Source organism: Vipera berus (assembly GCF_964194415.1).
Source record: "Vipera berus genome assembly, chromosome: 2".
In the NCBI taxonomy this organism is placed as follows: domain Eukaryota; kingdom Metazoa; phylum Chordata; class Lepidosauria; order Squamata; family Viperidae; genus Vipera; species Vipera berus.
In genome coordinates, this window is record NC_138203.1 from 105,049,207 (window position 1) to 105,165,430 (window position 116,224).

General features: G+C 40.7%; 5 protein-coding genes across 6 annotated transcripts; 4 read left to right on the top strand and 1 right to left on the bottom strand.

Moving 5' to 3' along the window:
• Positions 1-8,652: 8,652 nt before the first annotated feature.
• On the top strand, positions 8,653-24,876 carry GNB3 (G protein subunit beta 3; the record flags this gene model as incomplete). Its single annotated transcript, XM_081319414.1, has 9 exons — positions 8,653-8,709; positions 10,296-10,334; positions 10,497-10,603; positions 12,487-12,550; positions 12,750-12,912; positions 13,439-13,505; positions 23,583-23,784; positions 23,913-24,129; positions 24,770-24,876. The coding sequence occupies 9 exons, from the start codon at positions 8,653-8,655 to the stop codon at positions 24,874-24,876; spliced, it is 1,023 nt and encodes a 340-aa protein (XP_081175540.1).
• Positions 24,877-38,540: 13,664 nt separating this feature from the next.
• Positions 38,541-45,579, bottom strand: CDCA3 (cell division cycle associated 3). Its single transcript, XM_081319428.1, has 5 exons — positions 45,457-45,579; positions 45,207-45,342; positions 40,455-40,733; positions 39,824-39,945; positions 38,541-38,812 (listed from the first exon to the last, which is right to left on the bottom strand). Exons 1-5 carry the CDS (start codon positions 45,574-45,576, stop codon positions 38,669-38,671), a joined length of 801 nt encoding a protein of 266 aa, XP_081175554.1. The 5' UTR covers positions 45,577-45,579; the 3' UTR covers positions 38,541-38,668.
• A 710-nt stretch (positions 45,580-46,289) lies between these two features.
• USP5 (ubiquitin specific peptidase 5) lies at positions 46,290-76,558 on the top strand. 2 transcript variants are annotated; one of them, XM_081319397.1, is made up of 20 exons: positions 46,290-46,505; positions 49,779-49,904; positions 50,074-50,137; positions 50,350-50,483; positions 50,701-50,846; positions 51,076-51,260; positions 53,474-53,568; positions 53,891-54,084; positions 55,075-55,146; positions 56,146-56,227; positions 56,352-56,477; positions 57,785-57,938; positions 60,581-60,755; positions 71,253-71,341; positions 71,746-71,937; positions 72,811-72,954; positions 74,386-74,531; positions 74,617-74,770; positions 75,332-75,416; positions 75,969-76,558. In XM_081319397.1, exons 1-20 carry the CDS (start codon positions 46,398-46,400, stop codon positions 76,060-76,062), a joined length of 2,565 nt encoding a protein of 854 aa, XP_081175523.1. In that variant the 5' UTR covers positions 46,290-46,397; the 3' UTR covers positions 76,063-76,558. The 2 variants fall into 2 exon arrangements, with proteins under 2 accessions (XP_081175523.1, XP_081175524.1); XM_081319398.1 differs by having other exon boundaries at positions 71,746-71,868.
• Positions 76,559-85,217: 8,659 nt separating this feature from the next.
• TPI1 (triosephosphate isomerase 1) lies at positions 85,218-92,110 on the top strand. Its single transcript, XM_081319421.1, has 7 exons — positions 85,218-85,439; positions 88,130-88,253; positions 88,342-88,426; positions 88,556-88,688; positions 89,194-89,279; positions 89,433-89,520; positions 91,562-92,110. The coding sequence occupies exons 1-7, from the start codon at positions 85,328-85,330 to the stop codon at positions 91,678-91,680; spliced, it is 747 nt and encodes a 248-aa protein (XP_081175547.1). The 5' UTR covers positions 85,218-85,327; the 3' UTR covers positions 91,681-92,110.
• A 7,072-nt stretch (positions 92,111-99,182) lies between these two features.
• LRRC23 (leucine rich repeat containing 23) lies at positions 99,183-110,337 on the top strand. The gene is made up of 8 exons (XM_081319413.1): positions 99,183-99,330; positions 102,537-102,682; positions 103,392-103,504; positions 103,672-103,925; positions 104,047-104,177; positions 107,084-107,220; positions 108,307-108,568; positions 110,084-110,337. The coding sequence occupies exons 2-8, from the start codon at positions 102,560-102,562 to the stop codon at positions 110,123-110,125; spliced, it is 1,062 nt and encodes a 353-aa protein (XP_081175539.1). The 5' UTR covers positions 99,183-99,330; positions 102,537-102,559; the 3' UTR covers positions 110,126-110,337.
• Positions 110,338-116,224: the final 5,887 nt, after the last annotated feature.

Below are 116,224 nucleotides of genomic sequence, written 5' to 3' on the forward strand. Positions count from 1 at the left end.
TCTGCCGAACTGGCGCAAACTGGCTAAATCCCACCACTGCTGGTGTGGCATCACTGAGAAAGGCCTTTTTAGGGCAACACACAGAGAGAGAGAGACAGACAGAGAGACAGACAGAGAGACAGACAGACAGACACATTATGCCTCAGGTAGAGGAACCTGACGAAGAAGGCCCTCTTCTGTTTTATTCATTTTATTTATTTATTTATTAGTTGAATTTATATACCGCCCTATTCCCGAAGGACTCAGGGCGGTTCACAGGGCAGTTAAAACAGTACAAAAAGAGAATAAAATGGAATTAAATTAGTACAGGCCCACAATTCATAATGGTGGTTATGCTCTCCAAATATTATCTCAACAAAATGTCAATCCCTTTTGAAACAGCGCCAGCGCCATATCATTCCTATTGGGATGATTGGGATATAACGAAGGTATAAGGTTCTTTTTAGTGAAACTCCCGACCTGCACCTCCATTATATATGAAACATATTTGTTTGTCTGTTTATTGCAGACATCCACATCTACCAGCTGCTGACTGCTGGAAATCAGGTCTTTTCCCCTTCTGCAGTAGGAGGAAGAGTCTTTCTGCTTTATTGCTCTATCCACTGCATCTCTGCTTGAGAAACTGACTACATTCCTTAATTTCCAGCAAGTTCCTCAAAACTGCAGAAAAGCAGCTAGCAAACCACTCTGACAGAGATTGTGGTGCCTCATGTTAACCTTCCATTGGCAATGGTTCATTCTTACTGGGCTCCTTGATTCTGCTAATGAGCTGCTCATTACAGAAATCAAAGAGAAGGCAGAATAATTGAGAAGCAGTGTGGCTTTTGCAAAACTTTGGTGACTGTTTGAAATTTTGGGGGAGATTTGGATGACCATGTGAGATTCCACAGCCATAATCGTATCTGGAAAATCAAGGATGTCCAACTATGGATTTAAAAAGAAGTTTTAGTTTGTTATGGGATAAAACATCTGTAACCTTTTGCCCATCTCTGCTTCCATTAGTTGTTGTATCTATAATATAATATAATATAATATAATATAATATAATATAATATAATATAATATAATATAATATAATATAATATAATATAATATAATATAATATAATATAATATAATATAATATAATATAATATAATATAATATAATATAATAATATAATAATATAATATAGTAATGTAATGTAATGTAATGTAATGTAATGTAATGTAATGTAATGTAATGTAATATAATATAATATAATAATATTATATTATATTATATTATATTATATTATTATATTATATTATATTATATTATATTATATTATATTATATTATATTATATTATATTATATTATATTATTATATTATATTATATTTAAATATATATATAAAAATAATATTATATAATATTATATTATACAATATAATATAATATATAATATTATATAATATTATATAATAACATAATATAATAATATAATATAATATAATATAAATGCAATGCAATGCAATACAATACAATATTTATTAGAGAGCCAGCACTTTGATGTAGTGGGAAGAGAACTACTTAAGATAAGGAATACAACTGACTGGTTTCCTGAGAAAATAATAATCAGCCTTGAAAGCTGAAGTGGGCTGTGAAAATAAACACTGGAAAACTGGTGAACAAGCAGAACACATGAGCCAAAAGTGTTAGTGAGGGTTAGGTTTCACATCTCCCAGTGCCCTGAAAACAAATGAAAATCAATCACTAAATGATCGGTTTGTTCAGGAAAATAATAGCTAAAGATAAGATAACCTTTATTGTCAATAATTGAATTAAATATATATATTGAATTAATATATATATATATATATATATATATATATATATATATATATATATATATATATATATATATATATATATAATATATATATATGTTATATATATATATAACAAATATATATATATATTTAATTCATATATATATATATATATATATATATATATATATAACAAATATATATATTTAATTCTTTGTTAGCAATCTAAAAAAAATTACATATATATATATATAACAAATATATATATATAACAAATATATATATATAAATAAATATAAATATATATATATAAATAAATATATATATAAATATATATATATATAAAATAAATATAATAAATATAAATATTATATATATATATATATATATATATATATATATATATATATATATATATATATATATATATATATATATATATATATATATATATATATATATATATATATATAAACAAATAAATATTAAATTCTGTCCATCTTGAATATATAACAGAAATAAAACAAGTTCTTAAAAAGTTGCGAATGGACAGTCCAGAATAAACTTGAAATACACTATGAATTACTGTCTCTCCCACAGAAGAAAATTTGATATTTATATCCAGATCCAATATTTATGAATACCATCTTCCATCAAACATTGTAGGGTTTTCTTTGATCTTCACTAGCTTGGTGATTCAGGAATGCAGTATACATGTCAGTATATCAGTACACTATTTTATGGCAGCTGAACTAAAATTCTCATTATCATCTTCTATCATACCATGCCAATTTATAATTATGGGCTCTGTAGTCAACACATCTGAGGGCATCAGCTTGTTTTTTTTAAAAAAAATAAAGTTCTCTCTAGGCATCTAGTCAGGTTGGAACCTGAACAAAGACAGAAATATTTTTTATACTTTCTTTCAAATCCGTAATTTCCCTTGTGGGACAAAACCTGCATCTATAACATCGCATTCAGATTCAGTCTCCTCCAAAGAAAAATGAACCATTCTGATTCTGGAACTGCTTGCACTCAAGGAAAAGCTTAGTGCCAACAAGAGACACAGTCTTCTGATGCAAGGCTGGAGTTCTCCAAATGATCAGATGTCTTTGTCCATGTCTTGTCTTCTCTTACCTATCTCCTTGCTGAATCTTTTAGATAGCATAAGTCCAACCACCTTCCCAGATGCAAATCACTCAGAGACCATCTTGAAATCTATAGAACTCAGAGGGAAATTCCAGGGGAACCTGAAATTAAAAAGAATGGAGGACTGGGGAAAACAATGAATGATGAATTTCCGTCCACATTGTGATGCATTCAGATAATTTCCATACTGCATCCAGGCTTCTTAAACATACTCAAGTTCTCTTGGGCTACTCAAAAGTAAATCTCAGTCAGATGTTTCCTCTCTAACCATGTGTTGGACAGAATTATAGCGTTAATCTTTTGCTATTTAGCAAGCTTCAATCTTGATCAATTATTAAAATGTTTTAAATATTTTAAAAATTGATTTAAACAGCATTAGCGTCAGAGCTAGCACTTCATGAACACCATAGCAGCCATAGAGTTTATCCAACTTATTAGTGGCCCAATAAGAGAGCAGGGGTCACACATTAGATCTGGCTTTAGTCTTGAGGCAGTGGCATTGTGATCCGGAGTTGGAGCGTGTTAATATCCCTCTTGGCATGAGTTCACTGAAATGACCTCCCACTGGAGGGAGGAGCCTCTGTTCAATCAGCCTACTCAAGCAACTGATAGAACCAATAGGGTTTGGGGTTATTCCCAAGACTCTGGTATGTGATTTGTCCCTAGTACTTGTAAATTGACAACTGGACAATCTGAATGGATTCTCCAGGTCCTTCTATGTGTAGAAGACTGATATTACAGCATTGGAAAAATAAATGTATGGTTCCATTTATTCAGTGGATTGAAAACCTGATTGCACTTACCATCTATGAGTGGATTGCCGGTAAACATAGACTTTGTGTGGACAAATACAATGAAGTACTGCACTTATTTAATTGAAATACAGTAGATTAAAACATGATAGTTATAGAAATGTTTTAGAAATGTATATATACTTGAGTAATAATTACATTAGATAAGTATATATAGAATTGTAACACTTACTGTTAAAATGATACTTTTTTCCTTTATTGTAATTTTCCATTAAAAACACTATGTATTTTTTCTTTTCTTTGACAATGTATGTACAGCATCTTTATCACAATTATCTTGATGTCTTATGTTTCTTTCCTTTTTGTCATTATTTTAAAAGCAATAAAAATAAATATTTTTAAAAGGCTATGGTGCACAGTCTGGATGAGATCTTGGCTGCAGCTGGGGATAAGCATGTGATAAGGGCCTTGGACCAGGCTGTGCCTATGGGGGCTCTGTGGTTACAGATCCTGTAGAGCTCCCTGATTTATAGAGCAGCTCTGGGTAATGAAACAATGCAAGAGATGCCTAGAGTGTAGCTGGAAAGAAGGCCAGGAGTGAAGCTAACCAAACACAGGTGAGAGCCTTTTTGGGACTTACGTTGGAGTGATATATTCGTCCTCACTCTTCTGGATGTATCAGCAGCTTTTGAAAACATTAGCTATAGTATCCTTCTGTACCTGTATCAAGATATTTGGAGTGAAGATACTTCTGTTTTCTCTTTGCTGTTTCCATTATGGCCAATCCTCACATGACATTTGTTATGGTTCCTTAAGGCAGGGGTCCCCAACCCCCGGCCTGTGGACCGGTACCAGGCCGTGGCATGCCAGCAATCCGTCCACACAAACAAGCAAAGCCCCATTTGTGGGATGCAGGCAGCACACAAAACCACACACTCTCTGGTCTGCGGAAAAACCTCTCTCCACGGAACTGATCCCTAATGCCCAAAAGGTTGGGGACCTCTGCCTTAAGGTCACTGTCCTTAAGCTACCAAGTCATTTTTGCCTAGAACTCCGCTGGACTTGGGATTGGCTATTTTCCCAGTCGCAGGGAAAACTCTGGTTTCTCCCAACCTCCTGCTGTTGTAATCTCTCATAGGCAAGCTTGATCTTAATCCCAGTAGCCAGACCCCTTCCACATGTGGCTGCTGAGCCTGCCTGAGATCCAGTGCTTTTTTTGTAAAAGAAAAAGGTGCCAGAACTCACACATGTCATACAACCCGCCTTGCCTACCCTACAAGGTTCCATCCAAAAAAGGTGCCGGAACTCCATTCTAAGCATTCTATGAGAAAAAAAGCCCTGCTGAGATCAGAGCTGTTCCCCTGTGTTCACCAGCTGCCTCTCAGCTCGAGAAGTTTTCCAGTGTCTCCTCTGGAACTGCATTTTAGGAAGTTACCTATTGGTGGAAACAGCTGTCTCATCTCACTTCCCAGCCTGTGCACTCAAGCAGCATCCCTTCCCACCATCCAACATACTGACACAAACAGATTCTGTGCTGCAACCTGCAAGCACAGTTCCCATTGCAAAAGTTGCCTGGCTACAAAACTATTATGCCATGCCATCATCACAGCTTTCAGTGGAACAGTACAAGCAGGATATATTTATATTTTGGCAGCTTGGTGAGGTTTCCATCATGTCAATAGTTCAGATTGTTTGCAAAATGGTGTACGTGGCAGGAGGAAAACAGGGTTGGGGTTGCATCCACACATAAACAATTTGTTATTACATATTATAGCTGAAACTGATGGTGCATTCTATGGCATAAAGCTTGGGGTTGCATAAATAAGGCTAAGCGTAAGATAAAAAAAATTAAAGAAAAGTTTATAGAACTTAATAAAAATACAGGACAAAAAGACAAATAAGAACTTTGTTCAAAAAAAGTTTAAAGGGATTAAGAGACCTGCAGAATTTGAAATACTGGAACTTTTGCTAAGTTTTAAAATACCTTTTGCTAAGATTTTTGAAATAATAAGATAAATAAAATAATATATTTGTGGAAATTCAGATTATTTAGTCTATCAGAAAAGAAATAATTGGTTGAAATTTGAATATTTCAAAAACATCTGAAAATGTATAGAACTTAGACACTAGGAAGACTAAAGTGCCAGAGAAAAAGCAAAAAAAGAGACAAACTTATTTTTTATTTTGGATTCAAAAGAAAAGTATTGAAACTTAAAAAATAACAAATGAAGATATGACACTTGAGACATTTCAAAAGATCTTTGAAGAACTGGGAGAGAAATGTATAGCTAAACTAACAGCAATAATTACCGTACCTGCTAGTGTGCGGTATTAGCATTCATTTGCTGATCCTAAACAGCAAACAATTACAAAGAGTGGAAGAATATACAGACTGATTGAGTGAAGAGGTGAAAGAAATTCTAGCTGATAAACATTGGGAAATTAAAAAATTGTGGATTATATATCAGAGATGACAGTTATAATGGAAATACAAATAATAAGCCAAGAGATGAAAAATGACTTGGACAAAGACTCATAATGCATTTATACAAGAGTGTTTTTAAACGTTTGTAGAAATTTTTGAGACAGGAGGAAGAAATTTTGAATGTAAATTCAATCCCATAACAGCAACTTGATGAATTAAAGATCAAGACTGATATAATTTATTTGATCTGAGTACAATAAAAAATACTGTAATGAAATGTTGGAAAATCTTCATGGGCTTTTTGCCATGGGTAGAAATGACAATGATTTTTGGACTTATGAATGTAAAGGCAAGATTATGGGAAGAAATAGATTATGTAATTTTATAGGAGGTGGGGATATATTAAATTTGCTTGTACTTGTTGCAAAGAAGATAGGAGTCACTTCTATAAATATTCTGTTCTCAATTCCTTTTCTTCTTTCTTTTTAAAGTTTTGTTTTCTTTTGCACTTTGTTTTCTTTCTACTTTCTTTTTTTCTTTTTCAGTTTGTATTTTAGTATTTTTAAAATCCTTAATTAAAAGGTTTTTTTAAAAAAAAGCAAGCTGTTTTAGGGTAGTGGCGCTATATAGCTTTTCCCCCCCCCAAAATAAGCAGTTATTTAAACTTTAGCATTCTAGGTGTTAATTATAATCCTGTTTTTTAAATTATTAACCAGAAGCATTCTGATTATTGTTATTAAGCAACTTCACTAAATGGAATGCTGCAAAGGTAATCTTCAATGTATGCTAAAATGAGATTGATGCACCTGGATTAATACTGCTTGCTGAAATGACGTGACTTTTCCAGCAAGCTTTTAAAAATCAGATTTTATCTGGTAGCATAAATAAAAGAACTTGATGGCCTGATCGTGCTAAACTCTTATGACTATAATATTGTGAATGAACAATAGTAACTCCACAGTTAATCCTTGCTTGAAAGCAGCCTGATTGATTTGGTCCAACTGGTTGACGAAAGATAGTTAATTTCTAAAGCAGTGTTTCTGGAGTTTGGCAGCTTGAAGATGTGTGTGGACTTCAGCTCTCAGAATTCTCCACCCAACAGGCTGAGGAATTCCTGGAGCTGAAGTCCACACATCTTTAAGTTGCCAGAATTCAGAAATCCTAATCTTATACCCATTCACAGGAATTGAGTAACAGTGAAAAATGAAGGGTTAGGTTTTGAACCAAGGATGGCATTAAAAGAAGATTTTTTTAAAAAAAAAGCAATGAGCTATTCAAGTAAATTAGGGTTGCCAACTACTCAGAAGCTCAGTCTGTAAAAACTGGCAATTGGACTTCTTTCCCAGCATGGTGATCTGCCTCCCAGATGACATTCCCATTGATGTCACAGCAGCAGGAATCAAATACAAAATACTAGCACAACAGCAAGCAGTAGCTGGAAGCAGCAGGATAGAAAATTAAGGAAACCTGATGGAATATGTTATGTATGCAGGCACCTGCATAGCAACAGCAACCAGGGGGCGTTGGCCTGAACGGTTTTTGGCAGGAAACCCAGTTTCGGCGGGAAACCTAGGGCCAACCCCATTGGCTGTCCGCTTACCTGGCTAGGTATTTAAGGAGGCCAGGTAACCCTCATTCCCCAGTTGGCCATCCCCTCCAATAAAGAGCTGAACTCACACTCTGGCTGGAGTCTCTTCCTTGCGTCAGACCCACCACACAATAGAGTGATGTGGCTGAAGGCGAACATTATGCAAACATGAAAAAATATTAACTGGACTGACTAAAATATTGCAGGAAAAACTTTGGCTTTGCGACTATAAATATTTGTTTGTTGAGTTGGTTTCATATTTAACTGGGGGAAAAAATCAGAGAATAGAATATTTTTTGTGTATTGTTACAGCTTTCTATATGAAGCCCCCATTTTTCTTCCATCAATACATGACTCACTTATAATCATATTATGTGTGCAAGGAGCCATCCTGCTTTCTTACACATAATAAGTGGTGGCAGCATAACCTTTATTGGAGTCAAATTGGACTAAATGAACTTCTCACACTGATTTGTGGTTTGCTGATTTGCTTTGACCCAGAACTGTAAGAAGGCTTGGTGTGATCCTCCATTCTTTATGCCTTCTGTTATATAAGGGAGCTCTGTTGATTCACAAGACCTAAATTATTGGAGATATTGTAAATATTTTTAAAAGTCCTGGTGACGCAGTGGTTAGAATACAGTACTGCAGGCTAATTCACTGCTCACAGCCTGGAGTTCAATCCTAACAGGCGCAAAGTTGACTCAGTCTTCCATCCTTCTGAAGTCGGTAAAATGAGGACCCAGATTGTTGGGGGGTAATATGCTGACTCTGTAAACTACTTAGTGTGTGCTGTAAAACACTATGGAGCGGTATATACGTCTAAGTGTGATTGGTATTGCTATTTTTAAAAGTAAAATTTCATAGTCCAAAGGTTTTTCCTCTTTCTCCTTTGATCTCCACAGGACCCAGGGGACTCCAAGTGAAAACTGAAAACTAGTCTGTCACAATGGGTGAAATAGAGCAGATGAAGCAGGAGGCTGAGCAGCTGAAGAAGCAGATTGAGGTAATGCTGAGAACAAGAGGGAAATGGCGGAGATGGGGCCATTTTCCTCCCCTTCAAGTGAGGATAAAGGCTGACCTATGAAACCCTCATTCATATTTCATCTATCAAATCATGAGCAATCTCTTCAGCCTTAGCTCCCTACCTGCAACACTGAGAATGGTATCTCACACAATTATTTTAAAGATTACAACATGGCTAATGCACATTAGTCAGTAGTGGATGAGATTAAACCTGTAAGCACCATATTCCTGAAGATGCCCTTGGAGCCTCCCAGCTTCCCTGCTGTGGCTCATCAGGCTGTTCCTATTTTTATTTATTTTTATTTTTAGCCAGTCTGCTCTAGTGGTGAAGGTGCTGGCCTAGAAAACAGGAGACTGTGAGTTCTAGCCCCACTTTAAGGCATGAAAGCCTGCTAGGTGACTTTCTCTCAGTCCAATCCACCTCACAGGGTTATTGTGGTGAAAATAGAAAAAGGAAGGAGTTTTAGGTATATTCACTGCCTTGGGTTATATATAAAGTAATAAAAGCAGGATAAAAATCAAGGAAATAAATAAACAGAGTATACGTCTTGCACATTACAAAGTAAAATGCTATAGTGTTTCCACTGTCTCTGGGCCCAAATGGGCTCCTTAGAAAACAAAAGTAGGGCTTGTTGCACACTACTACTTTATTGCACCAATATACCCTTTCACCCACATGGATTCTAATCTTCAACCAGTCCAGAAGTTAATTCAAGACTTTGATCCAATTACGTTTTCTTTGCCCAATTTTCATGACAGGGCTGTTGTGAAAATAACTCATTTTACCTACTTAGGAAGAAAAGTGGTAAAGAAATACACAGTTTGGCAACAAGTGGATTGTTATCGACTGTTTTTCAAAACTCTCCTGAGAAAATTGAAAGGGCAATTTCAGCTAAGATTATACAGGAACCACCATTTGGGACGTGTTCTTTGCTATACTTTCATTCAAAAAATCCAGGTGATCCCCTCCTCCCCCCTTATTTGGGACTGATTGGGATCTTCGATCTCATGATGTTATTTCTTTTTGGGAGCAGACTTGATATTGGTGACTTTGTTCCAGCTTATTTGAAACCACAACAAAATTATACTTATTTTTAAATCATGTTTTCACTGTCAGGAACATTGTTTCATCCCACTCTTTAGTTCTCTGGCCCAAGTCACTATTCTCTCCTTGTACTCAGGGTACCATTCCTGCAGCTGGCCTATTCCTACAAAATATAGTTTAGAACTTATCCTCTTCCAGCCCATAACCATATGCAACTATTGTCATGTTTACTGGGAAATGTAAACATGGTGGGGAAAGAGAGAAAACAATTGCTTGTATTTTGTTTTTCTAGGGTTTGGGCTTGAGGGAATTTTGTTACTCCGAGTCACCAGTTGGATGGCATTCTTTCCACTCTCTTATTAGTCAGCTGGAAGGAAAAAAAGTGACTTCTGGTTGAGTGATAGGTTTGGATAAATGATAAAAAGGTTGGGTCACAGATTAGTTAGAAACTGCTTCATAAAGAATAGACGGTAGAAATGCTGGGGGTATAAAAATGTCATCTTTTGCCTTCTCTCTTTCAGGAAGCTCGAAAAGCTTGTGCTGATACTACACTTGCTCAGGTAGGATATGCTAACAGTACATTACTCTGTTTAAAATAAATTTGCCTGAATGGGTAAGTCTAACATAAATTCAAGAGAACTGCAGGTTCAGCAATTGACTTGATACAGCCCATTAGTGAAAACCTTTTGGAATAGGAGCTAAATTTCTTTTTCCATAAATAGCTTGTTGCTGACATGGAAGTGGTTGGGCGCATACAGCTGCGGACAAGGAGAACTCTGCGTGGACATCTGGCCAAGATCTACGCTTGTCACTGGGCCACAGATTCCAAGTAAGTAATGGTATCAAGTGTTTCTCAACCTTGATAACCTTAAGATGTGTGGACTTCAGCTACCAGAATTCTGGGAACTGAAGTCCACACATCTTAAAGTTGTGAAGATTGAGAAACACTAGTTAGTATATAAGAAAAAGACAGGTGATATTTTTCCTTCCTATCTTATTCGATTGAGTCTCTTCCCAGTGACCCAGCCCAGTTGATGAAACAAATTAGCCAACCAAAGAATAGCTGTGCTATTCCGTGAAGGAGAGAATTGCTGTCTGCTTTTTTCAATTTATCCCTTTTGAATCCTTTTGAATTTTGGGACAACTCATGCCTTTCATAAAGTTATTTCCTTTAACTCTACTCATCTCCAACCAAAATAGGAATAATAATTAATTGCATTTGTACTTTAATTTTCCTGCAAGGAACTCAAGGTAGCATATCTCATTTTTTCTTTTGTCTACCCTTTCACATTCTATAAAAGCCCATGAAGATTTCCCATGCAATTTTCTGGCTGCCCTGGTCAGGAAAATAATAGGTTATAATGGACAGGAATATCGGTGTCCATCTTCAAGAATCATGGTTCCTAAACTAAAGGAATGAAAGGTGTCCTCTTTTTATCAAGATCACTGTTTTGCAATAGAAAAACAGTAATCTTGACCATATCAATGTCCAGGGCTTTTTTTGTCATAGAACGCTCAGAACGGACTTCCGGCACCTTTTTTGGATGGAACCTTCTAGGGTAGGCAAGGCAGGTTGTATGACATGTGTGAGTTCCGGCACCTTTTTCTTTTACAAAAAAAGTACTGTCAATGTCCATGGAAGGACTATAGTTAAAACTCCTTTCTTCCAGTGATCTTTAATTAGTCTTGTTTGAGGAATATGGGAGGAAGAATAAAAAGTGAAAGAGAACAAGAAATAAGCCTGTGTGAATTGGCAGGCAGCAATTCTCTCCTTCTCTGAATACCACAGACAATAAAAGTCTTTGGTCAGCTAATTTGTTTGAGTAGCTGGGCTGGGTCACTGGGAAGGGACTCAATGGAATAAGATAGCAAGGAAAAATATCACCTGTCTTTTTCTTATATACCTGTGTTTCTCAACCTTGGCAACTTTATGAACTGGCCAGTAATCATGACAATAGTTGCATATGACTACCTGGGCTGAAAGATCCCTTCCCTCTCCCACCATTATGCCACTCACTACCAAGTCCATATGCCTATGGAACCACCAAAGAGTTCATTCCAAAGAGATCAGCCCTCCACTTGCAAAGTTGGTTATCCCTGCTATGCTTTTCTATCGTTTGAATCATTCAACAACCTGGAGATATTTATTAGAATGAGAAATAATGCTGAGCCTAAGATCATCAAGTAAGTTTCTAATAGAAGAGAATATGTATAGCTCAGGGTTGAACTGTGGAGTACTTGGTGCTCTCAGAGCTTGGTTGTTTGCTAGGAGACATTTCATTACCCAACTAATATGATGTTACTTCGTTGGGTAATGAAACATCTGTAAACAAACAACTGAGCTTAGAAAGCACCAAGAATTCTATAATAAGTTTATTTACAAGTCTTTATAACATATACATGGTACATTTCATGAAGACTACGGTATACTGTAAATGTAAAATGGTTATGATACAATAGGAGTAGCAGCAAAATGAATAATTCTGCATTCTGAACCATACATGTAATTCCCCCACACACACTTCTACCTTCCCATCCCTTGGCTATGAATATTTTGCTATAAGATGGAGAACAAACTTTGCTATAAGATGGAGAACAAAATCACCTTGAAGGTGCATTGTGTGAGAAGTTGGGGGTGAAGAGGTGAACCTGGTGAATTTAACCTTCAGATCCCAATTGAGCATGCATGATAACACCTTTCTTCTCTTATAGACTTTTGGTCAGTGCTTCACAAGATGGAAAACTCATTGTATGGGATACTTATACAACCAACAAGGTAGGTGATACATACGTAAGCAAATAGATACTATGTCCACAATCTGTTAGCAAGCAATGCTAGGAATGAAAAGTGGCTGCTAGCATTTTGCCTCTGAGTCTACTTTCTTGTAATGAAGCCTCTCCTACTATAGCTGTTGCTTTTCTCACTTCTGACCAAGAAACTAATAGTGGATTTCTGCCCTACTCTTTAATTACAGGTTCATGCCATCCCTCTCAAGTCTTCTTGGGTCATGACCTGTGCCTATGCTCCATCAGGGAATTTTGTGGCTTGTGGAGGTCTTGACAATATGTGCTCCATCTATAACCTCAAAAGTCGTGAAGGAAGTGTGAAAGTGAACAGGGAGCTCTCAGCTCACTCAGGTAATTGTTTGTTCTAGGACTAGGTCTTGGTGAAGCTATAGCTACAGTCCATAAAAAAAAAGCAAACCAAAATATAATATGGCAACAGGAATGGATGAGAAACTCTGCAGCTTCCATTTTAAACAAACATATTTTTGTAGGAATAAAAAAGAATTTGAGGATTTACACAGTGTTGCTCCAATAGTGAAATGTTGGTTGCAAGCTTATGGATATTGACTTAACATCTGGATTAACATCTCAGAAGCCAGAGACTGCTGAATAAGATGTCTGATAGTTCCATGTGACCAGCAGAAGCAGGCTAAAAGATAATTATTTAAATACAAATAGAATTTTATAGAATAAAAAAATCTCATTTTTTGAGCCACATAATGACTATGTGCTGCAAAATCCAGCTTCTGTTTACAAAAAACAAAATATTTCTGGAAAAGATAATAAAATGTCTCCTGTATAAGTCTTTTTCCTCTGTAAGAAAGAGATCTCTATAAATCTTTTTCTTCCCTTCTCTTCTCTTACTCCTGCTCTGCAGGCTACCTCTCTTGCTGCCGATTCCTGGATGACAGTAATATTGTAACTAGCTCTGGGGACACTACTTGGTGAGTACTTCTGTCTATAGTGTATGAACTGGACAACAAGCAACCATATGGGTAACCTTAGTATCATGTTTCCCCTAAAATAAGACCCAGTCTTATTTTTATTTTTTGCCTCCAAAAAGGCACTGTGTCTTATTTTCGGGAGGGGGATGTCTTTTTCACTCACTTCTGGCACCAACAGCCTTGCCAAGCCAGCCCACTTCTTCTACAGATGAAGGAGCAGCTTCATTCTGCAGCCGAGAACCGAGCTACAGACTGAATCCATAGCTCGGTTCTTGGCTGCAGAGGCCTTCCGGAAAGGCCTCTGACTGTGAAATGCAGGTTTGAACTCCATTCTCAGCTGCAGAATGAAGCTGCTCCATCAGCCACAGAAGAAGTGGGCCAGCGAGGCAAGTGTCTATCCATGGGAGGCCTGGCTGCAATGGTAAGCTCCACCCCCACCCTAGCTTGATTTTTAGGCATCACCTTGCCCCCAAACTAGGGCTTGTTTTTAGGGTAGGGTTTTGAAACGGAGATGAGCACCGGCCCCTAGAGTCGGAAACGACTAGCACGCATGTGTGGGGGAACCTTTACCTTTTACTTATATTAGGCCAACCCCCAAAAATCAAGCTAGGGCTTATTTTCGGCATAGGTCTTACTTTCAGGGAAACGGTATTTACCAGTAGCAATAACATTTAGACTTATATACTGCCCCACAGTGCTTTACAACACTTTTGCCCTCAACAATTTGTTTCCTCATTTTACCGACCTTGGAATGGAAGGTTGAATAAACCTTGAGCCCTGTCAGGATTGAACTCCAGACAGAGGGCAGAGTTTTCCTGCAATACTGCATTCTAACCACTGTGCAACCAGGGCTCCTTCCTACCTACCTACCTACCTACCTACCTATTTATTTATTTATATTGCTTAATTCAGCTAAATGCTACTCTAACTTAAATCTAAGTCTAATACTCTAAGCCAGTGTTTTTCAACCTTTTTTTGGGCAAAGGCACACTTGTTTCATGAAAAAAATCACGAGGCACTCCACCATTAGAAAATGTTAAAAAATTTAACTCTGTGCCTATATTGACTATATATAAAGTAATTCTCTTGAATAGGAATCAAATAAACACAAAGAAAGTATTTTATAATTACTTTTCAATTTTTCCCACGGCACACCAGGCAACATCTCACGGCACACTAGTGTGCCGCGGAACAGTGGTTGAAAAACACTGCTCTAAGCTATCCCACCTTTTGCCCAAATTGGAGATTTTCAGATGTGCGCTACTCCCATAATTCTCAACCAGGATGAGAAGGCCAGTTTGGGTTAGAGAAGGCTAAGGGAGGACCAAATATCAATGTTTGTTCCAAAATGTTAAGACTCTGCTGGTGGCATTTCCTTGCCTCACCCATATTCTTCTTTTTAAGGGAATTCTAGCTGCTGCTTTCTTTTTTTTAAGTGTCATTTGCATACTCATTGCACGATATCTCTGTTTGGTCCTAAGGGATCAATGGGAATAGCTGTTTTCGTCAAGCTCTGACCACAAACTCTGGCACTGCTACTTCCTTTTTATGTCATTCCCTAGCCTGGAAGGTTCTGCCAAGCCTAGGCCCCAACAGTAAAGAAAAAGGTCTGCTGCATTTTGCTGCATGAACAGGAAAAACTGATGAAAAACATTTAGCTCCATAATTTATTGAATTATTCTGCCTCTCAGTCACTCAGTCCCATTTGGCACTGTCTATGGGGTCCAAGAGGTCAGTTCTGGTTGCTCTTCCAATAGGGAAGAAGTGATTAAGATATCCTTGGCTGAATTTAACTTTAATTCAATATTTATTTATTTTATTTATTTATTTAATTAGTTTTCTATACCGCCCTATTCCCGAAGGACTCAGGGCAGTTTACAGGGCAATATTTAAAAGACAATATAAATTAAGATAAAAATACAATTAAAAAGAATTAAATTAATAATAGCCCAACAATAAAACAATGTTAAAACTTAAAACTAAAAACCCCCTCAGTCCAGGCCAGATAGATCGAAAAGCCAGGTTTTCAGGTCCCGGAGAAACGAGCGCAGGTCGGGGGCAGTCTGGAGTTCCACAGGTAAATCATTCCAAAGGGCAGGTGCGCCCACAGAGAATGCCCTCCCTCTGGGGATCACCCGGCAGCATTCCCTGACTGGAGGAACCCTAAGGAGGCCCTCCCTATGGGAGCGCACAGGACGGCAGCAGGTGTTCCCTTAGATAGTCCGGACCCAAGCCATTTAGGGTGTATAGGTCATCACCAGCACCTTGAATCTCACCCGGAAGGCAACTGGAAGCCAATGCAGCTCGCGGAGAAGAGGTGTTACACGGGAGTATTGGGAGACTCCCATCACAACTCGCGCAGCCGCATTCTGCACCAGCTGAAGCCTCCGAGTGGTCCTCAAGGGCAGCCCCATGTAGAGAGCGTTGCAGTAGTCTAACCGGGAGGTCACGAGCGCATGAGTGACTGTACGTAGGGCATCTCGGTCCAAACAGAGGCGCAACTGGCACACCAGGCGAACCTGGGCAAAAGCCCCCCTGGTCACGGCTCCTATATGATCTTCCAAACTGAGCCGTGAATCCAGGAGAACACCCAAGTTGTGAGCCCTATCAACGGGGGGGTAACACCTCACCCCCCATAGTTAACAATGGACAAAACTAGTTCTCCCGAGATGCCGGTATGAACAGCCACTCAGTCTTGGCGGGATTGAGTCAAAGCCTGTTTCTCCCCATCCAAGCCTGGACCACCTCCAGGCAACAGGACATCACGTCGAGGGCATCACTGGGTTGGTTCAGGGTGGAAAGAAAAAGCTGGGTATCATCAGCATACTGATGATACCCCACCCCGAAACCACAAATGAGCTCACCCAGCGGCTTCATATAGATGTTGAACAAGAGGGGAGAGAGAACCGATCCCTGAGGAACTCCACAAACGAGAGGCCTCGGGGAGGACCTCTGCCCTCCCGTCAACACCGACTGTGAGTGGCCCAGGAGGTAGGAGGAGAACCACTGTAAAACAGTGCCCCCCACTCCCAACCCCCTGAGACGCCGCAGTAGGATACCATGGTTGATGGTATCAAAAGCCGCTGAGAGATCTAACAGGACTAGGACAGAGGAACATACCCTGTCCCGAGCCTGCCAGAGATCATTCACCAGCGCGACCAATGCCATCTCCATGCTGTACCCAGGCCTGAAGCCCGATTGGTACGGGTCTAGATAATCTGTTTCCTCCAGGAACAAAGGAAGCTGATGCGCCACCACGCTCTCAACAACCTTCGCTAAAAAGCGAAGGTTGGAGACCGGACGATAGTTATCTAAAATAGCCGGGTCCAAAGCAGGCTTCTTGAGAAGGGGCCTCACCACCGCCTCTTTCAAGGCAGTAGGGAAGGTACCCTCTCTCAAAGAAGCAGTTATTACTGCCTGGAACCAGCCTCGTGTCTCCTCCCGAGCTGAATACACCAGCCAGGAGGGGCACGAGTCCAATAAACACGTGGTGGAGCTCAGTCTCCTCATGGTCCTGTCCACCTCATCCGGGGACACAGGATTGAATTCACTCCAAATGACATTCTCAAGACCGCTCGTTTCCTCCCCGTCAGTCTCTGCCCAGTCAGAGTTCAGACCGGCCCGAATCTGAGCGATTTTGTCTGCAAGATGATGGCTAAACTCCTCGGCCCACCCCTGAAAGGGCTCCTCCCTCACCTCCCGATTAAGGAGGGAGCGAGTCACCCTAAACAGGGCGGCCGGGCGATTATCTGCGGACGCGATGAGGGCAGCGAAGTAATTAGACTTCACCATCCTCATCGCCACGAGGTAAGACCTCGTAGCGGCTCTCAACCGCAATCGGTCAGATTTGGATCGGCTGGATCTCCAACAGCTCTCCAGACCCCATCTCCGACGCTTCATCTCCCAGAGCTCCACAGAAAACCATGGAGCCCACCGGGATCTGCGCCGGATCAGGGGTCGCAAGGGTACAACACGGTCGAGCCCCTCGGTGGCAGCCCTCTCCCAGGCCTCCACCAAGACGTCGGCCGAGCTGTGAGGGAGGGAGGGAGGTATAGACCCAAGCGCCATCTGGAACCAATCCGGATCCATTAGGCGCCTGGGGCGGAACCACCTGGTCAGTTCCGCAGCCCAGCAGCGAGGGGTGGCAAAGTGGAAGACCAACCACAGGAGGTGATGATCGGACCATGACAGGGGGACAACAGTTGGCGAGCCCCCTCCCAGATCATCAAACCACTGTCCAGATAGAAAAACTAGGTCGAGAGTGTGACCCCCCCCTCATGAGTCGGACCCTGAATTATTTGGGTCAGGTCCATGGCCGTCATGGAGGCCATGAGCTCCCGAGCTAACTCTGACGATCCCCCCAGGGAAGGAAGGTTAAAGTCGCCCAAAACTATAAGTTTGGGAAACTCAACCACCAACCCTGAAAAGGTGTCGAGAAGCCTGGGCAGGGCCGTTGCTACTTTTACTTTTACTTTTTACTTTTATTAAATTTGTATACCGCCCTTCTCCCGAAGGACTCAGGGCGGTTAACAGGGCATATATAAATAACTATACAAAAATTAAAAAGGAATTAAACAAGTGCCCAATTAAAAATTACAATAACAATAAAAGACCCATTAAAAACCCTAACGTTCCCCATCAGGCCAGACCAGCTAGTTCAAATAAGTGGGTGTTCAGACCGCGCCGGAAGGAGCGAAGGTCCGATGCCATCCGGAGCTCAACCGGCAATTGATTCCATAGCGCCGGAGCGCCCACAGAGAAGGCCCTCCCCCTGGGGGCCACCAGTCGACATTCCCTGACCGGAGGCACCCTGAGGAGGCCCTCTCTGTGGGAACGCACAGGGCGGAGGGGAGTTGACGCCAGCAGCAGGTGGTCCTCGAGGTACCCCGGACCCATGCCATGTAAGGACTTGAAGATCATAACCAAAACCTTGAATCTCACCTGGAAGACAACTGGTAACCAATGTAGCTCACGGAGCAAAGGTGTAACATGGGAGTACCGGGAAACTCCCAAGACAACTCTCGTGGCCACATTCTGTACCAGTTGGAGCCTCCGAGTGGTCTTCAAGGGAAGCCCCATGTAAAGAGCATTGCAGTAGTCCAGGCGAGAGGTCACGAGCGCATGAGTGACCGTACACAGGGCATCCCGGTCCAGATAGGGCCGCAACTTGCGCACCAGGCGAACCTGGGCGAAAGCCCCCCTAGTTACGGCTACTATATGGTCTTCCAGAGTAAGCCGTGAATCTAGGAGGACTCCCAGGTTGCGAGCCCTATCCACGGGGGGTAAGGACTCACCCCCCATATGAAGAGGTGGAATATTTTGAATGTCCCGGGATGCCGGAATGCACAGCCACTCAGTCTTGTCAGGGTTGAGCTGAAGTCTGTTCCTCCCCATCCAGGCCCGAACCGCCTCCAGGCAACGGGACAACACATCGAGGGCATCACTGGGGTGGTTTGGGGTCGAAATGAAAAGTTGGGTATCATCGGCATACTGATGATACCCAACTCCAAAACCACGAATGATCTCACCCAGCGGTTTCATGTAGATGTTGAACAGGAGAGGCGAGAGGACCGACCCCTGAGGAACTCCACAAACGAGAGTCCTAGGAGTCGACCTCTGCCCCCCTGCCAACACCGACTGCGAGCGTCCCAGGAGATAGGAGGAGAACCACTGAAGAACTGTGCCTCCCACTCCCAATCCCCTGAGACGCCGCAGCAGGATACCATGGTCGATGGTATCGAAAGCTGCTGAGAGGTCTAATAGGACAAGGACAGAGGAATGTCCTCTGTCCCGAGCCCTCCAGAGATCATTCACCAGAGTGACCAATGCCGTCTCCGTGCTGTACCCGGGCCTGAAACCCGATTGGCACGGGTCTAGATAATCCGCTTCATCCAGGACCAGGGGAAGCTGATGCGCCACCACACTCTCAACAACCTTCGCAAGAAAGCGAAGGTTGGAGACCGGACGAAAGTTATTCAAAACAGCTGGGTCCAGAGCAGGCTTCTTGAGGAGAGGTCTCACCACCGCCTCCTTCAAGACGGCGGGGAAATTACCCTCACTCAAGGAAGCAGATATAACTGCCTGGAACCAGCCTCGTGTCCTCTCCCGAGCTGCATAAACCAGCCAAGAAGGGCACGGGTCCAATAAACATGTGGTGGAGCTCAGCCTCCCCATAATCCTGTCCACTTCCTCAGGGGTTACAGAATCAAACTCCTCCCAGATAACATCGACAAGACCGCCCGTGTCCTGATCGTCGGACTCTGCCCAGTTGGAGTCCAGACCGGTCCGAATCCGAGCGATTTTATCCAGCAGATGTTGACCAAACTCCTCGGCACGACCCTGCAAGGGTTCCTCCCTCACCTCCTGATTAAGGAGGGAGCGGGTCACCCTAAACAGGGCAGCCGGGCGATTATCTGCAGACGCGATGAGGGCAGAGAAGTAATTACACCTTGCCGTCCTCATCGCTGCGAGATAAGACCTAATAAAGGTTCTTAGTCGCAACCGGTCGGATTCGGATTGGCTGGACCTCCAACAGCTCTCTAGGCCCCGTTTCCGACGCTTCATCTCCCGGAGCTCCGTGGAGAACCATGGTGCTCGTTGGGATCTGCACCGGGTCAGGGGCCGCAAGGGTACAACTCGGTCAAGTGCCCCAGTGGCCGCCCTTTCCCAGGCTTCCACTAGGGCATCCGCCGAGTTGTGAGCAACGGAGGCAGGTGGGGACCCCAGCGCTGCCTGGAACCTATCAGGATCCATTAAGCGTCTGGGGCGGTACCATCTAATTGGCTCCGTACCCCCACGGCGGGGGGTGGCAAAACGGAAGACCAGCCGCAGGAGGTGATGATCGGTCCATGACAGGGGCATAATGAATGGAGAGCCCCCACCAAGATCATCAAACCACCGTCCAGATAAGAAAACCAGGTCAAGGGTGTGGCCTCCCTCATGAGTTGGTTCAGAAATTACTTGCGTCAGGTCCATGGCCGTCATGGAAGCCATGAACTCCCGAGCTAGCTCAGATGAACCTCCCAGGGATGGTAGATTGAAGTCACCCAAAACTATAAGTTTGGGGAACTCAATCACCAACCCAGAGAGGACATCGAGCAGCTCGGGCAGGGCTGCCGCTGCGCGACTAGGCGAAAAGTACACCAGTAGCAAGCCCAACTGCGCCCCCGGACCAAATCTCAAAAAGAGAGACTCACACCCGACTATCTGAGGAACGGTGGTCTCCCGCGGACATAAGGTCTCCCTAATAGCTACCGCCACACCCCCACCCCTACCTTGAGCTCGAGGCCGGTGTAGCACCCAGAAACCTGGTGGGCAGAGGTCAACCAACGGGACCCCACCCTCTGGGCCCAACCAAGTCTCCGTGATGCAACCCAGGTCCGCATGCTCACCCTCAACTAAATCCCGAACAAGGGGAGCTTTATTAACCACGGACCTGGCATTCAGGTACACCAGCCGGAGCTCAGGAGGCTGCACATCCTCGCTCCCGGAACCTCTGGGAAGAAACAGAGGGTCGGGGCGCCCCACCGCTTGCAAATAGCGGAGACGACCCCCCCCAGTAACAATATGGCCCTCTGTTTATGCACCTGCTGCCATTCCCCAACGTCATGGGAATCGGTAGTCCCACGACCCGCTCCAGAGCCCCGGAGGCAACCACACCCTGTTTTCCCCCCGCGCAGCCAGACCCAGGCCTGGCCTGAGCCACGGTTGATTGACCACCCCCCATAGCCAAACAACCCCTACCCGCTCCCACCCCTCTCCCTAACCCCATAAAAAATTTTGCTAAAAAATTAACCAGGGGCCTCCTATTAAATTTATATTGAAGGCCCCTGCCCCTGCCCGGCCATCTCTCAGGGTCCCAACAATCGGGCCCTTCATACATTGCTGGGCGCCAGGTATGTCAGCAACAAGCCCAACTGAGCCCCAGGGCCACACCTCAGGAGGAGAGACTCAATCCCGCCCATCTGTACAACAGTGGTTTCCCGTGGACATAAGGTCTCCTGTATAACCACTGCCACACCCCCGCCCCTACCCTGAGCCCGCGGCCAGTGAAGCACACAGAAACCTGGAGGGCAAAGCTCAGTCAGAGGGACACCTCCCTCTGAGCCCAACCAGGTTTCGGTAATGCATGCCAGATCCGCACGTTCCTCCTCGATCAAGTCACAGATGAGGGGAGCTTTGTTCGCAATGGATCTGGCATTAAAATATACCAGCCTGAGCTCAGGGGCCTGATCCCCCTCACCCGCAGATAAGCGGGTACCAACCGGAGGGTCGGAGCACGCCACCGCTTGAAGACAGCGGGGGCGTGATCCCAGATGTTGATATGGCCCTCCGTGTAACCATCTGCTGCCATTCCCAATCATCGTGGGGATTTGAGACCCCACCCCACTACTGGGAAAACCGGAAGTCCCAAACCCCAACCCCGTCTCGCCGGGAACCATCCCAGGCCTGGACTGACAACCGGTTGATAAAATACACCCCCCTATCCCTCCCAACCCTACCATTCCCCCACTCCCTAACCCCTTAAAACAACCGGCTAAAAAACATACCAGGGGCCTCTTAATATGTTTCCACCAATGGCCCCTGTCAATGCCCAACCACCTCTCGGGGTCCCAACAATTGGGCCTGTCCTTAAGGGAAGCAAAGGAAAGAGCAACAGGTCGTACCCTGCATAGGGCAGTTATGAGCAGATAGATGGTCGTTGTTGTTGTTAGCTGCGAAGTCGTGTCCGACCCATCGCGACCCTATGGACAACATTCCTCCAGGCCTTCCTGTCTTCTATTGCCCTCGATCTTTCCCAGCATTAGGCTCTTCTCCAGTGAGTCCTTCCTTCTCATTAGGTGGCCAAAGTATTTGAGTTTTAGCTTCAGGATCTGGCCTTCTAAAGAGCAGTCAGGATTGATCTCCTCTAGGACTGACCGGTTTGATCGCCTTGCAGTCCAAGGGACTCGCAGGAGTCTTCTCCAGCACCATAGTTCAAAGGCCTCAATTCTTTGGCGCTCAGCCTTTCTTATGGTCCAACTTTCACTGCCATACATTGCAACTGGGAAGACCATAGCCTTGACTATACGCACTTTTGTTGACAGGGTGATGTCTCTGCTTTTTAGTGTGCTGTCTAGATTTGCCATGGCTTTCCTCCCCAGGAGCAAGCGTCTTTTAATTTCTTGGCTACAGTCCCCATCTGCAGTGATCTTGGAGCCCAGGAAAACAAAATCTGTCACTACCTCCATTTCTTCCCCATCTATTTGCCAAGAATTGAGAGGGCCAGATGCCATGATCTTGGTTTTCTTAATGTTAAGTTTCAACCCAAGTTTTGCACTCTCCTTCACCCGCAACAAGAGGCTCTTTAGTTCTTCTTCACTTTCTGCCATTAGAGTGGTATCATCTGCGTATCTTAGGTTGTTGATATTTCTTCCGGCAATCTTAATTCCAACTTTTGATTCATCTAGCCCTGCCTTTCTCATGATGTGCTCTGCATATAAGTTAAATAGGCAGGGCAACAGTATACAGCCTTGCCGGACTCCTTTCCCAATTTTGAACCAATCAGTGGTTCCGTGTCCAGTTCTCACTGTTGCTTCTTGACCCGCATATAGGTTTCTCAAGAGACAAATAAGATGGTCTGGTACTCCCATCTCTTTAAGAACTTGCCACAGTTTGTTATGATCAATGGTCAATTAATATTAAAATGATGTTAAAAATATGAGTCCGGAGAGTGTCTCAGATCGACCAATCCGGCCCTGCTCTCACCCGGGCCGGTAATATGACCAAACTGCATAACGAGAGGACACTTTTGCAATTAGGAGGCTGTTCATAAGCACATATTTACATATGAGAAACATAGGAGAAAGATTTTTTGGATATGTTTGCTGTCTTGAGTTGTAAAAAAAATAAAGGCAGGGAAGGGAGGGAGGGAGGGAAGGAATATTCTATTTTCTGTATTATTTCCCCTGAGTTTATAGCAATTTTATTGTTAGATTACTTTTGAATACAGCTGCCTAGATCTGTAAGTATTTCAAGCCTGTATCATAGGGGAAGATGATCAAAACAGCCACTCACTGCAACTTCTTCTCCTTACAGCATGCTGTGGGATATTGAGACAGGGCAGGCGAAGACCACATTCATAGGACACACTGGGGACTGCATGAGCCTGGCTGTCTCTCCGGACTTCAAGCTTTTCATTTCAGGAGCGTGTGATGCCAGTGCCAAGCTGTGGGACATCCGAGAAGAAGCTTGCCGTCAGACATTTATAGGACATGAATCAGATATCAATGCAATTTCAGTAAGTTTCTAAGCCCTTCCTGGAACTGAGGGTGGAAGTGAGCTGGACCGTGAAACAATGATAAAGATGAAGGCAGAAATAACCTGCACAAGACAACAGAAGCAAATTCTCTCTCTCCCTCTCTCTAGTTCTTCCCCAGTGGGGAAGCCATCTGCACTGGTTCTGATGATGCCTCCTGTCGCCTCTTCGATCTTCGGGCAGACCAAGAGCTCATCAACTTTGCTCACGAGTCTATTGTGTGTGGAATTACTTCAGTGGCTTTCTCTCTCAGCGGGCGCCTCCTCCTGGCTGGATATGATGATTTTAATTGCAATATCTGGGATAGTTTGAAAGGAGAGCGTGTGGGTGAGTCACAGCTACAGTTCTGAGGGTTTTTCTCTCACTTTTTTTACATTCACAGAAAAATGTGCATGGAGTAATGCATACCCATTTGGGAACACAACCTAATATCATCTAAAATTAGAAGAATGAGAAACTGAGCAAAATCAAATGTCACAGTTTCTTTTACTCCAACGTGAAAGTGTTCCTTTTTCCTGATCACTCTTTGGCCTTCAAGCTGTGAATAGCACAGCTCATTTCTACCCAATCTGTTGGTTGTTGGAGGATGGTGTTGGCATGTAGGTTTCCTCTCTCACCCATCAAGAATGGGAGATGAGTTATACACCACTGCAGATGGACTCTCTCTTCATACATCCCCTTTTTGTATGGAGCCTTTCCTCTGGATGACTGGGTTATCAGAGGGGAGGTGAATGGCAAGTGAGGGTCTCCTGTGCTAGCCAAAATTTGGAACTCTGCTCATAGATCTGCTGATTTTAGGCAAAATAATTTTCTTCCAAACTAATCCACTGCCTCTCAAAAATTGAAGGTCTTGTCTTTTTGTCTCATTAATGTTGCACTTCTTATGGTGTTTTAATATTGTGTTTTAAACATTAAATTATCCACCTTGTCATAGTAGACCATGAACCATTATTATTTAATCCTACAGGCCTCCTGTCTGGACATGATAATAGGGTGAGCTGTTTGGGAGTAACTGCAGATGGCATGGCTGCAGCGACTGGCTCTTGGGACAGTTTCCTGAAAGTTTGGAACTGAAGACGCTGTGTGAAAAGAAGAGTGAATTTGGCGAGGCTTTTTCAGATGTACCTTTGAGTACCACCACTGACATTTTTGTTCTATGCAGATATTGGTACATACTACACTTACCTCCCTAAGGAGCAGCTCAGGGAAAGAATCCACACAGGTCAACTCTTCTGATACTCTTTGAAACCTTCCCCAAACTCAGGGGTCCATTTCTGTGACTGCCTCCAGGTGTGACATCAGCAAGGTAGCAATTCCTACTCACTGTATCCAAATTAGAGACCCTCAAGAAACTTCTAAATGACTCCCTTATTTCCTGTCCCCTAACTTCTGGTTTTCATGTTATGACTACCACAAAGACCTCAATTATAGTTTGTCCTTGGACGTATCTTCAAGTGGTTTATCACAGCAAGTATTCTACAATGAATTTTATTCACTTTTCTCTTGAAGAAATATATAGCTCGTTGTTTTACTCTACACATTGCCTGGGAAGGAGTTTGTTGCTCCTGTTTTGAGCACCGGAGCCAGGAATACTTAATGTAATCTTATTATCTTTGTTAATTCCATATCTTGCACACTTAGCATTCCGGCATCCTTTAGGCTCCTCCAAGTCAGTGCTTTATGATGTAATTATTATAAAGTTGTTTTACAGCCCAGGCAAAATAAAACTGAGATAATTGGATAGACTGGCTAAAGTTGCATTATTTGAGGCTATGTTCTGGGGCTCAGGTTCAAATATTTATTTTATTTATTTTATTACATTTATATACCGCCCTTTCCCGAAGGACTCAGGGCGGTTTACAGGGTGATTAAAAAACCAAAATACAAAAGTTAAAAACAAATTTTAAAAGAAATTATATGTGTCCCTGTCTAAATAAAACCCCAGTTAAAATAAGATTAATCCTCAGCCTGGGCCAGAGAGCTCGAAGAGCCAGGTCTTCAGGCCCCGGCGGAATGAACGGAGGTCGGGGGCAGTGCTCAGCTCCACTGGCAGCTGGTTCCAAAGGGCAGGCGCCCCCACTGAGAAGGCCCTATCCCTGGGTGTTACCCGCCGGCAATCTCTTACCGGTGGCACCCTGAGAAGACCCTCCCTGTGGGAGCGCACTGGACGAAGGGAATTTGATGCCGGCAGCAGGTGTTCCCTCAGATATCCCGGACCCAAGCCATTTAGGGCTTTATAGGTCGTCACCAGCACCTTGAATCTCACCCGGAGGGCAACCGGAAGCCAATGCAGCTCGCGGAGTAGAGGTGTTACATGGGAGTATCGGGAAACCCCCATCACAACTCGCGCGGCCGCATTCTGCACCAGCTGAAGCCTTCGAGTGGTCTTCAAGGGCAGCCCCATGTAGAGAGCGTTGCAGTAGTCTAAACGGGAGGTCACGAGCGCATGAGTGACTGTGCGTAGGGCATCTCGGTCCAGATAGGGTCGCAACTGGCACACCAGGCGAACCTGGGCAAAAGCCCCCCTGGTCACGGCTCCAATATGGTCTTCAAAATTGAGTCGTGAATCCAGGAGGACGCCCAAGTTGCGAGCCCTATCAACGGGGGGTAACACCTCACCCCCCCATCGTTAGAGATGGAATAGTCTGGTTGACCCGAGATGCCGATATGCACAGCCACTCAGTCTTGGCGGGATTGAGACGAAGCCTGTTTCTCCCCATCCAGACCTGGACCGCCTCCAGGCACCGGGACATCACGGCGAGGGCATCGCTGGGTTGGTTCGGGGTGGAAAGAAAAAGTTGGGTATCATCAGCGTACTGATGATACCCCACCCCGAAACCACGAATGAGCTCACCCAGCGGCTTCATATAGATGTTGAACAGGAGGGGCGAGAGAACCGACCCCTGAGGAACTCCACAGATGAGAGGCCTCGGGGCGGATCTCTGCCCTCCCGTCAACACCGACTGCGAACGGCCCAGGAGATAGGAAGAGAACCACCGTAAAACGGTGCCTCCCACTCCCAACCCCCTGAGACGCCGCAGTAGGATACCATGGTCGATGGTATCAAAAGCCGCTGAGAGATCTAATAGGACCAGGACAGAGGAACAACCCCTGTCCCGAGCCCGCCAGAGATCATTCACCAGCGCGACCAATGCCGTCTCCGTGCTGTATCCGGGCCTGAAACCCGATTGGTACGGGTCCAGATAATCAGTTTCCTCCAGGAACAGAGGAAGCTGATGCGCCACCACACTCTCAACAACTTTCGCCAAAAAGCGAAGGTTGGAGACTGGACGATAGTTATTTAAAACAGCCAGGTCCAGGGCAGGCTTCTTGAGGAGGGGTCTCACTACCGCCTCCTTCAAGGCGGCAGGGAAGACACCCTCCTTCAAAGAAGCAGTTATTACTGCGTGGAACCAGCCTCGTGTCCCCTCCCGAGCTGCATAAGCTAGCCAGGAGGGGCATGGATCCAACAAACAGGTGGTGGTGCTCAGCCTCCCCATGATCCTGTCCACATCATCAGGGGAAACAGGATCGAACTCAGTCCAGATAACATGCTCAAGACCGTCCGATTCCTCCACATCAGACTCTGCCCAGTCAGAGTCCAGACCGGTCCAGATCTGAGCGATTTTGTCCGCCAGATGATGACTAAACTCCTCGGCTCGTCCCCGTAATTGTTCAGAATTCAGAACAATTATACAATTAGGCTCTGTATTGTATTGCATTATTAACTGTATTGTAATTAGGGATAAAATGCAGAACCTTAGAAATTGCAATAGGAATCTCCTGCTGTCATTTATAAGTAAATCTATTGAGATGAATCTCTTTGAACATTTTGAATCTTCTTCCCCATCTTTTTGCAGCCTGGCTCAAACTGCTGTTTATAAAATCCTAACATCTGTTGGCTCTTATGTCTAACTTTCTTCCAGTGGTGGGATTCAGCAAGTTCGCACCACTTTGGCAGAACCGGTAGCTAATTTTTTGTTGCCCAGGACCAGAATGGACTTCTGGTAGTGGCATCCACACAGAGAACTGGTTGTTCGCAAATTTGAATCCCACCACTGTTTTCTTCCTGTTACTTCTCACAATCCTCATATATTACCATGGCATTAGAGAATCTCAAACAGAGGATTAGATAATTTTAAGAGCAGATGAAGATATATCTTAATGAACGTGCTTTTCTCTGGGTAGCAAGACATTTTTGAGAAACAAGTTTAGTTTCCTTTGGAACAGAACAATCAACCTTTGATTGTTATATTCTGAAACCAATAGGAGTCATAGAACACTCTGACAGGATCATAAACATTTCCAAGCAACCTTTCACAGTAACAGTAACAGAAGCAAAACTATTCATTTTAAAAAATGTAGCCAAATTTTATTTGATACTCACACCTGGTAAGATGAAAAACACTGAGGTCTCATGATTGATAAATCCGTAAGAGTTTGGCTATTCTTTTAAAAAAATATTTAATTTATGGTCTCCATTTATAGATTCCCACTAGCACATTTCCAATCTGGGTGTTATGCCATACTATTACCATTTTAGTTTGTGTTAACCCAGTAGTTGTGTTCTGTAAATCATAGTTTGATTTAAAATAAACTATGGCCTAATATATGTGAAAATCTCACAAATCCTACCCTATTTCTCTTCATCAAAGAATCATCAATCACCACCAAATCAGCAAATACGTTTTCACATGATTTATTAATAGTCTTATTGACTCCAGTAAGTTATTCAACACCATTTAAATTGAGAAATTGAAACAAAAATCCACATCCATATATTTTGTCAGGAAAATTGTATTTATGTATGTCTCTAAAGTTACTAAATTAAGCCTGATTTTGAGTAGAATTTTTAATTTTTATTCTACATCAAAACTGTTTATACATTACTCTAAGATATGCTTTCCTAATTCATAAATGTATTCCTGTTTGCATGATATTTCAACCAAAACCAATATTGCAAGACAGATCAATTACATCACTGCTTTTGCAATGGGCTAAGAAAGTGATAATGATTTGCCTAAAGTCACCATTTTTATTTTTTATATAATAATTGAAGAACTGTTTCCTGGTTCTCTTAAGCATTAATCAAAAGCTTATGAATGACTTCAAAAATCATTCAGTTTTAATTAATCAAATGTAAAGGTGTTAGAATATGTTGTTAAAAAAATTGTTTGTTTAACAGAGTATTATTAATACACAGTGGAAGTTGTACTGGGACTTTTAGGCAAACAGTAATGCACTAACACGAGTTTTATAACTTATTTTTACTCAGACAACAAAAAGAAACACAGTAAGAAATAGTCCAAGTATCAATCCAGTATCATGCACATAAAAGTCAGTCCATAAAAACATAGTATCAAAATACAAAAGCTGCTTACCAATATCAAAAACAATATACACTGTAGCAAGCAGTTGATTCTTGAGAGAATAAATATCAAGTTAGCAAACAAGAGAACAAGAGGTATCCAAACACTAACATCAAACACATATACAAGAGCAACTACGTGTAACATCTAACTCTCTTTTATGTGGAATAATTACAGCCACACCCTTAGGCCGTTTAACTCCTTAAAGGTGCTTTTACTCCATTATATAATATTGTCACCCAAATCAAGTTTAATCTCTAACAATCTCCCCTTTTGGGTGGCATATTATACATATATTTTTACAATCTCAAATTACACATATCACAAACAGATTTATGCTTTATAGCACCCTGAGCTTTAGTAAACTGGTCAGCAATATTATCTTCAGTTGCACAATATTCCAGTTTAATCAAATTATCTTTAACACATTGTCTGACATTTAGATACCGTAGATCCGTATGTTTTGATCTAGTTTTCACTGCAGCATTAGTTGCTAATTTTATAGCTGCTTGATTGTCTTCATACACTTTTATTGGTTCATTACAATTTAAACCCATATCAAACAATAATTGTTTCCATACCAATAGCTCAGTACATAATAAAGATAAACAAGAAAATTCGGATTCAGTTGTTGATAAGCTTATATGCTTCTGTCTGTTAGACCTCCATCCTACTAAAGCGTTTCCCAATAATACAACCAATCCTGAAGTGGATTTCCTGGTTACAGTATCAGATGCAAAACTAGCATCTGCAAATGCTTTTAGTTCCAATTCCTTTGTTGGCTCTAGATATAGAGAATAATGTATGGTGTGCTTCAAATATCTTAAAACTCTTTTCGCACCTTGCCAACATCTGGTTGTAGGATTCTCACAATATCTAGCTAAATGATTAACTGTAAATGCTATGTCAGGTCTTGACCAGTTACATAAATACATCAAGCTGCCTATTAATGATTGATATATCTTTTTATCAAAGACATTGCTGTTATCTGCTGAACTCTCAAAACCTTGAACCATAGGTGTTTTTACTGGTTTACAGTTTTCCATATTATAACGTTTCAGCAAACCATTAATTTTCTTAGCTTGAGACAGTTTAAATCCTTTACTAGTCCTGACAATATCCAGCCCTAGATAATGACTAATAGCTCCTAGATCTTTTACTCTAAATTTTCTTTTTAACCCTGAAATTATTCTTTCAGTTTCTGTTTCATCTTTTGCTATAATAGCAATATCATCAGTGAATAATAATAACAATGATAATTCACTATTTTGCTGTTTTATAAATAAACAAGGATCTGCAATACTAGCTTTAAATCCCAAACTATTTAACTCTTTTACTAAACATCTATTCCACTCATAACCTGACTGTTTTAAACCATACAAACTCTTATTCAGTTTCCAACAGTACCCTACTTTACTTTCTATTCCTGATGGAACTTTCATATATATATCATGGTTTAATGTTGCATGCAAATAAGCAGTTTCAATATCTACATGTTTTATACTATAATTCTTATTTGCTGCCCAAACTAAAGCAGCCCTAAGAGTGGAAGCTCTTAACGTTGGGGAAAATACTTCATCATAATCACTATTATTCTGTGCAAATCCTTGAGCAACTAATCTTGCTTTATGTATTACCTCTCCTGTAACACTTTCTTTCAGTTTAAAAACCCATTTACATCCAATTAACTTTTCTGTTTTAGGTATTTTAACCTCTTGATAAACATTAAGATCTTGCAAAGACTTTATTTCTTTATCCATAGCTACTTTCCAATTCTTTCTTTCATTCTCAGGATACATTTTTATTTCTTCAACATTAGAAGGTTCAATGTCTATTTGACAAATTAAACCTGCCTCGAAATGATCAGGCTGTCGTCTTTCCCTGTTAGACCTTCTGAGAATTATTGGACTTATAGGTACATTTACATTATTATCTTCTTCCTCTCCTGTCTCCACTATCAGTGGTTCTTGTTTGATCTCTCTAGCAGGTTCCTCCTCTTCTTTATCACTTTCATTTGAGGAGTTAGTTAAATCTTGTTGAGGAATATATACAATATCTTCTACCCTTTCCCAGCCTGACTGTTCTTGAAAAACAGCGCTAGAACTACAATAAATGTTTTTAGTACCTTTCTCCCAGAACCGATAAGACTTATGGTTTAACTCATAGCCAACAAAAAATAATTGTTTAGCTCTATGTTCTCCTTTATTTCTTATTGAACTTGGAATATGTACCCAAGCAGGTGTCCCAAATGTGTGAATATAACTAAGATTTGGTTTTCTCTTATACCATAAGGTATAAGGAATTTTACCTGTAGCTGAACTAACCACATTGTTTAAAATATGATTAGCACATTTTGCTGCTTCTCCCCATAAACTATCAGGTAAACCAGAATCTTCAATCATAGATCTAATCATAGCTTGCAATGTTTGGCCCCTCCGTTCAACAAATGCATTATGCTGAGGTCTATAAGGAGCTGTACGTCTATGCTCTATTCCCTCTGAAACTAACAGCTCATTGAACTGTTTATTAACAAACTCAGTTCCATTGTCTGTTATTATGGTTTTTACATTTAACTGAGTTTTCCTTTGTACAAACTTGAGCCAATTAGATATTGTTTGTATAGTTTCAGTTTTTGACGTAAGGAGATAACAGAACCCATATCTGCTATAATGGTCTAGAATATTTAATATGTAGCAAGCACCCCCTAAACTGGGTTTCATAGGACCTATCAAATCCATAAATACCAGTTCTAATGGAGTTGTGGTTTTAAATCCATCTAACCTATTAGCTGGTGCTGCCCTGCTCTTTTCTCTACCACATACGTTACACTGCAGATATTTCTTACAAGCCTTTAACTTAAACCCATTAGACAAAGCTACAGTTCTTTTTAGTGTATTAAAATTCACATGACCCAATCTTCTATGTAATAAATGAATACATTCATCATGTGGTTTTTGATTTGTACAAGTAGTAGCCATTATAATAGGATCATTGCTAATTACAAACAAACCGTCTTTCATATTAGCTATTAAGTTCACTTCATTCTTTTGAATAAGACATTCCTCCCCTTGGAAAGTAACTTTAAAACCTGCTTCCAATAATGCCTTAACTGATAATAGATTATAATCACATCTGGGAACATATAGCATTTCCAAATTTTGTTTTAAAAATGAACAGTAAACCTTACCCTCTCCAGAGACCTTGACTCTCCAGCCATTAGCCATAGAAATATATTTTTTACTAGACCTTATATTCTCAAAATCCCTTTTTATTTTTGAAATACAGTGTGTAGCTCCACTATCTACCACCCACCAATTGTGGTTATTAGTAGTTCTATTAGCTACAGCTACATTAATCAGCTTTTTATTCTTTCTATGGCTTTCCTTTCTCTGACAATTACTATTCTGACAAAACTTAGCAATATGTCCCTTTAACCCACAATTAAAGCATTTCCTTAAAATATAAGCAGATTCAGTCTTCTTTATTTCTTGTTGCAATGGCTCTCTCAACTGTTTTCTCTCCATACGACATCTTGATTCTTCCAACAACCTTCCAGTTATTGAAGAAACAGTTAGGTCTTCTTTGGACAAAACCTCCAAGGACGATACAAAGGCATCGTAGCTCTCATCCAATGATGATAAAATGATGTAAACCTGGTGAAGCTCTGAGAAAATAAGTTCTTTTTCTTGCAGTTCCAACAAAGTTGCTTTTATAAAGTTAAGGTGAGCTAACATATCGCCATTCTTTTCCAGTCTACCTCTAAATAGCTTTCTGGTAAGATTTATATGAGCACCAACACTGTCCCGAACAAAAATCTTTTTCAACTTAGCCCAACATTTAGCAGCAGATTCTTCTCCACGCACATGGACTAGCTGTTGGTCTCCTAATGTTAGCCCAATGATAGATAAAGCCTTATCATTGTCTTTATTGAAGTCTACAATCTTCTTGTTATCTTCTTCATTAGTTGGATCCCAGGCAGTTACATCAGGAGGATTATTGACTATTTTCCAAAGACCTTGATTTTGTAATAGCAAACTACATTGTGTAGACCAGGATACGTAGTTTGACCCATTAAGCCGGGTAATGCAGAATGGATTGAATAGTCCTTGTGCCATTGTCTGAATTTGAAAACTCAGTTAGAAAATATAAATACAATACTGTGCCTGTCCTCAGCACCACACTGGATCTGGGCCCATAACCATTGTTAGAATATGTTGTTAAAAAAATGGTTTGTTTAACAGAGTATTATTAATACACAGTGAAAGTTGTACTGGGACTTTTAGGCAAACAGTAATGCACTAACACGAGTTTTATAACTTATTTTTACTCAGACAACAAAAAGAAACACAGTAAGAAATAGTCCAAGTATCAATCCAGTATCATGCACATAAAAGTCAGTCCATAAAAACATAGTATCAAAATACAAAAGCTGCTTACCAATATCAAAAACAATATACACTGTAGCAAGCAGTTGATTCTTGAGAGAATAAATATCAAGTTAGCAAACAAGAGAACAAGAGGTATCCAAACACTAACATCAAACACATATACAAGAGCAACTACGTGTAACATCTAACTCTCTTTTATGTGGAATAATTACAGCCACACCCTTAGGCCGTTTAACTCCTTAAAGGTGCTTTTACTCCATTATATAATATTGTCACCCAAATCAAGTTTAATCTCTAACACTCCCATCTCACCAGGAGCAACTCTGAACGGCTTAGAACAGACATGTCAAACACAAGGCCCGGGGGCCGGATCCGGCCCGCAAAGTGGTTTAATGCAGCCCGCGAAGCCATCCTGGAAACAGTGAGGGAACGGCCCCCACTGCCTTGGCCCTGGCCCAGAGACCCTCCTTCTGCCAGAGACTCTCAGATCTGTCCCACTCCTGCCCAGGCCCCCATAGGCACCCTTGATGCGAACAATGTAGAGCTGGCCATGCCCACCCAGTAGGCCATACGCACTCTAGCCACGCCCACCCAGTAGGCCACGCCCACCCTGGCCATACCCACCCGGCCCCCTGAGGGCAACCGCAATGCTGATGCGGCCCTCAGTGAAACTGAGTTTGACACCCCTGGCTTAGAACAATCAAATAAAACAATATATAAAATCATACAATATAAAACTATAAAACAATCTTTCTTAAAATATTAAGTTTAAATATATTTGACTTATTTTGATCATTGTCCCCCATTCACAAGTTTGTGGGAGGATACCCTATGAAAAGACAGAAAGGACATAACAGTGTCTAATATTCACCCCACACACACTGCAATATTTGTTAACTCCATGCAGCCAAGGATATGAAGAGAAACAAAGCACATCCCTTAGTCTAAATGAAAATACAGCTTTTGTTCAGAGAAACTGAGCTGACTGGGCAGCGCTCTGGTATTCAGAAGTTACTGACGTCTTAGCTTTTTATACATTGCAGGATGCAAGATCATGTCTCAGAAAGAAAGAAAACGCACACACATACCGGCCCCAAAAGATCTAAGCTTTCATTTGGAAAAGGTTAAGGGAAGCATTAAAAAATACATTTACTTCTTTAAGATACTTGAAAATATTATGTCCTGTCTTTGCTTCATCATACAGGTAGTCCTCAACCTATGACCACAGTTGGGACTGGACTTTCAGTCATTAAGCAATGTAATTGCTAAGCCAATCATCGTGTGACCAGACTGATATTACAACCATTTTTACCAGGGCTGTTAAGGGAACCAATGCATCATTAAGTGAACATGGCTTCCCCAATTGACTTTGCATGTCAGAAGCTGGCTGGGGAAGGCTGCAAACTGTGATCACCGACTGCAAGATGCTATAACCATCTTAAATGAGAGCCAAGTGCCCAGATTGCAATTATGTGACCACAGAGGTGGTGCAATGGTTGTAACTTTGAGAACTGGGTGTAAGTCAACTTTTCTGAGGGTGTCGTAACTTTGAACTGACATTTTTTTTTCACAAGATGGCGGCACGTTCACACGCAGCAGCTCTGAGCTCCCGGTACTGGTGTGTGGTGATTGGATTAATATGCGTATGGATGAATGTGCACAGTGTAGTGCAAGGGGCTAAAATAGCCTACTCACGTATAGAGCTGTTAAACATCGGGCTTGCAAGGCAATCTGAAATTACTAGTGATTTTCAGCAGTCACAAAACATACCGAACTGCATAGCGAGGCCTCCAGGATCTCCATGGATTGTCTTCGGGCTGGGGAGGAGACGACGTAAGCGAAAGAGAAAGGAGCGAAAGCAAAAACGTGGCTGCAGGGCTGGGATTCTGACTCGACTTCGAAGGCAGCCTTTTAGACCAACATTGCCGAGCCTTTTTCTGAGCAATGCCAGATCCCTTGTCCATAAAATTGACGAATTACAGCTGCAGTTAGCAGAAAGCAGGCTTCTCCAGGAATGTTGTGTGATAGTTGTCACGGAGACCTGGCTACATTCAGAGATACCGAATGAAGCTGTGGAGTTGATAAGCCGAGTTTTTCACTGCTCTGACAGAGATAAATGCTCTGGGAAGGGTAAAGGAGGAGGACTGTGTGTGTACATACACTGTGAATGGTGTGTTAACAGCAGATTGGTATACACGTACTGCTCCCCAGATGTGGAACTGATGACTGTTATATGTAGGCCTTTCTATCTGCCTAGAGAAATTACTGTGGTAATTATTATAGCTGTTTATGTTCCACCTGATGCCAATGTCAACATGGCACTTTCTAAGCTGTATGATGTCATCACCAGGCAGCAGCAAACTCACCCAGAGGGTGCTCTTGTCGTGGCTAGGGACTTCAATCAATCTTGTCTGAAGACAGTTCTCCCTAAGTTTGTACAGTATGTGCAAGTTTCCACCAGAGGGAAGAACACTTTGGACCATGTGTATTCCAATCTGAAACAGGCATACAGAGCTTTCCCTCTTCCCCACCTGGGTACATCTGACCATCTTTCACTCCTGTTGTGCCCAAAGTACGTTCCTCTCAGGAAAAGGACTCAGGCAGTCACAAAATGGGTCAGAACCTGGCCAGTGGGTGCTGTTGTGATTCAGGGTCAGCCTGTGGGTTCGGCAGTTGGGTCGGACGATTCAGAGGAGGAGGAGGGGTGTGTTGCAGAGCTTGCTGAGAATAATATTGAGGCTCCACAGAGCCCTCAGCCAGGCCCCTCCCATCTGGTCACGACGCAGACCCAGCTGTGTGAGCCTGACAGCGTGGATGAAGATGACCCACAGCTGGCCCTGTTCAAGGACGCCCAACGCAGGAGGCAGTCAATCAGGAGTAAACAGAGGAAGGCAATGGGGCACCTCGGAAGGAGGCAGAGAGAAGCCACGCCCTGAACTGTTTAAAAGGGTAATGTGTGGGAGGGCTGGTTTGCTGAAGGCAACCGTTTGAATAGCTCCTGTTTCATGGTTCGTGTCTTGTTTTGCTCTGTTTTACGTTAATAAATTTGGCAGGATTAGTTCCAGCCTCTTGCCGTTTGTAAAGGGGTTGTCCCTGCCTTTTCTGCAGGGCCGGTAGTAGGCTGGTACAGAACAGGTGCTCTCAGTCAGTTGCAGGACTGCTTTGAAACCACTGACTGGAGTATATTTGAAGAACAAGATCTAAATCCATATACAGATGCCGTACTCTCTTATATTAGAACATGCACTGATAGTGTAACAACGGATAAGTGCATTAGAGTTTACGGGAACTGTAAACCCTGGATGACTGCAGAGATATGAACACTCCTGAGAGCCCGGGATTCTGCCTTTAAGCGGGGGACAGGGACAGATACAGAGAGGCTAGGGCAAATCTCAGAAGAGGCATTAGGATGGCAAAACAACAATACAAACAAAAGGTGGAGAACCATTTAGCGAACAACGATCCGAGGCAAGTATGGCAGGGACTGCAGCACTTAACCAACTGTAAGGGCAGCACGAAAAGCATGGCAAACACCGATGCCTCGTTGGCTGAGGAGCTGAATATCTTCTTCGCCCACTACGAGGTTAAAAGACCAGACCCCGAAGCCTTTGCTGGCCGGCCTTCTGACTCTCAGCCACTCACCCTGTGTGAACACCAAGTGAGAGCTGTATTGAAGGCTGTGAATCCCAGCAAAGCTGCAGGCCCAGATGGGGTGCTGGGGAAAGTGGTCAGGAATTGTGCCGATCAATTAGCAGGGGTCCTGACAAGGATTTTTAACATCTCCTTGCAAACGGCATGTGTACCATCGTGCTTGAAAGCAGCTACCATTGTCCCAGTCCCCAAGAAAACTGCAGTTGAGTGCCTGAATGACTACAGACCTATTGCATTAACGTCTGTAGTCATGAAATGCTTCGAAAGATTGGTTCTCCAACATCTTAGGACATGCCTCCCACTGGACTTTGATAAACATCAATTTGCCTACACGGGAAATAGGTCAACAGACGATGCCATAGCTACTGCTTTACACTCTGTAGCAAGTCATCTCGAGAAGCCTGGAAGTTACGTCAGGATGCTTTTTGTTGACTACAGCTCGGCTTTCAACACCATTTTGCCGAGCATTCTCATCGAGAAGCTGACTGACTTGAAATTCTCCCCCATCTGCGATTGGATTCAAGACTTTCTTAGGGATCGGTTACAAACAGTGAGGGTTGGGTCTGCTTTGTCCACCCCCCTGAAGCTTTGTGTGTGGTGTAGTTGGTTCACATGGTGTGGTGGGATGGAGGGTTTGTTGTCACTGTGTGTTGGGGGGAGAGAGCACGAAGGGAGGCTCAGCTAATCTCAATGTATACATGTTGTACTTTGACAATAAAGGTTTATTATTATTTATTATTATTAAATCAGATAGTAAGTAAGACTGCTTGTATTACATTAATTTATATGTTACAACTTAAACACAAACTGTGCATCCATGCATATGATTATCCTGCATATTGCTATCATGGGAGCCAGAGCATATTCCATATTGCTCTGGCTCCCATAATCCCAAGTAATAAAAGGGTACTATTTATTCTACTACCCAGAGACTGAAGGCAAATAGGATACTTGTCCACTAATTCCTCATTTTGGTCAGTGAGGCACATCAGCTAGCAGTTTCCACATTTACTCCCACCCAAACTGTTCTTCTACCAAATTTGGCAACCTTTAAGATTTGTGGACTTCAACTCCCAGAATTCTTCAGCCAGCCATGTTTTTGAAGTCTGGATTTCACGTCCAATATTAGCTTCTGCAAAGAATAGTTTTAGCCCCACTCTAACAGATGTATTCCAGGGGTAGTTTTTTCCAACTGTGGTGAAAGTTTTAAAATAATGCAGCACGGAACCACAATCTCATTCTAAAGTGAGGTTTATTTTCCAGACACAGACATTTCAGATGACATGTTTTAAAAAAAGTAGTTACACAGAAGAATCTATACATTATGGAATCTAAATATGAAAACCAAAGACAGAGAAAAGTAGCAAGAGCAAGAAGCAAAAAAAATAATCATGCTACTTCATACGTGAGCCATCAGACCTTCATACTAAAGGGCAATAATCCTCAGAGCATCTGAAACTAATTTTCCACCCAAGGACACTGTCGATTCTCCTTATTTATGGGATCCCAACCACAGATATCCGCTGGAAAGTTTGATCCGGAGCTTAAGGTTCCATCCTTTGGCTCTCTTTGATTATCTGTCACTGATGAACTCCTTTTACTCTGGAAAAAAAAGTGTCTTGTTGGGTTGAAGAAATGCTAACATAATTGACTGCTCTATCTGAGGGCAGCCAGATTTACACGTTGTATTCACATAGTATGATTAACTTGATTTACTCAAAGTTTCCTGAATTTGCACAATGCAGAGAGAAAAGTCATGGGTTGGCTTCACCAAATGCATGAAACTCAGTTTTGGGCAACCATCCATTGGAAGAGATATTCCAAATTTTAAATTACAGCATTGCGACATAAATGCCTCTCAGGCTACAAATCAATAATGCAGGTATAAAAACATGTACATATACATCTTTTATCAACAAACTGACATGTTTATTGACATGAGATTTTAGTGCATGCTTCAAACGTGGTTTACTTTTGTTTAAAACATGTGAAGATTGCAAAAAGTAAAAACTTTCACTCTGACCAAGTATTACATAGTTCAAGAAATTTATGAATGGAATAATATTTTCATTAATTGCCATTTGTTTTAAAGAGAAGACAAGGTAAATTCAAAATTTCTTAAAAAGCCATAAAGAGATAAATTAATGCTAAATGAAAAAAACAACCACCCTAATTTATTCTGAGCAAGTCTACTATCTTGCCTGCTGTTGCTTTCATATTCTATAAATCTCAATGCAGCTCTTGATGTGAGGTTTTGTTCACACCTGAAGAAAACCCTTGAAAGTAATTCTCTAAAACACAGGTGTCAAACTCACCACCATCACGTGACATGTCACAACATACCGCAATATTTTTTTTTGCATTGCTGGAGCTGGGGTGGGCACGATATTCTGTATGATGCAACCAGACACCCCTGCTCTAAAAGGTGCTAGTAATAAAGCAAAAACAGGGCAAAAAGTACTAACCACGCCATCCTGCTTATATTGGATTTGAGTCTACTATTTTTCCAAATGTCTTCTTTTTCAGGAAAAAAATGGTAACTAGCTAAAAGCACTTCAAACAAAGCAGAGATTTGGGTCAGTGGTATAACGTCCTCTCCCCACATATTGTTACCTGATGAGAAGCAAGAGAAATTGGAGAATTGTCCCCATGAAGGATACTAAGTGGGGAACGTCCAGTACCCGTTGGCATTGCCAGCGTTTTGTTGCTGACTCTGCGTCTTGCTGACTTGCTCCCTGGGGAGGAGGAGGGAAGAAAAGAGGCAGTAAATTCATCACAATGTTTCTTCTTTTTCAGAACAAAGGCTCAAGTACCACGATACCTCCCACCTTTCCTTCCTAAGCAAGCAGAGGTTGCTATCCTTATGTAGTAAAAAAAAAAATTAGTTTGGGTAAATTTTGCTAACAGAGTTATAATTAACACTGCATTCCTTTTTCTTCCTTAGTTGCGGCACAGTCTCAGTTTAAGTTGACAGAAAGGACCACATGCTCACAGTGACTGCTGAGGTAGACTACCATAAAGCTAGCCTACTTAGGTTCTAGTTTCTTGGAGACTGACGATGTTTCGCTGGGTACCAGATTCATGAGAATTAGCAGCTTAGATTGGCAAGACAATAACACAAATACACATTTATGCAGACAGAAATAATACTGATCAAGTTGACTTGCTTCATTCAGAAGATCACGGTTAGAGGACAGTGATGGAGCAGCTGAACAGGACTATAGCCTTGGGCAATTAATCTCACCTGTAGGGTGAATGAGGCGGGCAGACTGAACTGGTTTTGTTTCAGCTGCAACAGAAGCCATGGAAAACAACTGCTCGTTCCCCTCCTTTTCTGCTTGCTGAGAATCCTCTGGGAAAATTTCCTCAGAAGAAACTGTGCCCCTTGCAGTCCTCTCCTCCATTCCAAAGGTGAATTCGGATTTCTGATCTTGATGCTGAGTTTCCTCTTGAGGTAGCTCTTTCTCTCTATTTTCTCCCATAAAGTTTTCACAAAACAATTTCACTGGGTGGTTTATGGTATCTAGACAGAAAGCAGAGTCCAGAACTGAAAATTTACAAAACAGCACACATGCCAAAAGGAAATTTCAAAGACTAGAATATTACCCTCCGTCCGCCAAGACCTTTTATAAGCACACTGCCTTAAATGATGCATAACTCAGCCCGAGGATGTCAGAGGAACATGTATACGATACTAGTGGCTGTTAAAATTGTGCACATGATCTTCTCCCACGACTTTGGCAAATCTTTTCCTTCTTTTTGTAAATGTACAGAGATAACTGAAGAAGCCGAACCTCTCTTGTTCAAAATATAGAAATTCAGAAGTAGAATCCTGTCTCACACACTGAATACAAGCCCATGAACAAGAGAACTTCACACTCCCAATAAGCAACCTAGCAAGCACCCATCCTTCTTGCTCTGTGATGTCAAAAACATCACATAGAAGGCTGACCATTAATCATAATTAACCAATCAAGACGACATTGATCACACTCTTGGATCACCTCTGGTGGGAGCAGGATGGAAATGATGCAGCCATCCTTCTTGACTTCTCAGAGAAGCTCGATTTCATTGATCACAGAATCCTTCTGGACCAGATCCAGGAGTTGGAGACGGGCGAGCCCAGCATTGTCTCCTCTTGCCTCCAGGGTCAATTCCAGTCAGTGCTGATGTACAGGGTGTGTGAAATCCCACTGGCAGTCTCTTCTTTGCAAACTGCACTCTCTTCTCCTCTTTAACATCTCCCTTGCAAGATTTTAACGGCAATATGCCGTCTCCATCCTAGGCCAGCTGAAGGTCTGCCTCTGCTCATCTGGAGGCTATGGGGGCCTGGGTGGGGTGCAACAAGCTTCGGGCTTGACCTAAGCAAGACTGAATGGCTTTGGGATTCTGGACCTCTTGGTACTGGGGACTTTACACCCTTGGGTCTGGATAAGGTAGCCTTGCCTAGGGCGCAATTTGGGGGATCCTCCTGGATACACAGCTCCTGCTAAAAGAGCAGGTACCATTTGTGCCTAGGAAGGCCTTTGCACAACTTTGGGTCATATGTGAGTCGTGCCAGTTCCTGGAAACAGCAGCCTTCCTTATGGTCACTCATGCCTTCATGATTTCAACTAGATTGCTGCAATGTGCTTTACAGATGCTACCCTTGAAGAGTATTGAAAGCTCCAACTGGTGCAGAAAGCAGCAGTGTGGGCAGTTACTGATGCCAGTTACATGACACATGTGACACGATTATTTCATGAACTGCATTGCATTGGCTTTCAGGTACAATTCAAGGTGTTGGCAATCACCTTTAAAGTCCTTCATGGCTTAGGACAGGGATACTTATCTCTCCCAATTGTTTCTACCTGTGGTACTCTGATGGGAAAGATATGTTCTGAGTACTATTGGTTAGAAACTGTCAAATGGCAAGGCCCAGAAAAACTTTTTCTGTTATGACACCAGCCCTTTAGAACATCACCCACCCTGGAAACCTCACCCAGCTCAGACACAGAAAGGATTGACAGATCAATAGCTCTTTCTTGATTCTGTGGGTAGTGGTGCATGGCCGTTCTTAGTTGGTGGAGCGATTTGTCTAATTCCAATAACGAACGAGCCTCTGGTATGCTAACTGGTTATGCGACCCCTGAGCAGAAAAATATCAATGATGGAGATTATAGAGGCTATAAAAAGGCAAAAAAATGATAAGACTCCTGGCCCAGATGGATTACCTGCAGAGTTTTATAAATCATTACAAGATGTATTAAGTCCAATCCTGAAAGAACTGTGTAATGAAATACTCCTGGAGGCTAAAATACCAAATAGATGGACTGAAGCCAACATTATTTTAATACCCAAACAAGACTGATCTAACGCAAATAAAAAATTATAGAGCAATATCACTATTAAATGTAGATTATAAAATCTTCACCTCAATAGTAGCAGAAAGACTAAAGAAATTTTTGATCGAATTTATACATACAGACCAAAATGGTTTTCTACCTAAAAGACCGATAAAAAATAATTTAACAATGATTCTTGAAGTGTTAGTTGTATGAAATTCATCCAGGGAAACAGATGGCTTTAATATTCCTTGATGCACAGAAAGCATTTGACTATGTAAACTGGCAATTTATGTTCCAGCAATTTGCAGAAATGGACTTTGTGAAAAACTTTATAAATGTAATGAAAACAATTTATTGTAAACAAACAGCCAAAATAATTGTAAATGGAGATCTTACAGAAAACTTTAACATTAAAAAGGGCACAAGACAGGGATGTCCACTATCTCCATTACTATTTATACTAACGTTGGAAGTACTGAATAAAAATATTAAGCAAGATATAAAAATTAAAGGACTGGAGATAAAAGATGAAAAATATGAACTACAAGCATTTGCAGATGATTTGGTTTTCATATTGGAAGATCCATTGGAAACAAGCACTAAAGTTATGGAGAAAATAGAAAAATTTGGAGAAGTGGCAGGATTGACAATAAACAGAGAAAAGACTAAGTGCTAACAAAGATTCTAACAGAAAAACAAAAAAAAAATCAACTAACAAAAACAAATCTTCAAATAATTAAAAAAGTTAAATATTTGGGAATTTATCTAACAGCAAGATGTGTAACAATAAAAGATAACTATGTAAAAATGCTAAAACAAATAAAATTGGATTTGGAAAAGTGGAAAAACTTCCAATGGTATTTTATTACCATTTCATTTTAAATTGTATTTTATTCTAATTCCATTTTAAATTGTATTTTATCAAATGCCATTTTAAATTGCTTTTATCAAATTTTAGTAACAATTTGTTCCTGGAACATTGCACTTTCATATGGCCCAAGGGCTAATCAATAAAGACTTAATTCATACTGTATAAGGAATACACTTCTTTCAGAATGGGAAAAAAGAAAAAGAAAAAAATTATATTAAGATACCTGGATGGCTTTCAACAATGGAAGCTTTTGTTTACCCAAATTTAATTAACTATGATGAAGTTGTGACTTATAAAGATATTTTGAACAATGAAGGAAAATTGAAAGACAGACAAGATTTACAAGAACAAGGTAATGGTCTAGCATGGTGGCCATATCTGCAAATTCAAATGAGATATGAAAAAGATGTTAAAACGATGTGACTTTATAAAGAACAGACAGAATTTGATCAGATACTGTTAAAAACAGATGAAAAGTTGATTAAGAAACTCTATAGATTTCTGTTAAAGATGGAGGAAGAACAAGTTAAAGAAACGATGATAATGTGGGCAAAGAACTTTGGATATAATATAGAATTAGAAGACTGGCAAAAGTTATGGGAAAGAAATGTTAAATTAACTAAAGCAGTGGCATATAAATAAAACTTATATAAAATGTTTTACAGATGGCATATGACACCAGTGAGATTAGCAAAAATGTTTAAAAATATTTCAAACAAGTGTTGCAAATGCAAAGACCAGGTACTTACTATCATATCTGGTGGTTAAAATACATTTATGGTTAGAGAAAATTATTAAAAACAAATAGACTTTAAGCCAGAATTATTTTTGTTAGGAATAATAGGAGCAAATTATAAGAAAGATTGCATATATTTAATACTATATGTACTAACTGCAGCAAGAATTGTATTTGCCCAACATTGGAAAAATGAAAATTTACCAGCTGAAGTACTAATTAAGAAAATTTTAGGGTGTGCAGAAATGGATAGACTGACTTTAAAGATAAAAGAGAAAGAAGACTCAGTGTATTTTAGAACATGGGATAATTTCTATCAATGGCTAGAAAAATGAGTTAGAGAGAAAGTATTGCTAAGCACATTGATTTGTGCTTAGATTGTAAGCCGCCCTGAGTCTTCGGAGAAGGGCGGGATATAAATGGGATTTTAAAAAAATTGAATAAACTGGAGGGATTATTTAGGATGAATATTAACAAGTGTGTCCATGCAAAATGCTCATCACTGGTTAATTTAACTAAATATTCTTAGTTTGCCTGACTCAATACTCAAATTAACCATACCACTGGGGTCATACATTATGCTATGCTAAAATTTAGATTTTTATCCTCTCCCTTTATTTTGGTCAACTCAATGCAGTATAAATACCTAATATTCCCATAACAATAACCCTATGAGGTGGATTCAGCTGATAGAGTGACTGCCCCAAAGTCACATAGCCAGCTTTCATACCTAAGGGATTTCTGGAACTTATCTTTTGGTTTCTAGTCCAGTTTATAGTTTGGTAAGATACATTAAGAAAGCTGAGATATAGGATCAACTATCAACTGAAAAGTAGACTTATCAGCACACTTATGGAAAGATTTTTAAAAATTCATCTAGCTCAGCAAAGAAAACCAGCATCTTCAAATATAAGAAGAGTCCTGTCTCATTTGTAATAAACCATTAGCAAGCCCACAGTCCTTTTGGCATATAAATTAAAGCAAGCCAGCCAGCCTAGGAAAGACTTTCCAGAAAGCATTTCTCAGATTAAAAAGATTAGGCCAAAATATATCCTTACTTACCAACTATCACATCTTTTAGAGGGGTGCGTGAAATTCCTGGCGTTGGAGAACGAGGATCCCAGTTCTCATGCTGGCTTTTTGCTACCAACTCCCCTTGTTTTGGAAATTGTGTATTGTCTTTGGGGGAACTTTCTACCTAAAAGCAGAAAAAAGTGAAACTCAGTCTGCGCAAACAAAGTTAAAACCACAGATATACAGGGAAGGGAAGATGGAAAAGCAAATCCTTTGTATGGAAAGACAGTCGCTGTACCTCAATGGGTGTTCTCAGGATCCCAGCAGTAGGTGATCTTGGGTCATTGACGTTTTTCAGGTGCTTATTTAGCAAAGGTGTGCAGGTGGGCGTGGCTGGGTAGCTCTCAGAAGCCCCCATGACGACTGGGAACGCAGGAATCCTGCAAAACAACAGTCTTACAATTCAAGGAAAAAGACAGCAAGACGCAGCTGAAACCCCTGTTGCAGTAACCCAGGCACTCTTCTATCTCCGAGAGAAGGAGCGGCCATAAATTCGTCTCACCAACCTGCCCTCCGTCTTCCCACTCAGTGCAACCTCACATTCCCCCATAAGCACCCTCTCGCTTTTGTTGGACTCGCTCGCCCAAGCTCAGGCTCGCTTGGGCCGACCAGAGTATTCGAATCTCCCGCCTTCCTCCACCAGCCGCTCTGCGACAACTCTGATTGGACCGAATGGCTGCCAATCGCTTTGACGGCTCTTTTTTCATGCTCTTTTGAAAACGTGACATCCCCTTTTGTACCCTTCAGCCTCCCTGTCGTCTTGCAATTGGCTGGAAAGTAATTTTAACTCTTCTACCAGTTTTTTTTATTGGACTAGAATGCTGTCAATCTATTGGAAGGCTCAACCCACCGACGCTATCTTATTGGCTAGTTTAGACAAATACAAATAGCCATCTCCCAGCTTTTCATTTTGAACTAATAACATCGGGGCGGAGCTAAGAACATAACCAACGTTTCCATTTGTAGAGCGTTGACCTGCAATCCTGATTGGTTACAATGGGTGTCCTTTAAAAATAGGCATTGGAAGGACAAATCAAACAAAAATATCTTGCAGCCCGGAGGGTTTACAGAGTACACGCCCATTTCCTTTTGTGCCCCCATTGGCTGGAGAAGCTTAGCGTATGTTGTCTTCTGATTGGTAGGTGTTCCCTGTGGGCGGTGTTGGAGAAAGCAGCTGTCATGGCGGAGCTGAGTGAGGCGCTACTTTCTGTGCTACCGTCTATCCGGGTGCCCAAGGCCGGGGACCGCGTCCATAAGGATGAGTGCGCCTTCTCTTTCGACACTCCGGTAAGCTCTCATGTGAAAAAAACGCGATCTGGTGGGGATTCTGTTGTCTTCACGGTCTCCGACATACCGGGCGGGGAAGGTAATATGACCCGCGCAAGGCCTCACGGGACTTGTATTTTTCCAGCGGACGGCATCCACTTCAAATTCCCCATAAGGAACCAAGCGAATACTACAAACCCCAAGAGCTTCAGCGGCCAAATCGTTCTTTCGGAAAATACTTGGCTTTCTGGGGATTGTAGTTTCTCGGGATCGTATCTCAGAGGTGGGGCGTTGCTGTCACGGTCATCTTATTCATTGGACTGTGGGGTTTGTTGGATACTGAGCTGTACTATCCCGTGATAAGTAATTATCATTAATTAGAATAAGATAAGAGCTTCGTGTGGCACGTGGCACGCTTGGCACTGTAATCTTAAGGCTTGGTTGCCACTAAGTCTGAAAGATTGTGCCCCGCCGCACTACTGAAGTCTCTGGAACTATCTAGGCATTCTCGCGGAGGATGATGGGAAACGAAGTCCCTTTCCCATTAGTTGTAGTGCCAGATCTTGCTCTCAGGAACTGCTGATCCCACAGCCCTTTGGTGGAAGGAGCGGTGTCAGCCCTTTTGGTTTTGAATCAGACACATGGGCTGTATCATAGTACCTCTTCATCACCCGATTGCTCTTGTCTCTAATTTCGGACGGGGTAATGAGTTCCTCGTCCAATTCCTTCTAACGTTTATGTGGGAATTTTTTCCCATTGTTATGGGTGATGCTAACGCCTATAGCTGGGGTCCCCTGGCTGGGAGAGAAACCTGGGCAGCCACGCCTTTCCCCCCCCCCCCGGGAGTGAATCAAGCAAGCCTGGTTAGGCTACATGCGAGTTTTAATGGAGGTTCACAGAAAGCTCCATAAATGTTTGCCTGATTTACTGATCCGTTTGTTGCTACTTTGTCTTTCTCCTAAATCCTCTGTCATCTCTGAAGACAGTTTGCCTTTTTCTTCTGTATATGAAGAGTGCAAAAGCATCCTGTTTCGTTGGAGCGGGGGGGGGGAGAGTAGACTTCCGTATAAATTAGACCCCTGCTATCAGGATGTGTTGAATTTTCTTTCCAAATATTAATTTTCAAGCATATCATTGTTCACTTCCTTTTACGTTTTCTTTTGAAGCGGGCTGATCATTTCTTTCTTGTGGACTCATCATGTCAGAGAGAAAGGCTGCATTTTGGGAACATCCATAAAATTCCTCTTAATGATATATAAGCAACAATGCTAATGAGTTGCTAGTTAGGAAAAGAAGAATATTTTACTTCAAGAGTATGTTTAGACATCCTTGCAATAGAAGTGCTCCCTTTATCTGCAACCTTCAAACCTTTAATGAATATTGGTTAACATTTAAGAATTATTTGGAATAATTGTGTATGAAAGAATTATTCAATGTAATTTCTTACAAAGGATAGGATGCTGCTTATAATTTGGAGTCTTCTAGTATAACTATCATATAATCATATTCAACAGTTAATCACCTCTTTTGAGGGACTAGTTCTGTGCTTTTATAGAAACAATTATATTTTTAACTGATGTCATTGTGTATTGTAGCTCTGCTTAGCACAGTCATAGATAGCATGATGCCTGTGGATATATTCCTTGTTCTCTATCAGGCTCACTTATTGTCTTGTCATTCTATTCCCCCCCTCCCATGTGTGTTTTAATAAAAATGTATAACAGTGACTCATACTACTTATTTTTTTTAAAATGCCTTTGAGTTCCATATGGATTTCATAAGGTCAATGATTGAAGATCAGTGTCTAGTTTGGAAGGTGTCTAATTGCTGAGGAGGAAAAAACAGTAAAGGTTTCAGAATTTTCTGAACCATTCTGTTCAGAATTGTTTTCCTTTTCCCTGCTGTTAACTCTTGAACAGTCATAGTGTTGCTCTGCAGACTGCACCAACTTCCAATAAAAGTCAGTAGCCATATAAACTTTATTTGGTTGAGGTGGAAGAAATAATCCACATGTTCTGCATGTTTTACACAAACCAACTTGAAATACTGTATGTCAGATATTTTGTGTTCAGGTTCAGGTGTTTTCTCTACATTGGAGTAGGGGGCTTGTGCCCTTCAGATACTAAAACAACCACACTAGTATAGCCAGTAGGGATATATTCTGGAAGTTGCAGTTCAGCAGTGTTTGAAAGACTATAGTTTCCCCATATTTTCATAGGAGCCTTGGTGGAGCAGTGGGCTAATGCCTCCTTAAGTAACACCAGCTGCCTGCAATTAGTGCAGGTTCGCATCCCACCAGGCTCAAGGTTGACTCAGCCTTCCATCCTTCCGAGGTAGGTAAAATGAGGACCCAGATTGTTGGGGGCAATAAGCTGACTTTGTAATAATGCTGCTGGGGGGGGGCGAAAGCCCTAATAAGCAGGCATATACATAGAATGAAGGCTATTGCTAAAGCACATTGATTTGTGCTTTAAATTGTAAGCCGCCCTGAGTCTTCGGAGAAGGGCGGGATATAAATGGGATTAAATAATAATAATAATAATGCAGAAATGTGAATATTGTGCTTGAGGCTTTCTTCTGCTAAAATAGGCACTACTGTTGTATGAAAAATGTCATGGGTGTCTAAAGTAGCCAAACAAGATATGTGAACTGAATTACTGTAGTCATTTAGTTCTTGGAACACAACTCTAAGAGCAGTTTATCTGGTGTGACTGCAGTAGCATTGATGCAAAATTATAATCTGGGAACCAGATAAAGAGGTTAATAAATGGTTGGTAATTTTCAATGAATCTACCTTCATATGAAATTTTATTGTGTCCTATTGATAAGGGACCACTAGGAATCATCGCAACAAACTGCTTCATCCCCATTGCTGAGAACAGGTTTGGTCAATGATGGATGGCAGCACCAAGGAATTCTTCCTACTATCCTGAGCATCCAAATATGGTCGTAGCCAAAAACAACTAGGGAAAATTTAAGTGCAAGTTTCTAGACCTCATGACCGCAAATGTATATTTGTGTATTTGGTTGTTGTTGTTTTTTTATCTTAACCTACTAAGCTCTTGGAAGGAAGAGGTCTCACTAATACAAGATTCTCAGAGGGGAATTTTAGTGGCCAGCAGAATTCAGAAAAGTATTTATAAAGAGGGGTTTTCATAAATTGCCTTTATGAAATTATGTATTTGAATAATTTATTTCGGCCACAACATTTTTATACGCAGCCTTAAAAATTTGGTATCCTGGGAGTGGTTGAACTCCCTTCCTATTAAAGTCATGTCTTTCTTTATTCTGCAGGAGTCAGATGGAGGAATATATATCTGTATGAACACATTCCTGGGCTTTGGAAAACAGTATGTGGCCAAACATTATGAAAAAACAGGCCAGCGGGTCTATTTACATCTTAAGAAAATACGCAGATTGGTAAGAACGGCAACTCACTTGCCTTGTGCAGAACTTGTTTGTTTAAATTTTAGAGCAGAGAAAGAAAGAGAGTCCAAACTTATGCTGCTGTGTGCTTTCTTGATGCCCGAGAGTCTGGACATTTGGAATGGCTGGCTTGCTGATTAATTCTCTTCTGGTTCTTCTCTAGAAAGAAGAAAATAATTCCAGTGCTGGCGATCCTCCCCGGAAGAAACCAACCCGTCTAGCTATTGGTAAAAAAAAAAAAAAAACTAAACCTGCTCTTCTATTATACTGTGGGAGAAAACCTTGAACATAGATAGATTTTAATTTTAAGATTTAAATTCATGTTCCTTCTTACGCTTTGTTTGTAAGCTTGCTGAGAGCTTGCATTATTTGGCACCTTCCTTCATTAAGACATCACGGCACTCAGAGCACTGCTACTGTTGCATATCTGTTTTGATAGGTGTAGAAGGTGGATTTGACCTCCCAGAGGAGAAATATGAATATGACGAACATGTCAAAATAGTTATTTTACCAGAGCATTTGGATATCCCTCAGGATGGACTAGATGGTCTGCCAGATATGGTGAAGGACAGGGTAAGCACTGTGATTCATCCAGGAGAAGGGGGGGGGGGAAACCACATGGTCTGATTGGCTTTGCATTAGGGATAAAGTTGAGGTGATGGATCAGGCTTGGATGTATGGGGAATTTTCTTAGTTAAAGTGGTATGTAAGACATCAGGTCTCTGTTGATAATAGATATTTTGGAAGGGGCTTGGATGTCTGACTTTCCTTTTCTCTTTTGGCATTCCAGATTTCTAGTGCAATTGAAGCTATTCTGACAGCAGATTCTGCTTCCCGTAAACAGGAGGTACAGGCTTGGGATGGGGAGGTTCGGCGTGTGTCCAGGCATGCCTTTTCACTTCAGCAGCTCCAGAATGCTGTGCGTATCCCTCCTTGGTGAGTTGATGGTGTTCCTTAGCAAAAAAAAAAAATTCTTTTCCATGCATGGAGCTCCTACACTTTCCTTCCAGATTTTAATGGAAGCGTGTAAGCTACTCTTATGGTCACTCAACCGAGGATGTAGCATGAAAGCTGGGAAGTTTAATGAAATGAAGTTGGGCCTGAGAGTTGTTCAGTGCAGGATTGAGAAAAGAGGTTTATGCTGCCTAATTACATGTTTTGACAGCGGCTGGAAATGCAGCAAGTGTGACATGCGGGAGAACCTGTGGCTCAACATGACAGACGGCTCCATCCTGTGTGGACGGCGTTACTTTGATGGCAGCGGAGGAAACAACCATGCTGTAGAACATTACAGAGAAACTGGTTACCCCTTGGCTGTAAAGTTGGGAACCATCACTCCTGATGGAGCTGGTAAGACAGAACCTACTTGCAGACGCAGCTGTTGAGTAGTTTCAGGTTCCCAACCAGAGAATCGCTGAATTTCTTTGCCCATCTTATACTCTGTGGCCACTGAGGGATTCATTCCTTTCTGTTCAGCTGCAATGTGATCATGGGGATCTGGAAGGGGGAGGTAGAATAATATAACGTGGCTACGTAGGCTCAAGTTCAGTCTTTTATTATCCAATTCATATTCCTCACCCTCCCTCCAATTTCAATCTCCTGTTTGCTTGTCAGGGCGGATCAGTAAACCTACATAGTCAAATTTCTTGGGAGTGGTAGACTTGTTAGGGGAGCTGCTTTGCTAAATATGACAGACCTGGGTTCTTGGAAACAGGAAAGTGAGAAATGAATTTTGCTAGTTAGCTGACCCACTTCTGAAGTTGCTAGTGAAAAGCACATGTATAAAATGCATGTAATACGTGGTGTACTCCCAAATATCTATAATTCTGTATTTAGATGTATATATGTATGTGACCCACTTCTGAAGATGCTAGTAAAAGCACATTTATAAAATGCATGTAATACGTGGTGTGCTCCCAAATATCTATAATGATGTATTTAGATGTATATATGTACGTGTATATGTTTGTGTGTGTATATATGTGTGTATCTAGTAATGTGATCTATAATCTAATATATATACCATACAAACCTAACTTTCAGTATGAATGCTGTTACTAACAGTTAAGTCAGTTCATTTAAAAAGAAAAAGAAAATTGAGCATGTAATCTAATATATGTGGTTGTTTTTTAAATATCTTCAGATCAAGACTTTCAACAGTAGAAAGAGTGGTGAGATCTTCAGACATTGTACATGAGAGATAATCAGACACCTTCTGAATGTTATAAATAAGATAAATTTTAGACAATTTAAAAGAAACATCATTTTTTCCTTGATGCAAAAAAGCCTTTTCACAGTTTGCAGTAGCCTCTCCTGCTTGCAGTTTGAAAAACACAAATATGGGTCTAAGGTTTTTACTTCAATACAGCATATTTATAAAGATCTAAAGCCAGCATAATAGTAAATGGATTTTTATTACAACAGTTTTCATTCTGAACGGGGTCAAGAAAATATTGCCTTCTTTCCCCTTCTCTATTTTTATTGGCACTAGAACTATCAGCACTAAAAAAACATCAAGAAAAATACATTAAGAAAAAAACATCAGGAGTTAAAATGTCAAGTCAAGGACATTTGAAGCTCTTACTTTACAATAGTCAAGTTTACCCACTTCGTTTCATTATCTTGAAATGCGTAGTGTAGTATTAAAATAATTGCAAAAATCAGGAGGAATATTGAAGAGACCTGACTAAATTTGAAAACCTTACAATATATAATTCTGAACTGGGCCTTAGTTATAGACTGGGGTGTGCAGTATGACTTGGAAGCCGACAAGTCAAACATCATATGATTAAATGAACGTAACATTTGAATACAATAATTGAATTAATTTCAATGGAAGAACTTTATATTATACTTGAGAAAATTGGTATAATATCTTACTATATAAACAGCATATTTTGAGTGGGGTCAATACCAGCAATTAACTAAACCCACTGGTGTCTTCCTTAAAAAAGTATCAAAAATTAACATAATATTTTTGCATTATTTGTAATTTTAAATCTATAGCTATTGGAAATCTAGACACCCAGATAATACTCTATATTTGGTATTTGTGTACCAGACAATCCAGTTTTTTCCCCATACCTCCCTAAATTTTGGAACGTCTAATTTTATATATTTTTAACAACTGTTTATAAATAACTGCTAAGCTTGTAAGCCGCCCTGAGTCTTCGGAGAAGGGCGGGATATAAATGTAATTAAAAAAAAAACTATTGTCAACTTACTTTTTTTTGTAAACTATGTTAAAACTTATAATGGTAGACAGGATGAAGTAGTTAAATTTGTCAGCATGTATGTAAACATCAAAACTTGTTTAAACTGAAGATACTTCCACTTTACTTTTATCAATTAACATTTATATTCGAACAACAAAAACTATTCCCTAAGGTTAAATGTGGGAGGGCTGCAGGAATAGATTCTTGGCACTTCTGTCAAGTGCCATTTAGGTTCTAGGGTAAATGATGGGGAATTTAGGAAAAATGGAATTGCTACTGATGCAAAGGGTCTGAAACACTGATTGTGAAAGGTTGATTGATTTCTGCCGTTGTTTCCTTCGTCTGTAGATGTCTACTCTTACGATGAAGATGACATGGTTCTAGACCCCAATATAGCTGAGCACCTGGCTCATTTTGGGATTGATATGCTTAAAATGCAAAAGGTGAGAAGAGATAATAGAATGAATGCTAGCTGTGGTGGATGCTGAAAGAACCTCATGGTAACTTATGGAACTGGAATGTGTTATCTACAAGTGATATTATCATTGGAGGTGATTTCATGAGCTTCTATTAACCATTTCCTTCTGTATCTTATATTCCAGATTCTTCATTTAGCAAAGTGAATTTCCAAGTAGGACATGATGTAGAGAGCATTTAGATTCATAATCGTTTTTATTGCCCTTTTTGAATCTTTCTTCTAAGAAATTATTTCAAAGTTTTAGCCACAGTTTCGGATTGTTTTCTATAAATCTCTTCTCTACGCAGACAGACAAGACAATGACAGAACTGGAGATTGATATGAACCAGCGGATTGGAGAGTGGGAGTTAATTCAGGAGTCTGGGGTGCAGCTGAAACCACTGTATGGCCCTGGCTATACGGGTATCCGTAACCTTGGAAACAGTTGCTATCTCAATTCGGTAGTGCAGGTGTTGTTCAGCATACCAGACTTCCAACGAAAGTAAGTAGGTCTCTATTGTTCTTAGCTGCAGAGAAAATAGACAGTTTCTTTCTAGCAGTCTAAATAGAAGCCACTTGTACGTAGCAATTGGTAACAAGGAGTGTCTTCCGTGCCTCAGAAAGTCAAGATAAACCATTTGTTTGCCAAAATCAGATATTCCCAATTTAAGGAGAATTGTATAATAGTAATTAAGTGCACATTTGAAGATATTTTTTGCAGCCAACTTGAGGCCTGTCTCTCTTGGTTTTTAAAATAGTATTTACAAGGAGCTTAAAACTCTATTATGGTGCTTTTATTGTGATCCACATTGCTCTATGTGCATGCATAAAGTATAGTGTTAAGCTGTGAAGACTTATTGCATTAGGACTGCCATGCTGCTTTTAGCTTGCCTACAGTTGAGAGGGGGGGAGGGGACAGTTTGGAATGCACAACTGGCTTCTATCACTATGAGAACCGAAGTCACTGGACTAATGTTGTGGCGAATGGAGGATTTCTTCTCATCACAAGTACTTGAAGACTTATTGGACAATGTGACCTGAACTCTCAGAGAGGGGAGGGAAAGTTTTACTCTTTTAATTATCTTTTTCCCGTCATATTGTCAGAGCTGGTTTCCCATTCTTTGGTGCCGGTATGCTATGCCCAATAAAGTTTGCCTTAGAGATCGCAATGTCTCCAGTGCGCTTACTTCATTGGGTTCTTCAGCCAGAACCTTGACATATAGTATATTTAACCAAGAAAGATAGGCATGTCAAAACCAAAGAAAAATGGTTAATGAAGTGATTCCTTGATTTGGTGCATAAATACAGAAAAAATGAAGGCAGCCTTCATTAACATGGAAGACAAGCCAAGGGAGAAATTTTGTTATGCTCTTCTGGGTCCTCAATATCTGTTTCTGTAAACTGCAACTGATGTTATTTGGATCCCAGACTTTGAATTCTGACCTTTCCAACTGTGCACACTTGGTTGCCAATTTTTTTGGTTTCTTCATAGGTATGTAGACAAACTAGAGAAAATATTCCAAAGTGCTCCTACAGATCCTACACAAGACTTCAGCACCCAGGTGTAAGTAATGTCCTAAAGGGGTTGAACTGCCATTTCAATATTAATGATGTTCTCTAACAGATGGGACTATAGAAGGACACATCTGTCAGTTGGATTTTGCTCAGTTCTCATTTTTTCCAGTCCATGTTGTTTCTCTGTCAATTTGAATTTTTTTAAAAAGCTCACAGAAAGACTCATTTTCTTATGCATTACATATTATTTGCAAAAATGGGTTTATTACAGGTTTTTATGTAATACACCCATTTTTGCAAATTATATTTTCTCAATATAATTTTGGTGGGCAGATGTTCCTTTGAAAGTTCTTTTGTGAACTGCAGTGTAAGATTTAGAAAAGAGGATTGTGGTATATTTCTAGTTCAAAATGAATTTGAGAAACCAGAACCAACCAGTTTCTTACCATCCCAACTCAATAGGTGAACCACATATACATAGGTGAACCATAAACAATCATGTTTTTTTTTGTTTTGCATTAATATGTTATATAAAAAAATTCATTATGATTTGTAAATGGTAGTCTTCCTTATGAACTAGCCATTGGGGTTTATTCAACAAACCCTAAGTAAAAGAAGGCACGATTTAGCATAGTGCCATTATTTAGTGTTAAACTATTCAAATTGTACAACAATCCGAATCCAGCAGTTCGTGTAGAGGCAAGCTGATTATGCTGAAAATAAAAATACTTTGTACATTATAACTCAAAATGAAATATTGTTTAAAAAAAATGAAAAGAAAAAGGAGGCAATCGGCGTGTCGTTCCTTAGAGGGAAAACTAACAAATTTTGTGGAATAGAAAGGTGGGGAACTTTTTAAAATTATTTTCAAATTGTACTGATGACCATATTGCTTGAGATTCTTTGGAAATTGTTTGAGGCATAGAAAATCTTTCATTTAGATGTTTGTTCAGATGAACTGGGGAGCCCCCTGCAACTTTTCAATAGATTGCAGTATTCTTAGTCCCATCCCTTCTCAGGACTAATTTACATTTACCTGCTTTTCCAGAGCTAAGCTTGGCTATGGGCTTCTCTCTGGGGAATACTCCAAACCTGCTCTTTCAAGCGGAGAACAACAGTTGGACCAGAAGGTAAGGCTGGGAGGTTAATTGTCCTTGAGGATAGAAAGTGGTGTTAACTGTAGCTAACACTTACCCAGGGAAGGGGAAATTTCATTTTGCATACTCGTTTCAACTCTTTTGTCTTTCTTTGCAGGGTATACAAGATGGCATCGCCCCGCGTATGTTCAAATCTCTTGTTGGCAAAGGTCATCTGGAATTTTCTACTAATCGGCAGCAAGATGCTCAAGAATTCTTCCTGCACTTCATTAACATGGTGGAGGTAGCAACTTTTAGGGTCGAGGGGTTTCATTGCTGGGTTTTGTCTTCAGAATGGGAATAGGACAGTACTTGTCCTGATGACTTGGAAGCCTGAAGAAATGTACACAGGACAAATGCTATAACACATAACTGACACGAAAGCTGTTACCAGCTTGTTTATCTATAGAAAAGCCTTATATAGCATCCCCTCGGGTTCAGGAAAAAATAATTTTGACTGGTGAAGTATCCCAAAAAAGCACAGTCATTCCACAATGTATTTTATTTTAGAATTCATCCCTAAACTGTATGTTGTGACTAGAATGATGGGGTTCTTAGGACAAGACAGTGTGTAGATTAGTAGGGCTCCTTAGTGAAAAGCTTGATGGTCACAGCCAGGCTACCTTACACAGCAGCTTGCATTTTATTGCTTTTCCCTTGAGATGTGCAGCAGTGGAGAAATGTTGGATCCATATCAAGCTTAGATATTTTCCAAGGTTTGAGTAGCTGTGTCACATGTTTCACTTTGTTCATGATCCTTCAAGTATTCCTATGTTTGTACTGTTTTTAAAAAATCTCCAAGTACTGGCAACTTCGAAAGGACCTTAGCCAGTACAAGAGTTGCCTCCTGCTATTGGTTGAAGCTAGTTGAGAGTAGATTAAGAGAAAATGCTGCAAAAAAATTAGAATTCATAAGCATGTTGCTATCCATGTATGTTTCCCGTGCATTGTATTTTGTTCAGGAAAATCACCAGGTAAATGCTCAAAATGTGTAACCATACAAACAGTACTGGTGTATTCTAGTTAATGCTGTTAGACTCTTAAGTTTTCAGGTTACCTTATGTAAAACCATTCATTTGGAATTTTTCAGCTACATCATCAAGTGCCCCAAATGTGGCCTGTTAACCTGTATTAAGTCTCAAACCAATAGCCAAAAAAGATTATCTATTTTTGTTCTGTTTCATGGACAGTGTTGAAGTTTGTCTTTGTCATTTTTTTCCTTTGTTGAGATACGTTTTTTTGTTGTTTGTGCCAATAGGTTATAGAAATCACTTAATTTTTTTTAATGAGCCATTTTTTTAATGTAGGTTAGTGATAGATAGTGATAGGACTTAGTATGAAATTAGAGGAGGGAGGACATTGTATATCACTTAAACCCCTGGGGAAGTGGAATATAACCAAAATAAACGAAAGATGGAAGGTATTTTTGATTTTGAAACAGCCTCGTTTATACAGTATATTTTAGCCTCCTGCATCATATGTGTGTGGATTATTATGTTTTTTGCTTCTCCTCCTGTTATTCACTTCTTGCTAAATATTTTTCTTCCCCAGAGGAATTGCCGTAGTTCTGAAAACCCAAATGAGGTCTTTCGCTTCTTGGTGGAAGAGAAACTCAAATGCTTGGCCACAGAGAAAGTGAAATACACCCAGCGTGTGGATTACATTATGCAGCTGCCAGTACCTATGGAAGCAGCCCTGAACAAAGGTGGGAGCACCTTTATAAATCATTTGTGAACTGCCCTTTATAAACCATTTTTTAAAAATTATTTTGTTTTGTGAAGTGTTGAGACCTTGTAGAAATGCATGTCTACATGTATTAATCCTCTTTTCCATACACCGTAAAATATGGCTGACAACCATAGCAGCCACTTCTTTTGTCTTGATCTATACTAACGCTGGAATTGCTTTTATTGGTAGATTAAAATATTAGATTAATTTATAACGTGGTCTATTTCTTTATAACTTGTTATGGGAACCCAACGATTGCGATTTAATCAATAAATGATAGTTAACCAGCCATGCTTTAGTGCAATATGTGAACTAGACCAGAGGTCGCCAACCTTTGGGGCACCAGGGACCGGTTACGTGGAAAGAGGTTTTTCCGCGGACAAGGGGCGTGGTTTTGTGTGTTGACTGCATCCCGCGGTTGGGGCTTTCTTTGTGCAGCCCAGTTGCTGGCATGCCACGGCTTGGTACTGGTCCACAGACCGGCGGTTGGGGACCTCTGACCTAGACGGTTCTCCCATAATTACACCTTCTGATTAGGTAGCATATCCCTTTACTTTATAATATTTTTAATTGAAAATTTTAATTACAATAATATAAACAAATAAAACTAAATTCCAAGAGAGAGATGGAAAGAACAAATAAAAAGTGCAAGAAATGAAAAAGAAGAACAAAGATAAAGAAAAAGCAAAGGAATATTTACATAAATGACTTCAGATCCTCATCACAACAAGCATAAACATACTTAATAATGTTTCAACCGCATAAAGTTACAAATACTGTATCTCTTCTTCCCTGTAATAGATCCCTTATCTACATGCAAATCCATAAATCATCAACTTTTCAATCATAGTGTCAGTAAAATTCTGTAAAGGGTTACCAAAGCTTTATAAATATGTGTCTCATTTTAATCTTTATCAAACTAACTTTATATTTCTTCCTTTTGCTTCTATACGTCATCGCTTCATCTCTTGGTTCCTGGTTTTTTGCAGTTTAAAATTTTTTAATTTGCATAGTTTAAAATTTTAACTGCTTTTCTATTTACCTTTTTATGGTCTATAAGGTTATAAAGAGTCACCTTATCAGAGAGATAGGCAGTGTATAAATATAATTAAATAGTAGTAGTAGTAAACACTCTTGAAGGATTTGATCTCTCTTTGGGATTGGAAGAGTTTTTTCTTCTTCAGGGCTTTAACAAACTTATTTTGGAAATCCAATAAAAAGTAATTATCCAGGTCATGGTTTTGGTTTATCTTTCTGCTTTAATTTTCAAAGCTTCAACGTATTCCAAGTCTTTCTTTTGGTTTGTCATTTACCGTATGTTTACACTTTAGCTACATTCTCTGTCTTATAATCCACTCTATTTTTATTATCCAGTATTTTTAGTCCTGATATTTTCACATCAGGCAAAATTTGTTTCACATCCATCATGTTTATTAATATCTTTTGGGCATAGTCTCTCTGTGACAACAGATGATTGTTTATTTATATAATTATTCCAAAACCTGTGATAAAAGTCTCAATACTCCAAATTCATCTGAACCCTTAATTTGTTTATAACTTTCTTGGGTCAGGGTTTTTTTTTGCCATTTATTTCCACTTCTTTACATTCTTAAGCTTGTAGTTAATTTTTCTTTTCTTCAAATGTGAAAGTAAATTCACCAGGTGGCTTTGCCAGGCTTGTCATTTTGAAGATCTCGAATAGCCTTAAGTAGTAAATAGACAATTTCTGAAAGTGATTGGGAAATGAGGTCAGCTAATCCAGCGCCCTTTCAAAGGCCCCATTGCACTTGTGAGCGTGATGGATGTTCCCTTCATCTCCTGTTGCTCAAACCCGCGAGAGACTGGTGTCCTGTCTCTTCACAAAGAGCAGCCATTTGGAACACCTATGGATAATTTCCCATCCTCTCCTTATCTAGAGAGGCTCCGTAGAGCTGGTATACTCAGCTCTTCCATCTTTGCCACAGTCATTATCTTGGTTCGTGTGCAGACAGTTCATGCTTCTCCTGGAAGACTCCCCACCACATAACTCATTTCAAGAGTTTATTTGAACTCTAGCTTCCCGCAGCATTGTTAACATGTCCTTGCACATAGAGGCCTTGTCAATTCCACAGGAAGGGCAGCTGACACATAAGCAGCATTTGTCAGCAGTGAACTTTTCCGCTTGCCGTACTCCTTTTCATGATGTACAGCCCAGCACGTGGCTGCTTGATATTGAATATTTATTTTATTTATTTATTTTATTAAACTTATATACTGCCCTTCTCCCGTAGGACTCAGGGCGGTTCACAAGGTTTTTTAAAACAGTACAACAAATTACATAGATTAAAAACAATTAAAATAATTAAACTAACCTTGAAACTAAAAACCCCAATAACAATTAAGATACAATTAAAACCCCAGTTAATATTCTCAGTCCAGGCCAGAAAGCTCGAAGAGCCAGGTCTTCAGGTCCCGGCGGAATGAGCGGAGGTCAGGGGCAGTCCTAAATTCTACAGGTAGCTGGTTCCAAAGGGCCGGCGCACCCACAGAGAAGGCCCTCCCCCTGGGTATTGTCCGCCGGCAATCCACATTCTTTCTGCAAATGATTTCTGAAGGAGTAGACCTTGCTTTCCTTTGCAGATGAGTTGCTAGAATATGAAGAAAAGAAGCGACAGGCCGAAGAAGAAAAGCAGCCACTGCCTGAATTGGTTCGTGCCAAGATACCTTTCACCTCCTGTCTTGAGGCCTATGGATCCCCAGAACAAGTTGACGACTTCTGGAGCACAGCCTTGCAGGCCAAGTCTGTGGCACTCAAGTGAGTGGAAAGAGGCAAGAGATGGGCTCACTAGGAGGCACGAATGGGCGTACAAGAAAAGGAAGTTCTAAAATCAGGTTGGGTAGAATTGATCCAGTCACTTTTAATTCATTGGTGTGCTTATTTGTTTTATTCAATTTACATGGCTACCCTCCTTGGTATGTGGATAACTTAACTGGTAAACATGCCATACAGAATAAAAGCTAGTATATAAAGCATATAGCAGTGGTGGCGAACCTTTTAAAGACCGAGTACCCAAAAAACGCTCCACCTCCTGGCCCGCCTACCTGCTCTGCCGCCTGTCCCTGCTCCGCCCCGCTCCACCCCGCCCACTCGCAGGGCCACCCACCACCTCCATGGCCTGCTGATCACCCGGGCGGTCCTGTAGCACCATGACAGCCACGCCCTCCACCCGCATCCAGCAGTATCATCTGCGCGCTTCGGGGCGTGAAGGTGGAGTCTTGTCCCTGCTGCCTGGCTGCCATGTTCTTGACTGCACTGCTCCGCACAGGCCGCACCTGGGGTCGACTCTCCAGGGGGGTTTCTGGTGAGGAGGGGGCTGTGTGGGGAGGCAATGGGGCAATTGCTGGGGCAATGGTGCGCGTGCCCACAGAGAGGGCTCTGAGTGCCGCCTCTGGCACGTGTGCCATTGGTTCGCCACCACTGGCATATAGCAATAACAGAGGTAAAAACCTAACATTGGACCCCCCACACACATCATTCTGATAGTCCCAATTGGAACATGACAGCACAGAATGTTTCGCTTATTCCATCCCTTTAATTTTCACGGTAATGCCACAAAAATAGTAAAGGAAGTAGTCCATGCTGAATATGCAGCCACACAATCTATTAAAAAAAGTTGGTCAAAAGAATATAAAATTATAGCAAACAGTGGAAGCAAGAGGACGCATACTTTTTGCATATTGTCGTTAAATAGCCACAGAAAATTGAACTCGACAAAATCAGTTCAGCGTAGTTTTAGAAACAGCTTAAGTTCTTGACTCCTGGCTTGAAGCTTTTTCTTAAAATACATTCACACTCCAGATATTTAGATTTGGCAAGCTAGTTACACAGCTCAACAAGAAGCAAAATAAGGTTTCTGTAGTGGGCACCCTTTAAACTCTACAGGATACCAATCATATTTGTAATATGCATTCACAGTGCAGAATTTTATATCTGCATCCTGCCTGAAAAAAAATGAACAAAATGTTTGCAAATCTATTTAAAATGATTAATGAAGTTTGGTTACCAGGGAGGCATTTGTTATGCTCAAACTGTTTCTGCTTAATCTGAATATAAGTTTATATTCCATTTTTACTGTTTCTTTGGCTAAGCTGTATCTAGTGAAATCAGGGATGAAACCCATGTCTACTATTTTATTGACCAATGCATTTTCAGGACTTCTTGAATAAGAGAATATTTTAAAATCTGAATGAGTGAACCCAAAATAATATAAAAATGTGTCTTGTTTAGAACCAAACTTTAGACAAAAAATTAGAACAGGATTTTTGGTCCATGGTTCAGAATGTATGAAGCAGTCATATTGACCCTAGACTATTCTAAGTACAGAATGCTGTGTGCAACCATCCTATAAGAATTGGCCTCCCCCCCTTATTTTGTATAAATTTTATTAGTTTTTATAGGGTTAGGAATGAGGTGGGATTGGGATTGGGATTTGGGTTAGGATTAGGGTTGGGGTTCGGGTTTTTCCAAATAACTTTCTCAATATTTAGCAAACAGCATACTGTCTGGGTTCATGTGTTTAACAATAAATAATAGATAATAGTAAATTATCATAAACAATATGTTAATTAATCACTCAGTAGTCTTATTAATATATATTCAAAGTTACATATCATATTCCTTTCTAACTCATGTAACTCATGATAAAAATTATCCCATGTTCTAAAATACGTTGAGTCTTCTTTCTCTTTTATCTTTAAAGTCAATCTGTACATTTCTGCACACTCTAAAATTTTCTTAATTAATATTTCTTCAGTTGGTAAATTTTCATTTTTCCAATGTTGGGCAAATACAATTTTTGCTGCAGTTAGTACGTGTATTATTAAATATATACAATCTTTCTCATAATTTGCTCCTATAATTCTGGCTTAAAGTCTATTTGTTTTTTAGTCATTTTCTTTAACCATAAATGTATTTTTACCCAAAATCTTTTTGCTTTAGGTCATGTCCACCAGATATGATAGTAAGTATCTGGTCTTTGTTTGCATTTCCAACAGTTGTTTGAAGTATTTTTAAACATTTTTGCTAATCTCACTGGTGTCATATGCCATCTGTAAAACATTTTATATAAGTTTTTTTATATGCCACTGCTTTAGTTAATTTAACATTTCTTTCCCATAACTTTTGCCAGTCTTCTAATTCTATATTATATCCAAAGTTCTTTGCCCACATTATCATCGTTTCTTAAACTTGTTCTTCCTCCATCTTTAAGTTTAACAGAAATCTATAGAGTTTCTTAATCAACTTTTCATCTGTTTTTAACAGTATCTGATCAAATTCTGTCTGTTCCTTATAAGATCCCATTGTTTTAACATCTTTTTCATATCTCGTTTGAATTTGCAGATATGGCCACCATGATAGATCAATATCTTCTTCTTGTAAATCTTGTCTGTCTTTCAATTTTCCTTCATTGTCCAAAATATCTTTATAAGTTACAATTTTGTTGTAATTATTAAATTTGGGTAAGCAAAAGTTTCCATTGTTGAAAGCCATCCAGGTATCTTAATATAATTTTTTTCTTTTATTTTTTCCCATTCTGAAAGAAGTGCATTTCTTATAAAGTGGTTTTGAAAGTATCTATGTGTTTTATTCTTCCCATATCACAGAAAGGCATGCCAAGCAATTTGTAGGTCATGCCACTCTTGATATAATAGTCTTTTCTCTCTACCCATTATCCATTCTTTAAGCTGTGTTAAAATAGTTGCTTGGTAGTATAACCTCCAGTCCGGCAGTCCAAATCCTCCACTTTCTTTCACTTCTTGTAGCATTTTCAGTCTAATTCTAGCATTTTTTCCTTGCCAGATAAATTTCAGTGTTGTATTCAGTTCATCAAAAAAGGCTTTTCCTAGCCTTACAGGAATCATTTGAAATAAAAAGAGTATTTTTAGTAAAATATTCATTTTCACTGTTGCTATTCTCCCCAGCATTGAAAGTTGTAAGTTTTTCCACTTTTCCAGATCCAATTTTATTTGTTTTAGCAATCTTACATAGTTATCTTCTTTTATTGTTACACATCTTGCTGTTAGATAAATTCCCAAATATTTGACTTTTTTAACTATTTGAAGATTTGTTTTTTCTGTTAGATGATTTGTTTTCTTTGTTAGCACTTTAGTCTTTTCTCTGTTTATTGTCAATCCTGCCACTTCTCCAAATTTTTCTATTTTCTCGTAAGTTTAGTGCTTATTTCCAATGGATCTTCCAATATAAAAACCAAGTCATCTGCAAATACTTGTAGTTTATCTTTTTCACCTTTTATCTCCAGTCCTTTATATCTTGTTTGATGGTTCTATTCAATACTTCCAGTGTTAGTATAAATAGTAATGGAGATCGTAGGCATCCCTGTCTTGTACCTTTTTTAATGTTAAAGTTTTCTGTAAAATCTCCATTTACAATTATTTTGGCTGTTTGTTTATGATAAATTGTTTTAATTACATTTATAAAGTTTTTTCCAAAGTCCATTTCTGCAAATTGCTGGAACATAAATTGCCAGTTTACACTGTCAAATGCTTTCTGTGCATCAAGGAATATTAAAGCCATCCGTTTCCCTGGATGAATTTCATAAGAATCATTCTTAAATTATTTTGTATCTGTCTTTTAGGTAGAAAACCATTTTGGTCTGTATGTATAAATTCGATCAAAAATTTCTTTAGTCTTTCTGCTATTATTGAGGCGAAGATTTTATAATCTACATTTAATAGTGATATTGGTCTATAGTTTTTTATTTGCGTTAGATCAGAGTCTTGTTTAGGTATTAAAGTAATGTTGGCTTCAGTCCATGTATTTGGTATTTTAGCCTCCAGGAGTATTTCATTATACTGTTCTTTCAAAGTAGGACTTAATACATCTTGTAATGATTTATAAAGCTGTGCAGGTAATCCATCTGGACCTGGAGTCTTATCATTTTTTTGCCTTTTTATAGCCTCTATAATCTCCATCACTAATATTTTTCCATTTAGTATATTTTGAATATTCTGTGAAATTTTTGGTAAATCTGCTTTTTTAAAATAATGCTGTATTTTTTCTTTTGGAATTTCCTGTGCTTTGTAAAGTATCTCATAATAATCTTTGATATTTTTTAATTGTATCATTTTGAAACTGTATTTCATCTTTTGGTTCTTGCAGGTTGTTTATTAGTTTTTTCTCTCTTTCTTTTTTCAGTCTATAAGCTAACCATCTCCACGACTTGTTGGCATTTTCAAGGAAGTTCTGTTTAGCCCTTTTAATCTGTTGAGCCATCATTTCCGTCTTGGCTAGATTTAACTTATGTTTTATTATCTCTATTTGTTTCTTACGTATTTACTTTTGTGGGTCTATTTGTAATTCTGATTCTAACTTTCTGAATTCTTCCTTCAACTTTAACTATTGTTGTTTCTTTTCTTTATTCTTTTTAGCTGTATCCCACACATTTTGAAGCGATGTTTCTTCTTTCTTGTTTATTTTGAAGAAAATATCCATTTCCTTTGTCACTAGTTGTATAAATTCTTTTTCTTTCAATATAGATTTATTCAAAGACCATCTTAATTTTTTCTTAGTTCCTCTCCAAGTCATCTTTATTGGGTTATGATCTGCCCAAACATTCGTTTCTATCTCAATTTCTTGTATCATCGTATTAAGTTCCAAAGATGTCTATATCAGGACTTTTCAACCAGTGGTACGGGTACCGCCTGAGGTACATTGGCACCTGGCAGGTGGTACGTGACCATCCTAGAAAAGTGGTAGCGGGGAAGGGGAATGAGCTGAACCAGTGGCAGCACCGCACAAGCTTGAGCGAGAGATGGCTGGAGCTGCAGGGCTGTCAGGGGTCACCAGAAGCGCCAGGATCAGCGGTTCTTCAGGGCTGTCAGGACTCAGTGAAAGCGCCAGGATCAGCACCACACTCCAGCTGGAGCTTGACGCTGATCCCAGCATGTCTGCTGGGCCCAGAAGCGCCAATCAGCTGGAATGTTGCAGCATCTCCAGGGTCCTGTGATTTACATTCAGATGTTTGGCAAGTGATTCATGTTTATGATGGTCACAGTGTCCCAGGGTCATGTGAGGTGTCCAAAACCTGCTGCAACCACCTAGCAGATGGGGGGGTAATAAAAACCAAACACACACACATACACCCACACACACCCCTGCTGCCAATCCTCAACAGAAATGCTCACAACAATGAAAACCTCAGAGAGGAGGAAGAGCGCCGCAGGGGAGGCAGGCAGGTGTCTTGCTCAGCTGTGGCTTGGGTGGGGCACTTTTTTCAGTGCCATTGTAACTTCGAACAGTCACTAAGTGAACTGTTGTAAGTCGAGGACTACCTGTACTTCATCACTTTTTTCCTTTTTGGGGGGGTCATCAAGTTTTTGACACCTTGCTAGGCAATTGGTGGTGCTCGGATGTTGCCATATCCTAAAAGTGGTACAATGGGTGAAAAGGTTGAAAAGTCCTGGTCCATATCATATCAATTCTAGACCATGATCTATGTCTATTTGAGTAAAATGTATATTGTAGTTTCTTTGGATTTTTTTCTCTCTGTATATCTTGGACACAAAGTTCTTCTGCCATTTTAAAAAACGCTTTAGGTAATATATTTCCTCTTTTCCTACTTTGTTTAGCGCTTTTATAGTCCAAAATTCCATCTGTTATTGCGTTAAAGAATCCCATTATACAAAGATTTTGATAGTTTAAATCTAATATTTTTAATGTAATTTTTGGTAAAATTGTTCTTGTTTATAGTTTGGTGCATATATTGCTACCATCAATATCTGTTTTTGATCCATCATTATTTCCACCATTAATATTCTCCCCTCTTCATCCGCATACATTTGTTTAGGGTTCATTGTTTCTTTAATGTATAAAGCTATTCCTCTTTTCTTTTGAAGTGCTAATGCAAAGTGAAGTTTTTGGTTGTTCTAACAACTTACAATGTTGTCTCTTAACATGTGTTTCTTGGAGACAAATTATATCCATTTTTAATTTTTGTATTCGTGTAAAGATTTTTCTCCTTTTTGAGGGAGAATTTAGTCCATTTATATTCATTGACAAAATGCCACTCTCCTTCTCCATCTCTTTCAATTATATCTAGGTCTTAATCTTCTAGTCGATCTTATTGTCTCTGATCTCTTGGTCTTGCTCCTTTTTCTGTGTCTGTGCTTTTAACTTCTTCCTCCTCTGTTGGTTTGACTGCACCTTCTACTACCATTTCTTCCTGTTTCTTTGTTTCTTTCTTTGTACCAGATTCAGAGTCACCTCCTTCCAGAAATGCTCTATGATTGTCAAAGAATTCCATTGCTTTAATCTATATCTTCGTATCCCAATAGATTAAAATGCCTTCTGAAATTCACTCCTTTTTCGATTCATTTCCTAGTTTGAAACTGGTATTCTCTTCGGGATTCTCTTATTCTCCTAGGGCAGGGGTCGGCAACCTCGGCTCTTTTATGACTCGTGGACTTCAACTCCCAGAATTCCTGAGCCAGCTATGCTGGCTCAGGAATTCTGGGAGTTGAAGTCCATGAGTCATAAAAGAGCCGAGGTTGCCGACCCCTGTCCTAGGGATTTGTTTGAGGACTACAATTTCTTTTCGTTTGTATTTCAAAGGTTCATCACTTACTCTTCTCAGAATCTTGTCTCATAGATCTTTTGAGAAATCTAACATGTACTTCCCTGGGGACTTTATTTCTTTTAGCATAGTTTGAGTTGACTCAATAGATCTGATCTAATTCTCCTTCCATTTGCTGTTTCCCAATTCCTAATGTGTCTGGCAGTAATTCCGTTATCAATTTTAGGAGATCCTCTTCCTTATCTTCCATTATATTTTGAAATCTTAGAAAGTATGAGGCTCTTTCCATCTCCATCTCAGCTATCGAGTCTTCTAGTTCTCCATTTATTTGCATCAATTTCTGTTTTTCAACTTTTAAGACTTATAATTTCTGGTCAACCTCAGTTGATTTATATTCTATTTTTTGGATTCTTTGTTGATTATCTGTAATCATCTGTTTAAAATTTTTAAATTGAGAGTCCATGTTGTTATTTTTTTTATTCATTTTATCAAAATCATTCATCTCATGATTTCTCGTTGTAACCGCCATGTGAGTAGTGATTGCCTCTTGAACTGCTTGTAGGATCGCTTGAGTTTCCTTTTGGAAGTCTTTAGCCTTTTCTTGTTGGAGCATTGTATCAATTGATCTCTTATAGACTGGACTTGCAGAAGCAGAAGAGGGAGCAGAAGATTCTTTTTTTCCAACTCTAGATAGATTAGGGACGTTCATCTTTATCTTGTAATCATATTTTATAATCCACCAAGTAAATCAAAATTTATAATCCAATAGGCTCCTAACAGATAGAGAGGTAAATAATAAAAATGGTGAGTGGTAAAAAAAGAGCAAAAGGGAAAAAAGAAAAAAATTATATACCAAAATTTGTAATCCAAAGTGTTCTGTTCAAAGAGATTTCTTGTTATTCACTCTTTCAAAACAGCTTGTAAAAATTCCAGGTCAAGCTGTATTTCTAATCCAAGGAAGTCAGGTGACTTCAAAAACAATTTTTATTTATAATTGTAATCCATCCTGTAGAAAAGGGCAATCCAAAAAGAGTTCTTTCTTTTTCAGCCACAATCTTCAAGACTATAAATTCAAAGGACACCAAAATGTTTAAACTATAAGCTGTGTCTGGGCATACAGCCAAGTTTTAAAACTCCAATCAAAACAACTCAGTAAAATAAAGAAAAGAGGGGAAAAAAGCAATGTTAAATGTAGTTCTCAGTTTTGCCACTAGATGTCATTAGATGTCCGTTCCCGCCATACTTTAAAAAAGTTTTAAAAAGTTAAAACCCACAGGGAGGGTCTTCTCAGGGTACTGCCGGTAAAAGATTGCCGGCGGACAATACCCAGGGGGGGCCTTCTCTGTGGGTGCGCCGGCCCTTTGGAACCAGCTACCTGTAGAGCTTAGGACTGCCCCTGACCTCTGCTCATTCCGCTGGGACCTGAAGACCTGGCTCTTTGAGCTTTCTGGCCTGGACTGAGGGTATTAATTGGGGTTTTAATTGGTTTTTAATTAGGATTTTTATATTCAAGCTTTAATATAATAATTTTAATTGTTTTAATTTTTGTAATTGTGGTATTGTTTTCTTTTAAAAAACCTTGTGAACCGCCCTGAGTCCTACGGGAGAAGGGCGGTATATAAGTCTAATAAACTAAACTAAAACCTGATGGTTTCCAAACAAGGAATAATTTAAAAAAAGATTTATAAATCCAAAAGTTTCCCAAATTATCCTTCTTTTATGCCTCAGTTATCTTCATAACATTGTTATAAGTCAATTTTAATTTCCCCAAGCTTACACCACCGCTTATAGTTCAGGAGGGAGGGGTAAAGAAAAAAGGCCCCCCTCCCTCCCTAGAGCTTGGGGGTTTCTTGGTTTTAAATACTTTTTCCCAGAACCGGTATTTTCACTTGCATAGAGGTAAGGAAAGTAGTCTCACCCAGATCAGCTGTTTTGCTTTCTGCTTTTAGAATTCGTTGACTCCGACAATCAGCTGCTTCTGGCTGACCACATGCGTGCAATCAGACTTTCTTCCTGCCAGTCCCAAGGGCTCCTTTGGATCAAGCAGATCAGCTACTGCTGGCCCATGATCTGCAAAGTTTCACCCTTCAGCCAGTTGCCTCTATGGGGCGACTTTCAGTCCTATTGGACTCCCCAGCTGGTAGAAATCGGGCTTGGGGAACGGAGCTTCATTCCCCAGCACCCATCTTGCAGCAACGTCACCGGAAACCTCCAAGAATTTGCCTTTTCCAACCAATTGAAAATGTAGTGCACAAAAGCAAAAAGTATCAGGTGGCATTCAGAATCAATGGCATCCCTTAAGCTGGTTACTCTAAAGCAGACATGTCAAACACAAGGCCCGGGGGCTGGATCCGGCCCACGAAGTGGTTTCATGTAGCCCTCGAAGCCATCCTGGAAACAGTGAGGGAACGGCCCCCACTGCCTTGGCCCTGGCCCAGAGACCCTCCTTCTGCCAGAGACCCCCAGATCTGTCCCACTCCTGCCCAGGCCCCCATAGGCACCCTTGATGCCAATGATGTAGAGCTAGCCATGCCCACCCAGTAGGCCATACGCACTCCAGCCATGCCCACCCAGTAGGCCACGCCCACCCTGACCATACCCACCCGGCCCCCTGAGGGCAACCACAATGCTGATGCGGCCCTCAATGAAATTGAGTTTGACACCCCTGCTCTAAAGGGTGTTTTCAAATGAGATGCAACTTCATTGTGTCAGTAATTATTCTGGTGTACAGGTAGTTCTTGACTTCTAAGCATTTGTTTAGTGACCATTCAAACTTACAACAGCACTGAAAAAAGTGATTTATGACCATTTTTCAGATTTACAATTGTTGCAGCACTTCTATGGTCACATGATCAATTTGGACACCTGGCAATTGGCATGTATTTATGACTGTTGCAGTGTCCCAGGGTTATGTAATCACCTTTTGAAACCTTCTGACAAACAAAGTCAATGGGGAAGCCAGATTCACTTAAACAAACTCATTATTAACTTAACTGCCATGATTCACTTAACAACTGTGACAAGAAAGATTGTAAATGGGACACAACTCACTTAACTGCCTTGCTTAACAACAGAAATTTTGGGCTCAGTTGTGATCGTAAGTCAAGGACTTCCTGTATTCATTACAAGCGTTTTATAACTTCTTCTATATGATTGCAAGCTTAGTACATACCTAATATTTTAAGATTTGGAGCAATTAATGTAACTATACTTTTGATCCTGCTTGACCGAACTCCTGTCGTTGTATATTGCTTTTGGCTTTGTTGTATGCCACCCAAGCTATTTTTAGTGAGATGGGCAGCTATATAAATTAGATAAAATTCAAACTGTGATATTGATCTTTAGTTCAATAAAAACGGAATACTCAACAATACCCTAGTTCTCATTCAAGAACTTGGTCAATAGAGTGTGATCATTTGTGCCCTTAATCATCTATAGTTTAATCAGTGCACATTTCATTTGGGGGGGGGGGGAATAGCTCAGTCATCCATGTTCATTTACATTGCTCTTGCAGTTTGCTACATGTGCAGTTTAACTGTTCTTATCTGTTAGCTAACGGAGATGGGTATACAGTATTCCATGAATTATAGCAACAAAAAGTGGAGTGTTTACAAGCAGTTACTAGCTGTGCCTTGGAACATTTCCTGAGCAAGATCCATTTTCTGTTGGGCTTTTTCCTGAACTGCTGAGAAAAATACTGTATTGTTTTCTCTTTTCAGAACAACCAGATTTGCCTCTTTTCCAGATTATTTAGTGATCCAGATCAAGAAATTCACTTTTGGCCTAGATTGGGTACCCAAAAAACTTGGTAAGAGTATTACTGAGAAATCATTTATGTTTTAGATTCTGGGGTAATTGCTGCTAATTCAAGCTTTTGGCATCCAGTGCTACACTGGATATAAAGTGCTTGTGATGGTTTTAAGTACGATGTCTGACTCAATTATCTTCAAAGTTACCTTGTCTGGCTGGCAATATTATCTGCAGAAGCAAATTGGGACTATTAAGGTTAAGAGATATATGGGACACTTGCCTAAAGTAGCTGGAAGGTTGATTGTCTGTTCCACCGCAGTTGTTAGAATATCTCCTTCGTTCTGCTCATGTCCAGAGATCATGATCTTTAACAGCAACACTTCTTGCTACCAGTTCCTCTTGGATTGGGTGCAGTTCCAGATATGCTTCCAGTGTTTCTTTTTGTGTTGCTTGTATTATCAGATGTTTCCATTGAAATGCCAGAAGAACTGGACATCTCTGCGCTTCAGGGGACAGGACTGCAGCCTGAGGAGGAGGAGATGCCTGACATAGCCCCCCCACTGGTGACACCAGATGAGCCCAAAGGTAGCCTGGGTTTCTATGGCAACGAGGACGACGACTCCTTCTGCTCCCCTCACTTCTCCTCTCCAACATGTTAGTGACTCTTCTCTGTTCTTTCTTCTCTTCCTTGAGCATCACTCACTCATCCATCCTCTCCTTTCCTCCCTCCCTCTCTCCCTCCTGTCTCGTGCTCTGTTATCTGCCTTGGTGCCTTTCCTCCTCCTGCCTTAGCCTGTCATTCTCTCATCTTACTACAGAATAGCCTTCGTGTTCTGTGCCTGAGAATATTTTCACCACAACAGCTGTTGAATCAAGAAGATTGTAGTGATCGGAGGGGTAAAAATGAAACTCATCAGTTGTATCCCTTGAGTATCTGCTGGTGGTGCCTCTCTATTTATATCATTTAAAAATTGAATTAACTTTGAATACTGCCAGCTACTGAAGTCTTTTGGCAGGCAGAAAGACAGAGGCTCCCAAATCTTGTTTGTGAAAGGTTCATATCAAGAGCCATATTTCTGTTGCATTTTCTCTGATTGGTGCTATTATATGAGGCTAATAGAACTCTGAAGGTTCCAGGACATCTCATCAAGCTGAAATCTTGTGACCTGGGGGGGGGCACAAATGAGCCCTACTAGTGTGTTAGTTGTTTATATGTTTGTTTCCTTTCCATTTGTTTACTTGATCCAAGTCATATTGACATCTGTTATCGTATTACATTATAAGTAAGAAGGAAGACTGATTTATATGGTAAGTTCATCTATAATTGAGGGCATGGTTTTTACCTTTCCTAACTGATTTGCTTCATCCAAAGAAGGGACCATCTCCATGATTAGAAAACCAAGGATACAGCATTGGTATTAAATTTGGAAAATGTGTAATAAGAACATGCAGAAGCAGGATCGCATAAGGAATTAATCAAAAGTAGTGTTCACTGAGGATATTTTGAATATTTTTTTCCTATTGCAGCCCCCATGTTGGATGAATCTGTGATTACTCAATTAGTGGAGATGGGTTTTCCAATGGATGCCTGCCGGAAGGCTGTTTATTATACAGGGAACAGTGGAGCTGAGGCAGCAATGAATTGGGTCATGTCCCACATGGATGATCCAGGTATGTTAACAAAGTGGAAGCCCATATTCAACCCCTGTGATCTAATTCCTATCAAAGTGGTAGTATCTTAGGGCACAATTTATAATCTATGAGGGATTAAGAGCCTTGGTGGAGCAGTGGGCTAATGCCTCCTTAAGTAACACCAGCTGTCTGCAATTAGTGCAGGTTCGCATCCCACCAGGCTCAAGGTTGACTCAGCCTTCCATCCTTCTGAGGTAGGTAAAATGAGGACCCAGATTGTTGGGGGCAATTAAGCTGACTTTGTAATAATGCCGCTTGGGGTGTGTGTGAAAGCCCTAATAAGCAGGCATATACATAGAATGAAGGCTACTGCTAAGCTTGTAAGCCGCCCTGAGTCTTCGGAGAAGGGCGGGATATAAATGGAATTTAAAAAAAAAAAGAAATAGAATTCAGAACCCAAACAAGTCAAAGATTGTGATTAAATCGATGCAGAATTTGAATATAGTTTTAAACAAGTCAAAGATTGTGATTAAATCGATGCAGAATTTGACATATAGTTTAAATGAAAAAAGGAGGTTAGGTTTACCTTGAAGATTATACTTAAGTAGGATGCATTTTATTGTTGGTTTCATTACTCCAGTCACGATTGCTAAAATGAATAACTCCTTTTCCCTGAAATGCTTGAATTGCAATGAACAGATGAGATCTTTCTTCCACAAGTAGTGGTGATGTTGCAAAGCTCAACAGTACTGGTAATTCGTTCATTACAGAATGGGACATATTTTGAAAGCTGTAATCCCATTTCTGTATTAAAGTTCACTAAATTATATATTCTTCAAAATACACTGGACCAGCATTAGATATGATCAAAACTGCAAGAATCTTTATTGCAGAAGATCTGATCCCCTCTATGGGTCACAAAGGCTAGTTAAATTGGGAATATTTTTCAATGTCTAAAAAAAGTAAATGTAATGTACAATTTAATCTTATTTGGAATTATGCCACATAAAGTCCATATTTGAATTTGACACATCTTTAGTCTATAAAATATTTATAATATTTTTCAATATATTATTTATAGGGGGTTTTTCTCTTGATTTAATTGTACTAATCAAATACTTTTAGAGCTTAGTATGAATTGACTAGATATTGGGTCTAAGATGTCTAAAGTGCTCTTAAATGGTTAATTATGTATTAGAATGTATTAGCTAGATATTTTGGATTTGATTAGTATTCAAGGTTTATTTGTTATCTGCATTTTATTGATTATATTTTTTCTCTTCCTTTTTACTATATTTCCTATACCTTTATTTGTATCTGTATTTCTTTTCCTTCCTTGAAATTGCAGTAGAAATAAATCACTAAGAAAAAAAGAAAAAGGATGGCAATATCTTGAAAGAAAAAAATGGAGAGGAGACAGTATGCGTAATTCAACTCCTTTCAAAGTAATGCTCTTTTTTTTTTCTTTAGATTTTGCAAACCCTCTAGTTCTTCCGGGATCCAGTGGACCTGGTTCCACCATCACCTGCCCGGATCCCCCATCTGAAGATAGTGTGGCAACCATTGTCTCTATGGGCTTTTCCCGTGATCAAGCTATGAAAGCACTAAGAGCTACGGTGCGTCAAGAGAGAATGATAAGGATTTAGAAAAACAGCAACGGGGCTCCTGGCTTGATTTTTTCCCCTGTCTTCTCATCTTTAGAATAACAGCCTTGAGCGAGCTGTGGACTGGATCTTCAGCCATATTGATGATCTAGATGCAGAAGCTGCCATGGACATCTCAGAGGGACGTTCAGCTGCAGAATCCATCTCTGAATCCATCCCCGTGGGACCCAAAGTTCGTGATGGACCTGGAAGTAAGCTTGGAATGGGGGGAAAAAAGACCTGGTAGTTGAATAATTTAATTTAATTTTCTAGTTCTTTTCTGAGTGTTCCATTTTAGTGTTTCTTTCAGCTCACAATCTGAGATAATGCCTTCAGTGTTTGGGCTCAATGATACATTGTAGAATATGCTATAAAGATATTATACTTTGATAGTGGTATATATGCTTCTCATATATTCTTATCGCATAATTCAACGAGTCATATTCATAAACTATGGTATAATAAAGTTTTCGAAGCATATGTTAGAAATGATACGGAGGATTGGTCTGTCAAAGTTTCTTACCTATGTTACTGGTATACAGCTTCCATGTTCTATTCTTACTAAACAGAAAATATAGGAGGATTATTGCCTTTTTGCTACCCATCCTTGGAAAGAAGGGATTAATGCTATCTTTGTCTGATATCTTTATGTAGGTTGGGCTTGTGTTTTTATGCAACCGTTTCTCAGGGAGTGAATACTCTTTTTTCCTTAATTCTCATGTATGTTTTCTACATTATCAATGTATTCGTAATTCTGCCTTTTATTCCTTCAGAGTACCAGCTTTTTGCTTTCATCAGTCACATGGGCACATCCACTATGTGTGGTCATTATGTCTGTCATATCAAGAAGGATAATAGGTAAGAATGAGGATGAGGGGATTCAGGAAAGTGTGTTACTTAGCAGTCTTATTTAGCATTCCATCTTCTGCAGTAAGATAGATGATTGAAGACAGAGAAGTATCTCTTATCTGTCACTGTAAGAGAAACAAATGGGCTTCTGAGATTTCCCATAAGGGCTGTTTCTGTAGCTTGCTTTTAAAACAGAATTTTGCAAAAATAAAGCATAAACTGCGTGAAGGGCAATATACAACTTTACTTTAGTATTTTTGTTTTTTTTGTTTCAAATAGGTAAAAAGTTTTTAATATATATTTTGATATAATTTTTTCCACATCTCTTTGACAGTGTCTAGATGCAAGGTATGTTTTTAGCTCGCTTCTGTACCTTTAAAATTTTAGCAAATTTTATCTTATGAAAAAAGATAACTTTGCAACCTTAAGTAATTAAAAACAAGTTTTTTAAAAAAAATACAATTGAGATTGAAGAATTCTATATACACTAGTCTCACCCTCTAGCAGAATTACAATATAGAGATCTTGCTTTGTTTTCTCTTCCTCTCTCCTCTCTCCTAGGTGGGTGATCTATAATGACCAGAAAGTTTGTGCCTCAGAGAAACCCCCCAAAGATCTTGGGTACATCTACTTTTACCAGAGGATCCCCAGCTAGGATATTCTGCTTCAGGGTTTGCAGCTAGAATCAACTGATGATGGGAGGATGGGAAATTCTAGAGATGAATATGAAGAAAGAGGAACAACTCTCCATCCTTAGGTGTTCATATATCACTGCTGCAGCCAGCAGAGATGGGATTCCTTCACATGAAAGCTGGAGTCTGCTGCCCCTGTGGACACTGCTGGAGGGTTGGGGGGCTTGGGTGGATTTGAACCTCTGTGTAAAAGCAAGAAGAAAAATATCATCTTACTGAACCGGTCATCCAAGGCTCATCCATGCACATGGTTTCTTCTTGGTGTAGCTATAACACTCTAGGACAGTTTAGTGAATGGTGGGCATGAGAGGAAGCAGTTTACATGTGGCTTTACATACTAGATGGGATGGGTTTCCTCACCTGCCTGAAAACCATTCAGGAATAATCTGTTACTCATGTGCCTCTGAAATGCCAAAAACACACAGGATCAAATAAAAACCTTTTACCCTCCTTCAAAAATGGACTGTTCATATTGCTTCCAGTCTCTTCTGTTCTTTGTTATAAACTATATCATTCCTGGGCTATTGTTTTGCTGGGAACAATGTGTAAGCAAGAGTATAATGCATGATGAATTATAGTCGAGTATCATTCGGTAACTCCAAGTTGTCATACTAACATTTAAGTGATATCCCATTCTTGGTCTTTCTAGTTTCCAACAGAAATTAAGAATCTATCCCTTGGAAAGTTTCATTGTTGCTGGAAATGTTATGTTGGACCTACGTATTACTAAACTGCCTTCCTATTGTTTTCAAGATTATATACAAACTACAAGTGGATCAATGTAAATGCAAAAAAATATTTTCACTGCAGGGGTTTTATGCCTTTAAACAAACCAAGGTCCCAGGGCTATATTCCAAAGCCTTAAATGCAGCCTTCAAAAAAACCACCACCCAAATTGCTAATACAATTGTAATTCTTAAAGTAAGACAAAGGAAAAATATGAACTGTGTGACAGTGATCTTAGTAACTGTCCTTGTCCTCAGCATTTTAGTGAATGGTACAAATATGCCAATGGTGGTCTGCATGAAAGAGATTAGAGCATCTCTGCCTTAATAATAAGGATCAAGTCCACTTCACATCTCTGTCCTGAGATACACAACCAATTTGGCAAAAAATAAATAAAAGTCCATTAGAATATTTGCTGGATTGGCTCAGGGAAAGCAGAGGTCATTCTTTATAAACAGATAAAGGTCCCCAAATTAGGAAATATATTAAGTTGAACCTTTGTACTTGGTTGAAGTGGAACTACACAGAGGTTGTACTTTTGTTTTAGCAAAATAGGATAAAATTGGCATGTACAGTATTTTGGAGCTTTATGATAAAACAAAACATGGGATTTACTGATGATATGAGTTTAAACCACACATCTTACACCTCATTCTCCCATAGCTTAGGTTAGGATAAAAACTCCCACACTTCACTAATTTTATTTTTCCTTCAGAATGGGATGAAATGTAAGCTACAGCATTATGAAAGCAACTGTATTGCCCTATTTTCGTTACAGTTGTTGCAGATGTATAGAACTACCGTATGTATCTTAAGAAGTTTTTGTTTAAATGGGAAATTTCCAAATGTTTCTTGTAACCAGCTAAAAGACTTTTTACTCCAGCTTTTTGATCTTGTTTTCCTTGCAGGCATTTAAAACATACATACAACTACAAAACTGGTTACAGAAAAGACAGATGAACCTCGAAGATCTGGCTTTTCCCCCCTCTATATGGGGTTAGGAAAGAAATTGAGCCCTCATTGTTGATATATATTGCCTTCAGCAGCCACTTCTTGCCCAGCTGGTTTTGATATATAAATAAATCCCTTCTCACCCCTATGGGTGTTATGTGTTTTCCTCAATCTTGAGTCCTTTGTTAGACACCTGGGAGTTTGAGGGTTGTGCACAGTATCTTAACTGCTCCCAGCACTGCACTCTTCTGGAGAGACACTTCTGATGTCTCCTGGAACCACTCTCCCAGCTTATAAGTTGGAGCCCCAAATGCTCCAACTACCACTGGGACCACTTTGGCCTTTACTTTCCACATTCTCTCTAGTTCCTCCTCCAGACCCTGGTACTTTTTCCAGTTTTTCATATTCCTCCTTTCAGATGTTGCTCTTGTTTGATACCACTACATTTATCACCACCATTGTTAGGTCTTGATAAATGTTGTAGTCTACTACCACGATGTCTGGTTGACTGGCCAGCGCCTCCTGTCTATTTGGACCTGGAAATCCCACAGGATCCTAGCCCTCTTATTCTCCACAACCATCTGTGGAATCTTCCATCTGGACACAGGAGACTCTAAGCCAGGGATCTTCAAACTCGGCCCTTTTATGACTCCTGGACTTAGCTGGCTGAGGAATAGCTGGGAGTTGAAGTCCAGGAGTCATAAAAGGGCCGAGTTTGAAGATCCCTGCTCTAAGCCAAACACTGTGCATATGGTCTCATACACAATGCCAGCCGTTTAGTTGTGCAGTTCAGTGTACGCTGCTCCTAGCTGCATTTTACATCCTGCCACCTTGTGTTGGACTGAGGCCTTTCTGCACAGTCTGTACCTTGGATCCTATCTAATGTGATAGTTCCCTGTTTTTATGGATTTGGTGCTTATTGCCTGTTCTTTATGTTGCTATAATCAGTGCCTCAGTCCTGTCTTCTAGTCCTAGGCTCTGATAGGATTTCACAATGTCACTACCCCAGCTATCTGTCAATGGTTTGGTACATTCCATGCAGTCTTGTCTTGCCATGGCACTTCCTCTGCTTGATCTTTCTTCCACGTTTGCTGTTGCCTCATGCATTCTCTCTCCAGTTCATATTTGGGTGCCATCTTATTACTTCTGTTTTTCTAAAAAAAAGGAGATACAAAATGTATGTTTTGGAAGAGTGAAGAAATTAAAAGTACTGAGTATCTCAAATTTTGCATCCCTCATATTTACTGTTTTATTCTGAATCTGTAAATAACTGCAAATAAATAATAAGTATACATCGATATTTGCAGAAAAATTTTCAATTGAAAAGTGTCCTATTCAGAGGTGGCATCAATTACTTAGGGATTCAGTTGAAACATACAATTTGATTTGGCATACAACTACATATATCAAGAGCCTATTCTACTCCTTACCAAATAATTTTTAAAACCATCTACATGTGCAAAAAAAGGAAATGACACTGAAAAATCTGAATCCTGTTTTTCTTACCATATTTTGCACGAGGCCATGTAATGCCAGAAATATAACATTTCCAAAGACAGCAAGCATCTGTAAATGGTCAAATAGAAAAGATAAGTGCAATGTGCAACTGCACCCATCCTCAACACTTATTTTTTTTCCTATATGAAGTATGAATTCTGCAAATTTTATTCTGGTCATTGTCCCATCATAGATGAATTAAATTTCTGCTTCCTCAACAACTTTTCCCCACCAAACATCCCAATATATCAGAGATGAGAAATTTTCTCTCTGAAATTTCCAAAAAAAGCCTGTTAGAAGTACTGCATACAAATTTGCTGAATGCCTGGAATAAGAAGTGCAGATTTGTCTCATGCAGAGGAAACAGTAGCTGGGGTGCTTCGCAACGGTATATGCATGCACGTATGTGCGGCACACAGGGAGCGAGTAATAAAATACTGATTTAAAGGGGCATCTCTCCTTAGGTAGCTTGCTATACAATAATGATAGCTAGTGATAGGTCAAAAACAACATAAATGAAAGCTGCTTCTATTTTATCACAATGTATGTTGTTGTTGTTAGTTGCGAAGTCGTGTCCGACCCATCGCGACCCTATGGACAATGTTCCTCCAGGCCTTCCTGTCCTCTACCATCTTCTGGAGTCCATTTAAGCTCACGCCTACTGCTTCAGTGACTCCATCCAGCCACCTCATTCTCTGTCGTCCCCTTCTTCTCCGACGGCGGAGACGGCCTGCATCCGGCGACGACGACGACGGCAGCAGTGGGCTTTGGCCGTTCTCAGCGACCAGCACTAAGCGGTGGCATTCCTGGGGCCTTCTGGCCCGAGTGGCAACATTTGACCTGTTTTCGGGCCACTTCTGCGGCATCAACGTTTTCTGGCCTATTCGGGCCGTTTGTGGTGGCCGGTGATTGGCTGCGGCGTTTCTCGGGCTTTTGGCCCCTCTCGCCAGCGGTGGTGTTTCCATCTTACCCCAGACTGCATCAGGCTGCTTTTGGTGACGCTGTCGTCCTCGGGCCGTTTTGGCGGCGGAGAGGGCGACTGAGAGCTATCCCAGCGGCGATGATGTTTTCTGTGCTGCCTCGGACTGCTTGTGTTGGCAACGGCGTCTTCGGACCGCTTCAATGGAGCAACGGCGACAGGTGGTCCTTATACCGTTTTTGGACCGTTTTAGCGGCGGTGATGACGCTTTCAGACCATCTCTTCTATCTTGGCCCGTCTACCCTTCTGCCTGAATATATACATCTATTAACTTTGCCTACCTCCCCCTCTCCCCTTTGGATTCGGTCGGTCCTGGGTACCAGCCACGGTGGGAGAGTGGCTGACTTTTACATCTGCAGCCCCATAGAGGTGGGAGCTCTATGGGGCATGCCTACCCAGAGTATATCTTTGACCACCCCCAGGAACAGAGTTGCAACCTGCCGTGAGAGGGCGGGGGTGGCCTGTTTACTGGGGCACCCAACTGAGTGGCAGTGCAGTTGGGTGTGGATCCAGATATTTTCTTTTCCGGCCTTTGACCCTCCTATGGACATGATCACCTCCGGGACTGCCTATTCTGGACTTGCTGGACTAACATGCAACAATATACTAGCACGGACTTGCTCGCCCTCAGGGGTGCCCCCCTCGCCTGGGTGCGACCCGCCTCTTTAAATCCTAACCTCGATGAAGGGCCCGAGTTTTGGGTCTCTGAGAGATGGCTGGGCAGGGGCAGGGGCCGTCAACATAAATTTAATAAGCGGCCCCTGATTACGTTTTTATCAAAAAAATTTACGGGGTTGGGGAGAGGGGTGGGAGATGGGGGTTGTCAGGCTATGGGGGGCGGCCAATCAACCATAGTTCAGGCCAGACTTGGGTCTGACCGCGCGGGGGGAGAACGGGGGGTCGTCTCCGGGGCTCATGAGCGGGTCGTGGGATTACCAATTCCCACGACGGGGAATGGCAGCAGGCGGATAGACAGGGGGCCATATCGTTACCGGGAGGGCCGTCTCGGCTATTTGCAAGCGGTGAGGCGCTCCGACCCTCTGCTTCTTTCCCGAGGTTCCGGGAGCGAGGATGTGCAGCCTCCTGAGCTCCGGCTGGTGTACCTGAATGCCAGGTCCGTGGTTAACAAAGCTCCCCTTGTTAGGGATTTAGTTGAGGGTGAGCATGCGGACCTGGCCTGCATCACGGAGACTTGGTTGGGCCCAGAGGGTGGGGTCCCTTTGGTTGACCTTTGCCCACCAGGCTTCCGGGTGCTACACCGGCCTCGAGCTCAAGGTAGGGGTGGGGGTGTGGCGGTGATCATTAGGGAGACCTTATGTCCGCGGGAGACCACCGTTCCTCAGATAGTCGGGTGTGAGTCTCTCTTTGTGAGATTTGGTTCTGGGGCGCAGTTGGGCTTGCTGCTCGTGTACATTTCGCCTAGTCGCGCAGCGGCAGCCCTGCCCGAGCTGCTCGATATCCTCTCGGGGTTGGTGGTTGAGTTCCCCAAACTTATAGTTTTGGGAGACTTCAATCTACCATCCCTGGGAGGCTCATCTGAGCTCGCTCGGGAGTTCATGGCTTCCATGACGGCCATGGACCTGACGCAGGTAATTTCTGAACCAACTCATGAGGGAGGCCACACCCTTGACCTGATTTTTTTATCTGGACGGTGGTTGGATGATCTTGGTGGGGGCTTTCCATTTATTATGCCCCTGTCATGGACCGATCATCACCTCCTGCGGCTGGTCTTCCATTTTGCCACCCCCCGCCGTGGGGGTACGGAGCCAATTAGATGGTACCGCCCCAGACACCTAATGGATCCTGATAGATTCCAAGCGGCGCTGGGGTCCCCACCTGCCTCCATTACTCACAACTCGGCGGATGCCTTAGTGGAAGCCTGGGAAAGGGCAGCCACTGAGGCACTTGACCGGGTTGTACCCTTGCGGCCCCTGACCCGGTGCAGATCCCAGCGAGCTCCATGGTTCTCCGCGGAGCTCCGGGAGATGAAGCGTCGGAAACGGGGCCTAGAGAGCTGCTGGAGGTCCAGCCGATCTAAACCCGACCGATTGCGGTTAAGAACCTACATTAGGTCTTATCTCGCTGCGATGAGGGAGGCGAGGTGTAATTACTTCTCCACCCTCATCGCGTCCGCAGATAATCGCCCGGCCGCCTTGTTTAGGGTGACTCGCTCCCTTCTTAATCAGGAGGTGAGGGAGGATCCCTTGCAGGGTCGTGCCGAGGAGTTTAGTCAACATCTGTCGGATAAAATCGCTCGGATTCGGACCGGTTTGGACTCCAGCTGGGCAGAGTCTGGCGATCAGGACACGGGCGGTCCTGTCAATGTTATCTGGGAGGAGTTTGATTCTGTGACCCCTGATGAAGTGGACAGGATTATGGGGAAGCTGAGTTCCACCACATGTTTATTGGATCCGTGCCCTTCTTGGCTGGTTTATGCAGCTAGGGAGAGGACACGAGGCTGGGTCCAGGCGGTTATATCTGCTTCTTTGAGCGAGGGTTATTTCCCCACCGTCTTGAAGGAGGCGGTGGTGAGACCTCTCCTCAAGAAGCCTGCCTTGGACCCAGCTGTATTGAACAACTTTTGTCCAGTCTCCAACCTTCGCTTTCTTGCGAAGGTTGTTGAGAGTGTGGTGGCGCATCAGCTCCCTCTGGTCCTGGATGAAGCGGATTATCTGGACCCTTACCAATCGGGTTTCAGGCCCGGGCACAGCACGGAGACGGCATTGGTCGCTCTGGTGAATGATCTCTGGAGGGCTCGGGATAGGGGATATTCCTCTGTCCTAGTCCTATTAGACCTCTCGGCGGCTTTCGATACCATCGACCATGGTATCCTGCTGCGGCGTCTCAGGGGACTGGGAGTGGGAGGCACGGTTTTTCAGTGGTTCTCCTCCTATCTCCTGGGACGCTCGCAGTCGGTGTTGGCAGGGGGGCAGAGGTCGACCCCTAGGACTCTCGCTTGTGGAGTTCCTCAGGGGTCGGTCCTCTCGCCTCTCCTGTTCAACATCTATATGAAACCGCTGGGTGAGATCATTCGTGGTTTTGGAGTTGGGTATCATCAATATGCTGATGATACCCAACTTTTTATTTCGACCCCAAACCACCCCAGTGATGCCCTCGCTGTGATGTCCCGTTGCCTGGAGGCGGTTCGGGTCTGGATGGGGAGGAACAGACTTCAACTCAACCCTGACAAGACTGAGTGGCTGTACATTCCGGCTTCCCGGGACACCTGGGATGTTCCATCTCTTTCTATGGGGGGTGAGCTTTTACCCCCTGTGGATAGGGCTCGCAACCTGGGAGTCCTCCTAGATTCACGACTCACTTTGGAGGATCATATAGTGGCCGTGACTAGGGGGGCTTTTGCCCAGGTTCGCCTGGTGCGCCAGTTGCGGCCCTATCTAGACCGGGAGGCCTTATGTACGGTCACTCACGCGCTCGTGACCTCTCGCCTAGACTACTGTAATGCTCTCTACATGGGGCTTCCCTTGAAGACTACTCGGAGGCTCCAACTGGTACAGAATGCGGCCGCGAGAGTTGTCTTGGGAGTTTCCCGGTACTCCCATGTTACACCTTTGCTCCGTGAGCTGCATTGTTTACCAGTTGTCTTCCGGGTAAGGTTCAAGGTTTTGGTTATGATCTTTAAGTCCCTACATGGCATGGGTCCGCGATACCTCGAGGACCACCTGCTGCCGGCGTCGACTCCCCTCCGCCCTGTGCGTGCCCACAGAGAGGGCCTCCTCAGGGTGCCTCCGGTCAAGGAATGTCGACTGGTGGCCCCCAGGGGGAGGGCCTTCTCTGTGGGTGCTCCGGCATTATGGAACCAACTGCCGGTTGAGCTCCGGACGGCATCAGACCTCCGATCCTTCCGTCGCGGGTTGAAGACCCATTTATTTGAACTAGCGGGTCTGGCCTGATGGGGGTATATGGGTTTTTATAGGCTTGTTATTTTTTATCATTCTTGTTTTAACTTGGGCATTGATTTAATTGTTTTTTAATTTTTGTATTGTTATTTATACATGCCCTGTGAACCGCCCTGAGTCCCTTTGGGAGAAGGGCGGTATAGAAATCTCAATAAATTAAATTAAATTAAATTATTGCCCTCGATCTTTCCCAGCATTAGGCTCTTCTCCAGTGAGTCCTTCCTTCTCATAAGGTGGCCAAAAGTATTTGAGTTTTAGCTTCAGGATCTGGCCTTCTAAAGAGCAGTCAGGGTTGATCTCCTCTAGGACTGACCGGTTTGATCGCCTTGCAGTCCAAGGGACTCGCAGGAGTCTTCTCCAGCACCATAGTTCAAAGGCCTCAATTCTTTGGCGCTCAGCCTTTCTTATGGTCCAACTTTCACTGCCATACATTGCAACTGGGAAGACCATAGCCTTGACTATACGCACTTTTGTTGGCAGGGTGATGTCTCTGCTTTTTAGTGTGCTGTCTAGATTTGCCATGGCTTTCCTCCCCAGGAGCAAGCGTCTTTTAATTTCTTGGCTACAGTCCCCATCTGCAGTGATCTTGGAGCCCAGGAAATCACAATGTATAATAGCTATGAAATTCAGCCAACTTTGTTCAGAACGGCTCAATTACGTATGTCAAATTCGGGGGGGGGGAAGAGTTGAATTTGATTGGATGAACCGACGTATGGATCTTTTATCCCAAACAGGCAAGGATTTGAGCAGCGGGCGGTTTCGGGCAACTTCTGCTTCGACGGCCGAATTATAAAATACGTAATACTGTCACTTGGAGTTTAACCGGTACAACAAACGCGCATCCCAACACAGGAACAATCCACTTCTTCCCCAACAGGTCCCACCTTCAGACTCGGCCTCCTCAGCCACAAGCCAGAATTCTCGCGACTACACCCCGACCGGAAAACACGAATTCCGCCTCCCATTTTGACTGGCTAAGCGAGAAGCCAATCGTGGGAGCGCGCTCTGCGTAACGTCACCGCCGGGGGCGGGGTGGGGAGGCGGGCTCTCCCTGGTTTCTATAAAGGGTGCCTGGAGAGGGTGCCTCGCCGCCGCTGCGCTCTTTGACCTTCTGATCTCCTTCGGAGCTGCCGAGCAGACGGCCCAGACACCCCCATCATGGCACCGAGGAAATTCTTCGTGGGCGGGAATTGGAAAATGAACGGCGATAAGAAAAGCCTTTCGGAGCTCATCCAGACTCTCAATGAGGCTAAGGTCCCCGCAGAGACAGGTCAGGAGGATTTACCGCCGGGCCGAATGGGAAAAGGAAGGGCTCGCTGCCTTTTCGGGGGTGGGGGGGGTCCGTGAGCTCTGCCTAAAGGAGGCTTCCCCGGAAGCGCCTTAGCAATAGCAGCCGCCGCCGCCCCGTTTGCTTCGCTTGCATCCCCGTCGCTGTGCCCCGATTTCAAGCGGATCGGCTGCGGCCCTCGGGTGGGTTTCCTGGGCGTGGGAAAGGGGCCGGGCCTAATCCAAGAGCGCCTGCCTGTCCCCCTCTCCAATTAGCCCGGGCGGGAAAGCGGTTTCTTTTCTTTTCTTTTTCTTTTTCCGGCGGGCTGTTGCAGAGCATCCCTCGCGGAGGAGGCGCCCGCTGTTGCCACGCCTAAATAATATAAGCGCCCCTCCTCCCGCTTGTGTGGCCGCCTGCACGTACCGCGGAGGTGGTTTGGCTGTCTCGTCGTGGAGCTTTGCAAAAACGAATTGAGGGCAATTAGCTGTGGAGGAAAGCAGATTCTGGCTTGGGAGGGGGGGGGGAAAGCTATTTTTTCGATTTATATAGCTATCAACTCGCAAAACGACTCTGAAAAAACTAAATCACAGCATGTTACATTGCTAACACTTGTTCCTTGTTGCACAAAATCAGGCGCTGCAAATCCTGGTGAGCCATGGGTCTGTGCTGTTTATAATTTTTAACTGTACCTGCATCTGGGTTATAAGATTCAAGCCCAAATAAGAGAGATGATAAATTTAGCTACTCAAAGGTCTAAATTATATAGATTTATTAAAGTAAAATACATGAATCGTCTAAATAATCCATGATAACATTTCAAGGAACCAGTTTAGAATATCTTCCCTTATGAATGAATGGAAATTTTTTCCTTTGCTATTGGCAGTCCTATGAGGACTAGCCTATTTACAGCCCCAGCTTTGCCTAAATCACAGTAACATTCACATTTAAAGACTCCATCTGGTCTTTTTGAGAATGAAGCAATAAGATAAAAGGTAAAGGTTCCCCCGCACATGCGTGCTAGTCGTTTCCGACTCTAGGGGCCGGTGCTCATCTCCGTTTCAAAGCCGAAGAGCCAGCGCTTGTCCGAGGACGTCTCCGTGGTCATGTGGCTGGCATGACTAGATGCCAAAGGCACACGGAACGCTGTTACCTTCCCACCGTAGTGGTCTCTATTTTTCTACTTGCATTTTTACGTGGTGCTCATCTCCGTTTCAAAGCCGAAGAGCCAGCGCTTGTCCGAGGACGTCTCCGTGGTCATGTGGCTGGCATGACTAGATGCCAAAGGCACACGGAACGCTGTTACCTTCCCACCATAGTGGTCTCTATTTTTCTACTTGCATTTTTACGTGCTTTTGAACTGCTAGGTTGGCAGAAGCTGGGACGAGTAACAGGCACTCAACTCTGTTACACGGCACTCGGGATTCAACCCGCCAAACTGCCAACCATCTGATCAACAAGCTCAGCATCCTAACCCACTGAGCCACCGCGTCCCTATAAGCAATAAGATAAGGATTGCCAAATTACACTGCTTATGAACCTTCTTTCAGTTCTTGTAACTGAATCTAACATTGTTTTAAATGATACTAAGTGAAACAGATTGGCCAGCTGTCTTAAGAGTTGTGCAGAGTGGTGTTTCAATTGGTGTTTCTTAATACTAGAGTCCATTCTTTATAGGAAGATAGCATCCTGGCATGTTGAACAGTGAAGAAATCTCTTTTAATGCTATTTGCACAACCCAGCGAGAATGCCTCTGGTAGCAGTGACTTGAAAGTATCAGACAGAATCGGACCCTTCTGGCAAGTTCTCTGTGACACTATCCAATCAGAAAGGGCAAGGTGGATTGAAAAAGGAATGCAGTTTCTGAATTGATATTCTGAAGGAAATGTCAAAGGCTGTGGAGGAGAAAGATTCCTAAATATAGGTGTTAGGGTAGGGACTAAAAATACCAGCTACTGTAGTTGGAACTGGAAACTTTATCCGTATAGCTTGCTAAAGGTCAGGAGAAGGGATGAAGTATAAGAGACAATTTATTGACCCAGATACTCATTCTATTAATATCATTTCTATATTGTGTGGTTTGCTTTATTAGTTGGGTAAACTACATTTGAATGGGTCTACATTACTAATCTGTTGAACAGAATACCAAAACAATGGTTTGTCTCTTTCCTATCAATTTTCAGCCTAGTTAAAAAAAACTCAGTTATGGAGTTCACATTAAAAAAACCTTAAATATATTTCCTAAAATATAAGACATAAAGACAGGCCTATATTAATTATGAGGTTATAGTTCACTATTGTAAGAGGTTACTAGGTATAACTCATAGGCTTAGCTTTAATTTTTTTTTACCTTCTCTTGTTTCACTCATTCAGTAAATTTTCTTCCAGCTTTTATAACTGCATGGTACATACAAAGTATCATGTCTGTGACTTATCCACCTAAGTGGTAACAGTTTTAATTGATGGTAATCCCTTATGATCTTAAATGGAATGAAATGCTTCCCCATCCCTAGTGCAACGATTCATTTAATTTTCTGCTGTCTTTCACTTGTCTGTGGATTTTGGGCTCACATGTCCTATGCATGTCATAACTGAATAGAGGATTTGAATGCAAATGAATGAATAGTGAGTCTGTAATTGAAAGGGCATTTTAGGTTTCTGCTTTATTCCACATGATGTTCTTTTTCTTGTCCCAGAGGTGGTTTGTGGTGCCCCTTCCATCTACCTTGACTTTGCCCGTCAGAAACTTGATGCCAAGATTGGGGTGGCTGCTCAAAATTGTTACAAGGTACCCAAAGGAGCTTTTACAGGTGAAATCAGGTATGTTGTCAGAATTCTCAGGCTAGGGAAAGCCACATGTTTTAGCTAGCAGTGTGCTGAAAGCTCATTTTCTGCAATCTGTTTCCAGCCCAGCCATGATAAAAGATGTTGGCGTCACCTGGGTAATCTTAGGACACTCTGAGAGAAGGCATGTCTTTGGCGAGTCAGATGAGGTGGGTGATTTGCTCCTCTGAGTTTCTTTTCCCTATTCACTGCCGTCTATGACAGGCACTGGGCTTTTTATATCCACGATATATATCAAGCTTGTATAGGTTTCTTATATTGTTTCTGCCTCTTTTCAGCTCATTGGACAGAAGGTGGCCCATGCCTTGTCTGAAGGGCTTGGGGTCATTGCTTGCATTGGAGAGAAACTTGATGAGCGAGAGGCTGGTATCACAGAGAAGGTGGTATTCGAACAGACCAAGGTCATTGCTGGTAAGAGACCATGGGGGAACTAGGGAAGGAGTTTCAAACACACACACACACACACACACACACCTTCCTGACATTGAAAAGCTTCCTGTTTTTAAAAAATAAAGTTCCCACCAACTAGGGAGATTACAGTAATAAAATGTAAACATTTATTGCTGTTAAAGAAGTAACCAGACAATTTTAGATTAGGCATAAAATGCCATATAATTCGTGCTCAGAAAACCTTACATCATAGTTAACAGATCTTTTAGACAAATCAGAATGTGCTGCTTGTGTTAGTTGCTGGATATACTAATGCCCATAGAGCTCCAGAGTTAAAGGTCATTGCTAACTGTCCTTGAGTGTTTTCATTTGCATCACTTGTTTTCCACCTTTGTTGGCTGACCATGGAAATACATGGAGGGAAGCTGTAAGATACGGAGGAGGAGGAGACTATTCTTCTCCACTCTGCCATGTTGGGTTTTTCATGGTCTTAAAATTACATTTATTTGCTTTGGTTTTTTCCCAGACAACGTGAAGGACTGGAGTAAAGTGGTTCTTGCCTATGAGCCAGTTTGGGCCATTGGAACTGGTAAAACTGCAACTCCCCAGCAGGTATGAATGTGATTAGGGACATCCTGTTTTCAAACCTTGGGTCTCTCTTTAGGGACTCCCCAAATGAATAGCATCTCTTCACTTCAAGATGACTGCTACATGACAATACAACTTCTTAAAAGCCCACTTTTTTTTACCCACTTCCTCTTGCAGGCCCAGGAAGTTCATGACAAGTTGAGGAACTGGCTGAAGACCCATGTTTCTGAAGCTGTTGCACAGTCAACTCGAATCATCTACGGAGGTGAATAGAATCTATTCTCATCATTGCATAAAACTGTGGCAATAATTTGACAGTTTGTCTCTTGAGTGCAAGTACCCAATTTTTAGTGTCAGTGTAATAGAACATTGATATTTGACTGATTCATCTTTGTAAACCACATAGTCATGCATTGGGAATATTGCTTAATGATATCCTGCCAGATGGATGATACCCCCCTATCCACCCTCCTATACACACTGATTAAAATTGGGGTGTGAAAAATAGGTGTTTTTTTTTTAAAAAAAAGAATCATTCTAGATGATATTTTATGGGGAAACAAGCAGCTGAGAAGTGGCTTATATTAAGACTATAGATAGCTTCAAAAATGATTTGTAAGAAATGCATCTCATTCAGAGAAGCAAAGCATCTCTCTGTATTTGTTAAAACAACTTTGTTTCAGATTTCCCCCAAACATGGTGGGGAAAAATTGGAGCGTTCAGTCCTCTAAGTAAATTACAAAGCCTGACAGTTATACTGGATAGGTTTCTGATAGGATTTATTTAAAAGATTTATTTGCGTGCCTGTGCTATACAGTGTAATGCTGTGTGGCTAATAATAACCAAATCCATAAAATATACTTAGAAATACCCTCCCCCATTAAAAACCATCAAGCTGTAACCAAACACATAATAATTTGATTAGTATATGCCCTCCAGAGTTGCTTTTTGTGAAATTGATGACTATTCAAATGTGATAAATAGCAACCTTGCACCAACTGCGCCTGTGCTGGGTTCAATGCCTGTCCTGCCCCAGTACTGGTGGAAAAGTAGACCGACCTCCTAGGCAGGATAGGTCCTACCAGATGACATCACGTGGTAGAGGGGACCTGAAGCACGCCCATCCTGTTGGATCTGATGGGATGGGCAGATACCCTGAGAGACAACCTGGCTCTGTGCCATTCAGGACTTTAAAGATAATAACCAGCACCTTGAATTACATTCAGAACGTGAGAACCAGTGCAGCTTTAGGATACAGGTGACTCTTGGAGCTGTCACCAGTTGTGTGTGCCATTGCATTGTGGATCAAATGAAGCTTCTGGATGGTCTTCAAGGGTAGCCTCTAGAGTGCATTGCAGTATAAATAGACCTCACCAACAACCACTTGTTCAGCAACCATTCAAAGTTGGGACAGTGCTGAATGAATGAAACTTATTACTAGCCCTCAGAGTTCTGGCCATTGCACTGCCCCTGTGCTCACACGATTGCAATTCAGGTGCTTGGCAACTAGCTTGCACTTATGATGGTTTTAATATCCTGCAGCAATATGGTCACTATTTGTGACCTTATCTGCTAGCTTCACACAAGCAAAGTCAATGGGGAAGCCAGGAGGGAAGGTTGCAAGTCACTCTGGTAAATCCCTTCCCCTGCCTTCCTGTGAACTGTGCCCCACACTACATCCCTGGGCCTCTCTGCACTCAAATCAACCCACACCCTCTTTTTTCCCTGGCCTCCCTGCACTTGTATGGACCCACACCCTACTCTCAGTATCCCTGTGCTTGCAGCCTCCTTCCCTTGGCCTCCCTAGCACACTCAGCTACTCTACATTCACACAACACCCTCCTTCCCCAACTCTCATGCAACCTGCACCAAGCCTCTAGGTATCCCCCAGCCCCTCACGTGTGGCATCCCCACACACCTTATCTGAAATTCCCACCACTTCCCATTTAATGACTTGCATGTCTTGGGGTTATGACAGCAGCCAGGATTGCCATCACTAAGTGATGTGGTCATGTAATGGACTTTTCTACTGCATTGCTTAGCCATGGCAATCTTAGTTCCAATTGCCATCATAACTTGAGGATTGTCTGTATATCTCTTTCAGATTGTACTCTACTATATGCCTAAGCCCATCTGTTTAAACTGTAAATTCCATCTTTCCCAAAGCTTTGCATGGGGATTCTTTAGGAACATTACATTTAAAAAAATCTAATGGTGAAACACCTTGCATTTTCTGTTTTTACTTCTTGTATTTTACTTTCTGGAATTTTTTTCTTTTTTTTTAAATGAAATTTTATTCTTTCCAGGTTCAGTTACTGGTGGCAACTGCAAAGAATTGGCCTCCCAACATGATGTAGATGGCTTCCTTGTTGGTGGGGCTTCCCTGAAGCCTGAATTTGTAACCATCATAAATGCCAAACAGTGAAACCTGCTCTATAGAATCTGAAATAAAAAAAGCTGGAGGGAGAACCAACCCTAGTTGGAAGAGAAATACTGTAAAGATACACGTGCACTCAAGTGAAATGGCCTCACCTTCAATCCCTTTTCCCACCTTTTTCATTTACCTCTACTGCTGAATGTCGATGCCAATATATGAATATTGTGTTCCTTCATAAAAGCAATACTTCATTTGCTTCCTCTATATTGGTGAGGGGCTTCTGCCTTGGTCTTTAGTCCCTGTAAACTAGTTGAAGGCCTGTTTTCTTTCCACTCCAAACTTCTGCTCTAGAGGGCCATCTGCTTTGTTAAGGCATTCACCTCGTGGTTCATCTAATTTGGACTCATTGCCTGTAAGTTGTATATTCCTTCCATGTCTCCTAGGCCATTGGTAACTAGAAATAAACAAATGGAAAGTGGTGTGTAGGAACTATCATTGCTGTTTGAGGGGAAAACATCTCAAAAGGTTTTGGCGTACATAAAAAGTTTTTACACATTTCTAGAGAAAACATCGCTGAATTCTCATTCCTTACCACTCCTGGTTCTCTTTCAGTGAGTTAGGAATTGGAACTGTACATAAACTCTATGCATATGCTTAAGGGGAAAATGCCTGTAACATACTGTTTGAGGGCTTGGATTTCTGAAGATTTAAGGCAATGATAAGCATCAGGGAGAAATTAAAACCACCTTAATTGCTGGAAGTCCCATTGTTATCGTAACAAACTGTCTCATTTCTTTAATCTTTATTAAATATTTTTCCACAAAATGCAATTTATGAAGAGTAAAAATTTTAAAAAATGAGAACAAACATCAGAAAATTGACTTCTGACTTCCTTTGCAACAAAATTAACGTGTTGTTCAATCTCCCTCATTAATGTTACAAAATCCTTTTGGCCCCTTGTTTAGTCCTTGTACTTACATCAAATCTATAAACCACCTCACTTTTCTCTATTTTCAACAAAAAGTCCATAAAAGGTTTATTGTTTTATCCATGACAAACAGCTCAGTTTTGGCATATCTGACATCTTCACAACCCATTTCTCTATTGTGCATATAATGCTTGTCTCATTTCTCATGCGTGCTGCCAAAAGCAGAAATGTAAGCAATATAAGTCAAAGATATTTGCTGAATTAAGTGCTAAATTGAGCTTGATAACATTCAGGAACTAATCTGCAGGATTGGTGAAGAAAGTATCGTAGAGACGGCATCTTATCACAGCAACGGCACTTCGAAATCAACCTGCTTTGTACAAATTCTATCAAGGAGAAAATATGTTATATAATTCTGTTACTGAATTTGGATAAAGCTGCTCCTCTGTCTAAATCACTGTTTTTCTTGCCATGTTTGAAAAATACTGGTCTAGATGTGCATTTTTTGCATGCCCAGGTCAAAGACACGGTAATATTGGAAACTCCTGGTGCCACTTCTTGGACTCAGCCTGGGCTGTGATCCTGCCGCATACTTTGGCTCCTGTCCTAGATCTGTTGAATAGAGTAGACTACATTGTGGTTTGCATCTCACTGTGGTTTAATCAGAGAACAAACAACCTGTTGTGATGCTGGGTTTGTTTGAGGAGGGCTGTCAGTTAAAATATCTGTTGATTCAATGTGCTGGATTCAAACAACTCCATTAATATAACATCAAAAGGATGGAGCCTGCTGTATGTTTTTTAAGTTGACGTAATTAAGGGGTTAAACATGGATCTGTAGACCCAGTAATTAAACCCCACTGAGATCAATAGAATTTGCATATATGGGATTCTAGTATATATAAAGAGGATTAAGTGGAAGAAATAATCTCTAACTGGGTATTCCAAAACTTATTTTTAGCCATAACACTTAACTAGATCAAAAATGATTACATGAATCAGGCGTTTGAATTAGGCTTTTTATCTACACCAGGGTTCCCCCTGGGGGTGCGAGAGAATATTCCAGGGGGGTACGAAAACAGCTTTTCAAAATTATAGTGTGCATAATTAATTGCTGTTATTTCAAACTTTTGTAAGGGGTGCGAGAATATATCAGAAGCGTTCTTAGGGCTGCAGGGTATAGAAAAGGTTGGGAGCCACTGATCTACACACTGCATAGAATTTAACAAGATGAATATGATGTTGAAAGAAAAATCAGGGTCCAATCCAAGCCGGGAATAAACAACATGGGCACATGGAGATAGGTTTTAGTTCAGGCATGTCAAACTGCCGGCCCATGGGCTGGATGTGTCACGCTGGAACTGCACCCACCGCATTGCCGGCAATGGGGGAAAAGTCATGAGACGTTGTGAGTTTGACGTGCCTGTTGTAGTTTATTGAAGAGGAGAGCCAGACAGAAAGATGGCTCTGGAAATAGAATTGACCACATGGAACAGTGGGTGACTTTTATACCTTCTGGGGCTTTTGAGGTTGTTTCCTGTTCTTGTTTGAGGTTTTGTATTTCCTGTGTCATGTACTTTGACCTGAGTGTGAGTGTGCCCTTTTGGTATTGGTGGGTTAATCTTATTATGTCCTGTCTTAAGAGTCTGGGTGGGGTATGTAGATTTTAAGGGTCTTTGACTTCCTAATTTCTTCAGTTTCTAGCTGAAAGGCTCCAAACTTTCTGAAAAGATTATCGAATTTGCATTTCTAAAAGCTGGCTTCTGCCTAGGGACTGGGCTGATTTCTGTCTTTTTTTAAAGAACTCCATTATTCCTTTGGGAAAATATATTCTGCCTTTTTAATATTTCCCAAAATATTTCTTTCTCTGGATTGTGACTATATAAATATTCTGGAATTATAAATCAGGTAAATAGCATTTTTCTGGGCCAAAGATGATCTCAATTAATTAATAATTGCATCACAAAGATATAGAGCAAAAACTTTGTGGCTTTGCTACAGCACATCAAAAATAGTTATAACCTGATTTCTTAATATGTTCATACATAAAGGGAGTGGTGTGGTTTCTAGAAACCCCAAGGTTGAATATTATAATAGCACTTTATTCAGCAGATTGCATAACTTTTAATCCAATTACAGGGAAGAAATTACTGTCATGTCAGCAAAAGTTTAGTTTGATCAATCCTAGTGGTAGCATGTGCAGATGAGGACATGTGACCTTGGATATCTGACAATATTAGTGGCCATCAAGAACAAGGGCAAAGTTCATAAAAACGAGTTGACTGTTTCCCAGCTGAGCATATGCTCCGAGTAAGAGGGGACAAAGAACATACTGAGATGAGATACGAAAGTCTTGACAAAAGAGATTGTTCAGGATCCTAGCTTCTGCCAAGGAGGAGATAATTTTCATTTTTTTTTAATTTACTGGAATTCATTAACATTGAAATAAATCTAGTGTCTCGTGTATAGTAATTGGTAAGAACAAAAACTTTTATAAACACTTTTAAAAGTGAAATTATTCTCCAAAGAAGAAGAAACCCATCAACAATTTGATGGGCTTACACAAGATACTAAATCATAAAACACATGCAAATTGTAGTCAACTTCCCTCCGCCCTGTGCGTTCCCACAGAGAGCGCCTCCTCAGGGTGCCACCGATCAGAGAATGTCGATTGGTGGCCCCCAGGGGGAGGTCCTTCTCTGTGGGTGCCCCGGAGCTATGGAATCGGTTGCCGGTTGAGCTCCGGATGGCGCCCGACCTCCGCTCCTTCCGACGCGATCTGAAAACGCATTTATTTGAACAAGCCGGCTTGGCCTGATGGGGGGTGGGTTGGGTTTTTTATTGTTCTTAATATTTGTATTTATTGTTTTTACCTTGGGCATTATGTTTAATTCCTTTTAACTTTTGTATTTTTTGTATTTTATACATTTGCCCTGTTCACCGCCCTGAGTCCTTCGGGAGAAGGGTGGTATATAAATAAAATTAAATAAATAAATAAATAAATATCATAAACTAGAAACAAGCCAACTACATTCTGATGTAATAAGTGAGTTCAGACTTAGTTAAAATCAAATGCTATCCTAATTACAGTGGATCTGTCCAGAATGGCTCTCCAGTGTTAAGAACCTTAATGCGTAACTGAATTGATTAAATTTATTTATTTATTATTGGGACTTATATGCCGCCCTATCTCCCGAAGGACTCAGGGTGGGTAACAACAATAACATACAATAAATACAGAAGTTAAGATAAAATTAAAATTAAAGGCCCCTGTACAATAAATTAAAATTAAAATTAAAATAAATTAAAAAATTAGAGTTAAAAAATTAAAAACATAATTAAAATCCCTGTCAGTCCAGGTCAGCCAGGTGGAAAAGGAGTGTTTTGAGGCCGCGGCGAAAGGACTGGAGATCTGGGGCCATCCGAAGCTCAGGGGGGAGCTGGTTCCATAGGGCTGGCGCTCCCACAGAGAAGGATAATGTTGATAATCCCTCAGGATTAAATAATGAGCTCACACCATGCAAAATGGGTAGCAAGTAATCTCAAAACATTCTACATGGCCTTATAGAGCAGACTTTGTTTCCCATTTTCTTTTGATGTTCCTTCGATATACCTAATGTATGTCTTGAAAATGGTCCAACACGATCCTTAACAAATCTCAGATTTCTACACTGTCTTTCTGAAGAACTTATCCATTGGTCTTCTAGTAACAAAGTATTTTGTGGGGGTTCACAGCCATAGCTATTGTGTGAACAGGCAAATATTCATATATTTTGTATGTAAATTTACAACAGGTTCTCCAATTTCCAAATGTCCCCACCAGTCCAAAAAGACTGCTTGCCCTGATTTATTAGTTGTGTTTACTATGTACATAAAAACATTCAATCTATTTTAAACCAATTTTTTTTGCACACAAGAAACTCACTTATGTGTTCTCTCCTTGAGAATCCATGCACAAAAAATTTCCAGCAGATTCTTTTTGCTCTCTCACCTTGCCACATATTCCTTTTAAGTCGTGGAAACGAGTCTTCATTTCACTGAGTTTCTATATAGTAGGTCCCAAACATTGGATAAAATACCTATTCAGCTCTCTGGAGTTACACCTGATATTGCCCAGTATTTTACCTCCTTTGAGCTATATGTACTGTACTTAGCTTTTAGGAAGAATTTTTACCCATGCGTGCAAATGTATCTGCTACAGAAGTGTATTGGGTTTCTCAAGAGTGCAGTTAGCTGTTGTGTAGATGTAACTCTACTACATTTTATGTCTTGTGTCACTTCATTGACATACCTTGGGCATTCAGCAAAATCTATTTTCATGTTAAAAGGGCAGGGGAGAGACACCCTATGATATTGGAGTGGAGGGGTCCCCAAAATATAGAAGCAGACACCACAATCTTTGATACCACCTGCCATCACCAGGCTAATATTTTCAGCATCCAATCTATCCAGTCTATCCACTCTCCCCAGAAATCATACTTCCTGTTTTTAATGGTAGTTAACGAAGAAATAAAAGGGACGCGGTGGCTCAGTGGGTTAGGACGCTGAGCTTGTCGATCAGAAGGTCGGCAGTTTGGCAGGTCGAATCCCGAGTGCCGCGTAACAGAGTGAGCGCCTGTTACTCGTCCCAGCTTCTGCCAACCTAGCAGTTCGAAAGCACGTAAAAATGCAAGTAGAAAAATAGGGACCACTACGGTGGGAAGGTAACAGCGTTCCGTGCGCCTTTGGCGTCTAGTCATGCCGGCCACATGACCACGGAGATGTCCTCGGACAAGCGCTGGCTCTTCGGCTTTGAAACGGAGATGAGCACCGGCCCCTAGAGTCGGAAACGACTAGCACGCATGTGCGGGGGAACCTTTACCTTTACCTTTTAACGAAGAAATAGCAAACTTTTTTTTTGCCAGAAAAGCATGTTTCTATTAGGAAGGTCCAACCTGCCTGGTCCAAATGAATGTAATTAAGTCACAATTCTTCAACTGCCCATTTCATTGATATCACTATCAGCATTCAGTCACTTGGCCTTTGGCTGCTGTAGGAGGAGCAAAGCAAATGTTTGGTTCATGCTGGGGACATAGTTCCCCAATCGCTTGCAATTTAATTAGCAATTGAGCTGAAGAAGAGAGTGACCAGGAAGTGCTGCTTCAGTCAAACTGAGGCCACTATGCTCTGTGCAGCACCAAATCCTCTGCAAGCTGAAATCAAGAACCAATAACTGATGATTTGTAGCCCAACATGTGTATTATACATTCACAGGACACACAGCCTCCTTCCTCACCCAACCTTCTGTATGTAATTAAGTGCTCTTTATTTAATTTACTCCTTATACAGGGCACATAGATTAATCTAATGAGATTATTTACTTAATTCATCTGAGTATTCCAGGTGGTATTCTGCATTAAAATAAATGCAGAATAAAAACTTTTAGCAGCATTCATTAAAAGCAATAAAAAATGAGTTAAAAGCCTGACAAAAAGTCCATGCTGCGGTAAAAGGAACTTGGAGTGCTATTACTCTGTCTTGTTCAATTGATTTGCTATGCTGGTTCAGCCTGTAGTTACACCATGGCAGCGTGGATGAATCAGTCACTACAATTTAGTATGTTCTCTAACAGAGCCTCAATTTGTTATTACATAAGCCTTCATTGATGAGGGAGATGCAATGGATCCTCATGAACCTTATTTGTCATACATCTGTAAGCTAGTTAGCCAGGCAACCAAGAAGTTACAGAAATCAGAGGGAAATAAAATAGGGAAGGTGCAGGGGATTGAAAGACCGGAAGAATAAATAGTGACAGCATTCATAAGGAACGTTAACATTACTAAATAAATTTGGCAAAATGTGGTACATAAGTGATACAGAAACAAGTACTGTATATGTGAAAAAACCTATTGTACTGTACCCTGAATGAAGAAAGAACATAGAACAAAAAATAACAGAGTTGAAAGGGACCCTGGAGGTCTTCTAATCCAACTTCCTGCTCGAGCAGGAGATACCATTTCAGACAAATAGCTGTCCTGTCTCTTATGTCCAAAGTGACAGCGTAGAAATCCTGCTATTTCTCTTTTGCATGCCATCACTTACTGTCGGCCCGGCTCTGCTTTGCTTCTTTCTGACTCTTTGGAGCAGGGGTCTTCAAACTTGGCCCTTTTATGACTTGTGGACTTCAACTCCCAGAATTCCTCAGCCAGGCATGCCTGGCTGAGGAATTCTGGGAGTTGAAGTCCACAAGTCATAAAAGGGCCAAGTTTGAAGACCCCTGCTTTGGAGTCAGCTTAGCAACTTTTATGGATTTCAATCCTCAGAATTCCCAAAACGCCAAGTTTGAGACACTCAGCTTCAGAGGTTCCCTTAGGACGCTTTATGCAAATATAGCGGCTCTCATCCAATCAGCTTCTCCCGCGCTTTCTTCCAGCCAGCCTTTGCCTGCCGCCGCCGCCTTCGCGGGGTGGAAAAACCTGGCAGTCATTTGGCGGCTGCCGAAGAAGTAAAGGCGTCCGCGATGACAGAGCCCGCCTCCTCCGGAGTTGCCCTAGCAACCAAGTCATCTACATTTAGCGGCTAAGTCTTGCACCGGGTCAGCAACTGGGAGTGGATAGTAGTAACTATTTGGGTAACCGCTTCTTTGAAGAGTTGAAGGAACGCGAATTGGGCAGAAGGTGGAGCTAAAGGGCTAGGGGTGGTTGCCTTGGTTTTCACGAGAATAGGGACGCTAAAAGCACAGGTGAGCAACGGTAATAGAGAGAAAATCAACCGGTGCAACATCTGTCCACGGTATGTAATAAAATGCATCTATCGGTGTTCTCCTTTTGGAGGGGGCAGATAGGTGCAAGGGCTTCAGTTTCTCTTTTGCTGTAGGACATGCCCATGAAGTCCTTGTTTCATTATTTATATATCTGCCTTCCTACTGTGTGTCCTAGTTGGCCTCAAAATTGTCACTTCAACCCTCTTGTTGTGCTCCAATAGATTTTTCTGAGGCTGTTGGCCAAGATAAGATTCTAGTCCACATGACAGCTGCCTAGAAGATGTCTTATTTTATTTTTTTAATATATTTTATTTTTTTTAATAACAATCTTTAGTGCTTAGTTAAACAATGTGTTGTCTGATTCATATATTTAACAAGTCACTAATAGTTAATTTCTGTTTTCATAATTAGGATGCTAACTAAAAATACCTTTCCTTAGTCCTCTCTTCTTCCAATAGTGTTCTCGTTTTACCAACATTGAGCAAATTTAGTTCTTAGTACTATCAATGCATACGAATCTGAGTATAAACATTTTTCTAATATTTAACAATAACATGTAATGTCTTTTCTAATCAGCTTATTTTACATTTGCAAAAAAACATCTTGTGCAAATCACTATAAGTTCTGTTTTCAGAACTCTTGTTTAAGCTTAGTTTCCCCTCAGTGTTCAAGACATTTCTTGTCAGTTATAGTTTTCTTAAAATTGATTACATTTAAATATCCAAAATATTTCATAAATTTAAATCATCCCAATATTTTTACATTTCCCATATCATAAAAAATACTATACTACTTATAAATCACATCTATCTTACTATAAATCCCCTTTATATCCAAAATTTGATTATTCTTTTAACCATATTCAGATAAATGTTTGGTCATATGGTACTCCATCTGATATGTCCGATCATGTCTCTTAAATTTGGTACTTGCCTGTTCTTATTTAAGCTTAGTTTCCTTTCAGTATTCAAAACATTACTTATCAATTATAATTTTCTCCAAGTTGGTTACATTTAAACATCCAAAACATTTCATTCATTTAAATCATCCCATTATTTTTACATTTCCCATATCATAAAGATATACTATACTACTTATAAAGCATATCTCTCTTACTATAGAGCCCACTCATATCCAAAATTTAACTATTCTTTTAACCATGTTCAAACAGTCATGTAGTATTCCATCTGGTAGGTCAAGTCATATTTTATGTTGCCCTGTAAACCGCCCTGAGTCCTTCGGGAATAGGGCGGTATAAAAATTTAAATAAATAAATAAATAAATAAAGTCATCTCTTTTGAGTTTGGCTCTCACCTTTTTCTTTTGCCAAACAGATTTCCAAGTCAGTGTATTCAGCTTGTCATAGGATTCTTCCTGTATTTTTATAAGTGTTGTTAAGAATGGGAAAGACAAATTAGGTAAGGTGTTTTTGAGGGGGAGTTTCTCCCATTTATATTCATTAAGAAGCTTCCACTTTTCTTCTCCCTCAGTTTCTCTTCCCATTTTTTGTCTCCCACACTCTGGTGATTCTCCTAAGAGCAATATTGTCCATTTTATCAAATCTTCTTTCTTATCTTCAAGTTTGTTTTGAAGTTCTGAAAAATAAAATGTCTTTTCCATTTTGAACGTTATAGCAAAATCTTGCAAATTTTTCTTTGTGTTAAGCTGTCATTGTCTTCATTTGTAGTCTCCATCTTTGGATCACTTTCCTATAGTTTTTGTTCTATTATCTGATTTATTTGTTCATTCTTTATCACCATTTTTCTGAGAAATTTTTAAGGATGTGCTCATTTAAATTATCAGAATTATTTTTAATCTCATTATGATTTGAAACAATTGTCATTTGAATTAGTTGCAACATACCATACATTTCCTCCTGAAAAATATTTGTCTTGTGTTATTCCTGCGGATCTCTGAAGTTCCAGACTGGGGATTTTAGAAAAGAATATATTGCGTGTGCTTTCTTACCACTTTTCATTGTATGTGCAACCTCCATTTTCATCAAACCAACCAGTCTTAAATTCCAAACAATATAGTTTTATATGTCTCTTATCTTTATAAACAGTCCAAAATGTTCAGCCACTTAAAAACAATCCGATAGTTTTCCCCCTAGAAGAATATCCAAAAAGTCTTAAGTTTTTCTTTTTCTGCAGACAATTCTTAAATATCACAGCTCAGTAGGTATTTATAATCCAGGAAGGTCAACAGTTTTCATAACATTTGTATTTCTCATTCTAAAATAGATAGCTCAGTATGTTTTCTTTCCTCTTTTCCCAGCTGTTCTCTGTTTAGCTAAGAATCACTGAGGATCAAAGGGATAGATTGTACTCTGTTTCTGGGTGTCTTGCCATTTTCTGAGGCAGAGCAGCTGTAGTTCTATACTCTGTTCCACCACTAGATGTCACTAGCTGTTTATTTTCCAACTTTTAAAACAAAAATATTATTTTCTTATAGTTTCATCAATATTCTTTTACATAGAAAGTCTTTAATGATTTCCATAGTTTTCACTTTTATCCAAATTATATCTTTACATTAGTCCATTTCAATGTATTTCTGTCCCCAATAAAAATTAAATTGCCGCTTCCATCTATGGAAGGGTGGGGTTTTAATCACCTTCCTTCTCACGTTTGGAGGATTTTTTGCTTCTTGGGGATCTTTTCCAGGAAATTAGTTTCAAAATAGAGAAGAAAAGATCGATTTTCTCACCCAGCTCCAACACACTGTTCACAGTTGTTCTTAGTTGGTGCTTTTGGACTTTGGATGCCAGTAGCTTGGGCTAGTCACTGGAATGCAGCTAGCCTTTCTCCTGTTGGGTTGGAGGGCTTCCCTCAGATCAAATGGATCGACTGCAGTCATTCCATGATCAATGAGGGGGGCTCTCCTTCATCGCCTTTCCAGGACGACTTTAGACCCATTTAGGATCCCCTGTCAGGGCGAAAACAGCTGTGGGGTGTGGAGTTCCGCAATCCCCCATCCCCATCGTGATGCTACAATGCAAAACCGGAAGTATCTCTGCCTGGAAGATGTTTTAAAAGGTCTTCAAAAGGACATTATCCAAAAAGACCCGCTGAAATATAGGATGTTTCCTAAAAGCGTCTCCCTCCCTCCTCCTATAATGGTATCTTGAAATGAGAACATTTTGCCCTTCTCACCAATACCAACACCACGTTTGTTCATATTCAATTGAAATAGGCCACTTTGCTAGAATTCACTAACAATCTTCGTTATTTTATAGCCTGAAAGCATTAACTCTGGAAAATGTCAGATGAGGAACCTGATGATGAAAATGATACTGAAGAAGAAGTTGAAGAAAAGAAAGAAGAAAGGGAGGTGGAGGTAGACGGCGAAGGTGAAGGCGAAGCGGATGAAGAAGTGGAAGAGGTAAAACATGTTAATATTAACTGTATTTTTTCAAATACATATAAAATATAATTCCTTTATTCATTCATGGAATTTATACAGTACCTCAACCTAGGCAGTAAGCAATTTGTTGAAATTACATTAAAACTGGAAAATGTTTTCTCTACCCATCAAAATCAATGCAATTAAAAAAAACTTAGTGTTGTTCTTAACATAGCCTATGTAGGATGCTCTTTGCAAAAGAATACCCACAAGTTCCCTTTCTAAAGGAGCTTCTGTTTTAAAGATGTATAAAACAAGACATTCCTGTCAAAAAAGAAGAAACAGTGAACAGGTTTGACCTTTTTAGAAATAAAGTAAATGTTATGTGTACAGGTCTCAGAACATCTCTGAGCGAGATGATGGATGCTGATTTTAAATAAAATTGTCAGCTTACAACCCATAGTTTAGTTCACTCATCTCTACCCTCATTTCTCTCTCTCTCTCTCTCTCTCTCTCTCTCTCTCTCTCTCTCTCTCTCTCTCTCTCTCTCTCTCTCTCTCTCTCTCTCTCTGCCCCATTCCCCAGCTTGTCTGCTGTAGTGAAGAAGACATCAACCACATGCATGCAAAGGAAGGCATGCAAAGTGAGAAGGAAATGTGTGAGGGGAAAAAAAGGATACAAAAGGATTGCTGTGACTTGATAATGTTGCCTTGTATCTTTTCTTGACTGTGCTTTTTTTCCCCCACAGCCCCAAGTTTCAACCTCTCTCAATGAGGAGATGGTGAAGGAAGGCCTCTCACTTTTATGTAAAACTGGCAATGGTCTTGCTCATGCCTTTGTGAAATTAGAAGTCAGAGAAAAGTAAGTGCACAGGTATAGGTAACTCAACACCTGATTCCATTTTTCTAAGAGTTTTATCTCCTTGCCACGGGCTGTTATTCCACTTCCTGATGGAATAGATATGTTTAGGGAAGGAACTAGAAAGCTGGTAATTGGGGAATAATGTAATTTTCCTCATTTTGTGACAGGGAACTGACAGATATCACATTCATCCATAATTTCATCCATCTACGCTATGTAGACTTGTCAGACAACTTGCTCCGTGACCTCTCTCCATTGGCATTTCTCAGACATTTGCTGTGGCTGAAAGTGGATAATAATCGGTTAATCAGTGCCAGCATAGAAGAGTTGCCCTATTTGCAGATTGCAAGCTTTGCCAACAACCACATCAAGGACTGTAATGGCATTTGCCACCCACGTTTGACCAGCCTAAACCTGAGAGGTGAGTGGGTATATGCTCAAGGATTCCTCTGAACCCAGAGGGAAACGTCTCCCTTTGTTTTGCGGAAAAGGAATCCTGGACAATTAATTCTCTTATCACTGCCTATTGTTCTCCTATCCAGGCAATGCGATTGAGGTACTGTCAGGACTGAATCCAAATATCCTGTCAAATCTGCACACAGTAGAGTTACGAGGAAACAGTCTAAAGTCTACAGCTGGAATTTACTTGCCTAAGCTCAAAAACCTATACCTGGTAAGGGAACTTGTCCTTAAACACCCTTTTCACTATATATATGAAATTAGACATGATAACTGTACATAATTATACTACAGAGTTGTATAGTTATATAGGCTACAGAGAAACCTGGGGAAGCTTGATGATGTGAAAGGTAGGGCGTGCAAATGAAAATCTTCTCTTTTTTGCCTCACTAAAATCCATTTTTCCAAGTCACTGTTTTGCTTCAAGGGTAGCCCCATCTCTGAGGGATTTTCCTTGGAATATATATATAGCAGCTTCAAAAACACAGTCTATGCCTGATTGTGGCAGGGCTAAACAGAAGATGTGTTAATTGCATAGTCTGATCTTTTGTATTTCAAAGTGGATATGATTTCAATAATTAAAATACAGAATTACCATCCAGTATTAGCTCACAATTTCCCGAGCTTGACTCCAATTTCTGTTGGTGCGGTGTAATGATATTACAAAGAACTGGGTTCAGATTCCCATTCTAGTTCCCATAAAGCCCACCAAATGAAGCAGCCACATTCTCGGCAGTCTAACAGTGTTATGGTGAGGTTTAAAAAAGGGTGGGAAGACAGAAATCATGCTGGGCTCCTTTGAAGAAAGAAACAGCATAATCATGAAATTAACAATAACAACAAAATGCCAGTGTTATTACGTAAGAGTGATCACTGGGGAATATAGAGGGGAGGAAACATTAGTGATGACTCAATTTCATGATATATCATATGCCAAGAATGTGATTGTGCTCTTGCATATTTATTCATCTTAGGCAATATCTTTATTACACTCGAGATCACAAAAATCAAACTGTCAAGATATTCAGGTCTCTTTTTTTTAATTTAAAAAGTTTTACAGTACATTTTAACTTTAATCCCCCCCTCCCCCACCCCTATCTAACCCTCCCTATCCCTCTCCCCCATTCCCTCCCCCCCCCGACTTCCCAGAGCTAAATACAGGGTATAAAAAGGAAAAACAAACATAAGCATCCATATGCTATCACAATAAACTATTAATTCTATCACCCTCTAGCTCATGTAGAATGATTACAAACAATATTACTATTACAGATAAGAAAAAAAAAGAAAGAAAACAGAAAAGGAACTTTACTCAAATACTAAATAAAATTTCTTAATCCCAATCCTTATTCATATTAATTTCAAAAAAGAAAAAAAAAATTTTTCATCTACTATTTACATTCTCCCACATTTCTCTAAATTCTAAACAAATTCTCAATTACGCGCCAAAAGCGCCTATCTCTATTAACCTTATTAATCTTCAACCAAACTGAACTATGATCAAAAATAGTTCTTGCATATATCACACCAAATGTCTCACAGTTCCAGATCATCCATTTATACGTCTAGGACACCATTCCAATCTCCAATGAAAATAAAATAAAAAATTTAAAAAATTTATAATCCAATTAAGTAACCTTTATATGTAGTAAGTTAAGAAAAATCAACTTGTTATTGATTAGGAGCTTGCGTACCCAATCTTAAATTCAATAAATACTTTTAGTCCATAACCCTAATATACGTTTCTTGCAAACAAATAGCATCAGTCTTAAATTGTTTTAAATATTGAAAAACTTTCTTTCTCCTCTATGATGAATTTAATCCATTGACATTCTAAATTAGAGATTTAGTCACCAATCTTGACGCTCCAAAGCTTTTGGAGCACGTCTGAAATGACCCCTATATCTTCTTTGGACCGCGCCCTTCCCACAGCTTCACTATAAGTACGCTTTGGAGGTTCCATAACTTTCTGCTTGTCTTGCTCTTGCTCTCGTCTCGCTCGTCTTAGGGCGGCACGCGTCATCCTCTGCTCTCCAACAGCAACCGATAAGGCTGTAACTTGATCCCCTCCAGCACCGTTCTCCTCTGTCTGTCTATCTGCAACATCTTGAGGCTTTCCCTCGCCATGTCCCTTTGCAGCTTCCAGAAGTGATAGGGGGGTTGCTTTTAACACATTGCTATAAAAATCACGTGCCTGTGCCACAGTAACCAAACGATGTCTTTTACCTTCGTGCATCACCACCAGTCCAACTGGAATCTCCCATCTAAACTTGACATCACATTTCTTAAGTTCCTGTACAAGAAATGCAAAATCCTTCCTTCTCCTTAAAATCTTTGGAGGAATCTCTTTTAAAACCAAAACTTCTTGCTCAGCAACTACCAATTTAGTATCATAAGCAGCTTGAATGACTTCATCTCTAATTACTCTCTTTGTAAAATAGACCACCACATCTCTGGGTAACTTCCTCTGTCTTGCAATCCATGAATTTACACGAAAAATTTTATCCATACTTCCCTCAATTTCAGATGCTGGCTGGCCCAATACCGGTTCCAAAGCCTCAGAGATCAGCTGCTTTAAATCTTCTTTAGAATTCTCCTTTAAACCCCTAATCCTTCAGCCACCCAAGCTCTCAGCTCAGGCGGCCACGGAGAGCTCAACCCCTACCTGGGGCCTCACCCCCTCCTCTTCTCCCGAGGAGGGGGCTTCAAATCCATCTAAACAGCTGATCGGCGCTGTTTAGATGGAAAAAACACAGCTGCGGAGCGGGCAGCCCGGAGACGGCTGTCTTCGGCGTCGCGTCGCCACCGGAAGTCCAAGATATTCAGGTCTCTTAATCAGGCAAAATGTAACAAAAATATTTATAGAAGAGAGAGGCAAATGCTGATTTGTTTCTAAAGCCATAGAATCTTTAGAGTTTAGATGGAATGCAGACAATCCATCTATCTCTCAATTTTCCCCTACCATTGTAAAGGCCAGATGAGGCTTGGAAAAAGATATCCCTAAAATTAATTAATTGCAAACACATGGCTGGTTTATAAAATCTCTTATTCCTCATTATTGGGTGAATATACTCTTATTCAACTCTGATATTCTGTTCTCTACAATATCTTCTTTTTTAGGCTCAGAATGCTATTAGTCATCTAGAGGACTTAGAAAATTTGGAGCAACTCACAACTCTACACCTGCGTGACAATCTAATTGAAGTGTTGGAAGGCTTCTCATGCAACATGAAATCTCTTCAGTATATCAATTTACGGTGTGTGGGCTTCTGTATAGAATATCAAAGTCATCTTGGAAATAAAGAGAAAATAATATGAGAAGTTATATTTAAACCATGTCTTCCCAACAAATATAAATCTTTAGTTTTTTAAAAAATGCAGTAGAACATTACTCCTATAACATTGGCTGCATTAGATCACAGCAACAGGGACAACCTTACATGGTTGTGGTTAAAGTTTTGGATATGAAGTGGGGACAATGGATTTAAGTTTGCCAGTAAGTCACATTCATTCCCCCTCCCCAAACAAGGTAGGAAATGGGGCAAGGGCACAGAAGAGGGATCTAAATCATATAGCAATTATAAAAATAATAATACATGACATTTTTTGTTCAAAATGAAATGTTAAGGTCATTGAAAATCAAAGATCGACTTGCAACTACAATAACTCTCATTTTGCATCTTAAAGCATAATCACAGTATGTTCCCATTAGTGACTTCTAAAATCTTCCTAGCATCACTCAAACATCATTGAGGCAATATAAAACTTGTTCTCAGTGTAATTACATCAGTACAATGATTATTCAGTGATTGAAGACAATACTACCAGTCACTAGTAGGAACTGATATAAGATACCTTGATATGAAGATGTTAGATTTGTAGAAAATAAATAGTAGCAGCCAGCAGACTTTTAAAGCTTCTAAGACATTTGCTCTGTCTGAACAGTGTGATTTAAACAGTTGTAATTTAAACAGTTGCAGTTCACAATCATTATTAATTCCTACTGATCCCAGTTGGTCCTAGGTGGTGGTTTTTATTGTTGCTGTTGTTATTATTATTATTAATAGTTAAATTTAAATGTCTGTTCTGTGCCTAGAATAGCTTATTATGACCATAGCTTAAAGGGGAGATTCTGACACCAGATGTCTTCTAAAAGTAAACAATTGTACAAGGAGGCCCACAAAGGAAACATTTTAAACTCAAAACAACTCTTACTTCTTTTTTTAAAAAAATACACCATTTATTCTTCACATTTCCTTTTGAACCTATTGCTTTCTTTTAAACTGTTATTTTCCTAATAGGGAATATTTTGTAAGGCAGATATCTCTCTCCCATTCCTGCAGGGGAAATGGAATTGCACAAATACAGGAATTGGAAAAGTTGCAAGTGCTGCCCATGTTACGAGCCCTGGTCTTGTTAGAGAATCCTTGTTCTGATGAGTCGGAATACCGTCTAGAAGCCCTGGTCCTGCTCCCACACCTGGAGCGCCTCGATAAAGATTTCTTTGAGGAAGAAGAACGCAATGAGGCTGCAGATATACGTCAACGGCGAAAAGAAGAAGAGTTGGAATTGCAGAAAGAGAGAGAGAGAGAGAAGGAGCTTGAAGTGAGACAAGGAAAAATTAGGGTTTTTTTTCCTAATTAGAGGGGTGTGAAGTATAAAGGACTGCACCCTTTTGTCTTTTGTTACAGTTGCCTTAACTATTTTTCTTTTTAAGTCTACAGTGGTGCTAAAAATGGATCATAATTGAGAGGGGGTACATGGAGAATATGTTATGAACACTGGAAGGAGATGAATTCTATTTGGATAATAACATTCCTTACCTAGGTTATTAAACTGTTTTGTGTAGTTGTTTAGTCTTGAATGGTGCATCAGGATAGCTCTCATGAACTATAATACATTTTATATTACCTTAATCCTTAATAGTAGTCCATTATGGCATCAATTTGTTGCAACACAAAGCTATTTTAATTGAAAGCCTACATTTAATGAAGGGGACCTGGCCCATAAAAGCTTAATTTCATAATAAATTGTTTACAGTGGTCTTTAAAATTCTACAACATATGTTGTATTTTTCTGCAGCATATTGGTATGACTTTCCTTTGGAAATTTGTAAAAAAATGCAAAGTTGGCAGAGCACAGGAGGAGAAAAATAATATCTAATCTAAGAAATTACAAATGTACTGGAATCAAAAGATTCTGTTGTTGTGTGGATAAAAATGTGGTTCTACAATGCCACTATCTCTAAAGGGGCCTTTGGGAAACAGAATAAATCATTCCATAACAGAATGAAAGGAAGTAGGAGATGGTGCTATCTATACTATATAGCACAAGATTTACAGGTGCAATTTTTTAAAAAAGCAGAGGAAGCAAACAGACATTATTGGGAAACCACTGAAAAAACCAATAACTGATAATGTCATTTTATAAAACTCTGGTGCAGGCACACTGAGCAAAGGATATAATATCTATAAAGGAGGTATTGAGCATCTTACTAAGTGAAGATACTCCAGAAGTATACAAGGATGTGGGTTGAGTACAAATAAACAATAAAGGTGATAAACTGTAGCTCAAAATAAAACATGTGCATGGAGATTCTTCAGCACAGACTGCGTAACTGAATATCAAATACACTAATATATGGACACTATCCCTATCTTACAAAACTTTGAAATTGTACTAAGACAAATGTGTAGGAAACAATTTGATTATTCCGTTATTCCAACAGTATATACACCCCTGACTTATAGATGAGTAAAAGCATACCTGCTTAACATAAAGGTACTTCATGGTTTATTTTTTGTAAAATCCACAATGTGTCCTAGAATTGTACAAAAATAAAAGGCAAATAATTCACTGAGGATGCCTCCTTCAAGTGGAATATCCAGATTAATAGGAGCTGATACTCTTGCTACTTCCAATAGAATTTGCCAAGGAGAGTGTCTCTGAAGATTATATTGTTTCTATCTACTGTCTGGGCTATTATAATGATAGCAATTGAAAATAACTCGCTTCTGATGCAGCTCGTATATTTAGAGTATGCCTTATGCTTTGCCACTCTACGGTAAGATCCTCATTTGGAAATACTCTGAGCCTGTTCTTTTTCCCCATATTTTTCAGGAAGCAGAAGACAACGCTCAAGAAGACTTAACGACTGAGTGACAAGTATATGTAAGTCCACGGAAAGGAGTAAGAGCTACAAGCTGCCTTCCAGTCTTCTTCCCTGTGTTGTACAGCTCTGACCCAGTTAGCACTAATCTTGGCATGTCGCAACCGAAGTGTATTGTATAGTTCCTGGATAGAACCATAGTGGATAGCCTTTGTGGATGGTTGTCTGTTCTTTCAATAAGTTGTGACTGAAGCATTTCAATAAAAAAAACCACAAATCTGATGAAGCAAGGCAAAGCAGGTTGCTTTTGGCATCCCATTTCTGCAGCACTATCTCCCCCTCCCTCCCTGAGTCGCTCCATCCTCTACGTGCTGTTTGCAAAGCTCCCTAGAAATCCTGACTCATCGTCGGCTCTAGGTCACATGCTGCCATCCTGGCCCTATCAGGGGCGGCACTATCCTACCTCTGCTGCTGTTGCTGCTCATCCAGCTACTGGCTCAGAGGATACAGAAGCTTTCCTTCAAGTCCTGCATCTTTCAGCTCACCATCTATCTCCTCTTAGCAGCCCTGCACTAGGAGGGTAAGTGCCACCCCCCTATCTCCCCTGCCCCCCCCCCCGCCCAGTAACTTAACCCTGGTTCTCAACAATTACCTCTTTAAGATTATTCCCTTAAGCATTACAAATAGTGTCTTTGCCATTCCGAATCATTTTTTTTCTTCGTGTTATCTTTCTAACACATGACCTTCTGAGCTTTCTGTCTCACCTTTGGTGGCTACAAATTCCTCCCTCTGGATGTTGTGTTTGTGGTCCCTGATCAGAACTGTGGAGTTCAGAGTTGGGGACAAAAAAAGTGATGCATCCTTAACAGAAATGTGCAGGAAACCTGACAAGTCTTTTTCACCCTAGGGATCAAGCTGAGTTTTCCCATTATCACCACCTATAGGCAAGTAGATGGTGCCATTGCAGACTGTACCCCAACTATGATTGACACAGAGTGATATACCATTAATTGGACACCTGTGATCCACTCTGGGATCCTGAAAGGAAAGCAATGGCAGCCTGATAATCCCTTATTGCATCATCTTAAGATGATGGCGTGCTTTCCAGGGTAATTCTTTGCTGGCATCTGGGAAAATGAAGATGTGGATGGGTTTTGTGCTATCAGTGCCTTATCTGAAAGCCTGGAGTAGCAGTCCATGCAGATATAACAACATTCAAACAGATTCCCATAGAAGCTTTTATCATCTTGATCCCTGGGGCTTTCTGGGGCTCCTCGGCTATGTCTCCTTCTCCTCTTCCTCCCTGGCCAATCCTTATCCCTGCTTATCTGAGCCTGACCTCCTTTCAGAACCAAACTGCTCCTGGTGCTTCTGATTTTTCTTACTGCTGGTTTGGAAAGTACTTGTGTGGGAGAATGGGAAAGAAAAAGATGTTGGAAAGAACTGAAAAATGAGGACCAATGTGACTGGGGGTCAGAAGGCAGCTCGGATAAACTCAGCTTTTCTGAACCTAAGACTCTTTGAAGGATGAGGTCAAAGCAGAAGATACACCAAACCAATAAAATGTTCTAACCGCAATCAGTACTGGAATGACACGAGTGTATCAATAGGACTGATCAACAGAGAATTCTAGATTGCTTACGCTTTGGACTCTGCCAAAGAAATGCTGACACTAATGGAATCCTCAATATGGATGCCAATCAATATATGCCTGGTATCTGCATCACTGTGGCGCAGGTAGAGGAATGCCCATAAATATCTTCCTGATGACATTAAAGGGCAATATGGCTTCATCATTCTTATCTTCCTTTCAGATTATAGGTATTGCTAAAAAAAAACACCCTACAGTTTAGCACCAGGCAAGAAAGGGATGGTTGAGCAAAGAGGCAAGTCAACTAACTATGGGAAGGAGACTTCACTGGGAAGGAAGAGAGTTGAATTTTGCATTCCTTTCTGGATCTGTCCACTTTCAGAGTTTCTGATAGGAATGGGTAGACCCCCTACTTTCATGCTAACAAATCAATTGACTGTTTCTTTCTCTGAACACTTCATTTGTACTCTTGACATCCTTATGTTCAGAATATTAGAGTTCGTCAGAAGACACATAACACAATCTTACAGGGGTGTAAGAGTAGACCTAGCTGTCTGTGAGACCTGGACTGGAGCCAAGAAAGAATTATGTAGGAGGTGCTCTGAGATTCATGAAGGAACTGTAGTTCTTACAATAAATACGTACCTCTTTTTAGGCATGAGACCTCCTCTGTGTGATTACTGGTATCTCTGGTCAAACACCTGTCTTGCATCTATAACATGTCAGTTGTCCAGATAAAATGAGCGGTAAAAAGCCTTTTTAATTAAAAATAAGAACACATCCAGCAAGGAAAAAATTATTTTTTCTTTATACTAAGGCACTAATCCTGAGAGGTTACTTAGCTCTACTAGTAATTTATTTGTACATACTGTATTTATTTATGTTAACTGCATTTGGCTCCTCCAAGCTGTTGAGAGAATAGTGGAATGCGTATAGATCTGCTCAGATATAAAAGCAGTTAAGTTCAGCACGTCTTACTTCCAAATAAGTGTAATTAAAATTGCAACCTGAAATGGTTAAAGGAGGAAGCTTGTGCTTCCTAGCAAATAAATATACACACTGAAAATAAGTTGTTAAATCCTCACCTCCCCAGTAAAACTGCATGTGCTGGGACAGGAGGAATTGTGTTTTTATCAGAGACAAGGCTGTGACTATCTTGTCTGTTCTATGAGTGTAGAAAAAAAGGAGAAATGCACACAAATCCCAGAGGTAGCTAGAATTCATTTAAGAAAGCAATTTTTTACCGAGTCTTTACTGTTTTAATTCTTAAATTGTATATAACAGTTCAAAACATGTCAGTCTGTTTCTGATGAATCTCAGAATTTAGGAATAACATTTGCAGAGCTAGAAGAACAAGAGCCAAATGTCCCAACTTGTAAACATGCTGAATGATGAACAATTATTCTTGGTATAGAATTTGGATTGCCTGGGAAGATTTCAGTCCTTGCAAAGAGCACCTGCTCTGTTAAATGATGGTAATGCACACACACAACCACTTTGGATCCTACACCATAATGGCATTATCGGGAAAGGCCACTGTTACCTCCACATCATTGCAATCAAGAAGTGTGCATAGTATAAACTCAAGCTAATGACATTAAATTCGAGAACTATAAAACAGGATATAGGAGAGTATTAATGTTTTGTCTTGCAAGGACATTTCCACATAAGGCTTTAAAACTGCTTAAATAGGGCCCTCCCCCCTCAAACATATGGTCTCTTGCTACTGTCTAGTGCTGGGTACCAATCTTGAAGATGGGTGGTCTCCCTACCAGATGAAAAGGGAGACCAACGTAGGGGTACTTATCAGTGGATAACCACCCATCTTCAAGAATTGCAGAGATCTGGTGTTTCTTGCATAGAACCAGAAGATTTCTAATTTCTTTTGGGTCAGAGGTGAGCTGAAAATAAATTGGTTTTTTACTTTTATTTATAGTTAAATTTAATTTTAAGCCACACAAGTAGCATACAACATACGGTAGTTATTAATATAATGGAGCAAACCTGTGGTGGATTAACAGTACCAAAAGGTGAGTCCAATTTGAGCCATAAAGTATCATTCATAGGAAAGTCCTAATCCAATTCTATGTAGTAAGCTGCCCTACTTTCCTTATGGCATAGCTCCTGTTTATTTTAATAGGATTTGTACAGGTGACCATCCTGAGTAGATTCTGCCATGAAGGTCCAAATCTGGATTTTCCATCTCAAATCCTCTGTGATATGTGTCATTATTTTGGCTTAGTGCCACCTCTGATATCTTGGTCATGCCTCATACAGCATAATGCTCCTTCATTTGTGCATGGCTTGCATTTGTGTGCTGCTGGAGTCCAAATATTTCAACTAATTCATTGTTACTTCTTCATTTATAAAAATTTCATTGTAAGGGGAATTTTTGACAAAGAATTTGCAACTACTTCATCAAAACACAATTCCCATAATTGTTTGGAGAAACCACTAACCAGCTAAATACTGTTCTTCAGCTACTAGGGAACATGAATTGCAGGATACAATTGTATTCACATCCTACATTGAGGCCTCCCACAATCATATAGCTGGCTACTGAGAAAATAAAGAGCTGGACTTGATAGGCTGAAGATGTGATACAGCACGACCATATTAGCTTTTAAACTAGTTTAAAATTTGCCTGGGTTCTATTATACATTTGCCATCAGTTTTCATATACTTCTCTTTCTTTGATAGTGAAGGGAAATAACTTTGGAAGGCAAATTTTCCCATTATGGAGAATTTATTGTGCTTTTTCAAATTTGGGTTAGAAGTAGAAAGTATCTTAACAATAGCATCAGACCTTAAAAATCAACCTAAGCAATTCACGTCTAAATTTCCAGCATCATTTTCTAAAGGCAGTTGTAGGATTGGAGGGGAATAGAAACGGGTTCAAAGCAGGAGGAAATAAATAATTTTTAAAGCCTTCTGATTCTTGAATTCAAATAAAACCATCTTCCCCCTTTTCAGCTGCCTATTATTCTCTTTTTCTGGGATGATATAAAAGTAGAAGAAAGAATATTCTACTTACAGAATAATATCTGGAAATATTAACTGCATAGTCTGTGATGAAGTAGAAATCAACCATTTGTGGCAGACAACTAGGTCTCTGGTAAAACCTTGTTAACTTTTGAGTCCTAATAAACTAGATTTGTGGTCTTTTCCCACCCTCGAGTCAAAATACTATCCATACAATACTATTCACCCTTATGTCAGCAGAATATCAGCATGATATGTGCTTTCCCCATTGCCAATCCCTATTTTACCAGTTACCGGATTGCCCTACAAAGTGACAAAGCCTACCTTTGGAGATGTCAGAATAAGGTAAGAATTAGCACCCCAAACACTAAGGATGACTTAACTTTACCTCTGGGGCTGAAGCAAGATGATGTCAATACTATTGGACCCAGCAGAAAAATAGATGTTGAGAATACCCTTACACCATGGTCAGAAGCAGAGCAAATGCCCTCCAAAGAAAACAAAATAGGGAGTTGAGGAAAGAGCAGGTGTAACTTAATTATCTCTCTCCTTCCTTCCTTCCTTCCTTCCTTCCTTCCTTCCTTCCTTCCTTCCTTCCTTCCTTCCTTCCTTCCTTCCTTCCTTCCTTCCTTCCTTCCTATGCCAAGGACAATATTGTACTTACCTCATTTCCATAGGAAAACCCAAAGCTCTCAAAGTTGACAATTCCATCTTACTCCACTGCAGCTGATGGCAGAAGTCTAATGTAATTTAAGGGCAAGGAATCCAGCTGTTTGACTCTTGATAGTGAACTGCCATGAAACAGCTCCTTTCCCATAGCCAGCAGTATGGCTGGCTCCGTGAATGAAGAGGCAGCACTTTGTTCCATACAAGAAATTCTGATCCACTGGGAGAGTTCAAGGCCTCTGTCTTACTGCAATGAGACTGCAAATTATTGTAAGACTACAGCCCCCTGAACAGGTGTGCGCATATAATGAAGACAAGACATGGGAAGCCAGGGCAGAATAAAAAAATAGGGCACATTAACTGAAGTGGCTCTTTGCACTGCTCCTTTTCTCCAAGGGGACAGGCAATCTCCCCCCACCCAAAAAGGTATAACTACCTCTAAGCCTATATAAAATGTCTCTCTTGTGAGGAAATTGCTCCAGCCAAAGATAATGCTACAAATCTGTGCCACAACCTTGGTTGCCTATCCTAAGTGGGAGGACCCCTCCGAAGTGCTGGACTGCCAGGAAAGAGACAGAGTCCTTAATTTGTGCCATTGCTCCCAAGGATGCAACTTCAGTGTGTCTGTTCAATGCCAGGAAGAAAACCCTGAAATATCTGGGTTTAAGGAAGAACAGAGCGCATTTCTCTCCCAGGGAGTCCTTAAATAGAAGAATTAACGAAAAGACTTCTGGCTGAGAGGATCTTATTACCAGAGAAGCAAATGACCTGCTATAGCTTTTCCAAAATCAGATGGTAGGGAGTGAGAGTGTTTCTACTCAGACTGGCTGACTCATCTGCACAGCAGCTGCAAGTGTGTGAGATACGCCTTCAGCCTACATGCACCTTACAAAATTGCACCAGCTACTTTTAA

Coding starts and splice junctions, on each gene's coding strand:
- LRRC23 (XM_081319413.1), top strand. CDS start 102,560: ATGTCAGATGAGGAACCTGATGATGAAAATGATACTGAAGAAGAAGTT. Junction 103,926..104,046: donor GACCAGCCTAAACCTGAGAG/GTGAGTGGGTAT, acceptor TCTCCTATCCAG/GCAATGCGATTGAGGTACTG. Junction 104,178..107,083: donor AGCTCAAAAACCTATACCTG/GTAAGGGAACTT, acceptor CTTCTTTTTTAG/GCTCAGAATGCTATTAGTCA.
- CDCA3 (XM_081319428.1), bottom strand. CDS start 45,576: ATGGGGGCTTCTGAGAGCTACCCAGCCACGCCCACCTGCACACCTTTG. Junction 45,343..45,456: donor TCCTGAGAACACCCATTGAG/GTACAGCGACTG, acceptor TTCTGCTTTTAG/GTAGAAAGTTCCCCCAAAGA. Junction 38,813..39,823: donor TTTCTCTTGCTTCTCATCAG/GTAACAATATGT, acceptor TTTTTTTTCCAG/AGTAAAAGGAGTTCATCAGT.
- USP5 (XM_081319397.1), top strand. CDS start 46,398: ATGGCGGAGCTGAGTGAGGCGCTACTTTCTGTGCTACCGTCTATCCGG. Junction 50,484..50,700: donor CAGATATGGTGAAGGACAGG/GTAAGCACTGTG, acceptor TTGGCATTCCAG/ATTTCTAGTGCAATTGAAGC. Junction 51,261..53,473: donor CATCACTCCTGATGGAGCTG/GTAAGACAGAAC, acceptor CTTCGTCTGTAG/ATGTCTACTCTTACGATGAA.
- TPI1 (XM_081319421.1), top strand. CDS start 85,328: ATGGCACCGAGGAAATTCTTCGTGGGCGGGAATTGGAAAATGAACGGC. Junction 89,280..89,432: donor AAACTGCAACTCCCCAGCAG/GTATGAATGTGA, acceptor TTCCTCTTGCAG/GCCCAGGAAGTTCATGACAA. Junction 89,521..91,561: donor AACTCGAATCATCTACGGAG/GTGAATAGAATC, acceptor TATTCTTTCCAG/GTTCAGTTACTGGTGGCAAC.